General features: G+C 36.6%; 7 protein-coding genes, 1 long non-coding RNA gene and 2 pseudogenes across 10 annotated transcripts; 8 read left to right on the forward strand and 2 right to left on the reverse strand.

Moving 5' to 3' along the window:
* Positions 1 to 2,203: 2,203 nt before the first annotated feature.
* LOC133881914 (uncharacterized) lies at positions 2,204 to 3,570 on the reverse strand. Its single transcript, XM_062320983.1, has 2 exons — positions 3,448 to 3,570; positions 2,204 to 3,120 (listed from the first exon to the last, which is right to left on the reverse strand). The coding sequence occupies exon 2, from the start codon at positions 3,088 to 3,090 to the stop codon at positions 2,395 to 2,397; it is 696 nt and encodes a 231-aa protein (XP_062176967.1). The 5' UTR covers positions 3,091 to 3,120; positions 3,448 to 3,570; the 3' UTR covers positions 2,204 to 2,394.
* A 3,377-nt stretch (positions 3,571 to 6,947) lies between these two features.
* Positions 6,948 to 11,365, forward strand: LOC133881417 (serine/threonine-protein phosphatase 7 long form homolog). Its single transcript, XM_062320352.1, has 8 exons — positions 6,948 to 7,267; positions 7,927 to 8,319; positions 8,477 to 8,602; positions 8,750 to 9,397; positions 9,483 to 9,646; positions 9,724 to 9,811; positions 9,915 to 10,349; positions 10,451 to 11,365. The coding sequence occupies exons 2-8, from the start codon at positions 7,945 to 7,947 to the stop codon at positions 11,246 to 11,248; spliced, it is 2,634 nt and encodes an 877-aa protein (XP_062176336.1). The 5' UTR covers positions 6,948 to 7,267; positions 7,927 to 7,944; the 3' UTR covers positions 11,249 to 11,365.
* A 581-nt stretch (positions 11,366 to 11,946) lies between these two features.
* On the forward strand, positions 11,947 to 20,422 carry LOC133881501 (zinc finger CCCH domain-containing protein 5). The gene is made up of 9 exons (XM_062320439.1): positions 11,947 to 12,583; positions 12,718 to 12,870; positions 12,981 to 13,118; positions 13,405 to 13,563; positions 16,071 to 16,163; positions 16,866 to 16,982; positions 17,535 to 17,609; positions 17,832 to 18,049; positions 19,020 to 20,422. Exons 1-9 carry the CDS (start codon positions 12,197 to 12,199, stop codon positions 20,047 to 20,049), a joined length of 2,370 nt encoding a protein of 789 aa, XP_062176423.1. The 5' UTR covers positions 11,947 to 12,196; the 3' UTR covers positions 20,050 to 20,422.
* Positions 20,423 to 22,488: 2,066 nt separating this feature from the next.
* Positions 22,489 to 34,487, reverse strand: LOC133881502 (auxin response factor 1). The gene is made up of 15 exons (XM_062320440.1): positions 34,275 to 34,487; positions 33,250 to 33,345; positions 31,811 to 31,926; positions 30,988 to 31,083; positions 30,804 to 30,860; positions 30,548 to 30,700; positions 30,354 to 30,438; positions 29,192 to 29,282; positions 28,929 to 29,093; positions 27,418 to 27,537; positions 27,267 to 27,342; positions 25,114 to 25,279; positions 24,538 to 25,031; positions 23,875 to 24,065; positions 22,489 to 23,157 (listed from the first exon to the last, which is right to left on the reverse strand). Exons 2-15 carry the CDS (start codon positions 33,293 to 33,295, stop codon positions 22,986 to 22,988), a joined length of 2,028 nt encoding a protein of 675 aa, XP_062176424.1. The 5' UTR covers positions 33,296 to 33,345; positions 34,275 to 34,487; the 3' UTR covers positions 22,489 to 22,985.
* Positions 34,488 to 41,447: 6,960 nt separating this feature from the next.
* LOC133881351 (uncharacterized) lies at positions 41,448 to 42,308 on the forward strand. Its single transcript, XM_062320272.1, has 2 exons — positions 41,448 to 41,638; positions 41,756 to 42,308. The coding sequence occupies exons 1-2, from the start codon at positions 41,448 to 41,450 to the stop codon at positions 42,306 to 42,308; spliced, it is 744 nt and encodes a 247-aa protein (XP_062176256.1).
* A 2,517-nt stretch (positions 42,309 to 44,825) lies between these two features.
* Positions 44,826 to 45,662, forward strand: LOC133881352 (uncharacterized mitochondrial protein AtMg00810-like). Its single transcript, XM_062320273.1, has 2 exons — positions 44,826 to 45,315; positions 45,481 to 45,662. Exons 1-2 carry the CDS (start codon positions 44,826 to 44,828, stop codon positions 45,660 to 45,662), a joined length of 672 nt encoding a protein of 223 aa, XP_062176257.1.
* Positions 45,663 to 46,672: 1,010 nt separating this feature from the next.
* Positions 46,673 to 48,858, forward strand: LOC133880913 (uncharacterized). Its single transcript, XR_009902462.1, has 3 exons — positions 46,673 to 46,817; positions 47,184 to 47,241; positions 48,538 to 48,858. It is a non-coding gene; the product is annotated as an uncharacterized LOC133880913 (long non-coding RNA).
* A 5,663-nt stretch (positions 48,859 to 54,521) lies between these two features.
* On the forward strand, positions 54,522 to 61,889 carry LOC133881353 (mitotic spindle checkpoint protein MAD1-like; annotated as a pseudogene).
* Positions 61,890 to 62,746: 857 nt separating this feature from the next.
* Positions 62,747 to 72,607, forward strand: LOC133881354 (uncharacterized; annotated as a pseudogene).
* A 2,949-nt stretch (positions 72,608 to 75,556) lies between these two features.
* LOC133881379 (mitotic spindle checkpoint protein MAD1) lies at positions 75,557 to 106,361 on the forward strand. 3 transcript variants are annotated; one of them, XM_062320294.1, is made up of 18 exons: positions 75,557 to 75,798; positions 76,485 to 76,942; positions 77,891 to 78,176; positions 78,631 to 78,730; positions 79,410 to 79,570; positions 89,939 to 90,136; positions 90,230 to 90,322; positions 90,675 to 90,791; positions 92,067 to 92,314; positions 98,736 to 98,907; positions 100,230 to 100,340; positions 100,427 to 100,630; positions 101,567 to 101,729; positions 102,384 to 102,474; positions 102,582 to 102,651; positions 104,095 to 104,223; positions 105,050 to 105,088; positions 105,834 to 106,361. In XM_062320294.1, the coding sequence occupies exons 3-18, from the start codon at positions 78,000 to 78,002 to the stop codon at positions 105,921 to 105,923; spliced, it is 2,163 nt and encodes a 720-aa protein (XP_062176278.1). In that variant the 5' UTR covers positions 75,557 to 75,798; positions 76,485 to 76,942; positions 77,891 to 77,999; the 3' UTR covers positions 105,924 to 106,361. The 3 variants fall into 3 exon arrangements, with proteins under 3 accessions (XP_062176278.1, XP_062176280.1, XP_062176281.1); XM_062320296.1 differs by lacking the exon at positions 76,485 to 76,942; XM_062320297.1 differs by lacking the exons at positions 75,557 to 75,798; positions 76,485 to 76,942; positions 77,891 to 78,176; positions 78,631 to 78,730; positions 79,410 to 79,570 and adding an exon at positions 84,549 to 84,656.
* Positions 106,362 to 120,412: the final 14,051 nt, after the last annotated feature.

Consider the following 120,412-nt stretch of genomic DNA (forward strand, 5'->3'; position numbering starts at 1 on the left):
ACACATCAATTTATAATGGACTTATTATCAAGGTTGTTGTGCTTAACAATACCTTTTGAGTAATGTTAGAAACTGCATTTATTCCATAATTATCCTACAATGTTAACGTGACAGCTCTAACTAATTGTTGGATCAGTCCTTGTTTTGAAAAAAAAAAAAAAAAAAAAAGATTGAATGACTGATTAACATTGTCACTGTGGAGTGGATAGTGGTGAGATAAAAGTGTGGTTTTTAGCATTACATTCTTTTAGTAGCGCTACTCTTCACACATATTTATCACACTTATTTCACACTAGCTAACGTAAGTGCCATGTTAGCCACTTAAAGCAAAACAAAATGAAAGTCACTTAAAACATGTCACGTCAGCTGATATGAAATTAGAATGATAAATGCGTGTAAAGAGTATCATTATTATTATTATTTTTAATTGTTAATTATCTGCAATTTGACCTGAAACTTGCACTTTTATTTTTGAATAAGGATCAACGGCAATTATTTGCTCGAATTGCTAACGATTTGTGAAGTAATGTGAGAGAGCTTATATGAGACCCACTTGTTCAGATAAATAACTAAAGAGTCCAAAATTTGTATAGACAAATAAATCCTATATAAACTCTCTCGCATTATTTGCTAAAATTGCTATCTTTTTTCAAGAAGTAAATTGATGTTAATCTTTTATTTTTCTTTGGCAAAGAAGAAACCGCCACTTTAATCAGCGACATCAAAAGTTGACACATCTCTAAACCGCAAAAAGCACCGAGGCTCTTCCAGGCCGTGGGGCGTGTCCCCGAGATTCGTATACAAACAAAAACGTGAAACGCTAAAATGAGCTTTAGAATTGACCAACGGATACACGTTATAATACGCAGTGTTTCTTTCCCCTACGCCACCAGGTCTCTCCCAAGTTTTCCATATCAATCTGAAGAAGACATAAACGCAACAGAAAAAGGCCTCAAACATCATAGCTCATAGGCGTTTCTATTTGGTAATGTTCCACAAAACCAGAACTCTATATGTCTCCCAAATATTACACACTCTGATTTTTTATGTGTTTTTACTTGAACCCCAATTGTTTGTTAGTTTGTCTGAATAAAGACAGTAGTATTATCTTTTTTTATTCGTTTCTTTTAGTTTGATTAAATTCAAATGGGTCTACTGTTAAAAGCTTCAATAAGTTCAAAATTCACAGGTAATTAATTTTGTATTCTATTCTGATAACCACAAGATATGTAAAGACATGATGGCTAAGAAGCTAGAGAAATAAACAGATAATATGAGAAGAAAGAAAAATCTTTGAAATGTGTCACACTATGCTAACTGAAGGATCACTACAAAGCTGTGAGTGAATAAAATTTGGGTTTTTAGCGCTCTATGATTTGTAAAAAATAGTATTGGTTCTAGGAACATTTCAGAAGATGCAGTTCATTATCTTCAAGCATTAATTAGAATATAAAATAGAAATTTTTTAAAAGAGTTACATTGGAGTCGACCAGGGTTTATAAGAAATCATAATATTTGGTTGTTTAGAATTTTCACAAATTGCTTGATCTTATTTTAGGTGAATAGTACTTGATTGATCTTATTTTCATTTTCTTTTTAATTGGGATTATATATGTATTCTTTCAGTTGGCAATTATAATTTTCTGTTGTTTAGTTAGTGAATCGTAGGTAGATGGCTAGACAGGGTGTTACACTAATGTGTTATTGGACTGGGAGGATGACAAATGGACCACATGGCATTTCTTATGAAGGTGCTGCACCAAAGCCCATTAGAGTCAGCTAAGGAATAACACACAATGAGTTGCTGGATAAGATTTATAGGGTAACCTATAGGTTGCCTTCTTCGTGGCTCGACTACAAAGTTATAACTCATTCGATCTCATACTCGACGTGGTGGCTCAGGCATAATTTACCCCCTCAAAAACCGGCTTACAAGGAGAGGGTGCTCAAGAGCTTATATACACATGGTTAAGATTGCACTTTAGACACTTAGGATTGTAACATAGCCATCTAATGGTGCATCTATGTAGTATTTAACTGAGATTCTTCTGTAAACTATGGTACCATTAGTATGCTTTGCTAGCAGATAATACTATCATTAGAGTCTGGAAATTGCTGGATTTGCACCAAAACATATTAAGGCCACATAAGCCCACAACACAGTACTAACACAAGTTTCATAATTCTTAATGCAACATTCTCATGGCCAAATCAAATACTAATTTGTTGGATAAAAATCTTTCTTCCTCATGAATCGATCAATCCAATATTCATAACGCATAGGAAAGCTGCTGTTACAGATACAGCAGACACATGACAGCTTCTAAAAAATCTGACAATATTCACATTAAGTTTTAATACAAATATCACAAGTGTAATAAGAATGCTTCAAGCTTACCTCCTGGAAAACCCTCTATCCCTGATACCAGTTCCATCTCTTCGACTTTTCGCCACCATTAAGGCCCGTTCCCTCTCCTTCTCTCGCTTCTCTCTTTTCAACCGCTCCTCCCTCAACTCCTCCAATGTCTTCTTCCCACTCTTCATTCCCTCCTCCTTCACTCCTCTCGCCGACCCATCATCCCGACCACTCTCACAATTCCCATCATTGCTCCGCCTTTCAAGATACCACGGCAGCTTAACTCCTTTCCCCGCGAGCCCATACCCTAACCTATACTTCTCATCCTCCGGCCCCACAACCTTCGGCGCCGCCTCCTCTCTCTTCATCTTCTTCTTCTTAAACCCATCCCTTTCACCACCTTCCTCCTTCTCTAAAATCTTAATCGGGTCGAAAATCTTAATTCCCTCAAACAGGTTAAGATGACCAGACTTGGGCTCCGCAACCCCACCAGACTTGGGTTCCACAGCCCCACCAGTCTTGGGCTCCACAGCACCGATCACCGGAGCCAAGCCGCGGGCAGTCCGCAGCTGCTCGAGACGGAACTCTGCATCGCGCTTCCTCGTCTGTTCGCGTTTCACCTGCTCTTCTTTCGCCGCTGCCTCCTCATCCAGCCGGACTTTCTCTCTGTTATCGAAATTGTACACATTCCACCTCTTCTGCGGGAGAATGTTCAGGCCCCCATGACCTCCCATAACTGCTTAATTTACGATTCCACCTGTAAGCTGCAGATAATTCGTAACAACTTAAAAAAGGAATTGGATTTTTTTTAACAATTTTGGATCTAAATATGAATTTAGATTTCAGGAACATAAATGCTTGCAAAACCACAATCCCGTGAAAATATGCAATAATTTATAATCCGCGGCAAGGGAATTCCAACACAAATACAATTCCGCACAGCCAACCAAACACGGGCTATATGGATTAGGGTTCAGATTTGGGGATTGTAATTCAACTAACAAAACGACTAATAAAATGGATTTAAAAAAAAAAAAAAAAAAAAAAAAACAGATATTTGGAAAATCGAGAAGAGGAGGAGGGGGCCTTACTTGCAGTTTCCGCGTGAACAATGCTCGGTAATGGGAACTCTGCGAATTCGAGGGAGAAGGATCCAAATGGGGAGGAGCCGGTTCCTAATTTAATAGGGGAAATTTTGTAAAAACAAAATTAAATGATAATTTTACTTCCTTCTAAAATTAAGGGTTAAATAGGTCATGAGTTTTGAAAACTTTAATTTTTAATTTTAGAGTTTCAATTTGTATCATATGACAGATGATATTTTAATTTTGAAAAATGACTAAATTAGTATCTTAGTTAAGAGTAATGCTACACATCATCATTTTGTCCTCCTTTTGTCACCCCAAAATTGATGTGGCTCTTAAAATCAACATTGGATCAAAATCCAAAAGTGATATATTAAAAATTCAATGGTGATTTTAAGAGCCACATCAATTTTGGGGTGACAAAAGGAGGACAAGGGGATGATGTGTAGCATTACTCCTTAGTTAAATTCTCCGTAAAAAACTAACTGTCTACTCCTTGTCGACTCTCAGATGTCACAATATAAAAAATTACAAAAATTAAAAAAAAAAAAAAAAAATCTTTAAAAATTAATAAAAAATAATAATAAAACTCAAAAAATTATTAAAAACTTAAAAAAAAATGAAAAAAAAAAAAAAAAAAAAAAAAAGCATGTTTTAGCCCATGGGGGTGGTTCGGCTACCTCAGAGGCAAACCTTCTAAAAAAATTTTGGAGAGTTTTGGCCCTTGAGGGTTGTTCGCCAAAGGGCACAGAAGCGATTTGGCCACTCCCAAAGGCCAAAACCCTTGAATTTTTTTTTTTTTTTCTCTGCCATAGGGGGTGGTTTGGCCACCCCCAAGGGTCATAACCTTTGAATATTTTTTTTTCCTGCCATTGGGTGGCCGAACCATCCAAAGGCGGAGCTTTAGACTTTGGGAGAGCCAAATTGATTAAAAAAAATTAAAAAAAAAAAAAAAAAAAAAAAAAAAACTTTAGAGGAGCCAAAACTAAGAAAATAACAAAAATAAGGGGTAAAATTTTAATTTTTTTTTTTCTTTTTAGATTTTTTTTTTTTTGGGGGGGGACCTTTGGCTTAGGGGAGCCTGGCCAAAGAGTAGCTCCGCCCCTGGAACCACCCCATGGAAGATGGTTTGGCCACCCCAAACCGATCAAGATGGTGGCTCTGTTAGCCGAAATGAGGGTGACCACCCCTCTTCTTTTTGTTTTTTTATCAATTTCTTTTTTTTCAAGTTTTTACTATTTTTTTTTAATTTTTTAAGATTTTTTCTTCTTTAATACTACAACACGGGTTGACACGTGGTGGGTCGTTAGTTTTTGGACAGAGAACTTCACTGATGTACTAATTTGGTCATTTCCCAAAACTGAGGTATCATTTGTGATGTGAATTGAAACTCAATGACTAAAAAATAAAGTTTCCAAAACTCAAGGACCAAAAAGATGTTTAGCCCTAAAATTCAATTGTGAAAGTCCTTATCGGGTATGGACTCGGACTCTGGTACGTCTTAAATCTTGCCACTTCACTGTGCGTGGTGGCAGTTTCGTCACTTCACAATGTATGGGTTGTTATGAAAAGAAATGATTGACTTTCCAACACTTTTTTTTTTTTTTTTTCAGAATTTGATTCCAACCTGATGTGTCACAATCCTATGAAATTGTGACACATTTTTCAAAATGATAGATCTCATAGAATTATGACACATCAGGTTAGAATCAAATTTTAGAAAAAAAAAAAATATTTGGATGTCTAGCATTCCTCTATTACGAGTGGCGTTGCCAACTTTTGTTGCATATACTTGTGGTATTCGAGTTGCTAAAACAGGGTACAAGCATACCCATAGGCATATATGCAAAAGGAGGACCGTAAGAGTACTAGCAACAGACACTCAATTATTTTTAAAAAAATTTAGAGAATAAAATTACTTTTTACTTCTTTATCTAAAAAATACTCTATAATAGCTTTCTTTAATTTTTCCACAAACCATTAAAATATTATTTTTTTTACTTGCACTTTATTTGTTTTCTTTCATTTTATTTATGACATTAAAATCCTCTCAAATGCACCAAGGTAAGTCTCTATGATACTTACCAAGCAAAGTGGTCTTCACAGCAAATTGGGTGTTTTAGGTGTTTGTTTTTTACGAGTCAGATCAGGTCCCTTGGGTTTTTTAAAAAATAAAACTTGTGACCCGCCTCGTCCCGCACAGATATTGAAATTTTAAACCCATATCTGCGTTTTTAGCCTAAATTTTGGCTTGTTCAGGGCGAAGCAAGCGGGTCGGTTTGAGCGGGTTTTGCCCACCCCTTGCCAGAGGGCATATTCTTAATTTCAAAAATAAAAAATACTGAGATGGCCATGTACACCTTCTTATGGGGTTAAAAACATAAAACCCAATATATATATATTTGGCTTAGGTGTCGTACAAAATGATATAGTTTTTTAAGGGTGCATATTGAATTTCGTTTTATCTGTCATTCTCATGAAATACGTAAAATTCAATCTGAACTCTTGAAAAAACTACAGCATACTATAGTATTTTTTACAGCATCTAAGTCTAATCCGTCAAGCATTCCCTCGAGCTGGCTCACAACCACCTGGGTTTGATTCTATTATTTTTTCTTTTTCTTTTTTTTTTTTTTTAAAAAAAAATAAATAAACTTCAGCGATAAGTACTTCATGAATTACCACATAAATTTGTAATGAACTTATTATAGAGGTTGTTGTGCTAAACAATACATTTTGAATAATGTTAAAAACCGCATTTTTATCCCATAATTATCCTATTGGATCAGTCATTGTTTTGAAAAAAAAAAATTAGTTGGAACTGCCACATCAACATTATGATATAATTATTGAATAAAAATGTGGTTTGAAGTATTACTTATACATCATTTTTAGTAATGTTATAAATTACACTTTTATCTCACTAATATTTTATCGTGCTAATGTCAAAATATCAATCAACCTTTAAATCAATTTTTTTTTTAAAAAAAAAAAAAAAAGATTAAATGACTGGTTAACAATGTCACTGTAGAGTGAATAGTAGTGAGATAAAAGTGTAATTTTTAGCATTACATTTTTTTAGTAACGCTACTCTTCACACTTATTTCACATCAACTGACGTGGGGTGCTATGTTTGCCACTTAAAACAAAATAAAATGAGAGCCACTTAAAACATGTTACGTTAGCCAATAGGAAATTAGAGTAATAAATGCGTGTGAAGACCGAAGAGTAGCATTAGTATTATTTTTTTAAATTGCTAATTATTTGCAATTTGACCCGAAACTTGCACTTTTATTTTTGAATAAGAATCAACGGCAATTATTTGCTCGAATTACTAGTAAGTTGTGAAGGTAATATGAGAAAGCTTACATGAGACTTACTTGTCCAAATAGATAAGTAAGGAGTCTAAAATTTTGTAGACAAATAAATCCTATATAAAATCTTTCACATTATTTGCCAAAATTTCTACCATTATTCGAAATTACGTAATTGCTGCTAATCTTTTATTTTTCATTGGTAAAGAAGAAACCGCCACTTTAATCAACGGCCTCAAAAGTTGACACATCTCTAAAACCGCTAAAGGCACTGTGGCTCTTCCAGGCCGTGTGGCGTGTCCCCGAGATTCATATACACAAAACGTGAAACGCTAAAATGAGCTTTAGAATTGACCAACGGATACACGTTATAATACGCAGCGTTTCTTTCCCTTATGCCATAGTGTAACTCCGCACCAGGTCTCTCCCAAGTTTTCCAGATCAATCTGAAGAAGAAATAAACGCAACAGAAAAATGCCTCAAACATCATAGCTCATAGGCGTTTCTATTTGGTAATGTTCCACAAAACCAGAACTATAAATTAAACGTACTTTGATTTTTTATGTGTTTTTACTTGAACACCAATTGTTTGTTAGTTTGTCTGAATAAAGACAGTAGTATCTATTTTTTTTATTCGTTTCTTTTAGTTTGATAAAATTCAAATGGGTCTACTGTTAAAAGCTTCAATAAGTTCAAAATTCACAGGTAATTAATTTTGTATTCTATTCTGATAACCACAAGATATGTAAAGACATGATGGCTAAGAAGCTAGAGAAATAAACAGATATATGAGAAGAAAGAAAAATCTTTGAAATGGGTGTCACACTATGCTAACTGAAGGATCACTACAAAGCTGTGAGTGAATAAAATTTGGGTTTTTAGCGCTCTAAAATTTGTAAAAAATAGTATTGGTTCTAGGAACATTTCAGAAGATGCAGTCCATTATCTTCAAGCATTGATTAGAATATAAAATAGAAACTTTTTAAAAGAGTTACATTGGAGTCAACCAGGGTTTATAAGAAATCATAATATTTGGTTGTTTAGAATTTTCACAAATTGCTTGATCTTATTTTAGGTGAATAGCACTTGATTGATCTTATTTTTGTTTTCTTTTTAATTGGGATTACATATGTATTCTTTCAGTTGGTAATTATAATTTTCTGTTGTTTAGTTATTGAATCGTAGGTAGATGGCTAGACAGGGTGTTACACTAATGTGTTATTGGAATGGGAGGATGACAAATGGACCACATGGCATTTCTTATGAAGGTGCTGCACCAAAGCCCATTAGAGTCAGCTATGGAATAACACACAATGAGTTGCTGGATAAGATTTATAGGGTTACAGGGTTTGACAAATGCCGAATTAAGCTAAAGATCACTTGCAGGTATCCAGCATGTAGGGAGTACATACCTGTTCCCATAGACGATGATGAGTCTATTGATATCATGTTTGATGTGGCACGAAAACCTGGAACGAACTGTATGGAGTTGTATTTGGAAAGAGACCCCGTGTGCTTTGAAAATCAAGTAAATGTCACTGTGCCGGTCTGTACTAATAAACAAGTAAGTTTCAGCAATTTCTTTGGTTTTAATGTCATATACTTTACTAGGCTCTCTCTCTCTCTCTCTCTCTCTCTCTCTCTCTCTCTCTCTCTCATTGGTAGTTTAGTATCTTGCTTGTCATCTGAACTTTCTACAGAGTTTATATTCTGTTTCGTAGACACCAGTAGTAGTAAAAGCCACTCAAGATGCCCAAGTTGACAGCTTTCTGGATCCAGGACCAGTAGACAAGACAGTGCTTGTGCTGCAAGATCAGCACAGATCCGGAGCCATATGGGCAGGAGAGGTTTACTTATTTAGTCTATGTATTGCTTGTTTATAAAGACTGCATTTTGTGTCCCAAAAAAGTTCTAACTAATGGCTTTCTTTTTCTTTTGTTTTGTTTTGTTTTTTATTATTTTCTTTTATTCTTTTTATTTTTTGTTTTTTGCAGGATCCTGGTGTTTTGACTTGCAGACAGAGGTTGGCCACAATGATGCGGGAGTGGCAATTGGATTCAGGTGTTCTTCGGTTTGTCATCCAGTCTGGCTTTTATGGGGTATACAGGATTGGATTTATGCAACTTGATTGGCCCTTAATCACTGCATTGGTTGAGAGATGGCGACAGGAGACCCACACCTTCCATTTTACTGTGGGTGAGAGCACTGTCACGCTGCAGGATGTAGGAGTGTTGTTAGGTCTTCGAATAGATGGTCATGCAGTGACTTGTAATGCTGACCTCCAATGGGATGATCTCTGTGAGGAACTCTTAGGGGTCAGACCAGATCGTAGTTTTCTTCACGGTTCAGCACTCAAGCTTAGTTGGTTACGAGCTCATTTCCAGAAGCCTCCACCAGATGCAGACGATCTAACACTGCAGCGGTATGCTAGGGCATATATCTTAGGATTGATGGGTGGTGTTCTCTTCACAGATAAATCTGGAGCTGATGTTCAGCTGATATTCCTACCTCTGTTGAGGGATTTTAAATATACTGAACAATTGAGTTGGGGCAGTGCTGTACTAGCACACTTATATCGTGAGCTTTGTCGAGCTAGTAAAGCGGGGGCTAATGAGATTGCTGGACCGCTTATATTATTGCAGGTATGCATGTTAGTATCTATTCTATCTTATATACATCCTTCAACAATTATGTGTTTGTAACTTCTGCAATTTCCTTCTGCTACAGTTGTGGGCATGGGAGCGATTGCAAATTGGTCGCCCTGAGAGACTTGGCGGCCAAGTGCAGGATCCGATTATACGAGATAGTGAGGACGTAGGGGATGTGGCACCGTTTGTGAGGGATGCAAAAGTAGATGAGGAGCAATTCCCTGCTGATCCATTAGGATGCAGGTGCGTGTTAAGCTGTTGATATAGATTTTTGTCGATATACCTTTGGCCTCATTTAAACTTATTTTATTTTATAATAGGTGGATGTCTCCTGTAATTCGTAGAGACAATCCTCTAAGGGCATTAATATTTTACAGGGACCAGCTTGATCAACAGGCAGATGATGAGGTTTGTTTATTAAGTGTTACAATTTATGATATAATACACACTTCATCATGAAATGTGCAAGTGCCTGTGTTTGTCACTTGATTTATCATATTTTCAAATGTAGATGATATGGCAGCCATACACTCCTGAGCGAGTTGCATTGCTACCAGACGTATGTGTCAGAGACCAGCATGTGTGGCAGACAATTACTCCAGTAATTTGCTTTGACATTGTTGAGTGGCATCGTCCTGATCGAGTTCTGCGTCAATTTGGTCTCCATCAAGGTGTCCCTGAACCTTGTGATACAGAGGTGAAACTCCATTCAATTGATAGGCGGGGGAGACATCACTACGATTGGCAGGCATATCACGGACAATATATACAACTATGGGAAGCTCGTGAAGTGATTATTGCAGTGGGTGAGCCAGAGGAGCACTCAATGCATTATCATGATCCATACATGGAGTGGTATCGTAAAATTACACGCTGCTTAATTACTCCTCTCACACAAAGGTCACATAAGCGATTTCAGCCTTCAAGTGGGACAACACATCTATTAGTACGCGTTCATCATAACTACTATGTTATTGGTTGTCATTTGCTTGTGTGCTAAAACTCTTTGAATAAAAATTGGTGAGGTATCCATATTTGGAATGGCAGGTCCAGAGCTTGACCGCAATCCATAATCAATGTACTACAGTACTTGGTGCCTTTACCAGTGACAGTGCAATGCAAGCAATGAAAGATATCCAAATCATGTGCATCCGTGTCTTACAGATGATTGGTGAGACCCGACACCTTGAGACAAGACCAGCTCCTACACCAACCACGGCTGCAGCAGCATTATTTCCTTCACATACAAATGACATGGAGGGGCCATTACAGCGCACCCATGAGAATGTTGCACCTCTACCAGCAACAATCCCAACCACAAGTGAAGTTTCATCACTTCGAGGACGAGGCAGAGGAAAAAGTCAAGGTAGAGGACACCGCAGACCACACAAAAGCACAGCTGCAGTTGCAGCGGCATCGCCATGTTCATTTCCAGCACAATCAACAGCTCCATCAAATGATGATGATTTGGAGGGACCGTACCTGGATCGGGAGATGGCAATACTGCCAGCGGAATCAATCTATGCGTTAGAGGGTGAGAAAGAGGCGGAGACAGCAACACCACCACAATCAGAACCGATGCACCTGCTAGAGGATGAGAAGGAGGTGGAAACAACAGCACCGCCATCATCAGAATCAATGCATATGGTAGAGAGTGAGAAAGAGGTAGACACAGCAGAATCACCATTTTCAGAACCAATACACCCGTTTCAGAGCAAGAAAGAGGTGGACACAGCAGCACCTCCACCACAAGATGGCCCTGAGGGGTTAGTAGAACTCACTGAGGAGGTGCCTAGCCATTTGACCAGACCAAAAAAGAAGAAGAAGTCCAATGGAGGGGCCTAGCATCATTTTTTGGCTCCTATTGATGGCAGGATGTAATTATTGGTACATTTTGGAAAATGACTATTATTGTAACATAATCGTTGAGTAGCTTATACAGAATGTCAATTTAACTTTTTTGGTCATATCCTTAAATTTCATCCCCATCCTCCATGTATAATATTGGAATTTTTCTTTCTCTTTATCTTCATTCAATTTTCAGCTTTTGTGAGATATGGAATAGATCATAGAGATCGTTAAAGGGGACATGTGTTGCTTTTTGATTAAGTATGATGTGGTAATGCCGTTAAAAATTTAATGAAAGATAGACGGAATAAAAAGTTATACCTCTAGGACCTTTGAAGCATTTTTTCCTTAGAATTAATTAATCGCAAAAGCTTAAACTAATAAGAAATGATAAACTTAATCATTTAAATTAATATTATAAGAATTTTTAAGGCTTTAATGAATTTGGCAGTTCAATAAATTTGGTTGAATTAACCTAGCTAAGCTCAAACAATTCAGATTTTATTTTGTTATATCTTTTTTTTTTTGAAATATATTTTTATTTTGTTATATCTCATGGTATATAGATTGTCATGTAATTTAAAATTTTTGAGTAATAAATCTGTAAAAAATTTACAAGAGATTAAATATGTAAATTTAGTTTATACTATAAAAGGGATGGGGTCCATTTTTATGTCCTTACCTGCTCAAACATGCAAGAGTTGCACTTGGATTGGCTCGATTACGAGTTACGACTATTTCTCTCTTAAGAAAAAGTTGCCTCTAGAGAGGAAGAAGACAGGACAAACGATTCGTTTTCAAGAATCCCAGAACGGTGCGCTTTAGGAGGACAGCTAAACTGTAAAAACTTTCGGAATCGGTGGGGGTTTGGCAAACCGTAATTGAGACGCTCTGTTTGTTTATGAGAAAAGATTTTCTCGAGAAAGAAGAAGAAGAAAGAACCTAATGGCAGAACCAATAGTCAACAAAGAAGAAGAAGAAGAAGAAGAAGCAGAGAGTACAATCGGAATGGAATGTTCTACAGAGAGAATGGGCCGGAATGAGAAGAGGAAGGCGAAGAAGAAGATGAAGAGGAAGCAGATGAGGAAGGAGATGGCGGAGAAGGAGCGAGAGGAAAACGAGGAGAGGCTGAGGGATCCGGAGGAGCAGAGGAGGCTGAGGATGATAGAGGAGGAAGAGAAGGAGAGGGTGGAGAGGGCGAGGAGGGAGTTCGAGGAGCGAGAGAGGGCGTGGATCGAAGCGATGGAAAGGAAGAAGAAGGAGAAGGAAGAAGAAGAGGAGGAGGAGCGAAGGAAGGCTCTGGAAGAAGAGGAACAGTCGAAGAGACAACAGGTTCGTTGAATTTTCAATCCCGCTGAGTTCTGTTTGGCAGCCGAGAAAGGGTGGAAAAGAAAAAAAGAAAAGAAAATCAGGTTATGAAAGTTTAATCTTCTTCTTTGTCTAAATTGCTTTGCATAAAATGGCAGGTTGAGAATGAGAATGAGCTAGGTGAAGGTGATGATTGGGAATATGCAGAAGAAGGACCTGCGGAGATCATCTGGCAAGGAAATGAAATAACTGTCAAGAAGAAAAAGGTCAGGGTTCCAAAGAGAGGCGCCAACCAACAAAGTAGGAAAGAGGTATGCCACATCAATCACAAACTCAATTTGGATAATTGTTTTTGTGGTTGTGTTTTTTATGTTTAGAATTCGACGATTTTCAATCGTGGAGGTTATCGTTTACTTTGCAGAATGCCGATCGGCCTACGTCGAATCCTCTTCTTCCACAGTCTGAAGCTTTTACTAATTATAAGAATGTGTCAGCAGCATCAACGGAACAGATTGTCGAGAATGTCACTCAACAAGTTCCAAATTTTGGAACTGAACAGGTAACCATATGTGGGTGCACATATATAAATTATTTGCTTCTATCGTGATAACTTCATATATATTCTGATAGTTCTGAATTCTTGTGTTTGATGTGTTTTACGGGTGCTCATCATATTCGTTATAAAGGACCATAGGCTCTAGGGTTGAGTCCATATTGTATACTTTTCGTGTACGCGGGCTTAACCCTTTTTTCTCAATAAGATCTGAATTATTTATCCAGAAAAAAAAAAAAAAAAAAGGACCATAAGCTCTAATTATTAAAACCGATACTTGTATATTTGGCAGGATAAAGCTCATTGTCCTTTCCATTTAAAAACTGGAGCTTGTCGGTTTGGTCTGCGTTGCAGCAGAGTTCATTTTTACCCTGAGAAATCATGCACGCTGCTTATCAGAAACATGTACAACGGTCCTGGCCTTGCTTGGGAGCAAGACGAGGGGCTTGAGGTCTGTAAATGCTGCCTTCATGTGATTCTTGTATCCTGATAATAACTCTGGAAAGCTTCTATGCTGTCGTGGAAAGTGGAAACAAAAGACTTGGATTATGTGTAATACTGAAACAAACTCTTATAAAGTGTTAATAAGTAACTAGTTGAGTGTTTATATAGCATGAGTAAGCTGATCTTTTTTCTTTTTCTTTTTGTTATTATATGCAGCGCATAAATAGTGTTAGGAATGGCATTTGTCAATACTTGGAACATCTTACTTGGTGATTTTTATCTAGTGTATACATTTTGAATTAGTGCGTTATCAGCATGAGAGCAAGCTGTTGACACCATGCCAGACACATTGAAATAATTTTTAGCAACTCACTTGCACTGTCTTATGTGAAATTTGCCTAATATTTCCATATTTGTTTCCCTATAAATCCTGATGCAGAAAGATATTGTTTGTTTAGTATTCCAAAACCGTGTTACCATTTGAACTTTTACATTTGTGTCAATCTATCTTTATGTGTGTATCTTAATTCAGAAATGATTTGATTCAGTCCTTTTCACATTTAGAATTATCATTGCTCTTACACTTATCAAAAAAAAAAAATATCATTGCTCTTCTTTGACTTCAAATCAGAAATTCATCTCAAGATTCACTGCAATGAAGGTTCATGGTTTTGCCCTTGGTTGGTTGGAGTAAAAGAAATTAGCAATAATGTATCCTACTTGCTGGTCTCAAGGGTGGTTATCTTACAATATTTCCCTTTTCTTTTCTTTTTTTTCTTTGAATTGTTCATCTCCTGGATTATTACTTTTTTCCTTTCATTCTTTCTTTCTTTTAGCTTCCTTTTCCATTTCATTTCATTTCTTTCTTTCTTCTTTGATCTTGTAATATAAATTTAATCATAATGCCCTATAATTGCGAATTTTTTTTGTAGTCATAGCTGTTATGGAAAAATACATTTATTCCTAATGATGCTTCAGTTATTTCTATCTCATACAAATATTTATAAAGACAGTCCTAATATTGTTTCATATTTGAGATTTGTTACCTTAGGAAACTTTTGATAGTTAAATTACTTCATGAGTTGTCCTGCAAGCTCTTGTTCCTTAACGAGTATAGTTTTTGTATCCTGGGAGAATTGGAGCTCTCTGCTGATAATGACCATTACCTTGCAAGGTTTGAGAACTCAGGCAATGATACTTGTATGTGGATACATTCGGCACTTTCTTTACTTATGTTAAAGACGAAAAGAACGAAGAGAAAAATGTAAATAGTCCATTAGACCTTAATATTTACTTATGTGACGCAAGTTTGTTATGAAGTCTAACGGTCTCATGAACTTTGCAAATCCTTTCATGCTTTGCATTTGCTTTAGGCATTAGGACTAAAGGGTTATCAAACCAAAGCTCTTTGAGTTAATTAATATGTTCTCAGCATTTGCAAATCCTTTCATGCTTGCTTTTTCTAGTTTTCATGTTTTTCTTGATCTTTTTTTTTCTTTTAGTTAGGTGTTTCTCTTGTATACTTACTATGTACCTGGATTGCACATTTTGCACTTTTTAATAAATTGCATTTACTTATTAAAAAAAAAAAAAAACCACCTAATTTAATCAGGACTGTCGCAATAATTGCTCTTTGTTCCTGTTTTATCCTTAATGTCCTGAACAGCCCAGTGTCAACTACGAAGTCTCCTTGTCTGTCAGAACAATAGCTATGTAGCAAGCCTTAGCAGTAGACAAGTACAGTTTGAAGCGTAATCTTCCAACTACTAAAGCTAGTTGCCAATGTGAATAATAAGCTATATGCAACCTCCTCTTGGTCTAAGTCCCTTGCATTTTTGCATGAAGATGCAACCTCCTTTGGTTTGCTATTTCTTTAACATGTTCACATACACGCTCAATTGGAGAGAGAGAGAGAGAGAGAGAGAGAGAGAGAGAGAGAGAGAGAGAGGGAGAGATGGTGTCTGGATGGGTGGATGTGCTTGTTTGTGTTTTTGCTTCTTTGGTTTCCTTGTGTCCTTAGTTTGCTAATTGAAGGGTGAAGTATATTGCAACCCAGATTTTAAATATGTCCTTATTCCAGAACATAAGAACTTATTTTTCAGCTGGGAATTTGTATGTAGCTCTTTTAATTAATTTGGCTTACTTTCAGAAATTTTAATTTGACTTGAAAATTATATATCTGAACACTCGACCATTTTTCCTCCCGAACTTTGAATTCATTATTTTCTTCTCCAAAGGTGACTGAACTTCCTGATTACAGCCCAATTTTATAGCAGCTCAATTTGGGGTGGCTCCATGGCTGCCCCATTTGTATTTTATCAAATTGTCATGAATAGTGGCAGAAGTTGAAACCACAATCATGATTTGTGGAGGCTTTAGGGCTCATCTTTATGGTTTTATAGTACTAGGATCCATGTCTGTTTCTTTTTATCTTATAATTAGCTAATGCGTATATTTCTGACTAAGTATTCTGGTTTGATTTGTTCCCCCCACCCCCCCTCTTTTAATTTTCAGTTCACAGATGAAGAGGTTGAACGTAGTTATGAAGAATTTTACGAGGATGTGCACACTGAGTTCTTGAAGTTTGGAGAAATTGTGAACTTTAAGGTTGTTGACTGCTGTGATGTGTTGTTTTGGCCAAATATTCCTATAAAGTCTTCTCATCACATCTTGGGATGTTGTGTTTATTGACTATTGAGGAAACATTTTTATCAACTATTGTTAGTTTATAATTAACAACTATGAAACTTTTTTCCCTGGTGCTAAAATGCAGGGAGTTATTATTTTTGTTGTGTCTTAGTAAAGTTGGATATGTAGATATATATATATATATATATATATTCTGCTCTGAAGCAGTAAAATATCCTGACAAGACTATCAGTAGCTTTTTTCTCCATGTAGGATAGTTGATACAAATTCTGGATGTTGTAAGTTGTGTTCGCATTACCACTTAATATGTTTGTACCTTAACTTCTCGCTTTATCTATCAAGTAAATATTTTACTATGACCGTGAGAATTTCTGCTTTTGTGCTAAAATTCAAATGCTTTCCCACTCTATCAAGAGACTTGTTATCTGTCTGGTTCCTATAAAGTACAAAGAACCCTATTAGGATGCCTTTGCGTCCTAAGCATTTTTGAATATGTCTAAGCATTTTCCTTTTTATACCCTCACTTTCTGATAAATATATTAATAGAGAAAGAACCAGAGCATTTTGTTGTGGAACAAAAATATAGAGCCTCGAACTTGCTTTTTCTAAACTTTGACTCTGTAATCAATCTTAGAGTAACAAATGTCATATCGTTGTCAGGTGTGTAGAAATGGCTCATTTCACTTGCGGGGAAATGTTTATGTACAGTATAAGTCATTGGATTCAGCTGTTCTTGTTTATCATTCTATCAATGGTCGGTACTTTGCTGGCAAACAGGTATTGTATTTGCTTCAAGTGTGAAGTCTCTTCAATATAAGTCACTACATTCTGCTTATTTTAGCTAAATGCACTTAATTTCTTGCATGAGTAGTTACTTATCAAAAAAATTTCTTGCATGAGTAGTTGGCTCTATCTCAAGAGGATATACCTTCTACCATATTTCATAATCTAGCTTTTTTATTTTAGAACTTTGGTATTTGAAATGGTTTACCATTTGAATTGGAATGTGCTATGTGTCTGCTATATAACTTCTCATTTTTATGATTTGGTAGGCATGATAATTATGGTTTTCATACTTCACAATCTGCTTGCAATTTTCCTGTGTGTGTGTGTTTTCCTTTGACTACAAAAGTCATTTTGCCTTTGACAGATGAGTATCTTATGTAATTAAAACATCACTCAAATCTAATATTTGGAGTATTCTTGGTGCATGCATAATGGACACTATTCCTGTTGGTCTTTTTACTTCCCACCTACGATTATTCACTTATATTTTTCAACTGTAGTTTCTTGGGGATGGTTTATTGATCTTGGTATTGTTTTTGGCAGGTAAAATGTGAATTTGTGAATGTGACCAGATGGAAGGTTGCCATATGTGGGGAGTATATGAAGTCGAGATTCAAGGTAGAATGAGCCCCTCACTTTTCTTCTTTTTATTTGAGTCAGTCAGTCTCGTACTCTAATTGGTTTGTTGCTTTCCATTATTCTTTTTTATTTTGAACAAAGATGTCCCAAAATTTTGTTTTGGATGATGTAAGGACATTGGTCTTCAGTCTCTTGGTTCATGTTAATCTTGAGTCCTGCCCTCCGTTCTTGTTGATGACCTTTCTTGTTGCATCTTTTCAGACATGTTCTCATGGAACCGCTTGCAATTTTATCCACTGTTTCCGTAATCCTGGTGGAGACTATGAATGGGCTGATATTGATAAACCACCCCCAAAATATTGGGTGAAAAAGATGGCTGCTTTATTTGGTTATTCTGATGAAGCTGGGTACGAGAAACAGGTGGAGCAAGAAAATCTGGGTCTGCAAAGGTACTCTAGCAAGATGAGTACTGATGACAGGTGTGCTTATAGTTTTAGCAGTAGATGCTGTTGCAGTACCTAGTAATTGTGAAATCTGCTATCTTACATTATGTTTTGTAATTCAATTTTTTAGTACTCATAGTTTATTCCACTTCTCAAACTTAAATAGGCCAGAGTAAGTGGATTTTTATCTATTTTCATCAAAACCTTTAAACTATTAGAAACGTTTTTTTTCTCAACTTTCTCATTCCAAGCTAAATGTGATCCGGGATAGAGTTCCTAACAATCTGCCAGACCATTTTATTGATTTAGAAGGCCTAAAATCTGGAGAGAGGCCAATGAGCTCTAGCTCAAATGACACCTCCCCCATATAAGAACAAATTGGGAATTGAATTCGTGATTTTCAAGACCACCAGGTGTAGGTTTCAGTTTTACAAAAAAAAAGCCAGGAAGAAAAGGGACTGGAGGGAATTGAACGATTTTATCATTATTTCTAGAAGAAATAGCTCGCAGAAGGCTGCCCTTTTGGTTTGTTAGTTTGTAAATCTAGGTCCCAAATAATGTTCAGAAACTAGACAATGAACAACACTATTTACCCATATGCAAGCAGGAAACAGAATTGGTTGGTAGAAAACAGCAGCTGATGGTAATGTTTCTCTGTAATACTCTTCTGTGAATATTCAAATCTATGTGCTATCTTTTCCTGGTGTAAAGTCCTTCATGGTTTTAATTTATATTTAAAATAAAGTCCAAGTCATTTAGGCAAAGATTGGCTTCCGGCTTTTGGTGTTCATGCTTTTTAATGGTGCCTAGATTACAGTTCAAACTTTTTCTTTGAACTTCATGTTCCTCCATTCATCCAACTCTTCCATATTGCATTCATTTTAAATCAGTCTACCTCTTGATGAGAATGTAGATTTTTTTTTTTCCCCTTTATGATTGCATATTTTTGTGCCTCTTAGTTGGGGTTCTTTCCGTCTTTCAATAGTTCCCTGAATATCCATGGCAGGCGTCACTCAAGACGATCTAAATCCAAAGAGATGGACTACTTGAATAGTGGTGGTTATAGTACAAGAAATTACAGTGAGAATGATGTTCAAAAGAGCACGCAACGGAGGTGGCATGCGATTGACGATAGAAAGCGAATGAAAGTTCTTGATGAGGAAATGCGTGAAGAGAATGCATACATAGAAGACAGTTATCACAGGAAGAGCAGAACTCGTGATAGAGATTCCAATGGTGAATGGTTGGATAAGGATGGAGGCAGAGATAGTTACAGAGATACACACCATCTTAGTGCAAGGAAAAGCTCAAGACACCAGAACAAGGATAGCAAGCGCAGAACAGATGAAGCTGAATCTGAGGGGGATTGGTCGGATGAGAGTGAAGATAGAGAAACTCACAATCACGCTAGGAAAAGCTCAAGACACAGCAAAAAACCTAAATTTCTTGACCAAGAAAAAGTTGGTGGAGATTGGTCAGATAGAGATGGAGACCGAGAAACACGCCATGCTCACATGACCAACATTTCAAAACGTGAGAGGAAAGTGGGACATCCAGATGATCATGGGGACAGCAAGAACAGATATCGTGATACTGATAGAGAGTGGTCAGATAGAGACAGGCCCCATAGAAAAAGGAGGAAAAGTTCAAGACACCAGAAGAAAATGGAACATTCAGATGATCATGGGAACAGCAAGAACAGAAGTCATGATCCTGAAGGAGAGTGGTCAGGTAAGGACAGCAACAGAGACAGACATCATAGTGAACGGTGGAAAAGCTCGCAACAGGACAGAAAAGTTTCCGAATCCTCAGATGATCATGGCATTAGCAAAAACAGGGCTGAAGATACCAATGCTAGTTATGATTGGTCGGGCAGTGATGTAGAAAAACACCATAGTCAAACAAGGAAAAGTAATGCACACCGGAATGAAGTGTCGGAATTCTCAGATGATGAAGGGGAATCAGCAAAAAAGTTGAGAGATAAATTTCACAGTAGGGAATCCAGCATAGATAAATCTGATCTAGAATACACTTGACTTGGTGTACAAATAACATACCTTTTTTTATTGCAAATGTTTAGATTAAAAAGGGATCCCTTTAATTGCATGCGCTGTAATTGGAGTCCACCTGACCAAGCAGGATGATTTAGGAGACCCATCAGGAACCTCTCTCAATTGCAAGGAATCTTCTGCAACCCGGGCAGGGGAATTTAGCGGATCCAGACCCGTCAAGTTAATCACAATTGACAACCCTTTTGAAGTTACAATGAAGCCTTGTGAGTTGAGCTCATGCTGTTGAGCACAGAATAAATCTGGCCACATCGTTTTACCTACGTAAATTTGACTGATCTGTTGATTAATGCGACGTATATGTCAGAAATCAATTATGCCAGAGAAAATTGTGATTGAAGTTGTTGTGTCTTCTGACTCTTCTTCTTAAACGCCAAAAGACAGCATAGAAATTAGGGTAAGCCCTTCGACCTTTTAGCGAGCTCTCCAACGGAGGTGACGACGAGGATAGATAGTATCTATTTTTCTTATTTTTATAAATAAATAATATCTATTTAATGGTTATAATTTATAATTGGTACATTATTTAGTTTTTTAGAAGATATGTTAACATTGACATTATGTACATTGTTAGATTTATCAATTTTAAATTTTACCGTAAATTTATATGGTCAGGATTTGAATGACAATTAGCATGCTATACTTACAAATGTACAACAACCAAGTATTTTTCAAAGCATTAAATAACTTGGACATTTTCTATATATAATATCTATGAAAAAAAGAAGAAAACACAAACAGAAGAAGAACAAGACATCTACATGTGAATGTTTACAGTGCTCACTTATTACACCTTGTTGGTCCCAACTAAGGAAGAGAGTAGACTAAAAGATGGTCGTCTTCATGCTGCGTTAATTAGTCGACTTCTCGAATGCGAAAACACGGACAGAAGCAGCGGAATAGATGAAGGCCAAAGTTTACAACACATCCAAAAAACCCTGCCCTTCTCTCTCTTCTACCTGTCTCCCCAACAGGAATACCATAAACAGGATTTGGAGCCATGTATTGCTGATAAGATGTGTCGCTAGCAGTAGCCGCGGGCAATGCTGGATGCATTATTAATGGAGTCGTTTCCGAGACAATCTCTTGCGTGTGTACTCGGGTTTGATTTGGATAGAATAGATCTGGGTCGGGCTGGAGCGCGGGTGCCGGAATGGCCTGATGGATCTGCTCGAAGTCGAGCCATGGCGGTAAGGGCGGAGCCGAGGGCTGAGTTGAATAGCATGAGTGACAACAGTGACATGGCGGGGGAGGAAGAGGAGGAGGAGGATAGTAAGGCTCATGTGTCTTCTTTTTTCTCTTCTTTCTTGACCAGAACTTCAGCTTCTTCACAGTTTTCATCATCTTCATGGATCTGAATTTTTGATACCCAAATGATTATAATATATGTATTATCTTCTTCAAGAGCGTTGGTTGGCAAGGAATCTTTGAAAAGAGAAAGTGCGGTGCGGCTTTGAGTTGTCTTCAAAAACGAAAAGTTACCGTTGCCAGCCCACTAGACCCCTACTGGCCCCACCTACAATGCTATCATTCAACATTCATTCATTCGTGCTATTCAGGGATAGATGGTCAACAAAATGACAAGAGACCTGCTATTCTTTGATCCACTTTATTTAGTTTTGTGCTTTTTCCTTCATTTTTTTTCTCCCTAAATTTTGTTTTTCCTCTTTATGGGGGTGTGATTTCTACATTCTTTTGGTGCACCTCCCTTGGGTGCTAAATGGCAACGTTTCTTCCTTTCCTGTGAGGCAATGTTTCCACGATCCAAACGAGCCATGCACCCCTCATCCCCTTTGTCTGTCTCTTTTCTTTAAAAAAATTGATTTTAAGAAAAAAGTTATCTCTGATATCACATCATAGACAACTTTTTCTTTAAAACCAATTTTTTTATTATAAAGGGAGGATGAGGGGGGATGAGGCGTGCATGTGTAGCATGGCTCCTACTCGAATGAAAACAGGCCAAACAAAACCTGCAGAACTCACCACTAACAATTCAGTTCAAATTACTAGCAATTCAAACAGCAAATATAAAAACACTTTTGCAAAATCCACATGCTCGAGCAATTCTCAGATAGCCTAACCTTCCTCTTGGACAGGTAAGCTTCATATTAACTCTCATATTTGCCGGCAATCGTAACAGCAAAATGCTAGAAATCCGGAACCAAGAACCACTCCCAATGCCCATTCACGAGCAAAATACAAGATTATGCAATTTGGGACTAGACTTATGGGGGTCAGTTGACTCTTAACAGATAAAATCTCTCGTCTTTCAATTAAGGAACTAGAAATCAAAATAGTTTACAATAGAGGAAATGGATTTAAAAAAAAAAAAATTAAAAAAAAAATACAATAATCATCTCTCATTATGTAACCATTAAACTTCCAAGAGAGAGAGAGAGAGAGAGAGAGAGAGCATATGTATTTATATACAAAATATAGATGTATTCTGTAAATAACAAAAGAAACTTTGGGTAGAAGAAAAAAGGAAAAACATATATTGTAAAGGAAGAGCATATCCCTTTCATTCGTGGCTGACAAACTTTGCCGCCTATTCCAAGTCTGAACAAGCAAAAGCATTAACGAGATTCATTTGGCAAAAACTACACTAAAAAAATAAAGAACCAAAACACCAAACCCTTAAAGCTAGTCACACTCTCCAGATGCCCATGTGCACCAAAGAACTGCCCTTCCATATCACCGTGTGTCCTTAATGCAGCATCTCAAGAAACAGTATTGGCCATTCCACTGGGAATATGTTGTAGAGCATCACCCGTGTAAAACCTATACACAAAATCTTAAACTGTCAAGCACCTCTTTACCCTGTAACTTGCTTTTCTGGTTTCTTTTTCGGCGTTCATGGTTTTAAGTACACTAGGTTTCAGGCCAAACCAGGCATGGGAACATCAGCACCCAGGTCCCACAATTGATGACTGGTCCTCGGTATTTACAGCCACTTCAGCATCTGGCTTGCCCGCTTTGGCCTCTGCACGAACTGGAAGTTTTATTTTTGGCGACAGCTTCTTGACTTCCTCTGTTGTGTAGATGAAAATTTTCCTCACCATGCTGCAGAACTCGCTGCAATAAAAATGGATATAAAGGAAAGAACAATCTAGGTCATGGCAGCAAGAGTAAATTTAGAAGTCACGGAAGTCTCTCTATAATCCCAACAGCATTTTTTTTGCCTCAGTCTACCTCAACAAGCCATATATCAAAGCAAAATCAGCAGAAGGTAAAGCTGGAACATATCAAGTGAAACCCCCAAGGCATACAGAATAAAGAGTTGAACAGATAAATCCACTTGAGATTTTTTCTGTACTATTCTAAATTTTTTGACCAATAGAAGAAATGATATATTTAGAACTATTTATATTCACTGGAGAACCCCTTTAAGTACACCATACTGCTAATAAATACGATCCCCGGCAACGCAAAGATAATGAAAACAATAATGGGACTCCGTCATAGAGATCTAGAGAATAATCTAGGTATGATTGGACAAGCCTAGACTATCTAATTTTACATAATTAATATGGGGTGCAGAACAAATGATTGACAAGTTGAGAGAAATTTTCGTAGACCATGGATCACAATCATGTGTGATCCTATTATAGCTGGGTGCTACACCATTAAGCATGAGATACATGTTTAACTGATGTTAAAATCCATTCTTCAAATTGAAAGAAAAATAATACATATAGGTATACACGTGCAGTGAACTTGGAACCAGAGAGAGAGAGAGAGAGCCAAGACAATGAAAGGAAAAATAAAAAAGAAAGAGGCAAATGAACTTACAGCCATGGGTCATCCCCAACCATCATCATGTCATCTTCATCATCGGTGTAGACAACTTGCCATTTCTTTGTAGATCCACAAAGCTCACCTTCGATGTCAAACATCTCCTCCAGTTTCCTGAGCAGATCCTCATATTGGTCAAACCGTGTCAAATCAACAGCCCTCCCAACAGCAATCCCTTGCATGTGCACCTGGAAAAAGACAAGTATTATCAGATAATCGCAGCTGAACAACACAAAGCAAGTATCATATTCATGGCCTGATCCGGATTTCCGATTCCAGAATGTAAAAATCTGGTTTTTTTTACGGCACACGAGAGAGAGAGAGAGAGAGAGAGTTGGCCTAAACTCAAAACAATTACAGTTTCCTCATTCGACATGAAACCCCAAACAGAAGTTTGTGTAAAAGCTCTAAAATGCCTAGAGAAAGTACCAAAATTGCAAAAACAACTCTAAAGTTCTTTTTAAATATTCCTTTCATAGCATTGACCATCTAGACACATTGTGTCTATCAGCCTGCCTTGGGCGTTGATTCAGGCGGCAGATCCTAGAGTCAAGAGGGAGATCCATCAGCCCACTAATCTATAAAAGCAAAAAACTGCACCAAATCTTGTTAATTACAAAAATTATTTAACTAGAGGGGGGAAAAAGAGAGCCAAACTACCTTCGTGCAGCTCCGAATCTGCCTGCTTTGCGACTCATGAGGCGATCTCAAGCATGATTTCTCAGCATCGTAACTTACTGAAGGAACATCAGATCGATTTGGTTCAGAATTCTGGTCAGATTCGGCATCTAAATATTGAACCGGCAGTTCATCCCCCGGTGTTCTGGACATAGTAACAACTGGCGAGGTTTCTTCCATATTAGAACTTTCCAGTAGCTGAATCCCAAAGAGCCTGCAGCCATTCCCAGTTCCCTGTCTCTTTTCACCTGATTCTTTGTTAACAACCGGTGAAAAAGACTCTGTTACAGCTTCCACTCTATTAGACCAATACATTGAGTTGCTGGAAACAGCAGTCACAGAGTTGTTACCACTGAAGCTGAAAGAGTTTCCTTTTGTAGCAGAGTTGAAATTAGAAGATGGGTAAAAGTCTCGTCCACGTTGTGACTCACAATATGAGAAAGCAGAAGGAGCTTCAACTGGGGATTTCCACACACCTGATGCAAAGCAAGGAAATTTTATTCAAAATCAACAATCAGTACTAGCATGAAGAATAGCTATATAGAAAAGCTCTCCTACCAAGTGCAGATATATCTGGTGTTGGTGGAGGTAAAACATGTGGTCTTGCCCGCTTGTTCCTTTGGGTGGGTTGGGAGCTTGGAGGAGCGTTTGCCACAAGTGGCTCCAATTCCCATGATGAAACTCTTTCTGGACGCAAAATTGATGAAGGTTCATCCCACTGAACCTGAAACATATCAACATTTGCAGTAAGATAAATTGCTTCGAATATGAAAATCAGAAGTACACCCAATTAAAATCAGACAAATTCATTCGAGCTGCATCACAAAGTTCATCTTAAGAAGTTAAAATTCCAGGTAGATGTAGAATTTGAGCACTCAAGACTCTATACCATGATATGATGGTAGCATGCAGCTCGCAAGTTGCACTTATAGCATCACAACCCAATACTTGCAGGATCCACCTAGACCCATCACCCGAAAAGCTGGTACGATAAGATTTTCTAGAAAAAAATAAATAAATCCTAAACCCTAGACCAAGGCAGAGCCCAATGCAAAAGGAAGTCCAGAAATAAATCCAATGCATAGGTCATGGGGGATTGGGATTTTCTATTGTTTGTTTAAAGAAGAAAAAGGTTGCAGTTTCTGGCTCATACAACCAGCACTGCAGCTGAAATGTTGGCTTTACAGGATGATTTACGATTAGCAGCCAACTGACACCCAATCTTGAGATGGAACTGGACTCATAGGTTGCTGTACTTCTTGTCCAGAATGTGTTATTGAGCTCCGTCACTAATGATTGCAGGTACCTTATGGGGAGGCTGTTCAACAACCAAATCCAGCACTGCTTCAGAGAAGCCAATAGGTATGCTGCTGCTCTGGCTAGAAGTGGAAGAGAATGATTCATCCAAAAAGAAAAAAATTACGAAGTGGAAGCGGAAGAGAACAGCTTGAAAATTTTGTTATTTTTTATTGTCCTCCGGATGGTGCAGTTCAATTTATTGCTTTAGATCTTGTATGTGTAAAAAGAATGGGGAGTCCGTGGACTATTTTCTTTTTCATTGTGAGGTTGCTTGTGCTATTTGGAATGTTTTCTTCAATTGATTTGGGTTGTCTTAGGTTATGCCTAGACAAGTAGTCAATTTGTATGCTTGTTGGTAGACTGCCGGCAGCACTTGAAGTGCTGCTGTGTGGAAAATAGTGCATTCGTGCCTTTTGTGGTGTCTATGGAGGAAATGCATTATGGAAGTTTTGATAACCGTAAGAAGACTTTGGAGGAGATTAAACATTTATTTTTCAATACATTATATCTTTGGACAGCTGCTTTTGTTTCTCCTTTTGTGATTAGTTATCATAATTTTTTTTCCCCCTACTAGCTAGGTAGCTTCTCTTATATACTTCATCTATACCAAGAAGCGTCTAACACTTTTAATGATATCTCGATTACTTATCAAAAATTTATTGCTTTAGATAATTCAGGTATTCATTATACTCCTGTAAGACTCTAGTTTCCTTTTAATGCAATTCCCTTTTAATAACAAAAAGAAAGGGGTTTTAGAAACTGTTTGTGTGTTGAGACATTCTGGAGGTCACAGCCGCTGGCCCACAAGAATCCCTGGTACCTAACCTAACTAGCCCAGGAATTTTAATAGCTGGAGAACAAAATTAGACCACAAAGCCTAGGTTTCCAATTTGTTTATTCTTTTATATTTTTTTCGTTTTAACAAATTTTGCCTTTGCAGTCAAGTTGAGAGCATATCATGAAGAAAATTGAACTTGCTTACACGCATGCAAGGCTTTCTGCTCAAAACAATCAAATTTAAACTGGAAGGCATCTGCTTTGAGGAAGTTAAGATTAGCCACAAGTGTGCATGAAGTGCATACGAAACCTAGCAGTAAGTCATAATCAAAAGTAGACTCATACTCTTTTAAAGGACCTAATGGGATAAAATGGGGAACAAAACCATTCCATCATGTGTCATTTAAGATTTGAAGGTACAACTCAATCCTTCAGAATGAAAATATTGGAATAGAGAAGGAAAAGAATAATTTCAAAAAAGCAACAATATCTCATGATATAAATGGAAGAAAGGAGTCTGATTTCAGATGTTGAATCAATTATTTCATGGGGATGCCTAGGAGTTCAGATGCAATTAATACATTCTAGAACCAAACCCAAAATGATAAAGTGTACGACAAAATAAATAAATTAACCTTTAGCGATCGCCACTCAGAGTCGGCCCATCCAGATGATTTATTATCTTCAACACCAACAATTGTGCCACTGAACCTGTAATTTGATAAACAGGTGATGCATCGTAAACTTCCTGTGAGAACACTGTATTAAGATAGGGAAACAATATACCTTCTTTCAGGAACTTCCTCGCCCTCAAATCTCATCCTAAACCTCATCCCAACAGATAACTTGTGGCTCCGAGCTTCAAGGTGCTTGTTGAGACTTACAATAAACTCCGACCGACTTGTTCTGACAAATGAAAAGCACTATCCAGTAAACTTATTTTTTCTCAAAAAAGAGAAAACACTATACCATATCCATCATTAAAAAAAAAATTATTTGCCTTTCAAATCGAAGAAAAATTTCCACAAATCTTAAGAATGTCAGCTTATTGCACTTCATCTTAAATTTCATAAGTACAGTGCATGCTTAAAAGTATGTAATCACTCTCTAACGCCCAGACCAATCATGAAAACCTTTACCTCTCCCCTTTTGTTATGTTTTATTCATTTTATAAGAGACCCACTAATGCAGAAGAGAAATAAGCAATTTGGTCCATAGTTTTATTTTTAAGTTATTAATATTTAAATGTGTTTTATTTTAAGAGTTTGTGTTATTTTATAATTCAATAATAGGCTTAGCCCAAAGTCAGTCAAATTAGGGTTAGGTTTTAGTCCTTGAGTCCAATTAGAATTAGGCCTCATTTGGTTTGCGGAATGAGTGTTCCATTGAGAAAAGGAATACTCATCCCAATGAGTATTCCATTGCTCCTCTTGCGGTAAGACTCCATTCTCCTGGTATGACGCCAGATTTTTCCTTTTGGTGAGACACCAATCCTATATTTTTCATGTTCTTGATCCGTGCTGTCACCCACACTAAGATTTAACATTGCACAGCACTAATTTCATAAAAAAGAGACCAATTTATAAAAAGAGATAGCTTGCTCCTCAAACTATATCAGTACAAGAAAGTTTTCTCTCTCCAAAAGAGAAGGTTATGTCAGCATTAAAAAGCAACACAAGATTTCTGAACAAACGAAGTCCAATTAAAAACCACTAGCTAATTTCTTCAAAATAAAGAGTGCTTGGACTGCTCGTAGTGCTAGAAGTCCTTATATGGATATCCTATGATGGGAAACTGGTCCATTAAGATTCAATATTGATAGTCTCACCCATGTGTACATACAATGAAGGGATCTATCAAAAAACCTAACTATTCAAACAAATCTAAAAACCATGAATGTAGACATCTTCCAAATTTTTTATTGTATTAGTTCAACCTATTGATTTATAACTTCGCTTTTATTAAAAAAATAAGAGTACTATATGCATGAGCAAAGCGTATATTCAATTTTTCAATGACAAGAGGCATTTAATGAATACTTTGCACTAATTGTCACTTATATATGAGATTTTTAACCTAATGAATTGCTTAAAACATGACAAAACCCCAAAATTTTATGTGAAAATGGATGAGGTCTACTAATCTCAATAGAATGGCACCCCATCATAGATCATATATATTGACACAATTGCTTTACATATATAGTTTTTTAACTATATTCTCGTTACACAAGAAACATAAGATATCACCAAACAGGATATCAAAAAGTCATTTTAAATTAAGGAGGCGACATAAACCTTGGCTTGTAGAAGACAGAAAAGAGTGTTTTAGTTGCAATAGCATGAGATGCCGTAGCTAGAACCCCAAGATGCATGCTGTGACTAGATATAACAGAAGATGGCATATTGCTTAGCTGTCTCATAAGTCTCCTCACTCCAACGCGCAGCTCTCCATTTTCACCTCTGGAAACGACAAGTCCATAAAGAAATGACATAATGATTGATGGCAGTAAAGTAACAAAAGTGCAAACATTCCTATTTTCAGGTAGAATATAACTTGCCTCAGGAATATAAATGCATCACCAGCTACTAATTTTTTGGAACTAACAAAGACACTCCATCCGGTTGTGAGCAAGTGGCGCCTTGGTTGCCCTGCAGTCAATTTTTTTTTTTATCAATATCCTAGTAAGACAGAAGCTTCTTGGTAATGGAGACTCAAAATGAAAACTACACAAAATCAAGGAAACAAAGTATATCAGAATCCTTATATCCCTATCAACATGACAAGGATGTGAAATAAATGTTCCAGAACATATATATGCCAAACCATTGAAAGCATAACTCTTAAACAAAAAACTTTTTATACTTTTAGTTTGAACAAACAATTCATATACTTGCAAATCAAACGCACTGTGTGTACTACCCACTTTCCTAAAGAAATAAAGAAGAAATAATCTCTTTTAAAAAAAAAAGTATATTTGAAGTTCAACTTTCCAGCAATGTTACAGGAAATTGCATGCACCAACACAACTAAAACTTTTCGTATGGTTTGCTAAGTCGTAACACTAATAAGAAAACTTAATGTAAATAACCATACATATAAGCCTTTTGATGCAGGACAAACAATAATCACAAAAATACACTGAAACTGGGGCAAAGAAAGGAAAGAAGTGAAAAGAGGAGAGAGAAAGGAGAGAAATAAGCTAGGAAGAGCGAAGCCAGGGGAAGAGAAGTGGAAAGAGAGAGAAAGGGAGAAGAAGCTAGGGTGAAGAGAGAGAGAGAAGAGGGGGAGAAGGAAAGAGAAGAATTCTTCAATTTTTTTTTTTATTTCCATCAAGTCTACTTTCATTAGAATACAATTCATGCTCAAATAGACTCATGACTAATCTCTAGGGTAACGCCCATTTATTGACTTACCTAACATAATCTAAGGCAACGCCCATTTATTAAATTACTCAAATAAACTAGGGCAACACCCATTTATCGAATTAAGAAAACGCTTAAACTCTTGAAAATGAAATAAAAGATAAAAAAAAATTAAATATTAATAACTCCATTAATTAATAGGACCTAATTAAAACTAGGTGGACCAATATTTCCCTTATATCACTTGTAGCATACAGTATAAAGCGAATGTAACATTCCAGCCTAAGCAGTTATTGGAAAATCTGCAGCTATGACCAAGGCTATTCATTGTCACAAAGATTCAATAGGCAAATCTACCTCGAAAAATGTGTCGAAAATGCCATTCATTTCCATGCAAATCAGAGGCAACCAATTCCTGCCATGGAGGCTGCTGGGACATATCCTGAACAGACAATATTAAAAATTAGGCACAGGTGACATAACCGAAAAAAGGTGTTTGGGGACTCTCCAGTAGTAAAGACACAAATGCTAAATAGATCTTTGAAGCTAACCAGAGGTGGCAGACAATCATCTGCATGCCTCCGAAGAACAGAGAATCCGCCATGGGTGCTTGTGTCAGAAGCAGTAAGTGTCTTGCAAAATGAATGGACTGTGCACCTTGGAGGATCTGGGAGTGGAGGATCTGAGCTTGTAACCTCGCTTTGCTGATCCAGAGGGGTAAATAAATATAAGGCAGGCATAGCAGAAAAAAATTAAAGGGATGAAAATTATATGATCTAATAAAAAGAGAAGTCAAGGAAAGCTCACATCTGATTCGGGTAACAAAGTGATTTGTGCATAGACTTCATCTGTCTCAGGTTCAGCCTACACTCCAAGTTAAAAGTACAAATGAATGACAACCATAGGAAATATTCCAGTTTCCCAAATGCGTGACAAACAAACAAAAGTAAGATCCATATAGTGAGGATAATGATGATTACGACATACTCACCCGAAGCTGGATATTAACAACTTTACAAAGAATTTTAGATGGCAAGTTGAATGAAGGCATTTGCTGCTCTGACCCCTGATGCATAGATGCTTCAAGCTGCAAAAGAGGAAGACAAAAGTCACAGAGATAAATAGCGCATAAAAACACAGAATATTTGACAAATACAAACAAGAATCCACAAAAAACAGATATTGGCTTGTGAGATAATTTAAAAGGCATGAATCCACATATCTTCAAATTAATTTTGTAAATCATCAAGAAATAGAAGGATCCACTGAAGAAAATAAATAAATAAGTTCTATGCATAACAAAGGCCAGAAGACTGGGTATGAGGAGATATTCAAAAGATAATCAAATTCGGTGCACATTATACCGAAATTTTATTGAAATTAAATTTGTATAATAAAAACAAAATGGCAAACTCAGGCGCATGAAACCAGATCGCCATGAGCCCAACTCCATCAAAATCATATGCAAAATAATTACTTCCTCAAATGTCAGTGTTTCCTGGTTATGGACTGCTGAACATTGAAGTTGAAAAAGAACTATAATCCTAACATATTTCATAGAATGTCATCAACCAATTTTTTTCTTTTTCCTTTCAGAATTGCATCACTCAATACTTCATTATTTGCTTAAACTTTGTAGTTGGTTTAACAACACATACAAGATGAAAACAACCAACCAGCCTCTAAATACCCTAAAAGAGGGACCTTTTGTTAGCCACCAACGCGCTTTTAGCCCAAAAAAACAAGCATCCAAAAATCCAGATATAAGTCGCTTTCTATTAACCAATATATCCAACTGCAGAAATTCAAAATACCTGTTCCATATGACCTTGTGGAAAGTAATAAACTCGCTCCCCTTCACGAGGAAGTGTGACAAGGGGACCAGCACAAGCATGCCATAATTCCTTGTATAAAGCATCATTGGGAATCCCTATAAACCCAAGATCATAAATTACAGTCAACAAGGATAAAATGAAACAAATACACGTGCTTTGAAGATCCAAATGTAAGAAAACCTTGCAAATTAGAGACAGAAGCATGAAAAATTTAGAGCTATATGAGAACAAACTGAAAGATACAAAGCACCAGCAAATGTTACCATGATGTGCACTAGTTTTATATAATTCCGATCGTGAAGTTATCGAATAATACTAAAAATATTTAGGTCATCCAATTAACCTAAGTTCGAACTGCATAAAATTCTAAACCAAGTCCCACAATTTTTGGAACACCATATGCCAATCGCAGGCCACATAAGAGATATAGGGAGCTCATTGAGCTCCACCAATGCATATATTATACATGATTTTTTTGATAAGTGAATATATTGTGGATAATACTAGGACTATCATACTGCAGAGATTTATTAATCCTCTTAGATGCTTTCTTCTCCTTCTTAGACGCTTCTCTTGCATACTCCTTGTGTACTTGGTTGAGCTTTTAATGATATTACACTTATCAAAAAAATTAATCTTTTAGACGTAAAGATCAAATTTTTTTTTCTACATAAATGCAATTAGGTTCTAAGATATATCATAATCCATGTTCTCCATTACAGAATACAGATACTAAAGCTGTCATGTCCTGGCTCGTTCACTGGCCATCAGTACTAAATGCTAATGACTTGTTGTTAGTTAGTTAACACAGATTTGTTGTTACAATCTGCTTCTTAACCATAGTTAAAGTAAGGTTGAATTAATGAATAAAAAGATCAATATGAAGTATAACTTGTATGCTATGCTCTAAACATCATCTCAACTCTAACGAACCTTGTCCTTTTCTACAAATAGGTGCTTTTTCACCCCCAAAAAAGTGTCTGAACTAAAATTCATGGTTTTACTATAGAACATATTTCTGCCCAATTACTCATAACTCACAAGGGAAAAATACAAAAAGGAAGGACATTAAAAGCAACAATTAAGAAGTGTGAGCAAAGATTAACCAGAAAACATAATAATCCTCTTTTGCTCACACAAATATGTAATCTTCAATCCACCACCCCCTCCAAAACCCCGCAAAGGAGGGAAAAAAAGGGAGCTATTAAAATCAGTTTCATCCGTAATATTGAGAGAGAGTGCCTGTTATTTTAATAAAATTTGTTTGACAATAAAGCATCATTTGGTAAATGTAAATCAGTTAATAGCATCGAATAAATCTACAAATACCCTTTTAGGTTAATCAACAGATCCATGTAATCAATAATTCTGCAGCAAATCATATATAATTAGCACTAACTAAAAGAAGTAACTCAAACCTGCACGTGGTCTCCCAGAGGAATGATTTGACGCTGCAAATGCCATTAGATAACCACACAGATCTTCAGCAGAGACTGGGCTATATCTATGAAACCCTGAGTTCAATGATTGTTGTATTAAACAAGCCAGTATGGAAATTATCTACAATCAAATTAATTGTCTAACCAACTAAACCAAACCCATTAATTAATTATCACATATTTATTATTGCCAGCCACAATTGATTGCTTCAGATTCAACTTGTTGAAATCCCAATTACTCACTCTTTGCCAGTCTAACTCTGCTTTGTGCCTTTTACTTATCAAAAAAAAAAAAAAAAACTCTGCTTTGTGCCTTAAAAGAAAGCACTCAAATTAATGCCCGAAAAGTTGGGTCTTCACCCTTTAACGCCATGTCTCCCTAAAACCAAAAACGCACTCAAAACTGTCACGAGCCCAAGACGTTCAAAACTTTGTTAAGAGTAAAATCAGCAAAATTTCCGCGAAGCAAAATCATCAAAACTTCTGTTACCGTAAAAAGATCCATATTTTTGGCACCCATCACATTTCATACAAATTTTCATCACATGCAAAAGAATAAATAAATCAATGATTAATTTAATGCCCCGGTTGGTTGGTGGAAAAATCAAAGGAAACGGATGGAAAATCAGCAACTAAGTATGTCACCAAATTCCGCAACAATTTCCGATCAGAGTAAAATGACAACTACCACCAGACTCACGTTTACTCTCACTCTTGAATTTCGTTGCCATATCTAGAGAACCAAAAAACAGCATAGACAACTCCAATTTCAGCAACAATTTCCATTTTCTCTCGCTTTCAACAACCTTTCTCACCAACCAAACATCACCACAAACCCCGATCTCACAGATTCCCACACCTACACAGAAAATCCTAGCTGTACGTACGGACGATATACACCGAACCGTATAGAGAGATTACTAAACAACGAAACCAAAGAACCGAACCGTATAGAGAGAGAGAGAGAGAGAGAGAGAGAGAGAGAGAGAGAAAGTGGGTATTACCTCGGAGAGTTTCTTCTTCTTCTCCTTCTCCGGTCGGTACAATCAGTAGAATCGGAGGCGAATCGGTTAGGGTTTGGGATTCAGACAGAGAAACGAAATGAATGGAATGAGTGAGGAATCGATAAGGTCGTGTTTGGTTGAAGCCGACAGGACCCTCTTCTTTGCCTCTTTTTCAGTTCTCTCTCTCTCTCCTCTTTCTCTCGGTTTTTACTTTTCTTCTTTGTTTTACTATGTAATATTCTTCCAACTTCTTTGTCCACGTCTCTCTCCGTGTCTCTGACTTGGACCGGCTTTTAGACACCAGAGAAAGCCAGAAAGGGCATGGTATTAGGATTTTCTCTGTTTCCCATTTCGGATCAACACCTTCTAAAAATATACTCGGTCATATAATTTTAAAGAAACATACTTTTTGCACACATTTGTTTCAACTTATTTACGCTTTTTTCTTCTTTTTTTTTTTTAAAAAAAAAAACAATTAAAATAGAAAATCACTTAAAACATGTAATATTAATTAATATAAATGAATAAATGAGTGTTAAGAGTAATGCTATAAGATCAACCATTATTAAAAAATAAATATTAAATAAAGATTGATTAACAAATTCACATCAGCATATATAAAATTACTCTAAATTTTTCAACATCGTCTTAGCCCAAATTTACTAAACTAATAATTATCATATTTTTATCATATTTAAAAAATGAATAAATATCGATATGATAACATTTAAATTATCTAATTTAAAATTAATAATTAGGATTTAAAGAATTTGAAAAAGGGGTTGCATAATTTTTAAACACATCTTTATAATAATCAGATATATAACAATTATCTTTTAAGAATCTTTATAATTGATTTTTATAATCAGCAAATTAAATTGCTCTTTTTATTGGACTAATTAGTCCTTGATAAATATTGTGACCAAAAAGCATCTAATTTTGTCTTGAAATTAAATATTTTTTGTTACAAAAACAACAAATCCATTTTTTTTTAATAATTTAAACAAATTGCTCTAAATATTTTCAATATTAGCCTAACACTTGAGAGATGTGTAAAAAGTATAAAAAATCATTCATAATGTTTTAAAAATCACTTGGAGTATTTTTTTATTATTATTTAATCCAAATGACATTACAATCTATTCATGGTCACCAAAAGGAAACCCCAAAAAATATAAAAATAAAAATAGATCCTCTAATCATTCTAGGTTCATCTTTTTCCAATTTTAATATAAGAATAAGAATAATTGATATAATTATTATTTAGTAGGTGCGTAACGGACACGCTTCTTTTTTTTCTCTCTCTCTCTCTCGGTATCCTATCGGAAAAGGAGCGAACAGCGATTCAATGCGTGCCCCGGTAACCCTACAGTCCACACCCGCTGTCCCGTGGTCCACGCGCAGTAACAAAATTAATTAATTTGTTTTCTATTATCAACCATTATTCTCAAGTATTAATTATTATTCCTGTTTTTTTCAATAATTAATCATTTTCTCGTTTAACCTCGAAGTTACCGATTTGACTTGGTCTTTATTCTCAAAAGACCAGCAAGTCCTTGCGCTTATTACGACTATTAAAGCGACCTTTAATTTTTTAGTACTTGTCATAAGAGTAGGTTGCTTGGGACTTGGGTTGATGCCTTTTGGATCGAAATGGAATATCCTTCCACAAAAATTAATTAATGGCTTTTTCAAATTTTTAGCAAATAAAAGAATAAAATACTGTTAAGTCCATGTATCGTATGAGTCCCAGCCAATTATAGTATATTATAAAATCATATATTATTAGTTTAATCTTAAAGTATATTGATAATGAAAACCTGGAGATCCTATAGTACAAAATATATGTAGGCTTTCATAAAAAAATTCAAAAAAATTCAAAAAAAAAATCTATAGCATATATCATGTTGATATCCTCACGCGATGACCAAAAGGGAATAAGTATTTAAATATTAATTAAATGCTTAAATTTTTAATTTACTTTTGTTATCTTGAGCTTTTAACGTCATTGGTGATTTATTTTGCGTTTAGCATTGTAATTTTTGCAGACCTAATGTGTTATTTTAAACCAAATCATTTAAAATATATCATTTGGAAGTGCATTTTTTTTTTTAAAAAAAATGATTTGAAAACTTATAAAAATTTATGTTTTTAAATTGCAAATAATAAGGTACATTTTTAAAAACGCACGATTTTTAAATATTAAATTGTGATTTTAAATGTCAAATTACGATTTTTAAAACTTTATTATTTGTAACAAACGTACTTATAATGCTACACGAGCATTACAACAATTACGTAGTTTTTCTACATTTATCTATACGGATATTACTGCAACGTTAATATAAAAACTTCACTTATAACTTCATACTTTTCATCAATTTTGCAATTAAGTACTCAAACTTTAAAAAGTGTCAATTTAGGGTATCCATATTTCAAATTTTTCAATTTCAACAATCTATTATAATAATTCGTTAAATCATGTCAAAATTTTCAAAATACCCCTGCATTTTTTAGGAAAAAAAAATTGCAAGAATTTAAGTGTTGGCCTGAATTTAACAGAATTTACAAAAAATACCTATGCTTAAATCTTTGAAAAATTTATAATTTCTTTTTTTTAAAAAAAAAATATATATATATATATATATATATATATATATATATATATATATATATATATATATTGAAAATTTTGATAAGATTTAACAAAAAAAATCTAACTAATGATTTAAATTGAAAAAAAAATATATATATATATATATTTGAAAGATTGATACCATAAATTGACACTTTTTAAAACTTTAGTATTTAATTGCAAAAGTGATAAAATTATCATATGTTATAAGCAAAGTTTTTCTTATAATATTTGATAATATCTTTTATAAATATTTGACAATTACAATGATGCTATTATAATATTACCTATACTTTTTCTTTTTCTTTTTTATAGCTAATATTACCTATACTTGTTTATGCATCATAACCACACTATTATCAGAGTTTGATTGGTTGTAAGCTTTGAGATTTTAATAAGATATATATTTGTTCCAAAAAAAAAAGGTTAACTACACTATTATAATATTTAACCATTACACTAAAAACAATCCGGTATTATAATTGCCCTATAATGGCCTTCAACTAATTTATTTAAAGCTATCTGGGCATTATAACAACAATTTTAAAATTCTAAAGTATTAAATAAACAAAACTAAAGTTTTTGACTTATTCCGAGTTATTCCATGATGTAAGTTTAGGACTTATACGGAGCAAAACTAAAGGGAAGTGTGGAGTCTCGATTATAATGCCACAGGAGCATTAGAACGGCTATGTAGTTTTTCCATCTCATCTATAATTCTATATAGGCATTACTACAATTTTAGTATAATATTTGACAATATTTTTTTTATAAATATTTTGGTCATTACAACAACGCTATTATAGTGTTGAACCATTATTCTTAAAACAATAAGGTATTATAATCCCGCCATAACGACATTCAATTCATTGAGGCAGTTTTCAGTTTGGTAACGTGTCAACTTGTAATTTTTTTTTTTTTTTTTATATTTGCAAAATAACAAAGACTTGTCAAGTGTGTCGACAGAGTGTCACTCCGATACCTAAGTCAATAATGGACAATTTCAAGAAGTGTGTAAATCAGATAATTCAAAATAGTCGTGATACATGGGGTAGAAATATTTTTATAGGCACATAGATGCGATTTGAGTGTTCAGAGGATCCCGAATTTCCTGGAATCCACAATCTCTTTAGTGTTGATTTTCTAGGATACATGATTCACCCAAAAAGTGATTTGTGTACCCCGAGCGATCCGGAATCCACGATCTCCTCAACATGATTAAGTATCTCGAATATTTCTCAAGGAGTTAATCCCTCAAATATTGGCTGTAATATTGAGAGAAGGATCTCAGTATACTCTGCTCATATCACTTCACTGTGATTCTAAGAAATCTATTCTCGGCACTAATTGGATATGGACACTTTGTATGTTATTCTCGTATTCTTAGGCGTAGAGCTTTTCAAGCTGGAGGACATTCCTGAGTTTGGGGATCGAGAACGTTTATAAGATTCTGTAACAAACTCCCAAGACCTTTATGACCAACCGGGCATAGAGGTCGGTCATGGGCTTACTTGGGCCTTGGGTTATGATTTATCTCTCAACACAACTAATTATTTAAAGTTGATTGGCACTATAACAGTGCATTTAAAATTGTTAATTATTAAATAAACAAAACAAAGGTTTATAACTTATACCTAACAATTCCACTAAAAAATGCTTCCAGCTTTGAAAATCGAGACTCCACACTTCCTGGAGCACTCAAATTCTCAGGAACCCTCACAAAACACTCGGGAACACTCAATAACAAGTTTGAGAGAGTGGAAGAAGATGAAAATGGAAGTTTGGTCTTTATAAACATCACATGGCCCATTCATACGCCCATTAGAGTCCTGGCCAAATATAGGCTAGACACATGTCCATCTTCAGCTTGATCCGATGCCACGTGTCATATCAGCTTGGGGACCAAGTGTTGTTGTTGTCAGCAAAACTTGAGTCCAATCTTTGCCACATCAACGATCGTGGGCTCCAAGATTGACATGTCAGTTAGCTGATGTCATCATGATGTCAGCCCCGATTACAACCTGCCATGTAGCATTGCACAATATGTACCGTCACTGTGCATTTCTATTCAAATGGCACACTTTGGCAATTTAAACGACCATGTTGGTAGTTTGACCAACTTTCATTTTCGGTATGTTTTCGACCCTTTATCGAACTTCAATTGGCCTATATTTTGAGGGCATCTAAATAACTCATAAATTAGTATTTTGGTATTTTACTTAATGCATTTAATAATATTTTTTCTTTACTTCATGTGATCAAAATTCTTGGGTATTATATATTTCTCGATCCATTTTCGACCATTCATCGACCTTTTATTAATCTTATTTTCCTATGGCATATACATACCTTGTAGATAGCACACGATGGCAATTTACTTTATGTACTTTATATATATATCATTATTATTATGTTCTGTAATTGAAATTAGTGTGTTACATATTATCTGTAATACTTTGGTTCCACATTGAGAAGAGCTGAATAGCTTACATAGAGTTGATGGTTTATAAAGATACTTATGGATGCTAAGTCCTACATTGCTTAGTTACTAGGTAAAACTAGGCTTTATAATGGATTATAGAAAAACTTTAAATTGACTAGTCATTTTAAGGTTATAGAGCAGATGTAGCTAACGCTTTTCTTTGAGTCGTTACATTATCAATCGTTAGCTACCCATATTCTACTATCCACCCCATCCATGGACGGATAGTGAAGCGTTTATCCGCCTGACTAGGGTCAGGGAGAAAATTCGCTCGCAACCATGCAAGTGGGTAGATAATGGAGGCGGGTTAGTTGTACAATCGACCAGATGTTAGTCTAATGAATAATTTTAAATGTCATTTTTATGTCTTTTTTATATCCCTTAAAAAATAATGTATATTTTAAAATTATCGTTAGTTCAAAATTCAGTAATAATTTATCACAAATGTAATGATAATTTTAAAAATTCGAGGCCTTAAGCAGTGCAGAGAAGCAAGCTGTTGACTACCAGTCCATATTTGAGGCATTAAATGAGAATTTCAGCAAAGTTGGTGAGTTGAAGAAATGGTTCCACCATATTACTTAAAATTCTCGATTTCGAAATTTGCATTTTATCGTGTTTTGTGTTTCTGTATATGCTTTCATATGCCAATTCCTAAAAAAGGAAAAAATGGCTTCATTGATTTCTCAAAATTAAATGCTATCACTGTAGGCGTTACTTCATATATATTTAATTTTTTTTAATTTTTTTTTTATAAGTAATGTATATGAAAAAAAAAAAAAAAAGCACAGAAGAGCGCAACTATAGTACATAGAGAGTTGTGCAGACTTCCTTCTTGCTGAACTTCTTTATTTTCTTTTATTTCTTATAGTTAGTATTCCTATGAATGATCAAAAGATTAATAATCTTAAGAGGTCTCTGTGAGAAAAAAATAAGATGAATCACAAGAGATCATTAACAGTGGGTTTGCACAAAATTCATTTACAATGTTTGGTTTTATTTCATTTTTTGTACTTATTAGGAAGAGCAAAAAATAAAAAGAAATCTGATTTTCTTGGAATGTTGTACGTTGCTCTATAATTGTATGTAGGATCCTTAACAAATATTTTATGAGCAAATGGTATGTCTTTTAGGTTCTCATAAATAGATGTTTTCATTGTAAAGATATTCAATTTTGAAATTCGGTTGGATTGTCTTTGAGAATTGGTGTAAGCTTCCATCCCCTAATTCATTCATTATCCTTACAGAAGCTGAGAGGAAGAAATTTCTAGATCAATTTTTCTATGCAGAACAAGAACTTGTTGCTGCGAAAGGGCGTGAACAGGCGCTGTAAGAGCAACTTTTGAAAGAGATGAATGATTTTCAGGAACGGTTTAAGAAACAAATACAATCACAAAGCGAACTTGAGGTATGCTTATTTGCTTTTCATAACCTAATTTTATTTGCTGAATCGATGAATCCATTTGGTTCCATGTCATTTTATGTTATTTACTAGGAGAATGAAATTTCTAGTCTATTGTGGAAATTTGACCATGACAATTGTTTGTTTCATTTATTTTAGTGAACCCTTTAATTTAACTATTATAAATTCCATACCCCAAATATTCTACATTCTCTCGTGAGTTCTTTGTTGTTCTTATCGTTGATGCTATCTCAGTAGCTCTAATGAAAATCAACAATGTGGTGGGGAAAATTCTTTATATTTGAAGACAGAATGATATAACAAAATTCACAACGAATAGACATGTTTAATGGCTATTGGATCAAACGACTTATCTACTAGTAATAAAGCTAAAGTGATAGAGTTAGATTAAGTCTTTTGCTGTTTAGATAAATGTTAAGATAGTTGAGTTGTAATACACTAGGTCTCTATAATCAAGGGATAAGGTTAGATAGGTTATGCTACAAGTTTTGTTGATGTAAATCACATCTAGAGGTTATCTAGATGTTTCGGTATTCTATATATTCAAGCTATTGCCATACGTTTGAAGCATGCAGATTATCAAATAAACTCTAAATCCTATATGTTATCAAAGCCTTCTCAAGACTCACGTCTATGGCTACCCCTGCATCTGAAACCGATTCTACACACACTTCCCCTCCTATCTCCACCATCCTTCCCTCCTCCGTCCTACCAACACAGCTCCAAAATGTGCATCATCACATCTCGGAAAAACTCACCCAAGACAACTACATTCTCTGGCGTTTTCTCATGGTTCCCTTCGTAGAAGGTCAAAATCTGTTCAGGTATGTCGATGGAACAACTCCACGACCCCCTCAGCTCATTGCCGACACCACATCTAGTCTCCTCGTTGCAAATCCCGGCTATTAATCCTGGTATCATCAAGATCGGACGATCTTCAGTGCTATTATCTCCACCCGCTTCGTAGAAGCCTTACCCCATGTCATTGGACTCTCAACTTCCAATGAAGTATGGCTCACATTGGAAACTTTCTTCTCTGCTCAATCTCAATCCAGAATCATGCAACTCAAACAACAAGTGTCCACCTTAAAGAAAGGAGGTCAAACAATCTCCACTTATTTTCAGAAAGCACAGGGATTCTCCCATTTATTAGCAGCTGTTGGCAAACCCATCGAAGGTTCTGAAGTGGTCTCTCACATCCTTGCTGGACTTGGTGCTGAATGTGATCCTCTTGTCACATCTGTGACTACAAGGCAAGATTATAATTTTCTCAATGATCTTTATGGTTATATGCTTTCCTATGAGTTGTGTCTAGAGCAACACAAATCTGCCATGGAGTTAAATATTGCCAAAGTCCATATTATTCACGAAACAACCGTGGATACAACTTTGGATATCGCAACAACAAATTTTCACGTGGTAGAGGCCGTGGTCATGGTAGAGGACCACCTCAGCAATTCCCTTCATATAGTACCAGCTCTTCCCAGCGCCTGACATGTCAAGTTTGTCACAAACAAAGCCATACAACAGCCACATGCTAGTTCAGGTATGAGCAAAGCTACCAGGCTGATTCATCTCCGATGCACGCCAACATAGCCTTAGCCACCTCTACTTCTGACCCTTCATGGTATTCGGACACAAGCGCTAATGTGCATTTCACCCATGATCTGTCCAATCTCAACTTGAATGCTGAGGAGTATACTGGGACCGACCAAATTCATGGAGGCAGTGGACAAGGTTTGCATATCTCACATTCTGGCCGTGGTCTCTTACCCACACCTTCACGTAATTTCAATTTATTCTCCCACTTTCATGTTCTTCAGATTCAAAAGAATCATATTTTTGTCAACCAATTCACTAGAGATAACCATATTTTCATTGAATTTCATCCCCACTCGACAGCTGCTCCTCAAAGGCTCGAGTAAGTTCAGCCTCTATCCATGGCCATCCTCAAATGCTCATTCCTCTAAGTCTCTTGCTGCCTTCATTGGTGAGAAAGTTTCCTTGGATCAATGGCATCTTCGGCTTGGTCATCTTGTCTCTCCCATTGTCAATCAAGTTATTCAATCTAATAAGCTGCCCGTGTCTTCATCAAAGCCTTCTTCCTTTTGCTCCTCACGTCAGCAGGGCAAAAGTCATCGCTTACATTTTAGTAGTACTCCTTCCATTTCCAGCAATCCTTTACAATTGTTGTTTCTTGATGTTTGGGGCCCTGCTCCTCAAAATTTTGTAAACAATAAAAGATTTTATCTAAGTGTGGTTGATGATTTTAGCAAGTATACGTGGCTTTATCCTCTTGAAACAAAATCTAAAGTTTGTGCTACTTTTCTTAGGTTTAAACAACTTGTTGAAACTTATTTCAATACAAAAATCATCTTTGTCTAGAGTGACAATGGTGGCGAATTTCGTCCCCTTCAAACCTCTTTCACTTCAATGAGAATCTCTTATCGACTAAGTTGTCCACATACCCACCATCAAATGGGAACTGTAGAAAGAAAACATCGACACGGTGTTGAAATTGGGTTATCCCTCCTAGCCACTGTTAGTATATCATTAAATTTTTGGGACTCGGCCTTTGAAACCGCCACTTATCTGATTAATAGACTTCCCCCTAAAGTCCCAAAGAATAAGTCTCTCTTTAAGTGTCTCTTTCATCATTCTCCTAACTATAAATTCTTAAATTTTTTTGGTTGCGAGTGTTGGCCATTCCTTCCTCCATATAACTCTACTAAATTTTCTTTCCGTTCCACATCCTGCGTGTTCATAGGATACAACAAAAATCATCTTGGGTATAAATGTCTTCATATCCCTTCTGGTAGAGTCTATATTGCACGTCATGTTGTTTTCAATGAAAACAACTTTCCATTCTTCAAATCTAAACTTCCTAGCACCTCCTCTTCTTCCAAATCTCATACATCCTTGACTGTCCCTTTAGTTCTTCCATCATCTCATACACTGCCTGCCTCCAGGAGTGAAGCTATTAACATTCCATCTAACAACCCATCTCCTTCTGCCTCATCTCCCACAAAAACCGACATTGTCTCCCACAATATTTATCCAATCGTTCCTTTTGATTCATCCACTGAAACCGAGTTAGCTCCTCCAATATGAGTCCATGGCATGACCACACGGTCTCAGAATTTGATTGTAAAACCTTCAAAGTTCACTGATGGCAGAATCAGGTATCCCCCTCCTCAAGCTCTCATGGCTTCTATTGCACTACATGAAGAGGAACCAACCTGCTTCTCTCAAACCAGCAAACTTGCTGAGTGGCACGCAACAATGAATACCGAGTTTGATGCTCTCCTAAAAAATGGAATTTGGTCTCTTGTCCCGTGTTCACCAACTATGAAAATAGTTGGCTCTAAATGGGTATTCTGAATTAAAAGAAAGGCTGATGGGCAAGTCGAAAGGTACAAGGCTCGTTTAGTGGCCAAAGGGTTTCATTAACAACCTGGGATTGACTTTGCTGAAACTTACAGTCCAGTGGTTAAACCTATCACAATTAGAACTGTGTTAGCCATTGCTGTCTCTGCAGGTTGGGCAATTCCTCAGGTGGATGTCAGCAATGCTTTCCTACATGGTCTTCTTCAAGAAACGGTTTATATAGCTCAACCCCTAGGATTTCAGCATCCTACTTATTCAACAGCAGTCTGCAAGCTTCACAAAGCCATTTATGGTTTGAAACAAGCCCCCCGCGTATGGTTTTTGCGCTTAATTGTACAGTTACTTGAACTGAAATTCCACAGTTCCAAGTCCGACTCTTCCTTGTTCATTTACGAAGCTTTGGGCATTACTATCTTTGTGTTGATGTACGTTGATGATATGATCATCATCACCAATTCCCATCCAACGGCTATTTCTAAGATCACAAGTGATCTCCACTCATCCTTTGCACTCAAAGATCTCAGGCCTCTCCACTTCTTCCTTGGAGTTGAAGCTACATGACATTCAGATGGTCTACATCTATCTCAACAGAGGTACATTCATGACATTCTAACAAAGACTAATATGGTTCTTGTGAAGCCTCTTTCTACTCCTATGGCGGCTTCAACCACTCTTAGTTGTTTTGAAGGATCAACCATTATGGACACAACTTTGTACCGCAGCACCGTCGGCTCTCTTCAATATTTATCTCTAATCCGTCCCGATGTTTCATTTGTGGTCAACAAAGTCTCCCAATTTATGCAAGACCCCCGGAACACTCATTGGTCTGCAGTGAAGTGTATCATGTGCTATTTGAAGTCTACCATTTCTCATACTTTCTGCATTCACAGAAACTCCTCCAAGCAACTCACTGCCTTCTCAGATTCAGATTGGGCCAGCTGTCCAGATGACAAACGCTCCATGTCAGGCTATTGTGTTCTTGGTAAAAATATTCTCTCACGGAGCTCCAAGAAACAACCAACGTTATCGCGCTCTAGTACTGAAGCCGAGTACAAAGCCATTGCAAATGCATCAGCTGAGTTAGTTTGGATTCAAACTCTACTAGGTGAACTTGGTATCACTTCTCCCCGCACATCAGTTTTGCATTGTGACAACATTGGAGCCACATATCTCACGTCCAATCCACTCTATCATGCTCGCACAAAGCATATAGAAATCGATTATCATTTTGTCTAAGATATGGTTGCTGAAAAGACTCTAGATGTATGTTTTATTTCAGGGCAAGAACAGTTGACAAACATCCTTGCAAAGCCTTTGACTTCTGCACGCTTCATTCTACTCAAATCCAACCTCAACATTCAGTTACCCACATCGAGTTTACCCACGTCGAGTTTGAGGGGGCGTATTGGATCAAACGACTTATCTACTAGTGATCAAGCTAAAGTGATAGAGTTAGATTAAGTCTCTTGTTGTTTAGATAAATGTTAAGATAGTTGAGTTGTAATACACTAGGTCTCTATAATCAAGGGATAAGGTTAGATGGGTTATGCTACAAGTTCTGTTGATGTAAATCACATCTAGAGGTTATCTAGATGTTTCGGTATTCTATATATTCAAGCTACTGTCATATGTTTGAAGTATGCAAATTATCAAATAAACTCTAAATCCTATAATGACATTTCTTGGCTAGGTTATGCAATTTTTGTGATGTCATAATATGGGTAACTACCTCAAGTTGAATTGTACAAGGCTTCTCTCCATGGTTGTGAATGAATTTTTGCTTTTATAATAATTACAAAAAAAAGCTAGAGTGTGTGGAGGCATTGAAGGATGAATTTGTAATGTCCAAGAAAATGTTTAATGGGTTTATTAGGATTAAATAAGAATAAGTCTATTTAGTGTGGTAAAGTGTTTCATTTTTGTTTTGTGGATTTGTAAATAGTAGTCAAGAAAAGAAAAAAAAATGTAATTAATATTTTTAAAGTCTAAATAAAAGAGCAGAAAAGAATATAAGTGAAAATAATGAAATAAGAAATACAAATATAGAAAATAGAAATGCTAGAAAAGATAAGTGAAATAAAATAAAGATTTAAATAAATGAAATCAAAAGAAAAAGAATGGAAAAGAAAATTAAATTAAATTTATAAAATAGAATAAAATTATATATATATATATATAACAGAAGAACGTGGGGCGCACCTGCGCCCCACATTCATTAAGTGAAGGGCAAAGCCCTTTCACTCATCAAAATGGCCAGGTGGCCATTTTGCTTTAAGTGGCCGAATGGCCTGTGTGATAAAAGAGGCAGTGCCTCTTTGTTGTTTTTATTGAACCACCGAGAGCTTCTTCCTCGTCTTTCCTCATTTTTCCTCTTTTGAAATTTCATATAAAAACTACGATATACAAAGATCCAACGGTCCAATCTTAGATCCGACTTCGGTAACGTAATCCTTGAAGCTCGATCTACATTTTGAGGTAAATCGCTAAATTCGCATTTTTGGAGATTTTTATAAATCTTGTAGAAATTAGTTTAACTTGGCGTTTTCTCTAGATTTTGTGTGGTTTGGAGTTGCTAGGAGCTTCCCGAGCATCGGGTCTTGGTGTGGTGAATTTTTGGTAAGTTTTTCATAGACTTTAGTTTTTTGGGTATTTTGTTAAAATGCTATTTATTGTGGTTAACCCTAAGTAATGCTTATGGGTTAGCAATATTGAGTTTAATAAAGTAATTAGAAATTATAGATTAATATTTAGGAATGTTAGGTATATATGGGTTAGGTCCTAATGCTAGTAGTTTTCAGAAGTTGAAGATTTTAATTGTAAACCTAGGAATAATTCTATTTATAGGTTTAGTTAATAATGGGTAGTAATGTAAACCCTTAAATTTTGTGGGTAACATAGTAGTGTGACTTTTGAGCGATTCAAAAGCTACCTAATGGTACTATTAGTTAGAATACTAACTAATTCAATGTCTTGTATTTTTAGCGGCACGTTACGGTTGAGCTTAGAGTCGTTTGGATATTGGGAGTACAAGCAATCTGAGGTGGGTATTCCACTCACTGAGAAAACATATATTTTTATATGTATTGGATTGATAAAAATATATATATTGTTTATGAATCCGAACCAACCATATGATGAAATGTATATGCTTTGAGATGATTTGTTTAGTTTCAATTATGTTTAAACTATATCAATGATGTTAAAGAGATAGTGTATGAGTGAAAAGTATTGAATAGATTTAAAGTGTTAAGTTCTGCGGTTGAGATTTAAATTATGCAAATGGTTTGAGAACATGTCATGTTGAAACTGCGTAGATTTGATAAAGAAAATAAGTTTTGAATGATTTCAAAGTGTTGGATTAAATGCTGGATTTGTTTAGTTTTGAGAGGACGTGATTTAAAAACTGCATGATTTGAGCATGATACAGTAGTGAAATATATATTGGTCAAGCACGGAACATTGAGCATGTAGTATAGGGCATACATCAACAGTAGTACAGCAGTAAAAGAACAGGATACACAGTAAAACAACAGTTATCAGCATCGTGGGGGACCGAAGCCCCAGTAGACCCAGTCATGCATATCATGTATAGCATTGTTTAATGAGTGATGTTTTTATGTTATGAGTAGTTTTACTAGACGTATTGGTATGCATAAGAGTCTTCATGGAAAAGATCTTATGTATACTTTTATCGGATGGTCACATGTGTTAATAGCATACATTGAACTTGAAAGTACATGGATACATGATTGCCCAGGTGCGAGTAATGGCATGTCTATGAGTAGGAAGGTTGACTGTTCTTGTTCTACAGGAAAGACGTGTTAGCATGATTGAGTTTAGCTCTAGTGCTCTCATGATCTACTGGCGTCAAGGCACGAAGCTGAAATACGATTAGAGATGGTGTTGCGAGTATTTTGTTGACGGATGTTGTCCTAGTACGGAAGAGTAAGATGCCATGTTCTTTGCTTAAGACTTATGTGTATACGTGATATCTGTGATGGAGTGATCGTGTGCACATATGTCCAAGCGACCGGTGAAAAGTATTATTATAGAGGAGTCTATATGTAGAATTTTCTAAGCGGTAGATTGGAACTTCTATATATGTTCACAGCTATATAGTATGTTTTAAATGTTTTCTAAATAGTCGGTGTTTGCTGCATTAGCTGTTGGTAAATGGTGGCTAATATAGTGCTCGCACGACTAAAAATAAATAGAGGTTGGTTCTTTGTGAAAACTCAGTTAGTCTTATACCACTGAGGTCTTAGTATGTTTCATGCTAAGGCGGTGAACTCATTCATTCACCTATGCGGATGTGGATACCACCACAACCGTGTAGATGATATTCCTGTGATTGCAGGTACTCTTGAGGCGGATGATGATCCGGTAGCTCACTACTTGGGATACTACGATTGAAGCCCGTAGCGACAGTCGTAGTGGGATAGGACTGAGGTGTCCTCATTTTGGGTACTTTTGTATATGGCTTGTGACGTGTGTGTCACACATTATTTTGTATAAGCCATTCTTTTGTATTAGTAAAATGTAGTTAAACTTTAAACAGATAGATTTGTGTTATGGCTCACTTATGTATAGATAACAGGTTCATTTATAGTTATGCTTTTCCGCTATGTGTATTGGTATCATGATTTATTCCGCTGTAGATGTAACTCTGTATATCAGGTACATTTTATGGGACATGTGTCTATGTTGGCTGAGCGACACTTAGTCGTGCCACTGTGATGACTCGTTTATGTTTGTATATAAAAAAAAAAAACGGGTCGTCACAGAATTGAAGTGGTGTAAATGCCCCCAATAGGATGATATGCTCACTTTGTGTTTTCTGAATAACATGTATAAGAAAAGAACCTTCTGTTTCTTGAATTTCTTTTATTGTTTGTCCATGGTTTTGTTGACGAAACCCTATAAAGGAGGAAAAATTGAGTAAGGATTTGATGGGGCTTTTCGTCATAATGCAAGTACTACCTTGAGTTGAATACGAGGCTTCACTCCAATTTGTTTGTGAATGAATTTGGCTCTCTTCCCTCTCCTGGCGAGTGTTGCTAGTCGCATTGAGAAGCTACAAAGGAATTTTTCATGGGGTGGGCTTGGTAAGGAGTTCAAATATCATTGGTGAATTGATCTAAAGTTTGTATCCCAATCTCAGAAGGAGGGTTGGGTATCAGAAATTTGATGATGTTCAACCGCGCTCTGTTAGGTAAATGGTTGTGGCATTATGGGATTGAGAGAGAAGCTTGGTGAAGAGTTGTAGTGGATTATAAGTTTGGCAATTTATGGGGTGGGTAGTGCTCCATTGAGCCTGGAGGTGCCTTTGGGGTGGGGTTGTGGAAGATCAGGAAAGGGTGGGAGACATTCTCAGTCTTTTCTAGATTTGAGGTAAGGGATGAGGCTAGGACCAGATTTTGGCATGATCTGTGGTGCAGAGATATGGTTCTTAAGGAAGTTTTTCCTGTTTTAGTTGGTATTGCTGGTGTGAATGATGCCTCTATTGCAGCTAATTTGGAGTTTTTGGGCGTTTCCAACTAGTGGAGCGTGAGCTTTTGTAAAGAGACACATGATTGGGAGATGTATGTCTTTGTTTCCTTCTTCCATGTGTTGCACTCAGTCATTGTGAGAAGAGGTAGCGAAGGTAGGCTTTGGTGGGTATCTTCCAAAAGAGGTTTGTTCAAGGTCAATTCCTTCTTTTGGTCCTTGGCATGCTCTGTAGGTAGGAGATTCCCTTGAAAGAGTGTGTGGCGGACTCAGGCTCCTTCGAGAGCGGCTTTTTTTGCACGGTTGATAGCCCTAGGCAAGATCCTTACATTGGATAATCTTAGGAAGATGTACGTTATTATGGTGGATAGATGCTGCATGTGTAAGAGAAATGGGGAATCGGTGGATCACCTTATTCTTCATTGCGATGTGGCTTCCGCTCTGTGGAGTGCTTTCTTTACTCGCTTTGTATGTCTTGGGTTATGCCTATAAGAGTTATTGACTTGTTTGCTTGTTGGTGGACTTTTGAAAGGCTGAGGAGTGCTGGGATTTGGTAGAGTGCCGACTTGCATTTTTTTGTGCTTATGGAAGGAACAAAATAATAGGTGTTTCGAAGACTTGGAGAGGTCATTGGATGATATTTTAGCTTCGTTCTTCCATTTTTTATTATTTAATTGTTTATCTTTTTGCGGTGGAATTGTTTCTTATAGCATTGTACTATTAAGGCAACTTTAGGTGATTGTCTGATTGAAAATGGACATTTGCCTCAACATCAAAATTCATTGGCTCTTTCCCCAGCTTATTTGGTACATTGTGCCATTACTCTTCACCTATGATTTGAATTTATTGATAGTGAATGTTTTGTATTGATGCTTCAAGATTTGGTTTCTTTTTTCGTAAGTCTTAAAACTATTTTTTGTGTTCACATTATGTGCATTATGAGTGTCCCCCCTCAAACTCCCATCGCCCTCTCTCTCTCTTTGTGCATACTCTATTGAGGACTCTATGATATATACATGGCTTACAAGTGGATCACCTGTGGTACCTATTTATGATCTGACTTATGATGAGAAACTGGGTTTGGACCTTTGATTATACTTTGTTTCTATAGATGGGTTATTATATTTTCTAGTAGGAAACTTGAATGGTTTAAAATACGATCAGATAAGTGGTTATGTCCCATATCTCCGTGTGTTGTCATGTTAAATGGGCGGTGAATTGGGATATGGTGTGTACACTGAAAGGGAATGGGGACTAAAAAAATGTCCCATATCTTCATGCACTAAGTTGATCCTGGAAAGTGGTATTATACTTTAAGGCTGAACTGGTTAATCTTTAGAGGGGTGTGATAGGTCCAAATATGGCAACAGTGGTAGATGGGAAACTGGGTTTGATATTGCTTCAATGGTCAAAGGCTTTGGAGCAAAAGTGCAGTCTGTGTAATTAAATATTTTTACCAGAGATCTAAATCATTTTTCTACATGTGAGAGGACGAAAGTTGCTGACTAATATGGTCTCGTCATGTGCATAAATGATTATCATAGCACTCGTGAGAAAGAACTTGCATATGACTAATTGTATAAGGAAAAAGCGGCTTGACATTAAATATCGAAGGTGGAAAAGTTTGTTTGTTGCTTCTTGATTGTGCAGAATGATTAAACAGGAGCAATTCATCCAACCATTGAACTTTTCAGAGTAGGCCAATGGCATTGATGAATGATGGATTTTCTCTGCATTAATTGTCAGTTTAAGTTATGATATTATTGAAGGTATCTGCTTAGGTCTTGGTAGGGCTGAATGGTGAAAAAGGCTTTGTGTAGCTGACCCTATTTTGTTAGGAATCAGGCTTACTTGAGTTGGTTTTTAGTCGTGGATTAGGTCTTTGATTTTTTGTTAGTTTACAGGATGCTTTTGTTATCCTTTTGTTTTTTGTTTGTTTGTTTGTTTTTGTTTTTGTTTTTTTTGTTTTTTTTTTTTTTTTTTTTTTTTTTTTTTTTTTTTTTCAGTCAGGAGATGTATCTAATTTCGAAGAGGAGCTTTTGGTCTTGTTTACGACCATTGATTATGATGCGAATAGCGTCAGGCCGGTAGAATGAAGGGGAGGGTTGCAGGTAGTTATTTATGAAGCCCAAGTTGTTATCATGGAATGTGAGAGGGTTAAGTGAGGGGGATAAGCGCCTGAGAGTTAGAAATTTACTTAGACAGTGGAAGGCGGATATCATTTATTTGCAGGGATCTAAATTTGAGCCCATCTCTAGAAGTGTAGTTTGCAGTTTGTGGGGGTGTCAACATGTGGATTGGTGCTACTCATCTTCTAGAGGGGCCTCCGGTGGAATTCTGCTTATGTGGGATAGGAGGGTTGTGGAGAAATTGAAGAGCGTGTGGGGGAGTTTACGGTTGCCTACTCCTTTAGAAATGTCGAAGATGGTTTCTCTTGGGCCATTGTGGGTTTATGGGCCACATTCCGATTGTGACAGAAGGTATTTATGGGGGGAATTGACTGGTTTGATCAGTTGGTGAAATTTTTTTGCTGTGGTGCATTGGGAGAGACTTCAACGTCACCTGTTTTCCGAGTGAAAGATAGGGTAATGTTCATTTTTGTCCCGCTATGTTGGATTTTTCTAATTTTATTTATGAGTAGGGTCTTATGGATCTTCCCCTTGTAGGGGGGACTTTTACATGGTCCAACAACTGGGATTCCCCTTCTTGGTCAAGGATTGATAGGCTTCTTGTTTCCCCGGAATGGGAAGCTAACTTTCTTGATTTATTTCATAGATTGTGCTTATAGATCATTTCCCCTTTCTCCTTGATTGTGGTGGAATTCAAGGGGGCAAAAGATCTTCTAAGTTTGAGAATGTGTGGCTTAAGAAGCTGGAATGAGCAGGTATTTGGTAACGTGGAGGCTCATAAAAATCTCTTTTGGAGGAGTTGCGTGTTCTTGATGGAGTGGAGGTAGAGAGAGCTTTAGTTGCTGAAGTAAAGTTGAGGAAAACCATGGTTATAAGTGTGCTGGAAAAAGCTACTTTATTGGAGGAGATCAGTTGGAGGCAAGAGTCTAGGGCTCTATGGCTAAGAGAAGGTGACAAATGCACGATTTTTATTTTATTTTATTTTATTTTATTTTATTTTATTTATTTTATTTTTCCATTTGGTGGCCAACTTGAATAGGAGAAACAACTCCATTGAGACGCTGTCTACAAACAGTTCAGTTTCTTCTGACCAACGTGCTATCAGGGATCACATTGTGCAATTCTATTATGGACTATTTTCAGAACAGTTCAGTTGGCGGCCCAAACTGGATGGCCTTACTTTCGACGACATAAGCGCGGAGGAGGTCTCTTGGTTAAAGAGTCTGTTTGAGGAGAGTGAGGTCCTTGGGGTGGTAAAAAGTATGAACATAGTGAAGGCGCTAGGTCCTGATGGCTTTACTTTTGCATTTTTTTCCAAGATTGTGGGATGTGATCGAGGTAGATATTATGGGGGTGTTTCATGATTTTCATACTAGTAGTAAGTTTGAAAAAACTCTTAGCCACCTTCATTGCTCTCATTCCAAAGAAATCTAGGGCTATTTATCGTAAGGACTTTCGTCCCATTAGTCTTGTAAGTGAAGCTTACAAGATTATTGCCAAAGTCCTTGCCAATAGGATGAGAAGGGTTCTGGAGAAGATTATTTCGAAGCCCTAGATTTGGTGAGTCAGGGGTGCTTTGCAAATTGAATATTGAGAAGGCCTATGATCATGTCATTTGGGATTTTTTACTTTATCTATTGAGGAGATGCGGTTTCGAGGAGAAATGACGCTCTTGGATAGCGCATTGTATTTCTTCGGTGTGTTTTACCATTTTGGTAAATGGCTCTCTGTTTGGCTTCTTTAGTAGCTCTCGTGGTTGAAACAAGGAGATCCTTTGTCACCCTTCCTGTTTGTTATCGTTATGAGGCTTTAAATAAATGCTTATTGCAACGGTTAATGGGGGTTTTCTCTTAGGATTCGTTGCAAGGTCTAGGCACTCTGGTGTAGTTAGCATATCACACATGTTGTTTGCGGATGACACTCTGATTTTTTGTGGGGCCAATCTTGACCACGTATGCTATCTACATGCCTTAGTTTTATGCTTCGAAGTTTCCGGTTTGAAGTCATTGTCAGCTTTGTTTGTAAGAGAAGTTGGGGAGGAAGGGGTTTTTCCCTTCCCTTTGGGTGGTTATTCCTTCGTCACTCCAGTTCCTGACAAGGGTGATGATTTCAGGTTGACTGGTTTGATTCAATATTAAAAGTGGCCGGTAGGCTTTGGTCTGTCTTTGAAGATGGTGGTGTGGGATCAGGGAGACGATTTGTGGGATGAGGAAATCCTTATCCTTTGGATGTTTTTCCTCCTGCCATGCCCTTGGATTGGGCTTAGGATTGTGAGGACCCTGTGGTGGGGTTCTCATGTGAGGGGTTTGAGGATATGACTTTGGCTCTCCTAAAAGCCATTGAAGAGGATCATCATCGGAGGTAAAGGTGCGCGTTCTAAGACTAGAGGTAGAAGGGAGCTGTTGAACTTAGAATGCTCCATAAATTATGACATTGCATCTTGTCCTCTAGCCGTGGGAAAGGCAATGCTCATGTGCTTTAGTGTTGAGTGCTTCGTGTGGGTTTCGGGTCAGAGGGCTTTTGGTGTTTTGTGGGTTTCAGGTTGGTGTGCTTATTGGGTTTGAGGGCTTTTCATTTTTGTGGGTTTTGATTGTTTTCTCTGGGTTTTTGTTAGGTGCTCTCTGTGTACTTAGGGGCGCATTACACTTTCTTATAAAATCTCCATTACTCAAAAAAAAAGAAAAGAAAGTAGATTAATCTAACTATGTCGGAATTGGTTCTTGTGGGTAATGTCTTTAATGTGGATGGGTTGGCTGGCATCCTGGGCTGCAAGGACTCTTCTATTGTGGATGTGTTGGCTGGCATCCTGGGCTGTAAGGACTCTTCTATTCCTTTGAAGTATCTTGGTCTTCTATTGGGAGTCTTTTATCAGTTAAAGGCTATTTGGTACGTTTATTGAGAAGGTAGAGTGGCGGCTGGCTGGTTGGAAAATGATGTACTTGTCCAAGGGTGGTAGGATTACCCTTATCAAGAGCACCATTTCCAATTTCCAATTTGCCTATGTATTTCATGTCCCTCTTCCCTCTCCTTGTCCTTGTAGGTGTTGCAAACCATATTGAGAAGCTTCAACGAGTTTCTTGACATTTTAGGGGAGGGGGTTCAGATTTTTACAGGGTTGTGTGGTAGATCCTTTTTTGAGGTTAGGAAATGTATTTGTTGGAAGAGTTTTGTTCAACTAATTATGTAGTTGTCTATTTTTGGGTTTAGGTCTCTGAATGCATTTTTTTTTTCTTTGTTACTTTTGGTTCTAGTCGCGGTTAAGTTATTAATGAGGATTTTGCTGATGTCTAATCCAACTCTTACAGTATATACAAATATTATTTTTTTAATAATTTGGCTCTGCTGTGATTTTCTTTCTCAAAAGTTCGCTTGTCAATTTTCTGAGTTGCCAGCTTCCCTTATGGCAGTAATGCTGTACAGCATTCTTTTTCTGTTCTTATACTTTCTGGTTCGATTAACATGCATGCAACTGCATGATGACAGAATGTGTCGATGTACCTTTGAAGTATTCTAATTTTCAGTATCAACGTGTTTTTTGTTGTTGTTGAGATATTTTATTTGATGTAGAGAGGTGATTGATAGCATGATGAAGGTTGGAGATGCAAATGCTCGCTTAAAACAATTGGAGGTGGCTCTTGATGCTGCACAAAGTGGAAAAAAAATGCCGAAACTGAGGTTGCATTGGCGAAAGAGAAGGCAGAAGTATCAAAATCAGAGGTTAAGAGGATTGAATTGATGGTAAGTGTTTGATTAGATGTTTTTATGCCATATGATAGGATCCTGGCTAACAAGTGACTGATGTTAGACTTCAGATGTAACAAAGAGGATTGAGTGTTAAAAACTAGTGGAAATGGTGTTATGCACCTATCTTCCCGCAATCTTTAGGTTTTCAATATGCATTTCAGTTCATATGAGTATTCATTCACAAGTCGATTGTAAGCAAGAAAAAGGTTGCATATAAATTGCTGAAGTAGCAGATAAGGAGGGGGTGATAATGAATTGAGAATGTCTAAGGCCTTGAATTCTCTCATGTGTTTCTTTTGGACAAAGAGATCAGGCTAATATATTTTTTAACCAGGCCTTTTTCATTATAAGAATCAGGATTTAATATTTTAACCTTCATAGGTTAGGGTGTGGTAAGCAATTAGCTTAGGCGGAAAGTCTGTTGCTTGTACTTGCTCACACACACACACACATACACACAAGCAATTAGCTTAGGCTGACAGTCGGCTGCCTTTACTTGCTTCACACACACAAAAGCAATTAGCTTAGGCTGCAAGTTGGCTGCTTGTACTTGCTTACACACACACACACACACACACAATAGCTTTGGTGCTCTATGAAGTCCTTGTTTGGGGGAACTTGGCTTTTGCCAATGTCAGTTCGTTTACTAGTTCTACCTGGCATGTTAGATTCACAGTAAGACTATCCAGCAAGTTTCGGGGGTTGCACCTTTGTTTTTGTTTTGGAGTTAATGGTCGATGAACAGCCGGCAGTCAAAGGAGCAGAGTGTCCTGTCAGACCTCACAGCTGCTTATGTGTGCAGTTTATTTATGTTAATGGCTGTTTCTATTTCTTCTAGATATTTTTGATGTCGATCTTTGTCTTTAATTTTTAATTTGTTTCTCTTCTGTCTATAATGGCTCTTCTTAACATCTTGTGTACATGGGTTGGCCCCATTGGTGAAGGAATGGCTGCCATTATATTCTTTGGATTGACCTTTTTCTTGAAAATACTGGTTATTTTGCCCCCATTTTTTTTTGTCCAGTTCTTGTATGAGATTGGATGTGACAAGCTTATTGCTTGAGATGATAATTGACTGGGTATTGCACTCATGTTGACTGTGAATTCTGTTGTATGAGTATCGTTCAGATTCTTCTGAATGGATGTATACATATGCCATGTTGGGTTCTTACATCTGTAATGTTTAACTTGTTTATATTTTTCTCCCGTTCAATCATTTGATGCTAAACTATTGACTGTGTATTGTAGCTTTCTATGGTTACCGAAGAAAGAGATGAATTAAGAAATCTTGTAAATGAATTCAAGAGGCCAAAGAATGATGAAGCAGGAGATGAAGCAGTCAGTGGGGCTGTTCTTCAGGTTATATTATTTTTCCTCCCATGCCTCTTATTTTATTCATGCGATCTCTCATATGGTCTTGTTTGTGACTTGGTTTGCGTGGACAGGAGCTTGAATCGTCTATTGCAAAGAAAGAATTATGTATTAAAGAACTGAAGAGTAGTTTACGTGAACAGAAGGAAGTCAATACTCATCAATATGAAGAGATAAGGTTGCTCAATGAGAGGTTAAATAAATGCGGCAAGGAGAATAAAGTCATTGGAGAGGGAGGGTGATCGGCTTCGTTCAGAGATCCCTATTGGAGTCAAAGGTAAAGATGTTCTGAGGATTACTGGAACAATACGTTTCTCTCTTCCTGATACATCTGTGGTGAAGCATTTGATTTAAGGCTTGAATGGTTTCTTAAAAAAAATCTTCTGCAATATAAGCTTTCCTACCAATTTTTTCTCCATGCATGCGGAGTTGATAAATAACAAGAAGTTGCATATTGAGTTGCTGAGGAAACGATGTTAAGCTTTGCAATTCAAGGGAGATCAGTTAAAGAAATATGCAATTCAACAGAGACTAATCTTGCCTTGCCTTGCCTTGTAGATGGCTGAAGGTTTTGCCTCAGCTTCTTGCCTTTTTAAGCTGTCTTCTTGATGATGCAATATTAACAGGCATCCTGTGGTTCTGCTGATGGTTGCTTTTGCTTAATGGAGTAGTTTGTCATATGTGCCTGGAGCTGGAATTGATCCTTGCTTTTCTTCATAAAGAATACTCTGGATTCTATGGTCGTTCATTGGGTTTATGAAAATAGTTTTTTTCTTAGTAAATCAATCTTATTAAAATGCGCAACGGGGTGCAATCCAAGTACGCAGGGAGGTTTATAAGAATGTTATTTACTATTACTTTTTAATCTTGAATGATCATCAAAGGTTCTCGTATGCTGTTACTTGATGCTTATATTTCTTTTTGTACTTTATGCTCCCTAATTGTTTTTATTTATAAATTGAGGATTCAATGATATTTAAATTAGATATGTTCAGCTAGTTTTTATGTCATGGGAAACCCTTGATCTTTTTTTAAATGTTTTAATTAGAAATCATAGATTTTGTCATGTTCTTTCTTTATTTTGAGATATTGTTGAGACTTATATGGGCAAATGATTCATTTCATAAAGATGCTCAATTTGTTTTATGTTCTTGCCCAGTGTCATTGGTAACTTTTTTGTTGCTTTTTCCATCCACAGTTGGGCCATGGTGATTATTCTGCTGCAAGTACAAAAGTTTTGCGGATGGTAAATACCCTTGCAGTTGATAATGAGGCAAAACGAACTATAGAGGCTTTACAAACTGAGTTGCAGAAGACCAAGGAGAAGTTACAAGCTGTTGAAGAATTGAAAAGTCAGACCGGTATAAAAAACATTGTTTCTTGAATCTTTTCTTCTTGGGGCCCTTGTTGCATAAACCTTTGTTTTTCAGGCTTTACTTATGCTGTAAGACTGTAAGTAGTATGGTGTTTAGTGTTTTTGTTTATTATTGCTATTCACTTTCAACTTTTGTTTCTTTCTCTTTTTGGGTGTATCTTGATGATTTCAAGGGTGTTGCTGACATTGGAAGTTAACTTATATGATTAGTCTAGTGGCATTCATTGACATTGTGGATTCCACTGAATTGAGGCATGGAGGAGAACAGAAGTTTGTGAAGTTAGTTCCCGTATCTTGCTGTCCTTTGTCTAACTAAACAAGAGTGTTGGTTCCCCACCCACTCCCTCCTTAAAGACCACATATTTGAGTATATCTCCCAATCCCAAAACAGGAGGTATTGACAGACTTTGAAAGATCTTGAAACTGCATATACCATGTGGCGGTGATGAATATTGGTGCTATCTGTTATGGGTTGCTTCTATACTTTGAATAAACACATCTTGAATGGTGATAGGAATTCAAAAGGATGTTTAATAAGTAATAGTTGGTTACCTGTATTGATTTTACAGTTATTGTCACAACTTTCTTCCTTACACTGTTAAGCAACGAGTTCATTTCTTTCCCGTATTGCATCTTTTAACTATTCAGGTGATGCTGGGAAACTGGTGGATTCCTATATATCTGGGAAGATAACGCAGTTAAAAGAACAAATTGCGACGCTTGAAAAACGTGAAGAGAGGTAAGTCCTTGATGGAAATATTTCGTTTCTTATTTCAGTGTTTTTTTAAGCCAAAGTGTTTGAACATACCCGTGGAACAGATACAAGACTGTTTTTGCGGATAGAATTTCAGTGTTCAGGAGGGCATGTTGTGAACTTTTTGGTTATAAGGTATATTAAAAATTTCTCATTTTGCTTTGTATTTTCTTATGATGTTGCCTCCATGTTCACGTTGTTTTCTAATTGGCTGTTCCCATGGGTGCAAGTTGTGACTTGGGATTGGTCAACCTAAAAACGAAAGCAGGCAAACCATTTCGGCATGCTTCGTTTAATTAATAAGAGTTCTGTTTTCGGTCCTTGGGTGAACACATGAACTAATCATATAGGCTAGTTTGTTTCATGGCTGTTCTCATGGTTTACCTGACCCATACCAAGAATCAAACATGTGTAAACTGTACATAGGAATGGTATCAAGTGGGCTACAGGGATCTCTTCTTGTTGAATTTTTCAATTTTTCTTTCTAGCCTTCTTTTTGTTCCTCAGATCTCTCTCTCTCTCTCCCATTTTCTTTCTAGCCTTCTTTATGGGTGTTTGATGGGGGCTTCTTCTGTTTTTCTGTTTTTTGGGCTCTGAGTGTTATGGGTGCTCATTGTGGGTTTTAGGATTGATCCTTGTGGGTTTGTTTGGGTTTTTTCCTTTTGTGGGCTGGCTTTGGTGGTTTCTGTGTATACTCTCGGCGTACTTAGAGGCGCCTTACGTATTTTAATAAAATATTCTTACTTATCAAAAAAAGAAAAAATAAATAAAATGGGAGAATCAGTTGGCAGGAGAAAGGAGTTGTGGGTAGTTCCTGTTTGCATTATGTGGACAATTTGACAGAAGAGAAATAATCGTTCTTTTAACTACGTAGTGTTGGATGGAAACTAAGTTTAAATCATTGTTCGTACATTCATTATTTAACTGGCTGCGCACTTTGGACAGTATATGTTATGATACTTTTTTGAATGTTCTTAACAACAATCAGTATATTAAAGTAATGCTTGATTTTTGAGTTGTTTCAGTTATGGGATGCTGAAATATGATATATTTTTTTTCTCATGTAATATGCCGCCGTGGTTGTAATCTCGCATAATCATTTGAAACTCCAACATTTCCTCCCCCTTTTGAGCTTGGATTTGTAAACCTCCATACTAGAGTATAAAAATGGGCAATGGCAAAAGGACCTTATCATTCTCTAAATTATTGGGATGTTGGTCCAAATCACTTGGTGAGGACAAAGCTATTATGACCCCTGCATTAGGTTTTAGCCAAGTCTGATACAAGCAGTTAATCCTAAAACACATGGGTTCAGCAACACATGAACTGCATGGGGGGACAACCAAGAAGGGCCTGATATGCCTGAAAGAACTGTTACAACTTTGAAAGTCCAGAACCCCTCTCCCACGGTTACATCTTATTGTACCTGATTTGAGGATATCAAATCTTATTGCTCTACAATTCATTCTTTGATAAATACTAGTGCAAACATTTAGACCACTAACAGCCGTATTCTTATGGGCTTCATTAATGTTAACATTATCCTTATTTTTGGCAGATTGTAATGGATGAACATCAGCGTTCTAATGGAATCCCAGTGACGCGTTTTACTCTCCAGTCTATTTATGCGCAAAGTGACGACGAGAAGCTTGAATTTGAATATGAATCAGGGAATACAATCACATTGGTAAGATGGTCTATAAAGTCCCACAATAATAACCATAGGGTTTATTGGCCTTATGGTAAGGTTATTACCATCCTGGAATGAAGATCATGGATTATGTCCCAAAGAATAAAAAAGTCTTGTCTAACAAAATATATGCAATTGGTTTGATAAATTTTGGGAAATGTTTTGGGCTTTTGAAAAAGGTAAAAGTTGAGAATTGATTTGGTGGGGGCTACATTTGAGAAAAGTTAAGAATTGGTTTGGTAAAATTTAGGAAGTGTTTTGTAAAAATTAAAAATTGAAAAATATTTTTATAAAATAAAAGAAAAGATTGTTTTTTTAAAAGAAATAGTGCCACCACCGTGGTGTGATCTGGCGGCCCTGGTTGTATTTTATTTTTTACAAATATGTTGTGTTTTAATTTTTTTTTAGAAGTGTTTTGAGTTTAGAAAAGATTTTTGTAGTTTGTTTTGAAAAATGCGTTCGTGGTGGGGGTTACATCTAAAAATCCGTTTAGTTAACTAGTTTTGAAAATAGCTTTTAGCGTTTGAAAAGTGAAAAGAGTTTTGTAAAAGTTTACCAAACCAACCCACAATTTTTGGATAGCATTTAATGTGTCAATTGTGCGTTCCATAAGATTTCAACTGAAAATATTTCTTGAAGTTTCTCCTAAGTAATAATTGAGGCCTTCATGTCAAAGAGAAGGAATAGTGTAAGCATATTTCCACCAGCAGTTTTTTTTTTTTTTTTTTTTTTGGGGGGGGGGATTGAAAGTTCTTGTTGACATATCTGATTTAAAGAGAGATTGGAAACTAATTTTATTTTTTGTGTTACAGACAAATGATTACACCTCTCAGCCTGAGATATCCCATCAGGTAAGAAGCATTTTATTTCCTACAGTTCTTATATAAGCTTATGCTTCTAAACTAAAGTGTCATTTCGCTTCTTTGTAAATGGCTGACCCGGCCTGGACCTGGCTGGTAATTACAATGAAACTTCTCAACCCAACCCCATATGTTGATTTTGGAAATAGATCATTCTGATGCTATGAGAAATGTGCAGGATCTTGAACTGTTTTATTTTGTTGATTTGATGTAATATGTAACTTACTCCTTTGCAGGTGATGAAATGTAAAATAGCCATTTGACTATTCTCGTGGACATGGAACTTTCCTGGGGTCATCATTGCAGTATATGCTTTTTGTGTCAAATCAAAGGGGCCCCGAATTTCAGGTATTTATAAAATATTTCCATATTTTCGTGATGTATGAAAGCATTTGTAGGGAAAGCTTTGGCATAGCGTGACTTAAGATTCATGTCGAAAGTAGGGGCCGCAGGGCAAACCGTAAAAATTGGCTGTTTGCCTTCCCTCAAGAGTACATTGAGAAGAAGAGAATATTAGGCAAGGTTTTATGTGGCGCACGTCATTAGAAGAGTAAACGGTATCTTCCAGAGGGCTTGAACTTGTTAAAGTAGTAGTACTTGTTAAAAAGCAATCATTTATCATTGGCCCTTTCACCAATTTCTTCTAGGCTATCATCATGGGAAGCTAGTGACAGTGAAAACTTGATGCAAGTAGATCTAATCAGTCACACAGAATGAGTGAGACCAGTGGGGGTGGTTTTGTTGGTGCATGTCCGAAGATGATAGGGCATCGATGCAAGTCGAAAGAAGGGTGGTGCAAATGCATTTTCGTGTGGCTTTCTTGGCCGTGTGTTGTTGGTAACTTCAACTCAGAGGCCAAGTATAGCAACTGAAAGACTCTAGAAGACTATTTTAACCTAATAATTATTTATTTTTTTGGGGGGGAAATTACGCTCATCCCTCGTACTTGCATCTAAATTGCAACGTCATTACAAACTTTAAAAAGCTGTTATTAACTTAAGATTATCTATCCCTTTCACCCAACTCAGGATTTTTTTATTAAATCTGACAAAAATAGCCATGTGTGATGCACATGTTATACCCCCTATTATGTGTGAAAATATAATTATGTTCTTAAAAAAAAAATTCACTGGCTATGGAGATCGACGAAGTTGGAGAGGCCCACGGTCGTGAGTCTCTGGCCATGGAGACCTACGGCCAGCCATGGGTCTGCCATGGTGTGTGTATGTGTTTTTTATTTTTTTGTTTGTTCTTTTTAATATTTATCTGATCCAGATGTATTATTGTTATTTTGAGTCGCATGTATTACATATTACCCATTTTTGCTAGAGTTAACAGAAAATCATAATAGAAGAGGGCTAAGTGAAAGGGTAAGATGATTTGGAAGTTAATTGCAACTATGCTCATCTTTGTAGTCCCCCTTCTATGACACTTTCTTCGTCCCTTTTGCCAGAAAAATCACATGCCACGAATCCGGCATCTCCCCTTTACAGCGGATTGGATTTGGCCTCTTTGTCGCAACATTTTCAATGGTTGCAGCTGCCATTATGGAGAAAAAGAGAAGGGATTCAGACAAAACATTATCCATTTTTTGGATCACCCCACAATTCTTAATCTTTGGATTCTCTCATTCTCCGAAATGTTTACAGCTGTAGGCCTCATCGAGTTCTTTTACAAACAATCCTTGAAAGGGATGCAAGCATTTTTAACAGCCATGACATATTGCTCATACTCATTTGGGTTTTTTTCTGAGCTCCTTGCTGGTTTCAATGGTGAACAAGATCACCTCAAGCTCCTCAAATGGCGGTTGGCTCCATGAAAATGATCTGAACAAAGACAGGCTAGATCTTTTCTATTGGCTGCTGGCAGCCCTCAGCTTCCTCAACTTCCTCAACTATATCTTTTGGTCGAGGTGGTATTCTAGCAATTCAACCTCATCAAGCACATCCCACCGTGAGATTCATGCGGAGGACTATAACCATTATAACTTCAACAATACCAAAAACGTTGGATCTGATGATAATATACCTTAATTCACATATATCTACACGTTACCTAGCATCTTGCTTTATATATATATAGGGGAAATATTATGTAATGGGATAAGGGGCTCTCTCGAGGCTAAGAGTTTTTGTATATATAATTATAAAAAGAATGCCATCTGGTGAACCTTAGCTTGGAGGCAGAAATTAAGCTATATGCATGTATCTCACTCTTTAAGTTTTCTCATTAAGGCCAATGTCTAGATACATGTTCTTCGTCTCTCTTCTCTCTCTCTCTCTCTCTCTCTCTCTATGCACTACTGATCAAGAGAATTGGGCAAGGGGAAAAATGACATTATCGGATTATGAGAATGATTTATAAGCGGAATCAACATGATTAAAAGAAAACTTTGTTAAAATATGATTAAATGATTAAATTTACCTTTTCAATTCTTTTCAACTTAAGTTTTTGAAATAAGTGGTGATTTAATATATATAGTATCAAAGTAGAAGTCTTGATTTCGAACTATGTCTCTTTCATTTACCTCTAATTTTAATTAAATATTCTACATATTGAACCTTTTGAGCCTACACGTGAAGGAGAGTGTTAAAATATGATTAAATTTACCTCTTTTCCTACTCGTGGTCCAGATATATCTTATTTTGTTGAATGATAGACTTCACATATGCTTTGATCATAAACTAAACTAATGGAAATGCAAAAGAGAAAGGTGGGAAAAGGAGATGCACTTTTTAAGTGTACACAAGTTCTTATGAGAAATTATATCTAACCCAATTTACAACATGTAATGCATTATGTACGTTTATGGATCTGCTCTATCTGTACAACAATGTCATTCCTTGATCATGGGGAGGGCCTCATTGCTTTCTTTTGAATGACAAGAAAGGAATGTATAAGTGGTGGCCGGCTGCTGCTTTGGTTACTTGAAAGAAAGGAAGTGTTCTTTAGAGGAAATCTAACTAACATGATGTGATGAATGCATATAGAACATAATGAAGCCTCTATGAATAAAGTCAAAAAGGGCAAAAAAGTGACTTTTGGAGAGAGAGAGAGAGAGAGATGTGTGATCCATTACAAAATGTGCTGGAGTTGTTCCCATTTCCATGTTCATTTTGTCAAATCTTGTGCCTTTTAACAAAAAGACATGTCTCAAACATGTCCTCCTAACACCACTCGCGAAGTGCATGTACATCAAACTGTTCGCTAAAAGTCGGCATCCATGGCCCCCCCCCCCTCCCCCTCTCCCCCAAGGAAAACAGCCACTCATGAAGGCTGGAGTTCCATATCCTACAAGTCATGGAATATTTGATAATAGCTTCCCCCACTATAATTAAGAGTATCTTGCCTACAAAATGTGTGTAAGGGGTATCACTACAAAAAAAAAAAAATAGCATTTTGCCACTTGCATTTCGCCACGTGTACGGATATAGTACACGTGGCGAACAGTTTGCCACGTGTGTGACTCGTGTTAGATCCGGTTGTTACTAAATGCACATTTTACCGCGTGTACCACAATACACGTGGCCACTGTGCTACGTGTACTAAATACACGTGCCTAACTTTCTTTCTTTTTTTTAAAAAAAAAGAAAGAAGAAGAACAGAAGAATTTTTTGTTCTTCATCTCTTTTTCTTTTCTTTTTTTCACCAGTATTTTCTTTCGCCGAAACTACTTTTGTTTTTTTCCCGCTTGCCAGAAACTTCTTCAAAGCCGACGTAATCTTCCCCTTCCTTCCCCATGAAATCCAATCCAAAAAATCTTCCAAAAATCCTCCGTCGATCGCATTACCAAAAAATTACCAACGAAACACCAAAAAATCACCAAAAAAAATCCAAGAATCACCAAAACTACAACAATCCAGTCTCTGGAAATCAAACCAGGAAAAGAAAAAGAAAAAGAAAAAAAACCAATCGCCGGCCATTAAACCTAAACAACAAAAACCCAGTCGCCCACTCAACCACTCACCGGAAATCATCAAACCAAAACAAGAAAAACCCAGAATCAGATTCAAAATCCGGTCGGCGAGCGTGAGTCGGCCGGATCTCCTCCATCTCTGAGAATCGGTTGATCTCGATCTTTACCTCTCCGGCCATGATCCTCCGGACTCCAGCGCCGTCGCCAACACGGATCTATCTCAGAATTGCTCCAGCTCTCCGATCGGTCTCCCTCTTCCATCTCCCTCTGTGTGAAGAAAATAAAAAAAAAATTAAAAAAAAAAAAAAAAAAAAGAGAAGAAGGAATGACGAGCTTGGGAAAAAGGGAAAGCAGGAAAAGAAAAACCAACACCCAAAAACCCAAAAATCGGCCGGCGAGCGTGAGTCGGCCGGATCTCCTCCATCTCTGAGAGTCGTTCGACCACAAGCTCAACCTCTCAGGCCGTGACCCTCCGGACTCCAGCTCCATCGTCATTCGTCGGATCTATCTCAGAATCTCTCTCTCTTGCTCTCTCGGTCTCCCTCTTCCATTTCCCTCTCTGTGACTCTGTGAAGAAAATGAAGAAAAAAAGGAGAAGGAAAGTGAAAAAAGGGAAAGAAGGAAGAAAAAAGAAGAGGAAAATGAAAAGAAAAGTCAAAGGGGCTTGGGGAAATGAAAAGATAAAGGGCGGGGAAATGGAAAAAAAAAGGGGGGGGGAGGGGGGGGGGAGGGGGGGGGGGAATTAAAAGTTAAAGGGAGAGGGGGAAAATTATAAATAGTTGGCCATGTATATTTATGCACGCGGCCAATTGGTCGCGTGTAAAAAATACACGTGGCCAATTGGACGGGTGTAAAAAATACATGCAGCCAATTGGACGCGTGTAAAAAATACACGTGTCCAAGTGGCCGCATGGATTTATTACACGTGGCCACTTGTTTTTCATATGCAACCTGCCACGTTGTCATCAAGACACGTGGCTAGTTGGCCGCGTGGCTACAGTAACCGCTACTGTAGACACGCGGCGAATTACAACATTTTTTGTTGTGTGTTTGAGGTTGAAGCAGTTGGGATGAAATCGAATTCCATGGAAAAACTTTTCTATGAGCTTGGAAATTAATATATATATATATATATATATATATATATATATATATATATATATATACTTTGATCCATACAATTAATCCAAGCCAAATTCTAACAATTTGCCAACTATATAAGAAGGTTGGCTTGGCTAGGATAGGTTGCAAGGATACATATGGACTTGCACACATTTTTCGTCCTAAAAAGACAGAAAAAGTATGATATTGATGAGCATCTCATCTTTTTTTTTTTTTTTTTTGAACGTAAAAACCTTCTTCATTCATCATTTTCGGAACAATCGCCCGGAAGCACCTAAAGGATACAAAGATCATAACAAATACACTGAACAGAGAAAGAAGGCATTTACAGTCGCCCAAAGGCGAAGCTAAAACTAAGGCCGGAGGCCGAAAGCAGTAACTAGAGGTAAAGAACCTCTAATCACAAAGCCAGGGTATACCCTAACTTAAAGCAGCTACCGGAAACCGGTAGACTGTGAAACAAAGGAAGGATTTACAACCAAACAAGAAGAAGCTCAGGAAACTAGCACAGGAAACAAACGGCCGGAACAGCCAGCGCGTGCAGGACACACATCGTCTCTGGGAACCTCCCCATCAGCGGACGACCATCAGAAGTCCAGATTGACACCTTGCGAAGCCGGAGGAACAAGCCATAACCCGCACGCGCGAGGGCAGGAAGGAAGACCCCCAGCGCGTGCGGATGACGCGCCGTACAGGAGAGAGCAACACGGTTCCGCCAAGTGACCATCGAGACCGGAGAAGGCCGAAGACCGCCACAAGAAGATTCTTGTCAAAGGAGAGCCGACCGAGGTTAATAGATCTAGCTTTGACCGCCATCTCCATCAGCCCTTCGCCCACACCCGTCTATCTCCACGAGCCAGAAACCAAAGCCTCTGCTTGCACCAACAAAGACGAAACAAAAACAAAAGAAAGAAAAAAAAACATCCACAACAAAACAACCTCCACCAGTGAAACACTGGGAGGAAACAACTCCAACAGCCCTAAAGGCTTGGAGACAAAACCCTGGCCCTAACGGCCAAGGGAAACTAAAGCCAAAAAACAGAGCCGGGAGGAGGAGGCGTGAGGCCTCCCCCCCCCCGGAAGACAAGAAAATGCTCGAAGCCCTCGCTTTCTAGAAAAATCTTAGACTTTCTCTCTCCTCAACAAAAAGAGAGAAGTAACTTATTATTTGACGAGCATCTCATCTACATGAAGCCGGTCGCAATCAATGAAGAAAAGCTGATCAAGATGGACAAAGATCGATGCCAAACTTGGCCAACTTCTAGTAAATGGAAATGGGGAAGTTAATTAATTATCACGTTTTCATTTACGTTTTCGAGCTTTAAAAAGTGACATCGGAGCTCCCATAATACCGTCATCACATGTCAAATTAAACACTTTTGCATCTCCAAAATATCCTTGAAGTTGTTAAAAAATAACCATTTGGAACAAATAGTTACTTTTTATTAGCACCCTTAATTTGTTTCAAATGGTTATTTTTTTTTTAAATTTTTTTTTTTAATAATTTCAAGGGTATGTTAGAGAGAAAAATAAAAAACTGTTTAATAATTGACAAGTGACAGTAGTATGAAAGCCCGGATGTCACTTTTAAAGTTTGGAGGCATAAATGAAAACGTAGTAGTAGTTCAAAGGCTAAAGTATATATATATTTTTTTCATAATTAATATTTTAACACATTCCATCATGTGTTAAACCAGACAATACATAAAATATTTGATAGGAAATAGTTTATTTAATTAATATTCTAATATTCCTCGGCCTTCACACATGTAGGCTTAAACTCTGCATTAATAAGTGATGTCCAACACGTACAATATTTAACTGAAATTATAAGATGTAGACGATAAAAATAAGGTTCGAACTCAAAACATTTACTCTCTTATAATATGTTAAATCGCTACTTATCTCTAAAACTTAAAATTACAAAAAAAAAAAAAAAAAAAAAGGCAAATAAGATTATTTTAATCAATATTTTAACAAAGGGTGCCCCCCCTCCCCTCCCCCCCCCCCTTTTTTTTTCTTTTTATTTATGAGCTGAAAACAAGAAACATACAACGGGTGTTCAAACTGACTAGAAACATTACAGAAAAACAAAAATAGAAGAAATACATGGAAAGAAGTTACAACAAAAGAAAATAGAAACAGACCAAACAAAAGAGTACAACATGTCCTATCTACAAACCGGAGGGGATCCTCTCGATGAAAAAAGTGAAAAAGAATGCTGCCAGTAGAACTGGTTGCAACAATCTCAAGGATGAATTTGGATCCTCGTTATTTGAAAGGGAGAGAATCCTCTCCATTAAATGTAAAAATGAGAGTATAGTTGTTTTTTCACATTTTGTAAAAATATGAAAAGACAACTATACCCTCATTTTTACACTAAATGGAGAGAAACCCTCCCTATTTAACCAAATAGAGAGTGAAATAGAGAAAATCCTTGTCCCTCATGCAATGGCGGACTAACGTTGGGGCCAGCAGGGGCTGTCCTGAGGAAAAAAAAAATTTTACTATACTAAGTTCTAAGGTTAATTCAAACTTGGCCCCACCATAATCATCATTACTATCCAATAGTTTTTTTTTTTTTTTTAAGGGGCCCACATCATGGTTTTTTCAATCTGGAATCAGTTCATTGCTTACACAGTTACACTCCATCAGTCGCTTCATCAGTCCACAGCCCATCTCACCTGCTGCCCTGCAGCACATCAAGCACGCACAGCCCATCTCACCTGCAGACCTGCTGCCCTGCAGCACCTCAAGCACGCACGGCTCAAGAAATGAAATGATAGAAGAGAAAAAAAAAAAAAAAAAGGAAAAAAACTGTAAAAGCTATTAAACAAAGAACTAAGGAACGAACGAAAAAACAAAACAAAAAAAAGAACGAAAGAACAAACGAACGAACGAAAAAAAAAAAAGAAAAAAAAAAAAGCTTGCACTGCGCCACTGCTGGTGACTGCCAGGTGAGTACCGTGAGTTTTGTGGCTGTGGACCTGTGGTGGAAAAAGAAGCTGAAGTGAAAGTGTGAAAGTGTGAAATTCAGAAACTTTGAAGTGTGGAAGTTTAACATTTTTTTGAGGTATTTTTTTTTTAGTGTTCAATGAGTATGAAAAACTTTTTTCTCTTTTTTAAAAAAAAAAGGTTAGTTTTGAGGTTTGGCTGATTTGCAGGTGTTGAAGTCTTGAAGAGCATAAGAAGGAAGAGGACAAGAGGTTTTTCATTATTTTTGGGCATTACTTCTATATTATACTTGTGCTGATCTTGTGACTTTTGTCTACAAAGTAATTTCTCTATTCAAATTTCTAGAATATTTTTTGATTTTGGGTTATATATGAAATTATCAATGATGTTAGTTTTGAAGCTTTTAGTTTTTCATATTATTATTTTTAGTTTAGTGTTATATAGACTCTTGTTTTGTTTGATAGTTTGATTGTATCTTATGGGGTTGTAATTTAATTTGGAAAATTTAGGTTCATCAAGCATGTCAAAGTTTAAAACTATCGAGTCATTCTTTAAAAGAAAAGAAGTTGATGTTCCAGAAAGTAATCCACCATTGAATTTTAATGCTAAAACTTCAAATCTCAAAGAACGTCCTCTTAAATCTCAAAGGATTGAAGTTGAAGAACATCCTTATGAATCTCTAATTGTGGAAGCTTAAGAGATTCCTTTTAAATTCTCCACGCTTAATGTTAACGAAGTTGATGGTTTTTCTATAGAACGGGATCCAGGAAAACGTCCTCCGATGTGGGACTATCCAGTCAATCGATGTGATGAAATAAGAATGGCTTATTTGAAAGCACGTCCATATCAAATTTTGCGTCGAGACTATCCATTTTCTGGACCTGAAAATCATCCCCGTCGTTTTCAAGCTTCATGGTTTACACAATTTTCATCTTGGCTTGAGTATTCTCCTACTACGGATGCCGCATATTGTCTACCATGTTATCTTTTTACAATGAAACCAGTTGGACGTCATGGATGAGATGTATTTATCACCAAGGGATTTAGAAATTGGAAAAAGGTTCACGATGGAAAGAAATGTGCCTTTTTGACTCATATTGGAGAGGATCCTTGTTCACCCCATAATAATGCTGTGAAATCTTGTGAGGATTTAAAACAACAATCACAGCATATCGATAAATTATTGAATGCATAAAGTACTGAACAAATTCAAAATAATCAATTACGTGTAAAAACTTCTATTGATGTTGTTCGGTGGCTTGCATTTCAAGGATGTGCTTTTAAAGATCATGATGAGACTCCTGATTCAAAAAATCGAGGTAAATTTCTTGAGATGATTAAAATTTTGGCATCATATAATGAAAAAGTTGCAACAGTTGTTTTGGAAAATGCTCCTAAATCTGCAAAGTATACTTCTCATAGAATTCAAAATGAGATTTTGCAAGTCATGGCAAGTAAAGTGCGAGATAAAATTCGTGAAGATATTGGAGACTCTAAATTTTGTATTATTGTTGATGAAGCACGAGATGAGTCTAAAAGAGAACAAATGGCTATTGTTTTGAGATTTGTTGACAAATATGGTTTTATACAATAACGCTTCTTTGATCTTCTTCATGTTAAAGATACATCGGCATTGACTCTCAAGAATAAAATATCTGATGTTCTTTCTCATCATGGACTAGACATTCAAAATATTCGTGGACAAGGATATGATGGTGCTAGCAATATGCGTGGTGAATGGAAAGGATTGCAAGCATTATTTATTAATGATTGTCCTTATGCATACTATGTTCATTGTTTTGCTCACCGATTGCAATTAGCATTAGTTGCTGCATCTAGAGAAGTGGTTTCTGTTCATGAGTTCTTCACAAATTTGAATTTCATTATCAATATGGTTGGTGCTTCATGTAAACGTCACGATCAACTACAAGCTGCTCAAGCAGAAAAAATTGCACATATGCGAGCTATTGGTGATCTTGAAACTGGAAAAGGAGCTAACCAAATTGGCACTTTGAAATGAGCTGGTGATACTCGTTGGGGTTCTCATTATAATTTATTTGCAGCTTAATAAGTATGTTTGATGCTACTTGTTTAGTGCTTGAAATAATTAGAAGAGAAGGAGCTAATTACTCTCAACGGGGAGATGCTAATGCTGCTTATAAAATGATTACATCCTTCGAATTCATTTTTATTTTACATTTGATGAAGGAAATTATGGGTATCACTGATGTTCTTTGTCAAGCTTTGCAGCAAAAATCTCAAGACATTTTGAATGCTATTGATTCAGTTTCTACTGCAAAAAAGCTTATCCAAAAGCTGAGAGATGATAATTGGGAGAAATTGCTTGAGAGCGTTGTCTCTTTCTCCAAGAAATTTGAAATTGACATCCCAGACTTGAGTGCTCGTTATATTGAAGGTCGAGGTCGTAATCAACGGAATCACATTACAGTGGAGCATCATTATCATTTTGACACATTCAATGCTGCTATAGACTTTCAACTGCAAGAGCTTAATTGTAGGTTTGGTGAAAGGGCAGTCAGACTTTTGACACTTAGCTCAGCTTTGGATCCAAAGGATGGTTATAAATCATTTAAAATTAATGATATATGTAGTCTTGCAGAGGTGTATTATCCTCTTGATTTTTCTGAGCAGGAGAAAATTAATTTGGGATTCCAGTTGAAGTATTTTGAGCTTGATGTGCATAATGATTTGAAGTTGCAAAATTTGTCTTCTGTTGCAGAATTATGTCAAGGATTGGTAGAGACAGAAAAATCAAAGACATACTATCTTATTGATAGATTGATTTGTCTTGTTTTGACTCTTCCAGTGTCTACAGCGACTACCGAACGAGCATTCTCAGCTATGAAAATTGTTAAAACAAGACTTCGCAACAAAATGGAAGATGAATTTCTTGCAAATAGTTTAGTTGTGTATATTGAAAGGGAAATTGCTGAGAGCTTCAATTTAGATTCGATAATTGATGATTTTGTTTCTCTAAAATGATGTAAACTAGGTTTTTGAACACTTTATATTTCTGTCTTTTTGTACTAGTGCCAACATGTTTTTGTTGCTAATATATTAATTTTGGCACAGATTATAATGAATTTTTATAATGTACTTTTGTGATACATATTGTGTGACAAATTATTCAATTTCTATTTTAAATAAAATTTATTGGCCCCTGCAATGTTAGTTACCTGGGTCCGCCACTGCCCTCATGGATGGAGTTGTGAGTGCAGAGTCCCCTACGATCATTTTAGTCTTGTATGGGCCTTGCAACTCCCACGAGAACGAGTAGGAATTCCATGCAAGCCCAAAGCTAACGAAGTATATATCCTTGGTCATAAGTTGTGTGTGCCTTCTGCAAAAGCATGGCGTTAATGTGGGCTAAGCAAATCCCATTCCTCTTTTGGGCCCAAATATTGGGATATATACAGACTAGAAGAGTCCTTCCCCTGCCAGTAACTCCCAACCCAAGTGAACCAAATGTCATTCATCAAACAAGGAAATTCTTATGGATTTCTGCTCTTCATCAACACTTCTTACGATTTTTATTTTATTTTTTTCTTTTGATAATTAATAGATATATTCTCGTTAATTTCCATGATGAAGGTTAAAAAAAAAAAAAAAAAAAAAAACCAATTGGCAAATACACGTAAAGCTAGCTAATAATAAAGCTAATGCACTTGATATCTAATCAGCTCATGCTCATGAATTATCAAGGGCTGTCCAAATCTTAACAATGTTTTCTGTATCATGTCTTTCAGCTCACGGAAATCATCATTTAAAGTGAGGAGGAGTGTTAGAATAAAAATAAGATAATTAAATACTGAATAATGGTAAGATAATGAAATTCACAGCATACGTACAATCAGTTTAAACTCAAAAGAATATTTTGTTTCCTATTCTTCTTACATATATATGATGATCAGATCATACTAAGAAGAGTACCGCTTTATGCATTTTTGCATACAATTAGCAATATGTTTCATGTACATTTCCAAGTGGAGTCGCCATCCTTTGTATTTAGAATTACACTTTTCAGCACAAAACAGGTACCAATCTGAGCGTTCACCTTCGACCGCTACAACTAGCATTAGTGTTATAAACACCATCATCATCGCTGCAAGTCTCTTCGTACCACATCCTTCCATACATATATATATATATATATATATATATATATATATATATATATATATATATATATATATAGCTCCCTCTTGGCCTCTTGCTCTTTTGAATCTTTCTATCATTTGGTTTCAATGCAAAACGAGTACATAAATTGTTGGCCCCCTTATATATCATGCGTGAATTATTGGACGTGCAATTTCAAACTGAAAAATCTTCTATTTTAAAATTGATTTATTTTATTCGTTTGAAGAAAAGGCATTGATTAATTAATTTGAACTAAGAGTTGATTAAATATTGGTAACCTTTTGATCGGATAATGGATATGGAGGCCTTTGAGTTAAGTAATTGGTCTTAAGTGAGACTCTTGGTTAGTGTATACCTACGAGTTTTTGCAAAAGCTATTGTGAAATGATCTCTTTATTCCACCAAAAGTTATACCAATAGGAGTGCAACACATGTAGACATAAGACGTAAGTGAAAGAGACATCACAATGTATCACAACCTCCTAGATTGAAGAACCCATTCATGTCTTCATGGTTTGACAACGAAATGTATATTAGTTTTATTTGTGATGCACGTTATATATATATATATATGGTGTTGAGTATCCACATGTCGGTGTTGAAAGATTTGAGTTCCAAGTTAAAAAAATATTATTAGTGTAAGTGATTAATATAATAAAGTTGGACCTAAATCTATAAGGATTATGCTTTTAGATTAAGTGATATCTTAATATGTTACATTATGGGCTCGCTAAAACTCCCCAAGGTATTAATCACCATAATAAGTGGTATCAGAGCTGACGATGATATACGGTATCAAGGATTTCGAGAGTGGGGACAAATGTGCAAGAAGCATGTGTGAATAGGGGGAGTACCTGGAGTAGGGATAAAATGCAGTACCATACAAGTGAACTCGGAGAAGGCCCATACGATTAGTTAAAGAAAAAAAAAAAATCATTTTATTTGAGGGCGAGTGTATAGCAATGTTGTGATGAAATTACAGATGAGGCGAAAAATTGTTGAGTATACATGTGTAATTGTAGAAATGTTTGAATCCCACATAGGAAATATAACATAGTTGGGCCGAAATCTACAATTTTAAGCTTTTGAGTTGAGTAGAGTTTTAACATGTTATATATTATGGGCTCAAAAACATACGGCTTAAGTACAATTTTTCATGGTCACCCTCTCCTTGGAAACTAGTTTTTTTAAGGACGAGTTCTACCTAAAGTTTATATCATTTGGTATTAGAGTTTCCACAAAGTTTGTATTATTTAGTATCAGAGTCACAATTACATCAAGTATAAATCGAACACAGTTCATCGAATATAGAATCAAATAAATTTCAATTTTGTGATCAAATCACAATGTTAACAACCTATAGGCCGTTACAATTATAATTAAGGTTTATATCAAAATACGAGCTGCATGTCAAAAATTACATACGCAAATGCTAGTGCAAAGCTTATCTAAAAGTTGTTGAGACTGAAACTTATGAATCACCAAAAAAGTTCTTAATTGAAATCCAAACCTAAATCAAATAAATACACTAGACCATATAAAGTCAAGTGATAAGCAAAATTGTCCCCTTTTCCCCTTTTTCCCATATTTGAATAGAAAAAAGAAAAAAGAAAAAAAAGTGATAAGCAAAATTGTCAATAAGAAGATATGAGAATTTACATAAATGGATGTTTATCTTAAAAGAAACAAGATCCGAACCAAAACCTGGCCCAAAAAGATAAAGTTGGGCCCAAGATAGGCCCATTTGTTGCGTCTAAAGTCCGACCTCTCTCTCTGTAGATGTTAGAGAAAGGGCTTGTGGTTTGTGCTTTCATCGTTCTTCTTTAGCGTTCTCGTCTCTTATTTGCGTTTGTTGTACAAATTCTTTCTACAGAGAATAATTGTTTGAATAAAAAATAAAATTGAAAATTTGAAATTGATATTGATATTGAAAATCAAAAGAAAATTTAGAAAATATGCAAGGAGGAGGAGGAGAATAGGTGAGCATAGAAGAGTTGGCCTCAAATCTCGCGACCTACGAGGATCAGCTTCATCAGGTGCCTCTTATTTTTATTTATTTATTTTAAAAATTTTAATCTTTCGAATTTGATTTTTTTTTTTTTTTGAAAAAAAAAACAATTTCCTCTGTCGATTATATATGGTCTCGATTAGGTTTCATGCTTGAAGGTTTCGAATTCGCTTAATTCTTTTTTTATTCGAATTGCGGTTTTCTATTGTTTTCATTTTCTGTAAATTTTGCTTTTCTACTTTTGGAAGCAAACACCTCTTTTTATTTTATGTGCATGTTGTGTTTGGTAGCGGAGAAACTAGAAGAAAAGAAGAGAAACGAATTTAAAAATAAAATAAAAATTCTATATTATTTTGTCACCGAGAAAAGAGGAGCTAAGTGCAGCACAACTATAACTAACTCAAGTGTCATTTTTCTCTATGAGTGCTTATAAAGGAAAATCAATTTTCTGTTCTTCGGACTAATCTATTTTGCCTTAAAATCTTCTTGTACACTATCCTCACTGTTTCTGAAATTTAAACACAGATAGAGAACACAATATAGACATGTTTTCTTAAATTTATAGTTCAATGCTCTGTGTTGCGTAGTAACATGGTTTGATGCTTCTTTAAGGATGATGTTTAGAAAGACAAAATTTTACAGGTATTATTCCTGCCATTTTATGATTCTCTTCTAATTTAGTGACCTAAATCTTGCTTGCACTGAAATTCTCAGGAACCCTCACAAAACACTCGGGAATACTCAACAAGAAGTTTGAGAGAGTGAAAGAAGATTTAGTGTCAGAAAATGAAAATGGAAGTCTAGTTTTTATAGACATCACATGGCCCATTCATACGCCCATTAGAGTCCGTCCGTTCAGACCAGGCATGTGCTGGCCAAATATAGGCTAAACACGTGTCCATCTTCAGCTTGATTCGATGCCACATGTCATATCAGCTTGGGGACCAAGTGTTGTTGCTGTCAGCAAAACTTGAGTCCAATCTTTGCCACATCAACGACCGTGGGCTCCAAGATTGCCATGTCAGTTAGCTGATGTCATCATGATGGCAGCCCCTATTACAACCTGCCATGTAGCATTGCACAATATGTACTGTCACTGTGCATTTCTATTCATATGACACACTTTGGCAATTTAAACGACCCTGTTGGTAGCTTGACCAACTTTCATTTTGGTATGTTTGCGACCCTTTATCGAACTTCGATTGGCCTATATTTTGAGGGCATCTAAATAACTCATAAATTAGTATTTTGGTATTTTACTTAATGCATTTAATAATATTTTTTCTTTACTTCATGTGATCGAAATTCTTGGGTATTATATATTTCTCGATCCATTTTCGACCATTCATCGACCTCTTATTAATCTTATTTTCCTAGGGCATAGACATAACTTGTAGATAGCACACGATGGCAATTTACTTTCTGTACTATGAGGATATATATATCATTATTAGTATGTTCTGTAATTGAAATTACTGTGTTACATATTATTTGTAATACTTCGGTCCCACATTGAGAAGAGCTGAATAACTTACATAGAGTTGATGGTTTATAAAGATACTCATGGGTGCTAAGTCCTACATTGCTTAGTTACTAGGTAAAACTGGGCTTTATAATGGATTATAGAAAAACTTTAAATTGACTAGTCATTTTGAGGTGATAGAGCAGATGTGACTAACGCTTTTCTTTGGGTCGTTACATTATCAATCGTTAGCTACCCATATTCTACTATACACCCCACCCATGGACGGATAGTGAAGCGTTTATCCGCCTGCCTAGGGTCAGGGAGAAAATTCGCTCGCAACCATGCAAGTGGGTAGATAATGGAGGTGGGCTAGTTGTACAATTGACCAGATGTTAGTCTAATGAATAATTTTAAATGTCATTTTTATGTCTTTTTTATATCCCTTAAAAAATAATGTATATTTTAAAATTATCGTTAGTTCAAAATTCAGTAATAATTTATCACAAATTTAATGGTAATTTTAAAAATTAGAATTTTTAGAAGGACCCAAATGACAATAATGGAAGTATGAAACCCAGGTAGACTGTAGCGGGAGTACGACGGTTCGTTTTGGCCTAGCTTTTACCGCATATTTTATATTATCACGCTCTTTCAGGTATATTTGCTTCACTATCGGCCATCGTTGCTTCAGAGGCATCTTTCGAAAAGTGGCGCTTTTGCTTTCAATTCAAAAAGAGGAATCTGAAGCGAGAGAGGGAGAGAGGATGATAGTGAGGACTCCGCCACCAAAGAAGCAAAGGTTCGAGACCAGGGCTCTGGAGAGCCCGCCGGTGGATGGGTCGGGCCGGCGCCTCGTCATCTACGAGGATCCTCCGTCAGCGGCACCGTCCCAGCCCTCCGAGTCGGAGCACTTGCTCTGCACCTACCAATGCCGCCAAATGGTATGTAATACACAGATTTGCTCCGTCAGATATCATCGATTTTGAATTGTCAAATTAACCTCTCTTTTTTTTTTTTTTTTATTTTTTTTTTATTTTTTTAATGAACTAAATTAACCTGTTTTTCCTATTTCTAGTATATACATCTTCAGATTTTCAGCTGGAAGGTACTATGTGTGTCTGTGTGTGTATGTATCTGTGTAAGTAGCATATGCATAGAACGAGAAGGGAAACGAAAGAAGATTTTGATTGGAAAATGAATTAGTGGGATTTTGATTGTGATAATGTACGTTTAGCTGATAGAATTTATGGGTTTGTGACAATTTCTCTCCTTCTCTTGGAAAGGAAACTAATCTCATTTGCATTGTATCATTTTGTTTGCTTATGGATCTTAATGCATGCGATTCGGCTTTTTATCTATTGTGGGTTCACAAACTTTTTTCTCTTGTTATTGTAGGTTAAATCGGACTTTTTTGAGGCCTTAAGCAGTGCAGAGAAGCAAGCTGTTGACTACCAGTCCAGATTTGAGGCATTAAATGAGAATTTCAGCAAAGTTGGTGAGTTGAAGAAATGGTTCCACCATATCACTTAACATTCTCGATTTTGAAATTTGCATTTTATCGTGTTTTGTGTTTCTGTATATGCTTTCATATGTCAATTCCTAAGAAAGGAAAAAATGGCTTAAATGCTATCACTGTAGGCGTTCCTTCATATATATATAATTTTTTTTAATTTTTTTTTTGATAAGTAATGTATATGAAAAAAAAAAAAAAAGCGCAGAGGAGTGCAATTATAGTACATAGAGAGTTGTGCAGACTTCCTTCTTGTTGAACTTCTTTATTTTCTTTTATTTCTTATAGTTAGTATTCCTATGAATGATCAAGAGATTAATAATCTTAAGAAGTCTCTGTGAGAAAAAAAAAAAATGAATCACAAGAGATCATTAACAGTGGGTTTGCACAAAATTCATTTACAAAGTTTGGTTTTATTTCATTTTTTGTACTTATTAGGAAGAGCCAAAAATAAAAAGAAATCTGATTTACTTGGAATGTTGTACTTTGCTCTATAATTGTATGTAGGATCCTTAACAAATATTTTATGAGCAAATGGTATGACTTTTACGTTCTCATAAATAGATGTTTTCATTGTAAAGATATTCAATTTTGAAATTCTGTTGGATTGTCTTCGAGAATTGGTGTAAGCTTCCATCCCCTAATTCATTCATTATCCTTACAGAAGCTGAGAGGAAGAAATTTCTAGATCAATTTTTATATGCAGAACAAGAACTTGCTGCTGCGAAAGGGCGGGAACAGGCGCTGCAAGAGCAACTTTTGAAAGAGATGAATGATTTTCAGGAACGGTTTAAAAAGCAAATACAATCACAAAGCGAACTTGAGGTATGCTTATTTGCTTTTCATAACCTAATTTTATTTTCTGAATCGATGAATCCATTTGGTTTCATGTCATTTTCTGTTCTTAACTAGGAGAATGAAATTTCCAGTATATTGTGGAAATTTAACCATGACAGTTGTTTGTTTCATTTATTTTAGTGAACCCTTTAATTTAACTATTATAAATTCCATACCCCAAACATTCTACATTCTCTCGTGAGTTCTTTGCTGTTCTTATCGTTGATGCTATCTTAGCAGCTCTAATGAAAATCAACAATGTGGTGGGGGAAATTCTTTATATCTGAAGACAGAATGATATAACAAAATTCACAACGAATGGACATGTTTAATGGCTATTGGATCAAACGACTTATCTACTAGTGATAAAGCTAGATTAAGTCTTTTGTTGTTTAGATAAATGTTAGGATAGTTGAGTTGTAATACACTAAGTCTCTATAATCAAGGGATAAGGTTAGATAGGTTATGCTACAAGTTCTGTTGATGTAAATCACATCTAGAGGTTATCTAGATGTTCCGGTATTCTATATTGTAGAAACAAATAATATTTGGCTTAGTTTGAACAAATTTTATTTTAGCATTGAAGAGACGTTCAACCATGGATTGAAAATTGAGAAAAACTTGCATGACATTCGATTTGGATTGAATAGGGTAAACCCAAGTAAAACGGCTAGAAGCATCCACAAAAGAGACATAAAAACGATTGCCATTTATTGAAATAGTGGGTGAAGGACCCCAAATATCTGAGTAAATTAAATCTAACGGATTACAAATAGAAGTTTGTGAAGCTGAAAAGGGCAATTGGTGACCCTTTGCCTGAGGACAGACATTGCAGGGAGCCGGTGCATTATTTGACAAAATATGAAGTTGAAATTTGGATAGGACAAAGTTGACAGTCCGAAGGGTTGGATGACCCAAACGTTGGTGCCAACTTTGCGAAAAAGTCCTCTCACCAACGAGTGCTTGTGATGTGGATTAGGCTTGGCAATTCGGGTTGTCGTGTCAAGCCGTTGGGTTAGCGTGTCAACCCGTTTAACTAATTTGGTAAAAAATGTGTCATTAATGCGTCATAATTATGTCATAAACGAGTTGATGGGTCATAAACGTGTCATAAACAAGTTGGCGGATCATAAATGAGTCATTAACGGGTCATAAACTGGTTGACGGGTCATAAACGAGTTATAGCTTAAACCCAAACCCTATATATTCGTGTCGTGTTCGTGTCGGATTCGCGGGTCGTGTCAAAATTGCCAAGCCTAATGTGGATGAAGGCACTTGCGGAGGGAAGAGGTGATAAAGACCATCCTTAAGTGGGCCGTGATGAATTGGTAGTTTGGTCTTGCAATCCTTAATGATAAAAAAAGAGGAGTGAAACTCAAAGAATACATCATTGTCAAAAGCAAACTGATGGACAGAGAAGATTTTTGCAGATTTGAGGAACATGAAGTAATTGGTTTAGAAGAAATTTACGACGAGTAAGGGAAAGAGTTGCAGAACCGGAGTGAGATATGGACAAACATGTACCATTACCTATGCGGATTTGATCTTGCCTAGAGTATTCTTCAGAGGAAATATTCAGGTTCTGTAGGTTGTTGGTGAGTTGCACCAGTATCCGGGGACCAATTTTATTCTGGAGGAAGATTAGGAGAAGAATAATAGGCTTGAGCAGGTTGATATGGAGCAGCCGGTGGTCGAACAAGAGCTGGATCGGGGCTCTGATAGCACCTGGGGGCAGTGTGCTCGATTTTCCCACAAAGCTGGCAGATAGGACGTGAAGACTGTGCCGAATCAGATGCGAAATATGTACCTCTGCCATGGCCAGGAGAGGCAGATCCCCGACCTCGGTAGTTGTTGGTGTTGCGACCACGATTGCGATAGCCCTGACCTCGAGATGAAAAATTAGCAGTAGGTGAGACAGGCTCCGCGTGTGTGAGATGATGTTCAATCCGCATCTCATGAGCAAGAAGGTGTCCATAGATTTCATCTAGTGATAAAGGATCCAGTCGAGTAGTGATGGAGGTAACAAACGGATCGTAATCAGATCCGAGACTAGCCAAAAAATAAGAGGTGTGCTCAAAATCGTTGAGGTGTTGGCCAGCAGCAGCAAGGTTGCCACAAAGAGCCTTGAATGATTGAAAATATTCCATGATCGATGCGCTACCCTTCTTGGAAGTAGCAAGTTGATAATGAATCTGCAGGACCCGAGATTGTGCTTGGGAAGCAAACATGGACACCAAGGTAGTCCAAAGTTGGTGAGAGGTGGCACAACCGACTGCATGAACCACAAGAGGTTCGGAGAGCGTGGAGATTAGCACATTGAGGAGTATCTGATCACGTTGGCACCAAGCTAGAAATTCTGGATTTGCTATGGTGGCAAGAGCACCTTGAGTGGTGCTCGGATTCGGGATTGTTTGGGCTGGAGGCTGAGTAGAACCATCCAGGAAGACGTATGAATCTTGGGCTTTAACAAAAGGCCATGATTTGAGTTCTCCAACTGGGAAAGTTTGCATTGGAGAGTTTGATTTGCAGGGTGTGGTTCATGTTGGGGATGGTAAAAACAACATTAGATACGGGTGGAACAAGGGTGGAATTTGTTTCTCCTGAAGGAGTAGAATCGGACATGATGAAGGAAAGAAAGAAAAAAAGAAAAAGAAAAAAAAGACGCTAGTCTATGGAAGGCTCTGATACCATGTAGAAACAAATAATATTTGGCTTTTCAAGCTTGCTCATCTTGTGAGCATCTATTGATTTATATAGAGTTTATACATGATACAAGATAACATCAAAGTACTTGCTTCCTACTCTAATACTATCTCTTAGAGATAAACCTAATCTAAGTACAAAACTGTGATCAGCAGCCTAAAGTAAACAAATACAGTTCAAACTCTTCTAGTAAATACAGGTAGGATTCTATCTCTTTAGGAACCGGTTGTCACTAGTAGTTGTGATTATCCGGGTTTCTCCTTAACACATTCACTAGGACTCTTTTTAGTTTGAATAGAGTTAGGAGTGTGTTGTGCTTTAATATATATATTCAAGCTACTGCCATACGTTTGAAGTATGCAGATTATCAAATAAACTCTAAATCCTATATAGTATCAGAGCCTTCTCAAGACTCACGTCTATGGCTATCCCTGCATCTGAAACCGATTCTACACACACTTCCCCTCCTATCTCCACCATCCTTCCCTCCTCCATCCCACCAACACAGCTCCAAAATGTGCATCATCACATCTCGGAAAAACTTTTTTTTTGATAAGTAAGTAGAAAATTTTATTAGAAAAAACGCAAAGCGCAATCAGGTATACAGGGGGTATACAGGAGAGGCAATTAGGAAGAAGAAGGAGAAAGCAATACAAGGAAATTGCTATAACTAATCTCTAAAGGTGCTAAATACGCAGCCGTCCAGGAGTACAAAGAATGAAGAAAAAAGGAAATGAGCTCCTCTATGGTTCTTTCTTTGTCCTCAAACTGTCTATCGTTGCGTTCCGTCCACAAGCACCACATAAGACAACAAGGAGCCATCTTCCACACGACCGCACTACTGGACCGTCCCCCCGACCACCAGCAAGAAAATAAGTCTATCACCCGAGAAGGCATCACCCAATACAGACCGAAACGGCTAAGGATGACGTACCACAGAGCACGTGCAACCTCGCAATGAAGGAGAAGATGATCCACAGTCTCCCCGGTCATTTTACACATACAGCATCTATCAATCACAATGACACGCTTCTTTCTGAGGTTGTCCAAGGTGAGGATTTTCCCTAACGCTGCCGTCCAAGCGAAGAAGGCCACTTTCAATGGGGCTTTGGTCCGCCAAATACTTTTCCAAGGGAAAAAAGAAGTTTCTTTGCATGCAAGAGCCTTGTAGAATGATCTGACATCAAAAGACCCTTTGCGAGAGAGGGTCCACCAAAGCCGGTCCCCCCCAACTTGAGCCACCTTAGATGAATACAGTAAGGAGAAAAAGGAAGCCATAACGTCCACCTCCCAATCGTGAACATCACGGAAAAATCTGACATCCCACTGATAGGAACCACTTACCACTACCAAATGGTCTTCTACCAAAGAATCCTTGGCACAAGCTATATCATATAGAACTGGATAGGCTTCCTTGAGGGCCATCTCTCCACACCATACATCATCCCAAAAACGAATCCTCGACCCATTGCCCAAGATAAGTCTGGTAGATCTACAGAACATGCTCCACCCCTTCCTAATGTTTTTCCAAATCCCCACACCGTGAGACCCAAGGGGATCTAAAGAACACCAACCAGCCCTAGTAGAGCCATACTTCGCATCCACCACGGATTTTCACAGAGCTTCTCTCTCAAAAGCATAACGCCACAACCACTTCCCTAATAGCGCCTTATTGAACATTCTCGGAAAAACTCACCCAAGACAACTACATTCTCTGGCGTTTTCTCATGGTTCCCTTCTTAGAAGGTCAAAATCTGTTTGGGTATGTCGATGGAACAACTCCACGACCCCCTCAGCTCATTCTCTACACCACATTCGGTCTCCTTGTTGCAAATCCCGGCTATTAATCCTGGTATCATCAAGATCGGATGATCTTCAGTGCTATTATCTCCACCCTCTCTATAGAAGCCTTACCTCATGTCATTGGACTCTCAACTTCCAGTGAAGTATGGCTCACATTGGAAACTCTCTTCTCTGCTCAATCTCAATCCAGAATCATGCAACTCAGTGCTTTTTTTTCATATGTTGTATCTTTGGACGAAGGCTTTTTTGTCACCCGTGTCAATTAGCTATTATGATTTTCTTGTTCGTTTTTCTATGCCTTCTTAGGCGTTTTCTTGTGTATATTTTCAGTGTACTTAGAGGGGTGCCTTATGCTTTTTATAAAATTTCATTTACTTATAAAAAAAAAAGAAGTGTCCACCTTAAAGAAAGGGGCTCAAACAATCTCCGCTTATTTTCAGAAAGCGCATGGATTCTCCCATTTATTAGCAGCTGTTGACAAACCCATTGAAGGTTCTGAAGTGGTCTCTCACATCCTTGTTGGACTTGGTGCTGAGTATGATCCTCTTGTCACATTTGTGACTACAAGGCAAGATTCTATTTTTCTCAATGATCTTTATGGTTATATGCTTTCCTATGAGTTGTGTCTAGAGCAACACAAATCTGCCATGGAGTTAAATATTTCCATTGCTAACATGGCACAATGCCAAAGTCCATCTTATTCACGAAACAACCATGGATACAACTTCGGATATCGCAACAACAATTTTTCATGTGGTAGGGGCTGTGGCCGTGGCAGAGGACCACCTCAGCAATTCCCTTCATATAGTACCAGCTCTTCCCTGCGCCCAACATGGCAAATTTGTCACAAACAAGACCATACAACAGCCACATGCTGGTTCAGGTATGAGCAAAGCTACCAGGCTGATTCATCTCCGATGCACGCCAACACAACCTCAGCCACCTCTACTTCTGACCCTTCATGGTATCCAGACACAGGCGCCAACGTGCATCTCACCCATGATCTGCCCAATCTCAACTTGAATACTGAGGAGGATATTGGGATCGACCAAATTCATGGAGGCAATGGACAAGGTTTGCATATCTCACATTCTGGCCGTGGTCTCTTACCCACACCTACAAGTAATTTCAATTTATTCTCCCTCCTTCATGTTCCTTAGATTCAGAAGAATCTTATTTCTATCAACCAATTCACTAGAGATAACCATATTTTCATTGAATTTCATCCCAACTTGATAGCTGCTCCTCCAAGGCTCGAGTAAGTTTGGCCTCTATCCATGGCCATCCTCAAATGTTCCTTCCTCCAAGTCTCTTGTTGCCTTCATTGGTGAGAAAGTCTCCTTGGATCAATGGCATCTCTGGCTTGGTCATCCTGTCTCTCCCATTGTCAATCAAGTTATTCAATCCAATAAGCTGCCCGTGTCTTCATCAAAGCCTTCTTCCTTTTGCTCCCCACGTCAGTAGAGCAAAAGTCATCGTTTACATTTTAGTAGTACTCCTTCCATTTCTAGCAATCCTTTACAATTGCTATTTCTTGATGTTTGGGGCCCTGCTCCTCAAAATTCTGTAAACAATAAAACATATTATCTAAGTGTGGTTGATGATTTTATCAAGTATAAGTGGCTTTATCCTCTTGAAACAAAATCTGAAGTTTGTGTTACTTTTCTTAGGTTTAAACAACTTGTCGAAACCTATTTCAATACAAAAATCATCTCTGTCCAGAGTGACAATGGTGGCGAATTTCGTCCCCTTCAAACCTCTCTCACTTCAATGGGAATCTCTTATCGACTAAATTGTCCACATACCCACCATCAAATGGGAACTGTAGAAAGAAAACATCAACACATTATTGAAATTGGGTTATCCCTTCTAGCCACTGCCAGTATATCATTAAATTTTTGGGACTCGGCCTTTGAAACCGCCACTTATCTGATTAATAGACTTCCCTCTAAAGTCACAAAGAACAAGTCTCTCTTTGAGTGTCTCTTTCATCATTCTCCCGAATATAAATTCTTAATTTTTTTTGGTTGCGAGTGTTGGCCATTCCTTCGCCCATATAACTCTAATAAATTTTCTTTCCGTTCCACATCCTGCGTGTTCATAGGATACATCAAAAATCATCTTGGATATAAATGTCTTCATATCCCTTATGGTAGAGTCTATATTGCACGTCATGTTGTTTTCAATGAAAACAACTTTCCATTCTTCATTCTAAACTTCCTAGCACCTTCTTTTCTTCCAAATCTCATACATCCGTGACTGTCCCTTTAGTTCTTCCATCATCTCATGCACTGCCTGCCTCCAGGAATGAGGCTATTAACATTCCATCTAACAATCCATCTCCCTCTGCCTCATCTCCCACAGAAACCGACACTGCCTCCTAGAATATTTATCCAATCGTTCATTTTGATTCATCCACTGAAACCGAGTCAGCTCCTCCAATCTGAGTCCATGGCATGACCACACGGGCTCAGAATCTGATTGTAAAACCTTCAAAGTTCACTGATGGCAGAATCAGGTATCCCCCTCCTCAAGCTCTTATGGCTTCTATTGCACTACATGAAGAGGAACCAACCTGCTTCTCTCAAACCAGCAAACTTGCTAATTGGCGCGCAACAATGAATACTGAGTTTCATGCTCTCCTAAAAAAATGGATCTTGGTCTGTTGTCCCATCTTCACCAACTATGAATATAGTTGGCTCTAAATGGGTATTCTGAATTAAAAGAAAGGCTGACGGGCAAGTCGAAAGGTACAAGGCTTGTTTAGTGGCCAAAGGGTTTCATCAACAATCTGGGATTGACTTTGCTGAAACTTACAGTCCAGTGGTTAAACCTATCACAATTAGAACTATATTAGCCATTGCTGTTTCTTCAGGTTGGGCAATTCCTTAGGTGGATGTCAGCAACGCTTTCCTACATGGTCTTCTTTAAGAAACGGTTTATATGGCTCAATCCCCTGGATTTCAGCATCCTACTTATTCAACGGCAGTCTGCAAGCTTCACAAAGCCATTTATGGTTTGAAACAAGCCTCCCGCACATGGTTTTCGCGCTTAAGTGCACGGTTACTTGAACTGAAATTCCACAGTTCCAAGTACGACTCTTCCTTGTTCATTTACATTGGGCATTACTATCTTTGTGTTGATATACGTTGATGATATCATCTTCACCAGTTCCCATCCAGCGGCTATTTCTAAGCTCATAAGTGATCTCCACTCATCCTTTGCACTCAAAGATCTCGGGCCTCTCCACTTCTTCCTCAGAGTTGAAGCTACATGACATTCAGATGGTCTACATCTATCTCAATAGAGGTACATTCATGACATTCTAACAAAGACTAATATGGTTCTTGTGAAGCCTGTTTCTACTCCTATGGCGCCTTCAACCACTCTTAGTCGTTTTGAAGGATCAACCATTACGGACATAACTTTGTACCTCAGCACTGTTGGCTCTCTTCAATATTTATCTCTAACCCGTACCGATATTGCATTTGCGGTCAACAAAGTCTCCCAATTTATGCAAGACCCCTGGAACACATTGGTCTGCAGTGAAGCGTATCTTGCGCTATTTGAAGTCTACCATTTCTCATACTTTCTACATTCACAGAAACTCCTCCAAGCAACTCACTGCCTTCTCAGATTCAGATTGGGCCAGCTGTCCAGATGATAGACGCTCTACGTCAGGCTACTGTGTTCTTCTTGGTAAAAATATTTTCTCATGGAGCTCCAAGAAACAACCAACGGTATCGCGGTCTAGTATTGAAGCCGAGCACAAAACCATTGCAAATGCATCGGCCGAGTTAGTTTGGATTCAAACTCTACTAGGTGAACTTGGTATCACTTCTCCCTGCACACTAGTTTTGCATTGTGACAACATTGGAGCCACATATCTCACCTCCAATCCTAATCTCAGAAGGAGGGTTGGGTATCAAAAATTTGATGATGTTCAATCGCACTCCGTTAGGTAAATGGTTGTGGCGTTAGAGAGAAGCTTGGTGAAGAGTTGTGGTGGATTCTAAGTTTGGCAATTTATGGGGTGGGTGGTGCTCCATTGAGCCTGTAGGTGCCTTTGGGGTGGGGTTGTGGAAGAATATCAGGAAAGGGTTGGAGACATTCTCAGTCTTTTCTAGATTTGAGGTGAGGGATGGGGCTAGGACCAGATTTTAGCATGATCTGTGATGCAGGGATACGGTTCTTAAGGAAGATTTTCCTGTTTTATTTGGTATTGCTGGTGCGAAGGATGCCTCTAATGCAGCTAATTTGTAGTTTTTGGGTGTTTCCAACCAGTGGAGCATGAGCTTTTGTAAAGAGACACATGATTGGGAGATGTATGTCTTTGTTTCCTTCTTCCAGGTGTTGCACTCAGTCATTGTGAGAAGAGGTAGTGAAGGTAGGCTTTGGTGGGTATCTTCCAAAAGAGTTTTGTTCAAGGTCAATTCCTTCTTTTGGTCCTTGGCATGCTCTGTAGGTAGTATATTCCCTTGGAAGAGTGTGTTGCGGACTCAGGCTCTTTCGAGGGCGGCTTTTTTTGTGTGGTCGATGGCCTAGGCAAGGTCCTTACATTGGATAATCTCAGGAAGATGTATGTTATTATGGTGGATAGATGCTGCATGTGTAAGAGAAATGGAGAATCAGTGGATCACCTTGTTCTTCATTGCAATGTTGCTTCCGCTTTGTGGAGTACTCTCTTTACTCGCTTTGGTATGTCTTGGGTTATGCCTAGAAGAGTTATTGACTTGTTTGCTTGTTGTTGGACTTTTGAAAGGCTGAGGAGTGCTGGGATTTGGAAGAGTGCCGACTTGCATTTTTTTGTGCTTATGGAAGGAATAGAATAATAGGTGTTTCGAGGACTTGGAGAGGTCCTTGGATGATATTTTAGTTTCATTCTTTCATACTTTCTATCTTTGGACAGTGGCTTTTGTGTCCCCACTGTCGCTTAGTTATGACAATTTCCTTGTTCGTTTCTTTCTTTCTAGTTAAGGTGTTTCTTTTTGTATACTTCCGGTGTACTTGGAGGCGCTTTACACTTTTAATAAGATTGGATTATTACTTATCAAAAAAGAAAAGAAAAGAGTGAGAGTGTGTAAATAAGTTGGAGACTGTATTTAAATTCTGACAATGACCCCATTAGGATGATGTGCTCACTTTGAGTTTTTTTTTTTTTTGGAATAAAATGCCTAAGAAAAGAATCTTCCATTTGTTGAACTTCTTTAACAATTTATCCATGGTTTTGTTGTCAAAATCCTATAAACTTAGCAAGGCCCATTTGGTGGGGCTTTTCACAGCTTTTCTCTGGGGTGCTTCAGCTTTTAAAATGTAGAAGTTACCTTGGAACCTGTTTAGTAGCGGATTTTTCTGTCACATTTGTGAAGCGCTTTGAGCATTCTTAGAGTTTTTGAGAAGAACCTCAAAGGTAGCTTCTATCTGCAATAATTTCTCATATTCTCAACTGCAGCCATACCACACTAGCATAAGAAAGACCATTTTTACTTTGCATCATATCGAAAGTATTTTTCCTTCTCTGATACATCAAATCCTTCATGGATCAAGAAAAAGATTTACTTGTTGAACTAGTATTAACTTAAGATCTATTTCTCTGTTTGTCTGTCTCTCCCCCTCCTCAGTCACTTCAATACTTGATGCTTGATTTAATGATTTAATCATGAGTAGTATCTCCAAATTAAATGATGAAGTTTGTTTATTTACTGTTCTTGGGTTGTTGGAGCAATGTGCCAGCTGATCAATTCTTGTATGCTTGAAATTTGTGTAGATATTGTTTTGTTGCTTCTTTTTTGTTTGTTTGATGCTATGTGGTATAGGAAAAGTAAGGCCCTCTCCCTTTTTGGATCTTAGGTAAAGCTCCAGAACGAAATGAATCTTCGCTTGAAAGCAGAGTCTTCAGCAACTTCAGCTGAAGAGAAAGCAAGCATCTTGGAGAGAAAACAAATCCAGCTTTCTGAAAGCATAGAGAAGGAGAAAAAACGTCTCAATAATGAGATTGAGCTGCTGAAAAGAGAGTCAAAGCTTTCTGTTTCTAGAATAAGGGCAGATGTGAGTAGATATATCTATTGATCTAAATTTTCATGAACTGTGAATGAACACCTATTCATTGATTGTTGTTTAACTTGATTCTCTTGTTTGAAGCTTGAAAGAATGGAATGCAGAGCTACTAATGCCGAGAAAGAATCAGAACTACTGAAAGGGCAGTTGGCAGATATTAAGAAGCAACTTATGGAGGTTTCTAGCTCTTATTCATTTGTTGATTCTTGGAGCTTATATACAATTTCTATGTTCAACAATATATTTATTATATTCATTACATAATATGCCTTATGAGCCCAATGCTCTTAGGTTCTCCTTCTATGATATCTTTGTTTTGTGGATTATCTTTTGTTGCCATTCTTTTTGAATGGCACTTCAAAATGAAACACGAGAACTTTTGTCCTTGGTGCTGATATTGAATTTTTTCTTGTTTCAGCCTTGCAATTAATTCAAGTGATTTGCATCGCAACTCTAGACTTATTGACTAATGATACCATGACTTGATCAATTAATTTCTGCATGCCACTTATTACATTTGTTTTTGCAGTGCTTGCGTCAGAAGAGTGAAGTGGAGAAGAAATTATCAAGTTTCACATTTCAAGAAGTTTCTTCTTCGGATGATAATATTTTGGTTAAACATCTTCAGGAAGAGCTTAGAAACTATGTAAGTTTGATTGCTCGTGCTTTATTACTATTTATAGTTATCCTCTTGGTCCTTCATTGTTATAATGAATATTCTGTGTAAGGTTCCCAGCCATCCGCAAATTCGATCCTTGCAGTGATTTACCTCATTTAAATTATTTATACAGTCGTATATGCAGAATAATGTGCTTGCTGTTATCTACTATTTAAATTTGATAACATTTCATGTAGTATCATTTTCGCTGGCCCCCTCTAAGATTGGTTGTTATTTAACAAATTAAAAACTTTGTTGTTCGCTAATTGTAGTTGTTGGTTTCAGTAAATGTTGGTGGCTTGGCTGGTCCAAGTCTTAGCTTGGTTTGTTAGCAAGTTTACTTAGCTGGTAAGTTTATTTTAGGGGAAACTACACCTAGCCCCTTGAACTATCACCTCATTTCCAATGTCCCCCAAACAAAAAAAGTTGAAATGTCCCCCCTAAACTATTTGCCTCTTTTACTTAGTCCTCTCTGTTAGAATTTTTTATTAAATTCGACAAAAAATGGGTCATGTACGTTACACAAAATGACTATAATACCTTGATATTAGATTTTAAAAAACAACAATAATAAAGCAGACAAAAAAGTCATCATGGAGGAGACCCACAAGGTCTCAATGGAAGAGGAGACCCACTGTGGGTCTCCGTGGAAAATGTAGACCCACGCCATGGGTCTCCTCCAGGGATCTTTTTTTTTTTTTTTTTTTTTTTTTTTTAATTATATTTAATTTAAGGGTATTTTGGTATTTTTACACATCACCGAAGGCATTTTGGTATTTTCACACATTTTATTGGGGACATAATAGACATTTCATGTGTTTGCTGTCCAAGTTAACCAAAAACCCTAAAAGCAGGGGGTAAAGTAAAAGAGGCTATTTGGTTGGTGGGTCAATTGCAACTGTTTTTTGTTTAGGGGGGGACATTGCAAATGAGGTGATAGTTCAGGGGCCAAGTGTATCCCTGGTTCTACTTGGTACCCAAGCATGCGCATTCCATATAAAAGATGTACTAGTGTTTTATAAATGATGGAATGAAGAAGTTTTTGTTAATCCCAATTTTTATTGCTTCATTGGTTATGCTTCTTGTGATGTTGAATATTATTAGTCTCATCAGCCATAGGTAGCTTGGGTGTTGAGTTGCTTCATATTGAAATAGATGCCTTGTCTTAATGTAGTTTACTTAATTTACATTTATTTGTCATTTTGTTGTTTTATCGCCCTTTCTCTTATAGTTATTTATTTATTAGCTTTGAATTTATATTAGGAGTCTGAAGTGAGAGAAGCAAGAAAGTTGAGATCCTCTCATGAAAATATTGAGTTATTGAAGGAGAAATTATTGGAAGAGAGAGGCCGCAGAGAGAGGGCTGAGGCTGATTTATCTAAATCACAAGAGTTCCAGATGAGTATGAAGAAGCTGGAGGATGAATTGTCATCTTGGAAGTTAATGATTGAAGAAATTCCCGGTGTTTCATGTTCTGAGGATATACCTGTTAAATTTGCAGCTCTACAAAAGTGAGTGAGTACAATTGTTTCACTACTTTTGGCTTTATAACAAGAGACCACTTCTTCAGGGTCACTAGGGAGCAAAAGTAATACCAAAACTTTGAAGAGATTTTTTTCTTCTTCCATTTTTTATTATTTAATTGTTTATCTTTTTGGGGTGGAATTGTTTCCTATAGCATTGTACTATTAAGGCAACTTTAGGTGATTGTCTGATTGAAAATGGACATTTGCCTCAACATCAAAATTCTTTAGCTCTTTCCGCAGCTTATTTGGTACATTGTGTCATTACTCTTCACCTACGATTTGAATTTATTGATAGTAGGGATGTAAATAAGCTAGTCCGTTCGACAGCCCGCTCGATACCCGCTCGGTTTAGCCCGATCCGAACTCGAGCTCGATACTGTAGAAACTCGATCGTTACTGTTGAAACCCGCTCGATTAGTAAGTGATACATACCCGACTCGCTCGACAAAACTCGATAGGGGCTCGCGAGCTCAACTCCTTTAAAGCTCGACCGGATCGCTCGCCCGACTCGTTAACTCGTTAGTTCGACTCGTTAACTCGTTCATATCTTACATATATATTAGTAAATAGTAAACATAGTATAATATATATAGTATTACATATTAATTATAATACTTTGATAACAATATTTAGTATGTTAAATTAACATATTAAGTTATTAATAGTTAGTATATAACAATATAACAATATTAAATAGTTAGTATATATATATAAACACATATATCACATCACACATGGTTAACAATAGTTATATATTATATTTATATTATAGTTACTTAGTTATATAGAATATATTAGACTTACTATTTGTTCACATTATACATATACCATTGTTTATACTCTGTAGTTATATATAATAACATATTATTAATTTGTTACTTATAAACTATAGTTATGTAATATATTTTATAATATGCCTTATATACTTACATATTATATATTTATGTTATTAATAAATGCATAGAAGTTGTTCATAAACTTGGGATTGAATTCTGCTTTGATCACTCATTGAAAAATTTAATAGTTTACATCGAGCTCTAATTGAGCCGAGCTTGTCCAGTTACCCGGCTCGGCTCGAGTGTCATTTTCAATGAACTCGAGCTCGCCCGAGTTTTAAACGAGTCGAGCTTGAACATGTAATTTATAGCTCGGCTCGAATTCGAGCTCGACTATTTAGGCTCGACTCATAAATGAGCCAGTCTTGAAATCTTCAAACTCGACTCGGCTCGGCTCGATTACATCCCTAATTGATAGTGAATGCTTTGTATTGATGTTTCAAGATAGGGTTGTCAATTCGGGTTCACGGGTCGGGTTCGTGTCAACCCGACTGACCCAATTACATAAACGGGTCTGACACGAATCCGACCCGATTATTAATCGGGTTGTGACACGCGACCCAAACACGACCCGACAAACACGACTAATAAACGTGTTACCTGTTTACCCGACCCGACACGGCATAATTTCACTGTTTTCATATGTTTCAACCTTCAATTTTAGTTTTTAACTTCCGATTTTTTTTTTTAATCGGGTTATTATCGTGTTGGCGGGTCAACCCGCGTAATCGGGTTGACCCGCCAAACACGATTATAATCGGGTCAACCCGATTATGACCCGAACCCGATTATAACAAACCCAAACCCGGTTTTTTCGTGTCGTGTTCGTGTCGGGTTTGCGGGTCGTGTCAAAAATTGCCAACCCTATTTCAAGATTTGTTTTTTTTTTTTTTGTAAGTCTTAAAACTATTTTTTGTGTGCACATTATGTGCATTATGCGTGTCCCCCCTCAAACCCCTGTCGCCCTCTCTCTCTTTGTGCAGACTCTATTGAGGACTCTATGATATATACATGGCTTACAAGTGGATCACCTGTGGTACCTATTTATGATCTGACTTATGATGAGAAATTGGGTTTGGACCTTTGTTTATACTTTGTTTCTATAGATGGGTTATTATATTTTCTGGTAGGAAACTCGAATGGTTTATAATACGATCAGATAAGTGGGGAAATATGTCCCATATCTCCGTGTGTTGTCATGTTAAACGGGCGGTGAAGTGGGATATGGCGTGTACACTGAAGGGGAAGGGGGACTAAAAATATGTCCTATATCTTCATGCACTAAGCTGATCCTGGAAAGTGGTATTATACTTTCAGGCTGAACTGTTTCATTTTTAGAGGGGTGTGATAGGTCCAAATATGGCAGCAGTGGTAGATGGGAAACTGGGTTTGATATTGCTTCAATGGTCAAAGGCTTTGGAGCAATAGTGCAGGTTGTGTAATTAAATATTTTTACCAGAGATCTAAATCATTTTTCTACCTGTGAGAGGATGAAAGTTGCTGACTAATATGGTCTCGTCATGTGCATAAATGATTATCATAGCACTCGTGAGAAAGAACTTGCATATGACTAATTGTATAAGGAAAAAGCGGCTTGACATTAAATGATAGAAGGTGGAAAAGTTTGTTTGTTGCTTCTTGATTGTGCAGAATGATTAAACAGGAGCAATTCATCCAACCATTGAACTTTTCAGAGTAGGCTAATGGCATTGATGAATGATGGATTTTCTCTGCATTAATTGTCGGTTTAAGTTATGATATTATTGAAGGTATCCGCTTAGGTCTTGGTAGGACTGAATGGTGAAAAAGGCTTTGTGTAGCTGACCCTATTTAGTTAGGAATCAGGCTTACTTGAGTTGGTTTTTAGTCGTTGATTAGGTCTTTGATTTTCTGTTAGTTTACTGGATGCTTTTGTTATCCTTTTGTTTTTGTTTTTTGTTTTTAGTCAGGATATGTATCTAATTTTGAATAGGAGCTTTTGGCCTTGTCTACGACCATTGATTATGATGCGAATAGCATCAGGCCGGTAGAATGAAGGGGAGGGCTGCAGGTAGTTATTTATGAAGTCCAAGTTGTTATCATGGAATGTGAGATGGTTAAGTGAGGGGGATAAGTGCCTGGGAGTTAGAAATTTACTTAGATAGTGGAAGGCGGATATCATTTATTTGCAGGAATCTAAATTTGAGCTCATCTCCAGAAGTGTAGTTTGCAGTTTGTGGGGGTGTCAACATGTGGATTGGTGCTACTCATCTTCTAGAGGGGCCTCTTGTGGAATTCTGCTTATGTAGGATAGGAGGGTTGTGGAGAAATTGAAGAGAGTGTGGGGGAGTTTATGGTTGCCTGCTCCTTTAGAAATGTTGAAGATGGTTTCTCTTGGGCCATTGTGGGTTTATGGGCCACATTCCAATTGGGACAGATGGTATTTATGGGGGGAATTGACTGGTTTGATTAGTTGGTGAAATTTTTTTGCTGTGGTGCATTTGGAGAGACTTCAACGTCACCCGTTTTCTGAGTGAAAGATTGGGTAATGTTCATTTTTGTCCCTCTATGTTGGATTTTTCTAATTTTATTTATGAGCAGGGCCTTATGGATCTTCCCCTTGTAGGGGGGACTTTTACATGGTCCAACAACCGGGATTCCCCTTCATGGTCAAGGATTGATAGGCTTCTTGTTTCCCCGGAATGGAAAGCTAACTTTCTTGAATTATTTCATATTAGGGTACATAGATTGTGCTTAGATCATTTCCCCTTTCTCCTTGATTGTGGTGGAATTCAGGGGGGCAAAAGATCTTTTAAGTTTGAGAATATGTGGCTTAAGAAGCTGGAATGAGCAGGTATTTGGTAACATGGAGGCTCATAAAAATCTCTTTTGGAGGAGTTGCGTGTTCTTGATGGAGTGGAGGTAGATAGAGCTTTAATTGCTGAATTTGAGGAAAACCATGGTTATAAGTGTGCTGGAAAAAGCTACTTTATTGGAGGAGATCAGTTGGAGGCAAGAGTCTAGGGCTCTATGGCTAAGAGAAGGTGACAAATGCACGAATTTATTTATTTATTTTTTCATTTGGTGGCCAATTCGAATAGGAGAAACAACTCCATTGAGACGCTGTCTGCAAACAGTTCAGTTTCTTCTGACAAATAGTTCAATTTCTTCTGACCAACATGCTATCAGGGATCACATTGTGCAATTCTATTATGGACTATTTTCAGAACAGTTCAGTTGGCGGCCCAAGCTAGATGGCCTTGCTTTCGACGACATAAGCGTGGAGGAGTTCTCTTGGTTAAAGAGTCTGCTTGAGGAGAGTGAGTTCCTTGGGGTGGTAAAAAGTATGAACAAAGAGAAGGCGCTAGGTCCTGATGGCTTTACTTTGGCATTTTTTTCAAGATTGTTGGGATGTGATCGAGGTAGATATTATGGGGGTGTTTCATGATTTTCATACTATTAGTAAGTTTGAAAAAACTCTTAGCCACCTTCATTGCTCTCATTCCAAAGAAATCTAGGGCTATTTATCGTAAGGACTTTCATCCCATTAGTCTTGTAAGTGGAGCTTACAAGATTATTGCCAAAGTCCTTGCCAATAGGATGAGAAGGGTTGTGGAGAAGATTATTTCGAAGCCCTAGATCTGGTGAGTCAGGGGTGCTTTGCAAATTGAATATTGAGAAGGCCTATGATCATGTCATTTGGGATTTTTTACTTTATCTATTGAGGAGATGCGGTTTCGAGGAGAAATGACGCTCTTGGATGGTGCATTGTATTTCTTCTGTGTGTTTTACCATTTTGGTAAATGGCACTCTGTTTGGCTTCTTTAGTAGCTCTTGTGGGTTGAAACAAGGAGATCCTTTACCACCCTTCCTGTTTGTTATCGTTATAAGGCTTTAAATAAATGCTTATTGCAATTGTTAATGGGGGTATTCTCTTAGGATTCGCTGCAAGGTCTAGGCACTCTGGTGTAGTTAACATATCACACATGTTGTTTGCGGATGACACTCTGATTTTTTGTGGGGCCAATCCTGTCCACCTACGCTATCTACATGCCTTATGTTAATGCTTCGAAGTTTTGGTTGTAAGAGAAGTTGGGGAGGAAGGGGTTTTTCCCTTCCCTTTGGGTGGTTATTCCTTTGTCACTCTAGTTGCTCACAAGGGTGATGATTTCAGGTTGACTGGTTTGATTCAATATTAAAAGTGGCCAGTAGGCTTTGGTTTGTCTTTGAAGATGGTGGTGTGGGATTAGGGAGACGATTTGTGGGATGAGGAGGATGGAGATTTCCCTTATCCTTTGGATGTTTTTCCTCCTGCCATGCCCTTGGATTGGGCTTTGGGTTGTGAGGACCCTGTGGTGGGGTTCTCGTGTGAGGGCTTTGAGGATATGACTTTGGCTCTTCTGAAAGCCATTGAAGAGGATCATCATCGGAGTTAAAGGGTGCGCGTTCTAAGACTAGAGGTAGAAGGGAGCTGTTGAACTTAGAATGTTCCATAAATTATGACATTGCATCTTGTCCTCTAGCTGTGGGAAAGGCAATGCTCACGTGCTTTAGTGTTGAGTGCTTCGTGTGGGTTTCGGGTTAGAGGGCTTTTGGTGTTTTTTGGGTTTCAGGTTGGTGTGCTTATTGGGTTTGAGGGCTTTTCGGTTTTGTGGGTTTTGATTGTTTTCTCTAGGTTTTTGTTAGGTGCTTTCTGTGTACTTAGGGGTGCATTATACTTTCTATAAAATCTCTATTACTTAAAAAAAGAAAGAAAGTAAGAAGATTAATCTAACTAAGTTGGAATTGGTTCCTGTGGGTAATGTCATTAATGTGGATGGGTTGGCTGGCATCCTGGGCTGCAAGGACTCTTCTATTCCTTTGAAGTATCTTGGTCTTCTATTGGGAGTCTTTTATAAGTCGAAGGCTATTTGGTACGTTTTTATTGAGAAGGTAGAGTGGCGGCTGGCTGGTTGGAAAATGATGTACTTGTCCAAGGGTGGTAGGATTACCCTTATCAAGAGCACCATTTCCAATTTCCAATTTGCCAACGTATTTCATGTCCCTCTTCCCTCTCCCTGCAGGTGTTGCAAACCGTATTGAGAAGCTCCAACGAGTTTCTTGACATTTTAGGGGAGGGGGTTCAGATTTTTACAGGGTTGTGTGGTAGATCGTTTTTTGAGGTTAGGAAATGTATTTGTTGGAAGAGTTTTGTTCAACTAATTATGTAGTTGTCTATTTTTGGGTTTAGGTCTCTGAATGCATTTTTTTTTTCTTTGTTACTTTTGGTTCTAGTTGTGGTTAAGTTATTAATGAGGATTTTGCTGATGTCTAATCTAACTCTTACAGTATATACAAATATATATATTTTTATTAATTTGGCTCTGCTGTGATTTTCTTTCTCAAAAGTTTGCTTGTTAATTTTCTGAGTTGCCAGCTTCCCTTATGGCAGTAATGCTGTACAGCATTCTTTTTCTGTTCTTATACTTTCTGCTTTGGTTAACATGCATGCAAGTGCATGATGACAGAATGTGTTGATGTACCTTTAAAGTATTCTAATTTTCAGTATCCATGTGTTTTTTGTTGTCGTTGAGATATTTTATTTGATGTAGAGAGGTGATTGATAGCATGATGAAGGTGGGAGATGCAAATGCTTGCTTAAAACAATTGGAGGTGGCTCTTGATGCTGCACAAAGCGGAAAACAAAATGCCGAAACTGAGGTTGCATTGGCGAAAGAGAAGGCAGAAGTATCAAAATCAGAGGTTAAGAGGATTGAATTGATGGTAAGTGTTTCATTAGATGGTTTTTTGCCATATGATAGGATCCTGGCTAACAAGTGACTGATGTTAGACTTCAGATGTAACAAAGAGGATTGAGTGTTAAAAACTAGTGGAAATGGTGTTATGCACCTATCTTCCTGCAGTCTTTAGGTTTTCAATATGCATTTCAGTTCATATGAGTATTCATTCACAAGTTGATTGTAAGCAAGAAAAAGGTTGCATATAAATTGCTGAAGTAGCAGATAAGGAGGGGGTGATAATGAATTGAGAATGTCCAAGGCCTTGAATTCTCTCATGTGTTTCTTTTGGACTAAGAGATCAGGCTAATATATTTTTTAACCAAGCCTTTTTCATTATAAGAATCAGGATTTAATTTTTTAACCTTCATAGGTTAGGGTGTGGTAAGCAATTTGCTTAGGCTGAAAGTCTGCTGCTTGTACTTGCTCTCTCACACACACACACACACACACACACACAAGCAATTAGCTTAGGCTGATAGTCGGCTGCTTTTACTTGCTTACACACATACACAAAAGCAATTAGCTTAGGCTGCAAGTCGGCTGCTTGTACTTGCTTACACACACAAGCAATTAGCATAGGCTGAAATTCGTCTGCTGAAAGTCGGCTGCTTGTACTTCCTTACACACACACAATAGCTCTGGTGCTTTATGTAGTCCTTGTTTGGGGGAACTTGGCTTTTGCCAATGTCAGTTCTTTTACTAGTTCTACCTGTCATGTTAGATTCACAGTAAGACTATCCAGCAAGTTTCGGGGGTTGCACCTTTGTTTTTGTTTTGGAGTTAATGGTAGATGAACAGCCGGCAGTCGAAGGAGCAGAGTGTCCTGTCAGACCTCACAGCTGCTTATGTGTGCAGTTTATTTATGTTAATGGCTGTTTCTATTTCTTCATTTCTTCTAGATATTTTTGATGTCTTTGTCTTTAAATTTTAATTTGTTTCTCTTCTGTCTATAATGGCTCTTCTTAACATCTTGTGTACTTGGGTTGGCCCCATTGGTAAAAGAATGGCTGCCTTTATATTCTTTGGATCGACCTTTTTCTTGAAAATATTGGTTATTTTGCCCTCATTTCTTTTTTTCCAGTTCTTGTATGAGATTGGATGTGACAAGCTTATTGCTTGAGATGATAATTAACTGGGTATTGCACTCATTTTGACTGTGAATTCTGTTGTATGAGTATCGTTCAGATTCTTCCAAATGGATGTATATATATGCAATGTTGGGTTCTTACATCTGTAATCTTTAACTTGTTTATATTTTTCTCCCGTTCAATCATTTGATGCTAAACTATTGACTGTGTATTGTAGCTTTCTATGGTTACCGAAGAAAGAGATGAATTAAGAAATCTTGTAAATGAATTCAAGAGGCCAAAGAATGATGAAGCAGGAGATAAAGCAGTCAGTGGGGCTGTTCTTCAGGTTATATTATTTTTCCTCCCATACCTCTTATTTTATTCATGCGATCTCTCATATGGTCTTGTTTGTGACTTGGTTTGCATGGACAGGAGCTTGAATCGTCTATTGCAAAGAAAGAATTATGTATTAAAGAACTGGAGAGTAGTTTACATGAACAGAAGGAAGTCAATACTCATCAATATGAAGAGATAAGGTTGCTCAATGAGAGGTTAAATAATGAGGCAAGGAGAATAAAGTCATTGGAGAGGGAGGGTGATCGGCTTCGTTCAGAGATTTCCCTATTGGAGTCAAAGGTAAAAATGTTCTGAGGATTACTGGAACAATACGTTTCTCTCTTCCTGATACATCTGTGGTGAAGCATTTGATTTAAGGCTTGAATGGTTTCTTAAAAAAAATCTTCTGCAATATAAGCCTTCCTACCAATTTTTTCTCCATGCATGCGGAGTTGATAAATAACAAGAAGTTGCATATTGAGTTGCTGAGGAAACGATGTTAAGCTTTGCAATTCAAGGGAGATCAGTTAAAGAAATATGCAATTCAACAGAGATTAATCTTGCCTTGCCTTGCCTTGTAGATGGCTGAAGGTTTTGCCTCAGCTTCTTGCCTTTTTAAGCTGTCTTCTTAATGATGCAATATTAACAGGCATCCTGTGGTTAGTCTGCTGATGGTTGCTTTTGCTTAATGGAGTAGTTTGTCATATATGCCTTCTGGAGCTGGAATTGATCCTTGCTTTTCTTCATAAAGAATAATCTGGATTCTATGGTCGTTCATTGGGTTTATGAAAATATTTTTTTTTCCAAGTAAATCAATCTTATTAAAATGCGCAACTGGGTGCAATCCAAGTACGCATGGAGTTTATAAGAATGTTATTTACTATTACTTTTTAATCTTGGATGATCATCAAAGATTCTAGTATGCTGTTACTTGATGCTTATATTTCTTTTTGTACTTTATGCTCCCTAATTGTTTCTATTTATAAATCGAGGATTCAATGATATTTAAATTAGATATGTTCAGCTAGTTCTTGTGTCATGGAAAACCCTTGATCTTTTTTTTAAAAAAAAAAATGTTTTAATTAGAAATCATAGATTTTGTCATGTTCTTTCTTTATTTTGAGATATTGTTGAGATTTATATGGGCAAATGATTCATTTCTTAAAGATGCTCAATTTGTTTTATGTTCTTGCCCAGTGTCATTGGTAACTTTTTTGTTGCTTTTTCCATCCACAGTTGGGCCATGGTGATTATTCTGCTGCAAGTACAAAAGTTTTGCGGATGGTAAATACCCTTGCAGTTGATAATGAGGCAAAACAAACTATAGAGGCTTTACAAACTGAGTTGCAGAAGACCAAGGAGAAGTTACAAGCTGTTGAAGAATTGAAAAGTCAGACCGGTATAAAAAGCATTGTTTCTTGAATCTTTTCTTCTTGGGGCCCTTGTTGCATAAACTTTTGTTTTTCAGGCTTTACTTGTGCTGTAAGTAGTATGGTGTTTAGTGTTTTTGTTTATTATTGCTATTCACTTTCAACTTTTGTTTCTTTCTCTTTTTGGGTGTATCTTGATGATTTCAAGGGTGTTGCTGACATTGGAAGCTAACTTATATGATTAGTCTAGTGGCATTCATTGACATTGTGGATTCCACTGAATTGAGGCATGGAGGAGAACAGAAGTTTGTGAAGTTAGTTTCCGTATCTTGCTGTCCTTTGTCTAACTAAACAAGAGTGTTGGTTCCCCACCCACTCCCTCCTTAAAGACCACATATTTGAGTATATGTCCCACTCCCAAAATAGGAGGTATTGACAGACTTTGAAAGATCTTGAAACTGCATATACCATGTGGCGGTGATGAATATTGGTGCTATCTGTTATGGGTTGCTTCTATACTTTGAAGAAACACATCTTGAATGGTGATAGGAATTCAAAAGGATGTTTAATAAGTAATAGTTGGTTACCTGTATTGATTTTACAGTTATTGTCACAACTTTCTTCCTTACACTGTTAAGCAACGAGTTCATTTCTTTCTCATATTGCATCTTTTAACTATTCAGGTGATGCTGGGAAACTGGTGGATTCCTATATATCTGGGAAGATAACGCAGTTAAAAGAACAAATTGCGACGCTTGAAAAACGTGAAGAGAGGTAAGTCCTTGATGGAAATATTTCATTTCTTATTTCAGTGTTTGATCATGATTTATTGTTTAGTGTACTTTTTTAAGCCAAAGTGTTTGAACATACCCATGGAACAGATACAAGACTGTTTTTGCGGATAGAATTTCAGTGTTCAGGAGGGCGTGTTGTGAACTTTTTGGTTACAAGGTATATTAAATATTTCTCATTTCGCTTTGTATTTTCTTATGATGTTGCCTCCATGTTCACGTTGTATTCTAATTGGCTGTTCCCACGGGTGCAAGTTGTGACTTGGGATTGGTCAACCTAAAAACGAAAGCAGGCAAACCAGTTCGGCATGCTTCGTTTAATTAATAAGAGTTCTGTTTTCGGTCCTTGGGTGAACACATGAACTAATCATATAGGCTAGTTTGTTTCATGGCTGTTCTCATGGTTTACCTGACCCATACCAAGAACCAAACATGTGTAAACTGTACATAGGAATGGTATCAAGTGGGCTACAGGGATCTCTTCTTGTTGAATTTTTCAAATTTTCTTTCTAGCCTTCTTTTTGGTCCTCAGATCTCTCTCTCTCTCTCTCTCTCTCTCCCATTTTCTTTCTAGCCTTCTTTTTGGGTGTTTGATGGGGGCTTCTTCTGTTTTTTGGGCTTTGGGTGTTATGGGTGCTCATTGTGGGTTTTAGGGTTGATCCTTGTGGGTTTTTGTTTGGGTTTTTCCTTTCGTGGGCTGGCTTGGGTGGTTTCTGTGTATACTCTCTGTGTACTTAGAGGCGCCTTTCGCTTTTTAATAAAATCTTCTTACTTATCAAAAAAAGAAAAAAGAAAAAAAGAAAAAAAAAATGGTAGAATCAGTTGGCAGGAGAAAGGAGTTGTGGGTAGTTCCTGTTTGCATTATGTGGACAATTTGGTGGAAGAGAAATAATCGTTCTTTTAACTACGTAGTGTTGGATGGAAACTAAGTTTAAATCATTGTTCTTACATTCATTATTTAACTGGCTTTGCACTTTGGACAGTATATGTTATGGTACTTTTTTGAATGTTCTTAACAACAATCAGTATATTAAAGTAATGCTTGATTTTTGAGTTGTTTCAGCTATGGGATGCTTAAATATGATTTTTTTTTTTTTTTCCTCATGTAATATGCTGCCGTGGTTGTAATCTCGCATAATCATTTGAAACTTCCAACATTTCCTCCCCCTTTTGAGCTTGGATTTGTAAGCCTCCATGCTAGAGTATAAAAATGGGCAATGGCAAAAGGACCTTATCATTCTCTAAATTATTGGGATGTTGGTCCAAATCACTTGGTGAGGACAAAGCTATTATGACCCCTGCATTAGGTTTTAGCCAAGTCTGATACAAGCAGTTAATCCTAAAACACATGGGTTCAGCAACACATGAACTGCATGGGGGGACAACCAAGAAGGGCCTGATATGCCTGAAAGAACTGTTACAACTTTGAAAGTCCAGAACCCCTCCCCCACGGTTACATCTTATTGTACCTGATTTGAGGATATCAAATCTTATTGTTCTACAATTCATTCTTTGATAAATACTAGTGCAAACATTTAGACCACTAACAACCGTATTCTTATGGGCTTCATTAATGTTAACATTATCCTTATATTTTTGGCAGATTGTAATGGATGAACATCAGCGTTCTAATGGAATCCCAGTGACGCGTTTTACTCTCCAGTCTATTTATGCGCAAAGTGACGACGAGAAGCTTGAATTTGAATATGAATCAGGGAATACAATCATATTGGTAAGATGGTCTCTAATGTCCCACAATAATAACCATAGGGTTTATTGGCCTTATGGTAAGGTTATTACCATCCTGGAATGAAGATCCTGGATTATGTCCCAAAGAATAAAAAATTCTTGTCTAACAAAATATATGCGATTGGTTTGGTAAATTTTGGGAAATGTTTTGGGTTTTTGAAAAAGGTAAAAGTTGAGAATTGATTTGGTGGGGGCCACATTTGAGAAAAGTTAAAAATTGGTTTGGTAAAATTTAGGAAGTGTTTTGTAAAAATTAAAAATTGAAAAATATTTTTATAAAATAAAAGAAAATAAAATGAGAAGATTGTTTTTTTTTAAAGAATAGTGCCACCACCGTGGTGTGATCTGGCGGCCCTGGTTGTGTTTTATTTTTTAAAAATATGTTGTGTTTTAATTTTTTTTAGAAGTGTTTTGAGTTTAGAGAAGATTTTTGTAGTTTGTTTTGAAAAATGTGATCGTGGTGGGGGTTACACCTGAAAATCCGTTTGGTTAACTAGTTTTGAAAATAGCTTTTAGCGTTTGAAAAGTGAAAAGAGTTTTGTAAAAGTTTACCAAACCAACCCACAATTTTTGGATAGCATTTAATGTTTAAATTGTGCGTTCCATAAGATTTCAACTGAAAATATTTCTTGAAGTTTCTCCTAAGTAATAATTGAGGCCTTCATGTCAAAGAGAAGGAATAGTGTAAGCATATTTCCACCAGCAGTTTTTTTTTTTTTTTTTTGGGGGGGGGGGGGGGATTGAAAGTTCTTGTTGACATATCTGATTTAAAGAGAGATTAGAAACTAATTTTATTTTTTATGTTACAGACAAATGATTACACCTCTCAGCCTGAGATATCCCATCAGGTAAGAAGCATTTTATTTCCTACGGTTCTTATATAAGCTTATGCTTCTATACTAAAGTGTCATTTCGCTTCTTTGTAAATGGCTGACCCGGCCTGGACCTGGCTGGTAATTACAATGAAACTTCTCAACCCAACCCCATATGTTGATTTTGGAAATAGATCATTCTGATGCTATGAGAAATGTGCAGGATCTTGAACTGTTTTATTTTGTTGATTTGATGTAAAAACTGGTAATTATCCCCTAGGGACAGTTGTAGGGGCTGTAATTTTGAGGCCCTGGGTTTGCCAAAAAAAAAAAAAAAAGTGTATTTTACTCTAGCTTTCTTTTGTTGTGGCGGCAATCAATTGTGAGAATTGGGAAAAAATATATTATGCCTTTTTAATTAGCTTTACCAAAAATATTTCTTTAGACAAATTCAAATTTCATTTCTGATTTTTTTTTTCCCCATTCCTGTCGAATCAAGGGATTTCAAAGGTGCTGGTAGCGCAATATGTAACTTACTCCTATTTCTCCCAAATCCCAATCAAAAGACAAGTTTTAGGAACCATTCTCTTTGCTTAATATAGTGTATACAAGTTGAGTGTTTTTTATAGGCTTTCAAATCATTCAAATCTATTGATTTGTGGTTAAAACTGACTTATCAAAAAAAAATTTGTGGTTAAAACTGTTGGTTTGTGTTCTACTTTTAATGTGCTTGTCTACATCTTTTGTTAAGTGCAACTCATTAACGCCTGCCTTTTTGCAGGTCAACATATTCATTCGGAAGCTGAATTCAATTCCAGCTTTCACTGCCAACTTAACAGTGGAGTCCTTCAACAAGCGAACCCTATCGTAAAATGAACGAACTCATCGAGCCTTGATATATCTGAAATCTAGATTTCTCTTTCATCTCCAGACTTGTATATTTTGTAACCTAGCCATTTCTTTGCCTAGATCATTATATTCATCTTATTCTAGGAACTCACAGAACAAGTCCTACATATATTTGTGATTCAAGGGTCTTCTGTGGATTAACTGATCAGAATTTTGCTTCATTTGGCTAGGATGTTTATCGACTAGAGTAGTGTTACTCTTCAACTCTATTTATCACACTTATGTCACGTTGAAGAAGTCAATTAAAACACACTGCGTCAGCCGGTTTCACGAGTGTGATAAATGAATGTGAAGAGTAGTATTACTCTTACGGAGTATGGGATGTGGATTGACTTCCTGTTATAAAACTGGGTGAGTATCAACCTTTGCAGGTGATGAAATGTAAATAATCATTTGACTATTCTCGTGGACATGGAACTTTCTCGGGGTCATTATTGCAGTATATGCTTTTTGTGTCAAATCAAAGGGGCCCCGAATTTCAGGTATGTATAATATTTCCCATTTTTTCGTGATGTATGAAAGCATTTGTAGGGAAAGCTTGGCATAGCGTGACTTAAGATTCATGTCGAAAGTAGGGGCCGCAGGGCAAACCGTAAAAATTGGCTGTTTGCCTTCCCTCAAGAGTACATTGAGAAGAAGAGAATATTAGGCAAGGTTTTATGTGGCGCACGTCATTAGAAGAGTAAACAGTATCTTCCAGAGGGCTTGAACTTGTTAAAGTAGTAGTACTTGTTAAAAAGCAATCATTTATCATTGGCCCTTTCACCAATTTCTTCTAGGCTATCATCATGGAAAGCTCGCGACAGTGAAAACTTGATGCTAGTAGATCTAATCAGTCACACAGAATGAGTGAGACCAGTGGGGGTGGTTTTGTTGGTGCATGTCCGAAGATGACAGGGCATCGATGCAAATCGCAAGAAGAGTGGTGGAAATGCATTTTCGTGTGGCTTTCTTGGCCGTGTGTTTTTGGTAACTTCAACTCAAAGGCCAAGTATAGCAACTGAAAGACTCTAGAAGACTATTTTAACCTAATAATTATTTATTTTTTTTGGGGGGAAATTACGCTCATCCCTCGTACTTGCATCTAAATTGCAACGTCATTACAAACTTTAAAAAGCTGTAATTAACTTAAGATTATCTATCCCTTTCACCTAACTCAGGATTTTTTTTATTAAATCTGACAAAAATAGCCACGTGTGATACACATGTTATACCCCCTATTATGAGTGAAAATATAATTATGTTCTTAAAAAAAATCTTCACTGGCTATGGAGATCGACGAAGTTGGAGAGGCCACGGTCAGAGACCTACGGCCAGCCATGGGTTTGCCATGGTGTGTGTGTGTGTGTTTTTTTTAAAAAAAAATATTTTTTAAAGTTTGGGAAACATTACAATTTGAGAGGGTTAGTGCAATTTCCCCTCATTTTTGGGTAAGTAAACTAATTTGAAGTTATTACTAGTGTATTTTGTTTTGTATCAAAAGAAAAAAGAAAAAGAATGAATGTGGGGAGCTATGTTTTTACAAACCTAGGTTTTTAAGTATTCATTATGGTAGAACACTAAAGTATGAAATTCAAATTAATAAAGGAAAACTTGAAAGGAAAACACGTTGTCAAACAATCCCATTGCCTTCACCATCTCCATCCCTTCTTTATTCATACATATACATATGCTAATATACATAAATTAAGGAATATGTCTACCACAAAAACCCTATATGGATAGTCTACGATAATTTAGCCAATTGATTCAAAAAATGAACTTCTAAATTATCTTGCACTTCCCCTCAGTTGGTCTAACTAAAAAACAAAAACAAAAACAAAAAAGAAGAAACACAGCCTGATTCCCATGACCAAATGAGTAACTCTTAGCAACTGACACCAAATATAAGCCAAATACATCCTTTCTAACAACTAACCAACCAACCAGTGAAAGGTTAAAAATATAATGTGGCGATTTGTAAGTGTAAGTAAAGAAACTTTTGCCTTTCACTGGTTGGTTGGTTGTGGAAAAGATTGTGAAAAGTTAAAGTGAAAAGATTTGTGTAGGTGAAAGTAAAAGAATGAAGAAACATTAGCAAACATATGTGTGTTTTGTTTTCTGGGTAAAAAGCAAAAAAAGTAGAAACAAACGCCCAAAAGACGTTCTCAAACAAGTTCATTGATTTCATACGGTTGTTCATTTTTTGCACAACAAGCTCTTCTTCGGTCAGGAAAATAGAGCTATTTAATCTTTAATTACTCACTTTTGGTGTGAATAGGATCATCTTCCTTTCAATTGAAACGGAGTAGAGTCATTTCATGATTAGGATTTAATGTTGTTGTCTTGAATATTATAGATGATGTCACGTGATAAATATGTTAGCACACCATTAAAAAAATTTGAATAATGTGGCATAATTTATACCGTTAGATACAATAACATTAAATTCTGACCATAAAATGGCTTGAAATGAAGAGGATTCTTGTCCCATTTTTATGGCTTGGAGAGTAGCCTGTTTGAGATGATGCATTCATTGAAGTCTAAATCATCTATGGTGCTAATGTGCAACAATTATAGAGCCAACTACTATTTATCCACCCTGCAGGACTACTTTATTATAACTTGATTCCAAACTGTTCATATAATTTTTCTTCATCAAGGTTCCTTTTTTTTTTTTTTTCTAGTTTTATTTGATTGTGGCGAAAATTCCTTTGCATGCGACCGAGGAAAACACACTAAAATAGGTCAATTATGTAGGCATTCAAAAGTTGAAACAATTTCAACAAAAACGGCTAATAGATAGATAATTAATAATGGTTACTCATTTCCCTGGTTCATAGAACTGTATTGGGAGACGACATGGTTGAAAAGGTATGTATCACCTTATCATCATCATATGGGAAAGTCTCGGATTACAGCAAAGAGGCCTTGATAAGAAAGAGAAGAAGACTTTGGTTCTAAGCCTTCATAATGGATTGGTGGGTTTGAGAGAAAGGAAAGGATTATCTCTTTGTTTAACTCATAATGAGTAACTCAGAAAAAAAAAAAAAAAAAAAAAATTAACTCATAATGAGTCTCTAATGGATTTAAAAGAAGAAAAGATAAACAAAGAACATTTTTGTTTATGCAACATTTATCATCTTGTCCAATATTTACCCACCAGGTTTCATATTTTAGCCGGAAAAATAAAATGAACTGTGTAATAACTCAGGTGAAACATTAATCACATTTTTACTATTATTTCAAAATGACTTATTATAAAGCCAAGACTTATTTAGTAAGAAATCAAAGTGAGATTTAACACTCATAAACATCTGTATGATTCACCTACCTACTTAATGTGAACAATCCACTCACTCAAACGTCACCGGGCATCATAGGATGCCGAGAAATGGTACACAAGTAGTACATTTGTATTCCTCCTCAATTTGAGTGAGGCACCATTATCATCTTCTCTTTTGTTTTTTTGAAAAAATTTCTTTGGAGTTATTGTGACCACCTTGCTTTATTCAAGAAAAAAATCAATGCCCATGTTGCTTCTCTCTCTTGCAAGAGATGCTAATTACCAAGCGAAAGGCCTATAGAGATGATTTTGACAGATGAATTGAGCAAAGATAACAAAGTCAAGTTAGTGGTGAGGCAGTTGGAGAAGCATTTTAAGTGCCACACCTTCTTTGGAGAGTGTTTATAGGAGCTTTACACAAGCAGTACTCTTGGCTTTCTTCTACTTGGCAACAATTGCATAAGAAGAATTTAGCACTCCTATATTGTCCACATCCAGAAAGATCACATTTGATTCACCTGTTTATTACACTTTGTCCTTTCATGGAGACAAGGAATATGTGGATTGATCTCCAAAACAAAATAAAAAAAAACTACTTTGGTAGCATTTTTATTCCGCCAGTAAAATGTTATTTTGGTCCGCCTGAATGTTAAAATAAGAGCAAATTGAGCTGTATTCGGCTTGGCAATATAGAGAAATATTTGATGAGCATTGTTCGCTAACTAAACGTAAAAACAAAACATCTTTTTAATCTCTAACATTCTCCTTCATCTCAATCAAAAATAAAGAAATCTTTGAGAAAGAATTTTTAAATGGATTAGAGAAAGTAAAAGGCTAAAATTGAGAGCCAGATGCACATGCTTTTAAAAAGTGAATAGCTAAAATAAAAAAATAAAATAAAAAATGGAGAGCAGATTTGCTAAGCTGAATATGAATGCTCTAAGACATCTACTAATTATATCCACCCTCACCAAATTAAGTCATTGTCCTTTATTAATTGACATAATTCAAAAGGACAATCATATTCTTGCCTATTTGATGATGGACTTCTTTTTCTTTTTTTTTCTTTTTCTTTTTCTTTTTTTTTGGCATTTTTAACTAGCTACCTTAAGTAAATTAATTACGAAGTATGGGATCTTCCACTAGCACCAAAATCCCAAATCTTGAACTTTATTATTTGACTATACAATTATTCTTTCTTTTCTACACCCTAAAGTGAACAAATGGTGGTTGAAACTCGAAATAAAAGATTCTGACCTAGTACAATCTGATTTGTACTTTACTGTTTTTTGTAGTGGTGTCGGCATTTTACTTCTGTTTCCCCCCAAAATTTATAAGAAAACGACGTTATCCTACCAATACTATGATATATTATATATATGGATCTTCAACTTTGGGATAAATTTGGAACCGATAAGAGAAGATTATCCACCCATATCCACTCTCACAATGCTGTTACAAGTCAAAAGGTTTGACATTTCCATCTACAAATTAGAAGCCAAAAATGTTTCGTTAAATGCCCTTAAAACTATTTTCTTATGTTAGTTGGAGGAGTCTAGTCTAGGGTTTTTTTTTTTTTTTTTGGAATTTTTTTAATAGAGTAGTTCTAGGGATGGATATACTACTACTTATACTATATAGTCATTTACAAACTGATGTAATAGTTCATAATTAAGCACAAAAAAATAAAATAAATTGGCAGCTTATCAATTTCTCTTAAGTATTTCACTAATTATGAATTGTCATATCAATTTATAATAAAAACAATTGAAAAATGTCATACTTATTAATGCTTTTGTTTTCTGTTCTAAAGACAAATACATTATTCGGAACATTAACAACCGTACACAACGGAAAGTGTGATATACAAGAAAAATAAAGAAATGCGATCATGAATTAGCTAAAATAACTGTTAATTAAACAAGTCGTAGATGAAGTATGGGTAAAAAAAACTTCTAATTATATCTGTGACATAGTTTTGTTAGAGCAACATGCTTTATTTATACCGGTTCAATGTTTGTTTAAAAAAAAAAAAAAAAAAAAAAAAAAAGAAAAAGAATGGGCTTGACCTTAAGCGAAAAGCTAATTTTGAAGCATGAGCAATATAAAGGAGCATATAATAATGTACGTATGGTCTAAGCCTACAAATTTGAAAAGATTGAGATAATTGGTCAATTTCGGCATGGGATTTATTACTATTGGTCTTGTATTAATGTATTGTATATTGGCATGCGGATGTATATAAATTCGATCCCATAGTGAGAAAATCACGTCCCCATTATTTATAATTATTATTATTTTTTACATGCCCATTAATTTATTTAATAATATTAGACCTTTGTCTTTACCGAAAGATCGATAAAGATAAACCCATCTTCTAAAATGGCCTTAAAGTTTAGGGCATTAACATTCGGGTAAGTAAATTTTAGCCAAATTTTTAGACTTTTTAGTTAAATAATAACTTTTTAGTTAAATAATAACTTTTTATTTAATATAATTTAATTTTAGTTACCAACTTTTTCAAGGCATCTACATGACAACATCACATTCTATTTCACTTCAAATATTATTGTTTTATCCATTTTCATTATTCCCATAGATGTGAGAGAATCAAATTGATTTTTATCAGTTTAATTTATACATTGTCGGTGTGCAGCCAATAAATTTGTTGAGTCCGGCAGCAACTAGCCATTTTCGTGTTATAGTTAAAATGGCTAGTCAAATGAGACTACTTTTTTGCCCGGCTAGCCAAAATAACCTTTTGGCCAGCCCAAGGAAAATGTTCTAATTGGTGCATTTTGTGGATGATTGACAAAATGGAGAAAGGGATGGGAGATTGGGAGGTGAGTGGAAACAAGCTCACGGAAAGAAGGGTCAAGGGACAGTGTATGTAGAGGAACAACCCTTGGGACTTTTGGAGTGCCCAACTACCGAATTTCTAAGGCCTTTTTGACTTTATTGGTGGCGGTTGAAGGGTGTTTGAAAAATGCATGGTTTGGTGCTTTGAATGAAACCCTTTCGGCTTAGTAGGTTGAATTGTGTCCAAGTTCAAGCTATTTTTGACATAAAATATGGACCCCAAAGAGTTGGCGGGACATATGTCCAATGGTGATAGAGATTAGGATGGCCAACATGGTCGATCTCTATCACATGAAAAATAAGGTCAATGTGTGAAATGTACATGAAGCCGTCATCACACCTTGTTGAGTCGTTGACAATCAGCAAATTAAAGGGGTTGAAGATGATCTACAATATGTGTAATGCACTAATTGATAGACAGTGTGGTTGAGTTAGACCTTTCGAGTACTGTCTACATAGAAATGGCATAGTTCATGCCAACATCTCTATAACAAACGCAACGTCACAATGACAATACGGATAATAATTCGTGTTCGCATGTAGGCTTCGGGTCTGATCGAGTTGAGTTTGAGTATGAAAGTATAGGTCGGCCTTCAAATAAATAAGACTTTTCAATTTTAATCCACCAATTTCTATTGAGTTCATATCAAATTTGTAGATCACCGTGTAAAATATTGACAGCCTTAAATGACATCTCAAGTTGCCGACACGCAATATAGAAGTGCCAACAAGTATCTAGCTTTTGTTTGGGTAATTTTCCATGTCCTCGATCTATAATTGTTTGTAAAGCCTTCTCAAGATGACTTGAAAAAAATGTACTTTTGGATGACTAAGGTGCCTTTCATGTGCCATACACATGTGAGAGTATGTGCTAGAGTGCCTCAATTTCACAGATCGCTCTCTTCCTTTACCAAAAAGGTTCGATCATCTTAGTTAATTTCCAATTTTTTTGGAGAAAAAATTGGAAAAATGAAACTTAGGGTATAAATGATACCTGAATTTCGCCCACTAGGGTAGACCAAGAAGCCCATCCCAAGCAACGTTTGGCTAATCCCAGACCGGCCATCAACCAATTTTGGTAACTGCACAATGATTATAATAGTATCGTGCGGTATCAGCAGACTTAAATATCATAACACCACCCTCCTTCGTTGCAGTCTCGCAGGAGCAATTAGGCATTAAATGTTGTCTGGCTCGCAACAAAGGGAGGTTATTGAGATGAGTAATGATTGAATACCACCTAAAGATACAACTTTTCACTACCTTGCCTATGTGGCAAGGTGGTCCTTCACTACTTTTTGAGTTTTTTTATTTTTTAAAAATAAATTAAGGTAGGGGACCACCTTGCCACATGGACAAGGTGGTGAAAAGTTGTATTTTTAGGTGGTATTCAATCATTACTCTATCGGGATATCCCTTGCCAGAGCCGATAAATTACCTTTACAAATTCATTTCACGCCACCCAGCTGAAGGTATTGGACTTTTTCAAGTCCATTATTGACTTAGACATTGAAGTTATCTCTCACCGGCCCACCCTGATCGACCTCTTGGCCATTCTTTTGTTTGTAAGTTTCTTCGTGCTAAAATAGAAGCAGTGCGGATTTCGGCTTTTTCATTAATTATTTATTTCTATCTTCCATGATCTTGACTAGCCAAAAAAAAAAGAAAAAAGAAAGAAAGAGCATGATCAGACATCGTGCCATACAAATTCATTACACAATGCCCACAAACAATCTAAAGTTTAGCAATGTCACTAAAAATCTAAACCCAACAAGTGAAAAACGTACAGTTTGCTTCAAAATAATCTTGAATGCTGACACTGATTTTTGTACTTGATTACTTTTTTCTTTCTTTGTAAGAAAGGAGGATATTGGTTGGAATTCATATCCCACTACATTCTTATTTTCCTTTTTGTTTGGGGTGAAATATTTTTTGTTTTTTTTTTTTTGTTTTTTTTTTTTTGTTTTTTTTTTTTTTTTTTTTTCCAGTATTTGGTGCAACCGAAAATAATAGTCAATAGAAATCATTTTCAATTTGACCGTAAAAGCCTCCTTAATTTTTAGAGAACGATTTATGATTTTAATTGTTTTCTGGATTTAAACTCTTCATTCTTGCATGCACGTTTATAGGAATCCGCCACCGTCGGACATTTGAGTTTTTTGGTAGCCCAAATCTACTGCTAAAGGTCCCAAAATTTTGGTATCCGTTTGCTGAATTCCAGCATCGGTGACTGCAGCTGGATTTTCGCAAAAGGCCGGAATCTGGCACTGGTCTGCCGGAATATGGCGACATCCGATACCGTTGCCGGATTTTAACGACCAGATTTTGCCTAAATTGGTCGAAATTTGGCACAAATGGCTAGATTTCGGCCACTTTTACCGGAATTTGGCTAGTACGACCGAAATTCAGTTGTATTGTGCCATATTTCAACAAGTTTAGCTGGGATTCGGCACAAATAGCCAAATTCCGGCCACCTTCGCTGAAATCCAGCCAACCTAGATTCTGACAAAATTGGCTGGAATCTGACCATTGCCGCAGGATTTGGGCCTTCATCACCGGAACTCAGCAACAATAGCCGAAATCTCGTCACCGTTAATTTTTGGTCGTTGATAATTTTTTTCGTATAAGCCAAACGCCAAAAAATATTTTCAAAAAAATTACTTTTTTTAAAAAAGTAATTTCATTAAAAATATTTTATAACGAAAAACATTTTACATCAAAACAAACAAAGCATTACTTGAAATGAAGAAGGGGGAATTGCCGACTGACGATGTCACTTTCTACTTAAATATTAAAGTGATAAATTTTTACTGCATTGCCCAGCACCACGTTACCTCATTTTCTAATTAACCATAATTATGTGTTATGTGGAATATTATAATGTAGCTTTTTGGCACCCCACAAAAGTGTTGGTGATTTGTGGAATTGCATCGGTACTTCTTCTCTAACACTTTTTGATTCAAAAAATATTGTTGGTGAATTTGTTTACTTAAGATGATGACTTGATGAGATCGAAGAGGAGGATAGAAGTGCTTGGCCTAACAGTTACTCCCACATCAAACATGGAGAGAGCATGGGTTTATACCAACAAAGAGCATTCATATTGGCTGCACAAATTTACTTTTTATTTTAGTTAAAAATAAATTAAGACTTTTCTTTTTAAGATTTTAATTATTCACTTTTTCAAAACACATATATTTGGCTATTTATTTTAGTTATCCAGTTTTATTATTCTATTTATATATTTTTTTTTTCAAGGGTTTTTTCTTTTTATATTTTGTATTGAGAGAAGAGAATGTTAGAGATTAAAAAATGCGGTGTTTTACATTTGATGAGTGAACACTGTTCGTAAAATTTGGTGAGCAGTGTAGTAGCTCACCAAATGTTTGTCAAAATTGTTGAGTTGAATGTAGCCTATTTTGCTTCTATTTTAATATTTCGTCGAGTCAAAATAATATTTGATTAAGCAGAAGAGAGTGCTCTGACATATATTTATAGTAAATATATTAAATTGATGCACTATCATTATTTTGGCTAGCCAGAAGTGAATGCTCTTACATATATCCTTAGTAAATATATTAAATTAAAGCACTATCATGCCTACTCCTCCTTAGCCACAATTTTTGGTCTCAGTATGCAACAGTGCAGGGCATATCAAGAAGGCAAGAAGAGAAGTTCAAAAAGTAAAAACTCTCTCCTTTATTCAAGTCCACAAATATGTAAAGATCTCTAGCAATGTGGATCATAGCCAACTTCCACATTATTCTTACCTTTCCCATAGCAATGCGGGTCACTATAAAGAATTGAATTATAAATCTTGTCGGATTTGGCCAGCTTGAGTCTAGATTAAGTTGAAACTGGACTTATTAGAATTAGAACACTTGTCTCTTGTGTCCTATCATGGAACACATGTCTCAATTCATGTTGGTCCAGTTTTTAACCGGAACAAAACTTAAGCCAAACCCAATCTCTTGACAATACATTCGGTGGAAAAAAGTTTCACCGCTCATCAAAATCAAAGTGGTTACCAACTTGATTGGAGTTGTCATTCTTAAGAGTAATGTTATTAGGAAACTACTATGCGATTGTTATATGTTGATCAAATGATCGACTGATTTTCATTGTTACACCATCAGATTGTATGGGAGTCATATAACAATCTGCTAAATAATATTACTCTCTCCTTAATATCATATATTATATCGACATAATTCTTGCATTTTTCTCACAAGAGTTGGAATTTGTGGAGTAAAAGTAGGCTTTCTCAGCACTGTTGATATATAGGTATGGGTATGAGTATGACTCATACTTACTTCAAGTGGGCAAGCCAGATTTCTCAACCCATATTTTCTCTGCATAGGATTATATATATTTATGGGATCCACTTAGGATTCATATGTTCTGTCTCCACTTTGTCTCCCGCTTTGTTCTCAAAACACCTTTCCTTGTACCTTAAAATCAAAGCATAACAGAGATCGTGTATGCCTAAGGTGGTATGCAATTGAACACTGACTTTCTATTGCCGACAAACCTATATACTACTGCCACGTGTCAATAAACAATTGAATCTAGACTTGACTGACAATAATAAAGAAAAACTTTTAAACCAAGAGGAAAAAAAGGGCCAAAAATATAAAAGATGCTTTGTTTTTTTTGAAAAAGAAAGTGATTTGAATGGGTAGTTATAATATTGTACGTTGTTCTTTGAAATGAAATCCCACAAATTGTGGGATGCTGAAAATTAGGCCTTTCAACCTATTTCATATTGAGATGATACACATCAATCTTTTGTCCATCTTTTTCTGGTCCAATCTAGCGTTCATGCTTCAAATTGAGCCAACGAAAACCATACCAAAAAGAAAAGAAAAGAAAGCTAAGATTGAAAAATTCCTTTCAAGTTATACGAGCTCACTATTTCTCTAGCATTGGTCAGTATGTTTAAGCTACAAAGCTTGTAATTCTCTACTCTCATAGCAATGTTGGCAATAGTCATATATAATAAAAATGCTGCTTCACTTTTAAAGACTAGTGACATGCAGGCATATTAAGAAGAAATAATGCTCCATTGCGTGCGCATGTAAGAGCATTCTTATTGGGCTAGCCAAAAATTATTTTGGACATTTTCCGGTCCTTTCGAAATGATAGCTACTAGCTACTTCATAGGATAAGATGGCTGTGCTCCAACCTAGTCAAGAATGGGACGGCAGTGGTCCGCCGGCTTGGCATTGAGGTACTCAAGACAAGAAAGTATTGGTTGTTTTTAACACAACAAAAATATGCATTGGATCTCCTCAATTATAAGCCCTACTCGATCTTCTCCAATTAACTGTTCAAGAAACCATCTGCTGCGGTCTCTTTTATGTAAGTACTTTAAAAAAGTGGGTAATGAAAATAAAAAAATAAGAATTATTTAGCTAAAACATTTTTAACGGAATGTAAATGCTCTAATAAAATTAAAGTCGGGGTTGGTTAAGGTAAGGTATATATTCTCCTCTATCAAAGCCGGCCCTTTTGGAAGACACATATAAGCAAAGTAAGTAGAATGTCAATTTCGACATTCTTATTAAATAATTGAAGATTATAATGCTACTTTGCATGAAAGAAATGAAGTATAAAAGAAGGAACCAGAAAGCATTGGATTAATTATCCAATGAACACAAAAATTTGAGAACCATATATATATATGTTTTAAAACACCGACAACCTTTTGACTCGGTTTCCTTGTCTTTGTTTTTCCCTGCACCAAACTATGCATTATAATAAGCACTTAACAGTACGTTGCACTACGCAAAACTAATTCAAAACTCATCATTCCTCTTTCACCAAGTGCAGTGCTCAACCCACCTACAATTACAACCGGCCTAACCTCCAACTTTTTTTCTTTTCTCTATTTATTTATTTATTTATTACTCCCACTCTCAAAATTTGAAGTACTTTCATGTCAATGATGTCATAGTTTACTTGATTCTCCTAATCAGGACGTTATTTTCTAATTAAGAAACCATTTTAGATTTGCAAATTATTCAAATTTTTTAAATTATTAATTAATTAAATGATTAAATTCACTATTCTCTATAAATTCAAACTATATATTTCTGCCTTCTTAATTTTTTTTTTTTTTATATGCACTGTATTATATCTAGTACTTAATTTCCATACATATTCTGAATTCCAAAACAAAATTAGGGCAACATACCTAATGAGTTTTAACAATTTGACTATATATATCATACTCAACCTGATCGAACGTTGTACTTTATCCATTTTTTTTTATTTTTAATTTTTAAATTTCAAGTTTCACCTCTTACTCGATCAAGTCACAAGACAGCTAGCTCACACAAATATGAAAAATAATTATAAACTTTTTCCATTGTTATTGTATAGTTTTTGTCGCTATAAGGAGTCTCATTCATGTATGATCATATCTATCTATCTATCTATATATATATATATATGAGGAATAGTTTACTTTATGATGATCGTACTTTACGAAACAGAAATTTTTGGATGTATTACCTCGATCATTAGACAAGAATGCAGAGAATCTAGATTATAAAATGAGGATAACATAAGATCATAAGATCATAAAATCACAAGGAGTTGCATGCATGTGAGCTGAATTAAATATAGGGCTAGTGGTAGAATCATTTGAAAGAAAAAGGCAGAAGTTGTTAGCAATTTTATTTTCATATATAGTTTATCAGGTTTTCATCTACTTTAATTATTCATCCGAAAAAAAAATAAAAAAATTAGTGCAATAACAAAAGATCATGTGCTGCCATCTAATATATATGTTAAATGTCATATATATATATATGGAAAATGTCACGATCCCATGCATGCGACCCTAATTTTAAAATGAAATCGATCGGTTTGCATCTTGTTATTCAATTTCAAGACATGATTTTCTATTATAGAATATAAACGTACGGTCAAGATATCTCCAAAAATTAAGTGTGGTTGTGCTAAAAGTAGTGAAATTTAATCTTGACCATCCATATTTAATAATTGGAGGTGTCGTGTTATTGAATATCAGGATGCAAGCCCAATTTCATATATATATATATATATATCAAACTCAAGATTACCTAAAAAAAAATCTCATTCTTGAGCTTTAACAATTTAATTTGAATATGCCACCATTATATTAATAGAGATAAGTCTTTCATGAATAAATAATACAGGGCAACACATTTTTCAACCTATTAGCTAGCTAGCACATTTGCAATTATCTTATGCACTACATTACACAAGCTTTTAGAAAAATGACAAAATATATTATTATTATTTAACTTGATGATGTTGAAATCTGTACGAACAACTCAATGCCAAGGGGGACCTGAAACCATAGAGGAAAATGGTTTAGAGGTCTACCGAGAGTGAGTTGGTAAGAGATACCTCCGCTGCATAAGTCAGTCGAGAACTTAGGAAAAGTCTTTCCTAGAGAGGAAGAATCCTGGAATTAGATTGTGTTTTCCGAATGAATGAATAAAGTGCGTACCTCCCATTTTGAACCTTGTTCCCTCCGGTCAAAGGTCATTCATTTTTCATACATCCTGTAAGGTGTCGCTTCTCAACTGAATTGCATGTGGTTCGTCCATGAATCAAGGTCGTCGACTCTGGTAAAGGGCATTGTCCTTGGTAAACCGTCCTCTATCATGAGCTAGGTGGCATTAAATGCTAATTGCCCCCTTGACGAGAGGAGAGCGGTGCTCCCATACCATTTTCGGCTTGAGTTTTCCAAAAAGAAAAATGCTACACTTTTCAAATTTTATCTCCCAAATTTGTTGTCCAAATGAAGTGTTACAATCGTATGATATAATGACACATGTTTCAAAATAATAAATTACATATATAGGATTGTGCACGACACATTGTTTTGGGAGCAGATTTGAGAGAATTGTTTTGAAAATATAGCATTTCTCTTTCCAAAAAAAAAAAAAAAAAAACAAAAAGGAGTTGCTGACATGTCAAAGGTTTGAACTATTTTAAGTGAAGGCCAGGAAGTGATTAAGTATTAATTTCGCAGCCTAACGTTATTCTTGTAGGGTCGTTGAAAGAATGTTGTTAAGCCTATCTGAGCCTGGCCGGGCTCGTCAGCACCGGAGATGGAATAAAATCCAAGCATATCATAACTAATGGCATTACTCGAAAGGAAAGAGAAAAGGGAAACTTATATAGTAATAATCATGTAAAAAAAAATCCATGTGTTTGTCAAGTACTGTCTAATATTAAATTCAAAAAAAAAGTACTCTCTAATATTATTATTTAATAATAATCTAATTAAAATAAAAGGAAGAAATGGAATTTGAATTATTACAACATAT

This window comes from Alnus glutinosa, chromosome 11, assembly GCF_958979055.1.
Source record: "Alnus glutinosa chromosome 11, dhAlnGlut1.1, whole genome shotgun sequence".
NCBI lineage: Eukaryota > Viridiplantae > Streptophyta > Magnoliopsida > Fagales > Betulaceae > Alnus > Alnus glutinosa.

Excerpts from the sequence above, each read along its gene's own strand:
- LOC133881501 (XM_062320439.1), top strand. The coding sequence starts at position 12,197 with ATGGCAGAACCAATAGTCAACAAAGAAGAAGAAGAAGAAGAAGAAGCA. Across the intron at positions 13,119-13,404 it reads CAAATTTTGGAACTGAACAG|GATAAAGCTCATTGTCCTTT; the intron begins GTAACCATATGT and ends TATATTTGGCAG. Across the intron at positions 13,564-16,070 it reads AGCAAGACGAGGGGCTTGAG|TTCACAGATGAAGAGGTTGA; the intron begins GTCTGTAAATGC and ends TTTAATTTTCAG.
- LOC133881351 (XM_062320272.1), top strand. The coding sequence starts at position 41,448 with ATGGCTACCCCTGCATCTGAAACCGATTCTACACACACTTCCCCTCCT. Across the intron at positions 41,639-41,755 it reads GAAGGTCAAAATCTGTTCAG|TGCTATTATCTCCACCCGCT; the intron begins GTATGTCGATGG and ends GACGATCTTCAG.
- LOC133881502 (XM_062320440.1), bottom strand. The coding sequence starts at position 33,295 with ATGGCATTTGCAGCGTCAAATCATTCCTCTGGGAGACCACGTGCAG. Across the intron at positions 27,538-28,928 it reads TCTGTCTTCTACAAGCCAAG|AACAAGTCGGTCGGAGTTTA; the intron begins GTTTATGTCGCC and ends TTCATTTGTCAG. Across the intron at positions 24,066-24,537 it reads AGATTCGGAGCTGCACGAAG|GTGCACATGCAAGGGATTGC; the intron begins GTAGTTTGGCTC and ends GTCTTTTTCCAG.
- LOC133881352 (XM_062320273.1), top strand. The coding sequence starts at position 44,826 with ATGGTTCTTGTGAAGCCTCTTTCTACTCCTATGGCGGCTTCAACCACT. Across the intron at positions 45,316-45,480 it reads AACTCTACTAGGTGAACTTG|GGCAAGAACAGTTGACAAAC; the intron begins GTATCACTTCTC and ends GTTTTATTTCAG.
- LOC133881379 (XM_062320294.1), top strand. The coding sequence starts at position 78,000 with ATGATAGTGAGGACTCCGCCACCAAAGAAGCAAAGGTTCGAGACCAGG. Across the intron at positions 78,731-79,409 it reads TGAGAATTTCAGCAAAGTTG|AAGCTGAGAGGAAGAAATTT; the intron begins GTGAGTTGAAGA and ends TTATCCTTACAG. Across the intron at positions 102,652-104,094 it reads GTGAACTTTTTGGTTACAAG|ATTGTAATGGATGAACATCA; the intron begins GTATATTAAATA and ends TATTTTTGGCAG.
- LOC133881417 (XM_062320352.1), top strand. The coding sequence starts at position 7,945 with ATGGCTAGACAGGGTGTTACACTAATGTGTTATTGGAATGGGAGGATG. Across the intron at positions 9,398-9,482 it reads GACCGCTTATATTATTGCAG|TTGTGGGCATGGGAGCGATT; the intron begins GTATGCATGTTA and ends CTTCTGCTACAG. Across the intron at positions 9,812-9,914 it reads ATCAACAGGCAGATGATGAG|ATGATATGGCAGCCATACAC; the intron begins GTTTGTTTATTA and ends TTTCAAATGTAG.
- LOC133881914 (XM_062320983.1), bottom strand. The coding sequence starts at position 3,090 with ATGGGAGGTCATGGGGGCCTGAACATTCTCCCGCAGAAGAGGTGGAAT.